Below are 130985 nucleotides of genomic sequence, written 5' to 3' on the forward strand. Positions count from 1 at the left end.
GGTGGAAGCGGGACTCCACACGTTCCCGGTACCGGCGTTTGGCATCTCTCACCGCGCGCCGCACGCCGTATGAGGCCACTTTGTAGGCGCTCATATCGCCAGTGGCGAGACCCGCGTTGTAGGAGGCGGTCCTGGCGTTTACTGCAGTGCGGATCGATCTGTCCATCCACGGTTTCTGGTTTGGGAATGTGGTGACTCTCGCAGTGGGGATAAACTCCTCCGCTAGCATATTGACGAAGCATACTGCTACTTCCGTAAACTCGTTGATGTCGACTGCGCATGCTCTGAACATGTCCCAGTCTACGTCGTTGAGTGCGTCCTGTAGCGTAGCTTCTGATTGGGCAGTCCACCGTTTTACCTCCCTCTTGGTCACGTCTTCCCTCCGTATGCTTTGTTTATACTGGGGGATGAGGAAGATGGCGTTGTGGTCAGACTTCCCAAAAGCCGGGTGTGAGACAGCTTTGTAGCCCTGCTTGTATGGCGTGTAGCAGTGATCCAAAATCCGATCCCCTCTCGTTGGACACGAGACATGCTGGTAAAAGTTTGGCATGACTTGTCTGAGGTTCGCTTTGTTAAAGTCTCCTGATACAATGAGGGCTGCGCCCGGGTCCTTGTTTTGAAGCGAGCTCAGCACATCATGTAATTCGGACAAAGCCATACCTGTGTCCGCTTGGGGTGGGATGTAGACCGCCGTGGCGATGACTGAGGTGAACTCACGGGGCAGATAGAAAGGGCGGCACTTAATGCTCAGGAACTCCAGATGTGGCGAGCAGCCGCTGGAGAGAGTAGAAATGCTCCTGGCATCACACCACTTTCTGTTTATCATGAAACACACTCCCCCACCTTTGGTTTTGTTCGACTCTGCCGTTCTGTCCGCGTGGAGCACAAAGAATGTTGTTACATGGCTTGATTAAGGTACACATTAGGCTGGCATCTGAGGCCAGACCTGAAACTGTTCTGGGCCAGCAGTGTGTCTGCAACTGGCCTTGTGCTGGCCCATGTGTGGGCCACCTCTGGCAAACCAGATCTGGGCCACCAAAGGGCCGTCATTCTTTGCGGTATGTGGACCATGTGTAAGCACATTGTGTGGGCCAGATCTGGGCCATATCTGGATGATATCCCACTTACCATGCCAGAAGTCAGTTGCTATATGGGCTGTTCCTTCTTTGGACCACTTTTGAAAGATCTCGACCACTGCAGATCAGGAACACTCCACAAGAGCTGCAGTTTTGGAGGTGCACTGACTCAGTCATCTAGCCATCACAGTTTGGCCCTTGTCAAACTTGCTCAAATCCTCATGCGTGCCCATTTTTTCTGCTTCTAACACATCAACTTCAAGTACAAAATGTTCACTTGCTCCTCAGCATAGAAGCTATCAGACGTTTACGACACCAGTGGTTTTGCCAAATCCCCTCTTGTTCACTCACTGCTCCCATTTTAATAGGTATTTAAAAACTGCCTTTGCCATGTGCACTATATTTCCCGTTCCACTGTGGAATTTCATTGTGTAGCAGACGCTTTCTCTCAATCTCAATCTCAGCACTAAGATAAAATGACAGACACTGCTGGTCAGACTTGAGGAAGAGCTGACTGTTGTGGAATGCAGTGTGTGGTTTAAAGTGCACAAAGGAGTGCTGAAGACAAACCAGACTTTTCCCTGAAGTGGTTAGAGGTGGGATGAAGGAGTATGAGGGAACAACCAAAGATAAGAAAAAGAGGCCTGGATTACATGTCAAGCCTCATTACTCAACCTCCCACTCAGTTTAATCAAGTGAGAGACGGAGACAGAACATACGAGCCACACAGTATATTTTTTCATGTGAGTGTGTGTGTGTTTTTGCTGTCCCTGTTTCCCTTGTGACTTTGTGCTTCAGCTGAAGGTTGCAATAAAGCAGCAAATTATGAATTAGATAAGTGTCAGTGAGCTATTGGTCTGGGAGCACAGCAACCATCACAACCACACTACATTTAAGAATGTGACTTTCTGCCTTCAGCTTCATCTATCATCTTGTAAAACCATGACAGTCTGTGTGTGTGCCTGTATGTGTGTGTCTACATTCTGTCTGTTTCCAAGAAATCCCACTGACTTACTCACGATAGTCAGATCAGCTTTAAAGTACCCCAAACCCAGTAAACGTGTTAAATGATGGGACCCAGGATGTGATCTATCAATGGATTCAGACCCGAGATGGTAATTTACTTGTAATCTGTCAAAACAAGACAATAAAATCATGGTGCCAGATGGTAATTTATTGTCATTGTGTGGCAAAGTGGTGTTTTGCAATGATCCTGGTAATAGCTAGTTGCTGGTGGAGTTTGCGTTTGTGGGGTTTTTTGTTTTTATTTTTTACATGATTTGAATTCCACACCTGCAGCTCCACATCTGAAAATTTTGTTTCTCATGTGAAGGATGATGGACATCACGTACAGCAAGAAAATCCCTTAAGACGTTTGGCCTTGATCAGAATGAGAAATACCATGACATCATTGTCACATCATCTTCTCTCATTGTCTGGCGTTGTCTTTCTTCCTGTGTAGCCAGGGCAAGTAGAGGACACATCTATTTAAGTTGTTCTCTTATTGTAATGTTGATCGCAGACTATAATATTAAAGACTACTTTAGTATCTACCACAGCAGAGCAAAGAAAACCAATCAAATGTTTAAAGAGAGACATTTTACCATTTCATGAAAGTTTTTGCCTGTTTTGAAATTAATTGCACCAACGCATCTTAGCAAAGTTGGGGCAGGGTGAAAAACAAAAGGTAGGATAAGCAAAAAGAAGCAAAAAGAAACAGTTGCAGAAACATTTTTCAGCTACTTTGGTTAAATGGTAACAGGTCAGTACATTGACGATTAAGTATCTAAAGAGCATTGTAGAATAGAAGAGTTTCTTAAGGACATAATATGATCAAAATATTTGGAGAACCTGGAGAAATGTCTGTGAGCATGGGCCAAAAATCAATATTGCATACCCGTGATCTTTGGGCCCTCAGGGGGTACTCCATTAAAAACAGATAAGAGTCTGTCACAGAAATTACTGTATGAGCTCCGATGGCATGGTAAACACAATTTGCCATGCCATGCACAAATGCAAGTTTTATCATTGCAAAGAGAAAGCCACATTTGAATCCAGAGGCCTTTCTGTCTTCTCTGGGCCAAAGCTCATTTAAAATGTGCTGACGCAAAGTAGAAAACTGTTCTGTGGTCAGAAGTTGCAGTTCAAAAGCTTGGATCTGTCACGATCCTGGGTCTTATGACCCAGTTGTAACGTGCGGTGGAGATGAAGCCAGCCGCGGAGGTGTGCAGGTGGATAGCGAATGAGCAACAGCTTCTGACTTTCCAAAAAGTACTCATTTATTTACAATATCAAAAATAAAAGTGCTACCTCTACCACACATTACTAAAGAGCACACTAGTCCGCGTACACACGGGAGCATCCATTACAGGAGGAGTGCGAAGAAGAACAAAAAGGGGGTGACACCAGTCGTGAGACAGGAGGCGCCGCCATGTGGTGATACACTGCATTACAATAGCTACTGTTACACAGTGTTTTGAGTTTTAGTTCATTTTGATGTTTATAGTATGTTTAAGCTCATTAGGCCTCCTATGTTCATTTGCTTATTAGTTCCCCCTTGTGTTTCCAACCCATGTTAAGTCTCCCCTGCTCTTCATGTGTTTCATGTCTGTGTCTTACGTTGTCAAGTTCTGGTTGTCATGTCTGCGTCTCATTATGTTTCCTATTTTATTTTGAAGAGATCTCGTTTTTATATTATGGATTATGTTTTGAGTCCTTTGTTGTACTGTTTCTTGTTTCCCTAGGTCTCAGTTATGCTTATCATAGGTTTAGTTCTTTGGCTTTGTCATATGGCTTCCCTGTGTTCCATGTTATGTCCACTGTGACGTTTTTGTACCATGTTTCAGGTTCCTATGTTCTGTCTCCCCAGTTGCTGTTAAGTTTGCATGTTTAGAATTCAGTCAGTGTGTTTCCTGTTTTACTTTGAAGGTCCGTGTCTCATGTCAGTGTTTCTAGTTTTGCTTCCCTTGTCTCGTCCAGCCTGATTACTCCCAGCTGTGCTCTCCTTCTGTGTCTCGTTCCTTCGTTATCCCTCTGTGTATTTAAGCCCTGTGTTGCGCTTTGTCAGTGTTGTAGTCTCCCTCATGCTGTGTGTTTTGTTAGTCTTCCCAGTTTAGAGTTTGTAGCGTTTTTGTGTTCAGCAATAAAAGCTGCCCTTTTGAGTTCAATCCTGTCTCCGGTGAGTTTGCGTTTGGGTCCAGTCCCTGCCTGCCACACAGCCGAAACATGACAGGATCCTGATAGCATAGGGGCGCATTAGTGCCTATGGAACTGGCAACTTACATATCTGAAAAGGCAAGTGAACGGTATAAACAGGTTTTAGAGCAACATGTGCTCCCATCCAGTTGATATACTTTTCAGGCCAGGCTTTATTTCAGCAAGATAATGCTTAACCATGCATTTATTACAAGAGTCTGGGTACTTAACCGGCCTTTCTGTAGTCCAGATCTTTCACCTGCTGAGAGCATCGAGCTCACGTCTAAGAGGCCTCATGGATGAGAGGTGAAACATCTTCACAAACTTAAAGAAGTCAAGTTAACTTTTCATTACATAAAAAATGCAACAAGGAAGACCAGGACAGCTGAACATCTAGAATCCTTTATCAGACAAGAATCACACGGCATTCGTCTCCCAAAAGTCCAGCAGCTGGTCTCCTCACTTCACAGACATTTATAGACTGTTGTTAAAAGAGGGGATGCTGCACAATGGTAAACATGAACCCTGTCTAAACCTCTTTGAGACATGTTGCTACCACCCAATCCAAAATGACCTCATTTTGTGTAAACACTTGATATGGTTTCTATGCTCCATTGCGAATAAAACAAAATAGGTTAATGAGATTTCCAAATCCTTGCACTTACATTTTACAGAGCATCCTAACTTTTGTGGCATTGGGGTTGTAGATACAAAGTGTTTATCCATACAGCTATCACCAAATGTGATATATAACAGACGTGTGTGCTCTTCATCGTAAGGACCTGCTGATTTATTACAGGAAAATCCTGCTGAGATTCACTGGTACTGTGTGCAACAGTTTTAACAAATTACAAGCACAAGTTAAGCGTCACTAAAAAATGTTTAAAAGTCATAAACTCGTCATATCGCCTTCTGATCACTGATGTGATCTAAAGCTGTAGTCGCTGCTGCCCAGCATGGCATGTCATTATAATAACACATCACACTACACAGCTGTTACGACCATATTTTAATGGAAACCAGCAATCTTTGCACAATGAAGGGTACAATATCCTGTCTTTCTGTCGTCGTTATGGATTAAACAAAGCCAAGCTGTCCCTTTGCTTTTGCCCAACTCATTGTCATGGTAGTTATTCTAAGAGAAGCCATCCCTTGTGTACCGAAGCTGTAAGATACACAGAGCAGATTACTTCTGCCGGACTTGTGCATAAACAGCAACCACATGCTGCGGCATATAATACAAAACATTCCAATGACCACAGGCCTGATGAGAATCGAGATTTGAATCAGTCCTATTGCTACACATCCATGCTGTCATTCCTCTCCCTGTTCAATTAGCCATCACACTTACCATTTCATTCACCCTGTCTTTATATGGCACTTTCCAAACAGATTAACATCTTGTAACAATAAATCCTGTTAAGTTTCAGACTTTAGAAGGAGACATGTCATCAACATTCCGGCTGAGTAGTCAAAGTAGTATTTTGAGACCGAGAAATCATCTTTAACCCTCGACTATGACTTTATTTGCAGTAAGTCTTTAACTCTGAGGTTTACTAAGGACTGAGGCATGCTTGGAAGTGTTTTAATCATGTTGTCAAACAGTAAATGGTGCGCAGCCGCTCAGTTACTTATAAATCCCAAAGGATTTCAATCTCAGACTGCTGTTCTTGGAACATTTAAGATAAACTGAGACATGTCCCAGGTCATTTTAAGCAAATCACTGTTCTGTCTTTTTTCACAGCATCAACAATCTAAATTAAAAAGAGACAAATATTCCAGCTAAATGATGGCTGTCGGGGTTACAAATCCTCAGAATGAAACACAGAATAGACCAGAGAAAAAGTCTTGATAGCTTGATAGATGCATTCAAGACCTCGTAAAGTTCTTCTCTGTTCCCCTCTGTTTATTGCACATCGTGTTGTTTCCTGTTACTAGTAGCCCAATCAATCCCATTTGTGGTAACCCAAAGGGACGTGCCTCTCGCACAAAATCAAGCCCTAAATTGAGGTGACGAGAGAAAAGACAGTGTGTGAGAAAACGCTGCTCCAAATATTTGATGACATTTTTCTTCATCACTGGGAGAAAGTCTCCCTAAACAAAACCTCCTTTTCAGTACGCAGAACTGCCTAAACCGCATCCTGGTGTTTCTCAGCAAAATGTTAACCCGGTGACCACGCTCGCACATGTTTCATAACGCTATGCCGGCTGTGTCATCTATCAGTGAGCGCAGCATTTCAAAGTAGGAGGTGAGGTGAGGTGAAAACAGAGAGGAGGAGGTGGTGGAAGAGGAGGAGGAGGAAAGAGCTGAACCTTGCTGTCGGGTAATATCGCTGCAGCACGGAGATGCTTTATGTAAGCTGCACGGTGAAATCTGGAAAAAAGCAAAGAAAAAGGAGGTCAGTGATGTATCTCCTTGCAAAAGAGGGACCGCGAGGCTCCTTGGAGGAGAAACAGGCTACACAAGGCAGTTGCAGGCACTCGATTATGAAGCTCTAAAGAAAAAAAGTATATGGCCTCACAATGCAGTGATTCATCACAATTAAACAAATGTAAACCTACGCTGTGCTCAAGCCTAGCACCCAGTCTGTCAGAGGTGCCTGTTGTCTGCAATCTCCCACAGTTTAAATCTCTCAGCTGAATAGTGGAATAATAACCCCAGCACCACACACCTACAGTAAATCGTGAAATGCATACACTGTCTGCTGTATAATTCATTCCTATTCAGTTCCCACTCAGTGATTTAGAGCGATCGCTTTAGCAGCGCAACCCTTTCAGGGCAAATTTCTCGCCCACGCCTATTCACAGCAAGTAAATCCATCAAACGCATTGATCATGTGAAGCTTGATATTGCGAGTGGGATGTCCGACACAACGGCCGGATTGGACGTATAAGACATGAAGCTTATTTATTTGAATTTAATTGATGTCTGTTTCTGTTTTCAGTATCATATGTTGTAAACAGGCCGAGACTCAACTTGAGCACAGTTGTGTTTCTTGGTTGTATTTTTATGACTGTTGTGTAGAGAAAAGGAGCTTTGATGGAAGCGTTCCGGCAGCAGGCAGTCACACTTCAGCTGAGAGAGGCTAAGGCAGAGACCTCATCAAAAGATCACGCTGCTTCCCGTGGACCCACCAGGGATGTGCTCCACTGTCACCACAGGGTCAGAGAGGAGTTGACCCTGGACTCTATTAACCAGCAGCAGATGAGCGAGTGCAGGAAGACGCTGCAGGAGCACAGGAAGTGTCTCAGTGCATAGGAACATGCTTGCAGAGAGAGGGTTCTTCTTGGCAAGAAGGGGGTCTCTGCTTTGTTTTTGGAGCCTCTGCAATAACTCTGCTGCCTTCCTGTTTTCTCTCCTGCAGCAGATCTCATTGGTTTAATGGTGAAGACTTGTTTCTTTCATTTTGTATCACATCCGTCCATCCATCTTTTTGCACTTATCTCAGGTCAGGCTTTGGGGCAGCAGCCTAATCAGAGAATCTCAGACCTCTCTCTTCCCAGCTACCTCCTCTGGGTAATCCAGGGGAACGCTGAGGTGTTGCCAGGCCAGGCTGAGCGATATAATCTGTTTAGAGTGGCCTTCTCCCGGTAGGACATCCCTGGAACACCTCACCCAGAAGACACCCAAGAGGGATCCCTGAGTCCCCTGGGCTGAACCACCTCAGCTGGTTTCTTTTTGATGTCTAGGAGTAGTGCAGATGATCCAAACTGAAGCTGATTTTACTGAATACAAAACAATTAACTTGTTAATGAAAAAAAATGAAAATAAAACAAATAGGAAATGAATTTCACTGATCTCAGAAGCCAGTAGAGGTCAGCTCTTCTCAGCAGTCCCCACCACTCACAGATGCCAGTCTGAATCAAGCAGATGCACATTAAAGGCTCTGTATAATGTCAGAAGCCATTTAACACTGTCAATTCAGACTGCTAACGACGTATTAAATTTAAGACAAATACACGACCCAATCTTAAAAACATATTTGATTTGATGGTAAACTACTTTGGTTCGATTTATGCCTTCAAAACTGATTGCACCACAGGACATTTCTGAATCTGGTTTGCCTGGATGCACGTCTGCCTACCATCACAATATTATTAAGCAGCGATCAGGCTTTAAATTACTGTTCCCACTGACCATGACATGCAAAGCCTAACTGAGAGTCCACCAGGCTTTTCTGGCATCCACAGGACATTACATTCATATTACTGATCTTATCGGAGTTCCCACCATTGTTGCTTTCCTTTGGTCTGTGCCTTTCATTTCCCTCCCAGTCACAAGAGTGATCCAGAGTTATTATTACCGAACTCAGGAGGAAATTAATAAATCTCTGGGAAGGAGAGAATTCTAGACAGTGCAGGTTTAATATAATACATGCATTAAACAAATACATGCAAATACATAGAGCAGACTGTACGACAGCGACCACGGAAACTGAAATTGCATTTCTTTCCACTTGCAGTAAGTTGCCTGAAAATGAAAGAAAATGTGTAGCACAATTGGTTGTGGCTGAAATGTAATTTAATAAATGTGTAGCTTATTAAATAAATTCCCATCCAAAGAATGATGAGATTTTAAAGTCAACTTTCGCACTGGAAGAATAAAAAATGACTTAGTTAAATGAAACTATAAATTAACATTTCCTTCTCGTACATGCACATTGCCCCGCGTTTCTCATATCAACAAACCAGCGATCCCAGTTGAACAAGACCCTGTGCAGAGCGGGCTGTTGACAGATGCTGAGAGGGGTTCTGTGATTGGCTCGTCGCGGTGGGTGTTTCCGCATTCCGCTAAGCGCAGTCAGCTGGAGCTCGAGTTGAAGAGGGCACCTCTTTCAGTCACTCCTGGGGGAATACCGGAGCAAAGCTAGCGAGCGGGATGCCGTACATGTTCGTCAGCACACAGATTCGACTGGTGTGTATCTTGCATACGTAAACGACTCCCATCATCCTGTCGGGGGAGGCGCGTTTGACTCGCAGATGTGTTTATTTGACTGCAAACAGCGCGCACACTAGCCTACTGATCAGCCAAGGTTGGTTATGCAATGGCCGGTAATATTCGGCACGCTGGGGGGAAAAAAGTTATGGTTACAAAAGACGCGAGAAGCGTGCGTGGGACCTTTTTGTATGTGTGTGTGCCACGTCAATTAAAAACACATGTTGCTCAGTTGTCGGCCTCTTTTTTGCGCATGTTCATTTTGATGTCTCCACGACTCCAGCAGCTTAATTCCTCCAGTACCCTTTAAGTATATTGGATCATCTATTTTTAGCATGTTCAGATATTGGAGATTATCATGTGCACCTGCCAGAGGGCTGCAGGTGCAATCAGTGAGAGCTGTACAGACAATTTTTTTAGGGATGCTGTCTCCCCCCAATATTTCTAGAGTAAGTTCTAAGCTGTGTGGGTAATACACTTAATGCTGCCTTGCAGGAGAACGGTCCGACAAATGTGGGGGATGAATTTTCGGATCCAGTGGTCATGAATTACCTGGGAGCGAGGAAAACGACTATGCTGGGGAACAATTTGTGAGTACCTAAGTCAGTAATCATGGGAGCTATATAGGTCAAATGTGGGAAGCGTGTTATGATGGCCCTGAGAGGTGAAATCTTTTGCAGCTAAAACACAACGGAAGTTGAATAAATCAGAACGGAAGTGTTTTTGGGGTGACGGTAACACCATGGAATAGCAGGAGGAAGACGCAAGGCACTGTGTGATTTAATCACATGATTTATATAAACCATAGATGTTTGCTATTAGCCATTTACTGTAGCTGATCCTTCACCTTATTGTCTCCCAAAAAACACTTTAGTTGAGGGTCTTTGCAGCGTTTTTCTGTTTTCATTTTTCTTAAATTGCACTGTTTGACCTCAGAGCTACCATGTGAAACACCCAAGGATAAATGGTTAAGTTTTGTAAGCCTATCTCAGCTCAAGCTTTTAAGCACCATGAGGCTGATGTCTCTTACAAAGATTGACAGGATTTTGCTCCTGATTCAATAATTTTTGTGAAACAATTTTTATCAGTGATTGTAAATGGGTAAGATTTAACCATTGCCTCCATTCTGATCTTTAGCTGCACACAGACGTGCAGACTTTATTTCCAAGTCTACTGTAAATTTGCTCACAGTGGGCAGCATATCCATATTTAGGCACTTAAAACTGATGCTTTGTACATTTTGGCAGTTAACATGTACATGTTGACAGCAGAGCTGAAATCGGGTCGTATAGAAGAAAAGGCTTCAGTGTGGTTGGGGAGGGGGGAGGAAAGCTGCTGCCTTGCAGATTTGGAGTAAACCGTTCAAGGTGATGGAATACAGATCAGGGAGGTGTTGCCATTGGCAATCTGATTCAAATGAAACAAGGTGTGGAAGGAAGTGAACAAGCACTAGAACAATTAACAGCACTCTATTTTCCAAGAGAGATGCAGAAATCCCCACATCTGTGGAAAGCAGAATTGCTTTGTTTATGCTTGTTTCAGTTCCGAGTATCGCGTGGATGACCCGCCTCGCCTGGTGCTGGACAAGCTGGAGAAGATTGGCTTCCGTGTGGTGTCCATGACAGGTGTGGGACAGACACTGGTGTGGTGTCTTCACAAGGAGTTGGAGTGATGGATCACAAAGATACCGTACTGGGAGGGCGGGTACTTGTATAAGCCTTTAAAGGGGTAAATGAATTCTGCAGAATATCCCTGTTTTTACTCTATACATTCTACATTTAAGATATTGGCAACTATAAAGTAACGCCATAGTCAAACAAAAGTAAAGTTGAGATTATCCCTTACATAAAGTCTCAGATTAGATGATAGGTCACCAGATTCAGGGGATTACTGAAACTACAGGGGTTTGCCTTTGTCAATACTGTTTAGCACCGGTGATACAGTGTAGTGACCAGAGTAGATTTATCCTGAACCAAGCCTCACTTTTTTCTAATTAAAACACTAGAAACATTTGTACATGCATCGCTGTGTAAAGACAATTCTTCTTTAAAACATGTGTTTCTAACTTAATGATGTCATTATGTGGATTGTGTACTTATTATTAAAAGTAATCAGTTTAAACAGAATTAAACATAATGTGTAATCGTCTGAAAATCTGTAAAACAGCATACAGGACATCAAAAATAAAACACGGTAAACATTATTGTTACTTGTCGTGGGCTGTTACAGCTCTGTGGAGCATTACAGGGTCTCTACACGTTTGAAGATGAGACTCTAGTGTCGCAGGAACACTGAGAGCAGAAGTCTGGCTGCGAGAGCCAAAACACTCTGGGTGGTTTCATTACAGCCTCGGGTCTGCCAACAAATGTCTGGGGCCAGCCTGGATCGCTAGCCCGCAAACCAGAAACGTTGCCAACTAGCTCACAGCCAAACTCTTACCAGACCTGCTGCCTCACACATGACTTAGCATCTACCTCCCTGCTAAAGATTAAAAGGAGACGGTGCTTCCCAGTTCTGTTACCGCAGACATTCCAGATACTGTTTGGGTACACCGCAGTGACTGCTTCGACACAGACAATGTGAGGAAAATGGGAAGCAATGAGATACCGTGAGGATTCCGTGCCGCTGCCATAATTGGTGATATGACAGAGCAACAGGCTCATCCATCCTGGTTTGCATGCAGCACAAGCCACTGTGGGCTTGGGGCAGAGTTGGTGGCGAATGCATTTCCTGTGACTGTATTTCCTTGTGTCATTTGGACAGAGTTTGTGTGTTCCCCTTGTTTTTTGTTTTTTTTTCTTTTGTTCACATCGCTGGGATATTGAAAGCAGCTATGCGTAAACAAAACCATGTGATGAGGGGATTTTGCAGGAGGAGAGGCGCAGATGTCTCCCAACACACTGCTGTGCTCCACAGCTGGACATTGTGTAACAGCCACGGTGAGGCGGTGCAGGAGTGGCGGGGAGATGGATGGCTAGATTGGATGTTTCGAAGCTGCACTGTGGCTCCTAAATAACACAATGACAGGAGAAAGCACCGCCACACAGGCCTGCAAATGCAGACACGCGATTATGCAATAGTTTTCCCCCATAGGGAACAGGGGAAAAACAGACTGTTCGAACCTTGTTACGAAACCCAGGGGTGACCACAGTAGTCTGGCACGGTAAGGCTTGCCTTTATGTGGGTCACGGAGAGGTAGCACGTCACTTCAGAGAACTTAAATGAGCAATACAGAATCTTCTGGATACGTATTACATAAGCCTATTGCGCAACAGTTTGCTTGTAGAACAACAAAATCAGAAGTGTGAGAATTTGTTTTTGAGGCCACTGTCAGAAAAAGAACACCAAATTTCTAGCTTTAATTTACGCTGGTTAATGAGTTATGACGCGATCCATGAAAGCCAAGGGTGGAGTGGGGCGAGTGAGTTTGGTTGCACTGAAACAAGCTCAGCTCTACATCAAGAGGGTGGGCTTTAAATTCATGATTAAAACAATGGTGCATTGGTTTTGAAAAGAAAAAAAAAAAACTTCATCAACAGTTGGATGATAGGAAGACTGATAAAGCTTGTGTCTGTGGGTTCAGGCCTAAGCCAGAGCCAAATTAGGTTATGCGCCAGACTGTTTCTTGGCTCAGACCAGTAACTTCCCAGAGTCTCCACTGGTTACCTCACAATGACGGCATGACTCCAGAAAGTCATCTGCCAAGAAATAGTTCAGCACCTAACAGCCTGTCAGAGTGTTGCTTTTATTTTTTTCACAATTAGACTTACCCACAATAAAATGTGTTAATTAGTGGGCTTTAAAGCAGCTAGGAACGTAAGCAGGTGTTAAAGTGGGATTTGGCAGGTGGGGGAACCCTAGACTGGGTGTAGCTGTGTAACGTGGTGAAAAGAACTACTTACAAATAAGTCACATAAGCTGTTTTGTGGCCTCCAGTGATATTTCCTGTACAGACTGGGATGATCCGGCATTTTGCCGCTACTAGGATATTCACTGCTCTTTGTGGATTTAGCCAAATGAATTCATGAAAATACACTCAGATGTTTCATGATCTATATGGCTGATTTCCAACCCATAGACACAATAAAGCTAGTATGAAAGACAGACTTCAGAAAGTAAATATAAATTCATCGATCAAAATAAATTGATGTCTGCAATCGCTGATGCAACCAAGTAACAGTAACCGAGATGTAACCAGTACAACTTCGTGCATCACTGCAAACTAACAGTTCAGTTTGCACTAAACTGCCCGGTGTTTTCATGCAGCCTTTGAATAACACAACATTTAGTGCGCTACAGTTAGTTTTGCAAGATGTTTCATGAAAACATAATTTAGCGAAAAACGTGATGTAGAAAGCCGATAAATGATTTTAAAAAGTGTAAAGCGTATCAGGACATCACATGTAAACTTTAAATTTCAAGTTTATCAAATGTCACTTGCTGAGCAGTGCTCACCTTTGGGGGAAAAAAAGTTCAAATATTTCTCCCATTTCTGCTCTTTCTCCATCTATTAGTGTTGCACATGAACATTTTTTTTCAGCAGCTGTACTTGCTTGCAGACGCATAAAAAATTAACTTCTTCAACAATAATAGCCATTAACTTGCCAATCAGATTTAATTAATTACGTTAAAGCTCAGCCAAAGTCACTAATATATTAAGGCATTTTCTTTTATGTTGTATATGTACTGCGGAGCAGAGCTGTCAAACTCATTTTACATTGTGGACCACACACAACCCACTTTGATATGAAGGGCCAGACCAGTTCACTTTTATTTATATAGCACTGTGATGGGAAGCCACACAGGGTAAGCTCCACACCTCAACACTAGTTGCTTCACTTTAGTTAAGTTTGCAGTCGCTACTTTAAATATATTCTACTTATTGTCCAATATATTGTTTCTTTTCTTTTCTGTCACACCTTCAAATGTTTATATGGCGTGCACACATATTAACACTGCAATGTCAAAGTTCTGTTTTATGTTATATTAATATATCTTTCTTTCTTTGAGTTACCTGGGGTTTGGTTTCTCCTTCCTGGTTGGCAAAAGATGTGGCAAAGGGCTGGAAGAGCTGAAGTACTGCTGACAGCCTAATTGGACAAAACCACATGCTTCATTGCCTGGGGGTTGTTTCAAGTTTGTTTAATTGTTTTGTATTAGTTGGTTATACTCGCCCTATGACAGCTGGGATAGGCTCCAGCGCCCCCCGCGACCCTGAAAAGGATAAGCGGAAGCGAATAGATGGATGGATGGATAGTTGGTTATATGGCAGCCTTTTTTCCCCCCTTGTGTGCCATTTGGTTTAGCCAAGCCAGTATTTAAGTTACCCGTGTGTCATTTCAGAAGGTCAGCTTGTCTTATGTTTGTTTGTGGTTTCGTTAGTTGTTATTTTGAGTTTAGCTTATTGAGTTGACCTCTTTTATTGGTCTGCCTGTTTAAGTTTTTTGGCTTTGTTAATTATCTTTCATATTTTTGGGTCAATAAAACCCCCTTTTTTAAAATTAAACACCTGTGTCCTTTATGCCTTACTGCTTGGTCCCTGACAAGAACCAAATCACAACTGAGATATTTGAATGTATTAAAAAAGATGTTTATTTTAAACTGTAAGTTTCGGTTTTTCTGCATGATAAATAAATGCTGCTGTAATGAAAGAAATCTGTTTCTGAAAAGAAACTGTGGTAGAAACTGAAAAAAGTACTTTCCTGTCACTTAATTGTTTATTACATAGTTACTTTGTTTTGGTATGAATATAGTAAAAGCTGTAAAAACTAAGGAAATACAGTTAAAGTTCCAACATTTATGCCCTCCTTTACATTTTCAAAGGCCATGCAAATATAAATGGACCAGATTTGAGTCGTTGTCGATCAGATTCTAGCCCCCAGCCCATATGTTTGACACCCCTGCTGCACAGTGTACTGTATATACATTTTGTGGTGAATGTTCATGTTTACAATAAGAAGGTCAGTTGATGTACACACCGTCTCTATAACCCAAAAGCTCAAGCTTCAGATTGCTCTGAACACTGGTTCTCTTACTCTTGGGTTTGCATGATGATAAAGGGAGAGGACATCCCCAACATGGTCATCGGAGGGCCACAACCACCTTCTGTTCAAAGCAAGTGTTTGCAAGGAACTGCTATGGCGTGTAAATTACACAAAGCTACTCACTCTCGTCAGTCGCAAAATAAAAACTGGATTTGAAGATCCATGAAGAAGTTATTTTTTTATTTTTTTTTACCATTTGTTTGAGTTTTATAAAATAAAGGATTTGCATAGAAAATGCACATGTTCAATGTCCACCAAAGATCAGACCCAGGAGTAGACAATTTCTCTAGTGAATACAAAGAAATGGGAAAAATCATCTAAACCACCAACTCTATAATGGAGGGCCTCTAGTATGTTCACTTTTCATCACACAAGCCCACAAGAATTCCATAAAAGCCTACCTTGTGTTCCAATCGCAGCCTGATTACTGGTTTAGCATGGACGAAAAAACGATTTCCACGTAGTTACACCAGAGAGTCTGTGGTTTGGATCAGGGCTTCTGAATGAGAGTGCAGACAAGAATGATTTTTTTTTACATCACACTTGTTTGGCTTGAATAATGAGGCAGTGAGTAGTCACACTGAACCAGACAATGGTTGACAGATGCAAATTACAGCATTATGCAACTTTGATTATGTGTGGTGTAGCAAGGCCAATCTCTTTGGGCTCTCTGTCCACGCTGATTTAATTCATTTATTTATTCCATATGACTGGTTTATTTCCCTGTGCTCTCACCTCCCAAAGAGACTGAGCAATAAGAGAAATCAGTCTGTGATACTTCTAAAAAAAGGCTTCGTTGTTCTTTTGCTGCTTTTATCTGGAAATATATACGGCCTAATCCTGGTCCAGATTACAAATGTTTAAATGTTCCTTGTGATTTAAAGCTAGATTGGGACTTGGTATTATTCATTTAAATGTCACTAATCTTCTTCCTAAACTGGACTTAGTGAAAAATTTGGGTGAACGCATTGGATACTGATATTCTTACATTATCTGAAACTTGGCTAACAATAGCAATTACTGGCAAAGACGTTGCAATAACGGGCTACAATTTTTTTTTTCATTGTGTTAGTGTTGCAATTTATGTAAAAGACTAATTCCATGTTATTCTTCAGTATCTTTTAATCTTTTACTAAACCGTTTCTTTCTTTCTTTCCTGCATTTAAGCTCCAACTTTTTAAGGACCATTTTATTCCTATTGTAGGTTGTTAGAGACCCCCCTCAGCTATTATTGAGGCTTTAAATTCACTTAGTGACAAACTGTCCACTTTAGATTTTAATGAAATTGGCCCTAAATGAATGCCAGAGATTTTAAATCTGAGGCAGATTGGCTGATTTTTAGACAGCTAAGAAATCGTTCAGCCTTCTTCATTAAAAGCCAAATCAGAATTTTATCTTTCAAAAACTACTGAACATCTTAACGATCCTAAAAAAAAAATTATAACATGTTCTTATAGGGACAAAACTACCAATGAGATGCCAGCTTTTTTTTTAAAAGACGGAAAAATGTGAAATTCTAAACTGCTTTAATGAGTCTTTTGTTTCTTCCAGGTCTTTATTTGAATCTTTACATCCATATTTAAAACTGCCTAATAAACAGGAGGCTCTCTCTTTTACCACTCAAACTGAATCTTTGGACCAATCCTTCAGCTTTTCTCTTCCAAATTTCTTTGAAGACCAGAGGACCTTAAATCTGTTGAATCCAAATAAACCTGCAGGGCCAGATCAGCTTGATCCTTATTTTCTTAAGTTGGTTGCAGATTTTATAGCAGAACCACTAACTTATATTTTTAATCTCAGCCTTTTGAACAATGAGATCCCTGCAATATGGAAATCTGCCTATGGTTTCCCATTGTTAAAAGGTGATCCTTCAGATGTTAATAACTACAGGTCCATATCTAAATTGTGTGTTCTAGCAAAAGTTCTAGAAAACTTTATTAGTGAACAAGTAAAAGAATTTTTGGACAAAATTCGGTTCTTTACCAACAGCAGTCAGGATTCAGAAAACAACACAGCACCATTACCGCTGCTATTAAACTGTTGAACGACATTAATGATGCAATGGACTGCAAAGAATACTGCGCTGCTCTTTTTCTTGACTTGTCGAAGGCCTTCGACACAGTTGACCGAGTCATTTTAGTAAACAGACTAAAGATTTTTGGTCTGTCTGTAAATGTTGTAAGTTGGTCTTCAAATTACTTGTCAGCTAGAACACAATGTGTCCACGTTGCTGGGTGTTCTCCCTCTTTTTGCCCAGTATCCAAAGGAGTTCCTCAGGGCTCCATATTAGGGCCATTACTTTTTTCTCTTTATATAAATAACCTTTCTGAAAATTTATCAAACATTCAATTTCATCTTTTTGCAGATGATACAGTTATCTATTCTTCATCTCCATCAGCAGCACAACTCCTTAAATTTCTGCAGTATGGCTTTGATTTTGTTCAGTTCCGTTTAACTCAACCTAAGTTCGTTTTAAATGCAGAGAAATCCAACTTCATGTTAGTTGTTATTAACGTTTCCTGAGATTAAAACCATTTAATGGACCTAAATAGAAATGGTCACATCTTATAAGTATCTAAGTATCATTATAGATCAGAATTTGTCATTTTAAACTCACATTGAAAGGCTTGTGTCCAAGTTGAAATTATGTTACCTTTTAAAAAAAATCAGTTGTTTCTCTCTCCAAGTAAATGAAACACTTGTTTTATGCAACTTTTTTTTTTTTTTTTACCTTTATTGGATTGTGGTGACCTGCTTTTTATGAATGCACCTGCCCACTATCTAAAAAGCTTAGATACTGTCTACCATTGTGTTTTACGTTTTATTACTGGCTCTTGAAATCCTGACCATCTCTGTAGATCTCCACTTTCTCATTGGTTGGTTTTTATCTATAAATCTCTCCTTGGGCTGGTTCCCTCTTATCTGTGTGTTTATATGTGTAAAAGCCACATCCAATATAGCCTCGCTCTCACAATGTCATACAAATGACTGTAACAAAAATCAGAAGACAACTGGGAAAAAAGCTTTTAAATATGCCGCCCCTGTTTCCAGGAAGGAGGGAGAGGACAGAGAGAATAACTCTTTTAGTCAGTGTGACTGTTTTTATGATCTGCTGTTGCATATTTTGTGCTCACTTGTTTCTATGAAATGTTGTATTTGGTTTGAACTTGTGTTGTATTTGTTGTAACTTTTGTTGCCATGATGGCCTGCTCTCTCTAGGAAATGAGATTTAAATCTTAATTAGACTTTCACCTGGATAAAGAAAAGGATAATAAAATATTACAACACTATAAATAAAGACTTTCTGTCAAAAAAAAATACCTAGAAATGTATTAGTACTTAGTGATGCTTAGACCAATAGACCAGTAATCAATCCCCAGAGGCCTGTAATGCACACACCATAGTGCAATTACATAGTCATAAGATGCATTCCAGTCTAAATCATTTTAAATCTCCAAATTTGTATCTACTATCTGGCACTACCCAGCTGTGCATCAAACCCTGCTGGTTCTCACATCTCTTCTCAGGAAAGGCCATGACACAAAAACTGTTTTTTGTTTGTTTATGAAAATTGTTTATTTTGCCACACATCACATTACATACAAAAAAATAATAAAAACAAATAAGAGGCTTTATGAAACTAAAGCCTGATGCAGGATTACATCTAATATTTCTCACAGTGCTGGTAACGAGCTGAGTCCTGTGGTGCTACGACGTGGCAGCTTCCTCCTCGTCTTCCCTCTGCATTTGTTCTATGAGTTTCTGACGTTCGGCGGCCTGCCTCATCCTCATCATCACAATGCTTTCGTAGTCACGCTCATTGGACAGGGAAGCCTAAAGGGGTGATAACAAAAAAGTGGATATTATCATAATGTGAAACAGAGCTACACAGACTAGTAGGACTTACAAAAACAAGATTCATAAGAAGATTTATTTATAGACCAGACAATCAGTTGATTTAGAAAATCAATTCAACAGAGTAGTTTCTATCAGATTTCATGACAGATCAACTTTTAGTTCTACTTAAGGTTCAAGCCACAAAAACCCTTTAATTTTATTTATAAGCAGCAGCGTTTTCATCAGTGAGCAGCATTCCCGTTATAAATGTATGGTGTCCAAGCTTAAACAGTGATAATCCTGATTGTATCACTGAGAGTTCTATTTCTCAGAATTGTCAAAAAAACGTATAAAGCTACAAAAAAATGTCTGTGCAGTCCTCCTCACAAGTAAGCTGAACTTGAAGTGTAAAATCTGTGGAGCGATCCTGTGATCCTGCGACAGAGTCGTAAGAAAAGCCAAACATCTTGGATTTTTAGATCATGACAACAGTCCTTCAAGGCAGCCATCCAACGTTTGGCTAATTCAGGGCTGCGGGACGGCTGGACCCTATCCTAGCTGTTACATGGGCGAGAAGAGAGGTACAGTTTGTTAGTCTAACACAAGGAAAAAAGACAGAGAGAGAGAACAAGTCACAATCAGATTCACTCAGATTCACACCAATTAGGGTCAATTTAGAATCACCACTTAACCTAACATGCATGTCCTAGGAAGCTGGAGTACGTGGCGACAACATGTAAACTCTACACAGAAAGCCTCCAGTGGAGGAAAGATGACTGTGTTAGACACGCAACATCATGTTGCTCATTCAAAGCTGACCACAGACACACACACACACGCAAAAAAACCAAAATGCAGTCAATGTCCAGTTTCTGTTTGCTTTCACAACCAGGCCTTTGAGTGCGGCGCAGAGAGGCAGATTTGGACACATGCTCTCATCTCAGTTAACATTTGCATGACAACATGGTGAACATGCATGAGACAGCAGCCCACAGAGAAACTGTGATGGGGTAATTCCACTGCCTTAGGTCATTAAACCTAAAATGTGGGCTGGAATTGGGCCTGGCAGTTGCTGGCAGGGCTTTGGCTTGGATGATGATGGCGACGGATTATCATACTGTGGGGGGAAATCAGAGAGGGCAGCCACTGGCTAATGGCTAATCAAGCAGGGTGGAACACAGCCCAAAAGGGCTTGCACACCCACACACACACACACACAAACATCTGTGCAATGACCAATGCCACACACCGGTCAACCAAGATCGAAACACAAGAAACAGACTGTGATGAAACGAGAAAACACTTTAAGAAAAATTTTTAATCTGACAACTTCAATTTAAAATTCACCAGGATTGTGCTTATACTGTATGTGCAACACAAACATAGGCACTCATGGAGACCATCATCCCATCACTGATTAGGAAGGAAGACCACGTGTACACAAAGAAAGCCATTCTTTGAACAGATTATATCAAGGAAGTCTGCTGGGCCAAGGAAGTGTCTCTTTAACAAGACAGTGAGCTGCAGGAGAGAGTGAGCGTGTGCATTAAGGACGGGGAGTGATCTGATGAGTGGTAAGTTTTGTCGATGCACTCGCTAAGGCATCTGGAAAATATCATAGGGACTCCAGCATCTGTGTGCTGGGGAGAAAGAGGGTCTAGTGTGGAGGAAGAAGAAAAAAAGAGAGGGTCGGTGAGGGGGGACGTTACCCTCACTCCCCCCTACGCCACCCCTGGATTGAGGAAAGCTGCTATTATCATTCCAATAACGTGAGCTCAAGCCCCCGTCTGACACGTAACTATGAAATATCACGCGAACACTATTAGGTAAATAAACAACTCTTGTAACTTAAAATTAAACAAAACACAAGCAAATATACAAGAAGCTGTGGAAATCCTCCTGCCTATACAGCAAATCTAACCATACTCTGCTACGCCCCCTACTGGGCACAATGCTGAAGTGCACCAGGAAAACTTTTAGAACTGGTCTGCCTTTTTCTCAGCCCAGCATGACATGGCATCATGGGCAGACTGCACGACACTAATGATGTAGGGGAATTCTGTGCATTAACAGGTGCTTTATGGGCATTTCTTCTCAGAATGAGGGAAGTTTCCTTGCCTCGGGTGTTAACTTACAATATACATATTTAGCCAGTGCATCACTCTGTAACTAAACACTTGGTGGGTACATATGTGTATGTCTATGTCTGTGTGTGTCTGCAAGTGTGTGTGTAGGGGCGGGTGGGTGTTTGGTGCCTTAACGCCAAGATCCGGGGTGAGCGGGAAACCACAAAACACAAACAATGGGCCACTGTACAAAGCCAAGACAGGAGGGTTCAAGGCCACCGCTGAGGTGGAATAGTAGTAAAACACACAACCACACACGCACATGCATACATATAAACAAGCTGAGGATTAGCTACGTGACAGGCCTCGAAAAAGCACACCCCAGCCTGACCCCAGGCCAGTAATGACATCATGATCACCACAAGTGCTGTGAGTCAAGCAGCACACACACGCTCTTAAAAGTCCTTCCCACACACGGCAGGAGGCATGGCAGGAGCGCAGGTGGCCGCAGCACAAGTTGTCAGATCGCCGAGCGTGTGAGGACAAGTGATTGAAAAGGTGTTTGTACATTTAATAGAGACAGACAAGCGCGGACACGAGTAAAGTGAAACTACATCTATTCAAAACAGCTTCCGTTAAAATCTTGCCATTTCACGCTTAACAGCTTTTAACCTTGCAACTTGACGGCTCACCAATTCAAATTTGATAAATGGATCACTCATTAACACCATAAAGCATCACATGTCTTCAACTAGACGGTTGCAGTGCCGAGGTGACTTTAAAGTCCTCCAAAGCTTAAGAATGGGTTTTTTAACAAGCCTGCTCTGTGGTCCCAGCTAAAATGTGTGCTCTGATCCACTGCGGTGAAGTTAATCAAGGAACTATTTAACTGGCGGGCGTGTGGTGGCGTAGTGTGTGTTTCTGTATTTGTGTGTGTGTCACCGAGCTGTGATTTATGAAAGGCAAATACCAGTATAGAGATCGTTTGGGCGTGTGTGTGTATGTGAAGGTACCCAAGCGCTCATGCTAACACAAACAAAGAGGCAGCCTTACTGCAGATGCATCACTGGAGCCGAGGTGAAATTCTCGTGCAGACAAAACCTAAGCTTTCTAAATGGTAGCGGATTAATCAACATTCATTACAGAAGTCAGCAGACATAAAACCCCAAAGGTTTGTTCTACTACACCGCTTTTGCAAGTAAAGAACAAACAAACCACAGAGGTCGAGACCCAAATGTACTTCCTGTTTTTAGCCCCTCTCATGCAATGCACAAACTTCCTTTATTTGACAGAAAATGTACGTCTGATCAAAGCAGCCAAATTAAACTGCAAAAAAAAAAAAACATAGCTGCTGGAATGACTGGTACCAACACCAAGTCAGCTTCAATAGAGTTCAACGTAATAGCTTTAAAAAACATGTTTGCGGCCTGGAACAGGAAAATAAATAATACGTTTGTTGCTCGATAATGATGGAAAGACAAATGTTGAACCTTTCATAACTGTATTGTGGGTGTTTTTGGTTTTGGTTTTTTTATATAACTTGTCCATTTGGATACTGTTGAGGCTTAAAATTAAGGGTACGGCTTTGATTTCCACATTGCCAGGTATACTGACAGCTACAGGAGCTGTCTACCAGGTCTCATCTGCAGGGGCGTATCCAGAACAGGGCATGGGGTGGCACCAGGATGCTGGTGCCCCCCAATACCAATGTCATTGGCATAGTGTACTGCCAGTCTTACAATGTCCAACATCTTTGCATGAGAGTATTGAGAGAGCCATAAGAAATGTAACTAAGTAGATTTACTCAAGTACTTTACTAAAGTACAAATTTAATATACTTGTATTTGAAGTATTTCTAACTTGGGATACTCTCTTTTTTCTACTATATTTTGGACACTGTGCAGCACCACGTTTTAAGTAATAAACCTTTTTGTTCTTGATTCGCCTGTGCCACCCCATTTACAAAACAAATCCTGGACACGACCCTGCTCACCTAAGCTAACTGAAGTCACTGAACTGGATTTCTCAACTATGTTTGTGGTGTTTATGCCATTTTTTTTTAATGAAATTATCAAATAATTATTACTGCCTGCTATGGCAGAGACCATACAAGACCTGTGTGGCTCAGTTTTGGTGACTATATTTTTAATCTGCTAATCAGCACTAATTAGCGAGCATGTGTATTTGTGCATTGCATCCTTCCAGTATATGGATGCAGGTAGCTAACGAAGTTTCATAATGTTTGATAATAATTCCAGTCTGTCATCTAAATCATTTCTGGGACTTAAAAAAATACAACGAAAGCTAAAATGCTAAAGTTGTAATTATATTAGCTCATCAGCTCAATCATATTAGCTTTGCTGTACTCAAACACCCCATATAAGCTATATAACTACGCTCATGGGTATACACAGTATTCAACAGAATAGAAGCGTGCAGGGTGGAGTCAGAAAAGTGCCTTTGGAATCTGTAAAAGTAAAGGATATAAACAGTGAAAAGACAAATGGCAGCAAAGACCTGAACTCCTGGTGCCCTGGCATTTCTCTTTATGATGGATGAGCTCAGGGATCCTTGAATAGGGAAATGTGGGGGTTTGGTTTCTGTAATATCCAAGAATACATTGTTGTAAAAGCAAAATTATGTCTTTCACATTCCAGCCTTCCTGGAAAAGCCCTCAGATTTGCTATTAAAACAAAGGAGGCCAGGGCACTGCAAGAACACCATCTGAACCTTGGAGATGTCAAAAAATGAGCCGAGGTATTACACAAGGAAAAAAAAAAGAAAGAAAATGGCACAACAATTGCAGATTTCTGTTTACTTTGTTTGTGCATGTGTTCCTTATCTACACTAATTAATGTGTAAAGTAAGCAAAACCAGTAAAACTGATCTCAGTATGTATTGTTTACATTAACTCTACAAATCTACAGTTTAATCTAAAACGCACAGCCATCATTCAATAATTACTAATCAGTCAGTGTCAGGAGAAATAACATTCCTCAGATTTTACTGATACCTCCAAATTTATGGGTTTTGAAATTCTTTGGAATAAATCCTGCAATAACTACACAAAAAATCCATAACAATTTTGTCTTCAATATTCTGTGTAACAAAGAATGCAAAGTACTATTTAAAGCACAAAACTGCAACCATAAACTACATAATATGATAATAGTAATGCTAATATAGCTTTCCCTTATTAAAAGATCTGGTAATGAGTTAAAGGAAACTGAATGAAAGACAATGCAGCACCATACTATATGTTAAACATCCTCGGGTCATTTTTGAATGTAGAATAGTGCCACGAGTCAAACCTACATTATCACATTGTGAGTGTAAGCTTCCACTAACCAATCAAACTGCAGAATGCATCCCAGTGTGCCCATATTCATAAAGTAATACAGTATGTAGTGTAGGTCCAACAATTTTTTTTATGGTAAATGGTAAATGGCCTGTATTTATATAGCGCTTTACTAGTCCCTAAGGACCCCAAAGCGCTTTACACATCCAGTCATCCACACATTCACACACACATTCACACACTGGTGATGGCAGCTACATTGCAGCCACAGCCACCCTGGGGCGCACTGACAGAGGCGAGGCTGCTTTTTAGGGCAATAAAGGTTAATAGGCAATTTTGTGTCTGACCAAATGTGAAATTTTCTGCTCCCGAGTTGGTATATGCAAAAAAGTGTCATAAAGCATTATGTTATAGTGAAGCTGACCTTTGACTTGAGACATAAAATGCCACCAATCAGATATTTCTGCAAACTATGTAATAATGAATGTAAAAATTATTCCTTTATGGCCAAAAAAAACCCCAAACAAATAACTTTTTATGAGGTTGCACTGCCTTAAATTTTAAAATTGTGCTATTAATAATGACTCGAGCACACATACACGTACATATTATGTTGTTTATCATGTATCAGTTAACAGAAACACTTTTAAAATGGTTTATATTTTTTGGGAATAGTTAGATTGCTTTCCTTGCACTGAATAGCAGAGCATATGATTTTTCTGTGTTTTTGGCATAACGACAGTAAAAGATTCTGATTATGATGAAATTCCCTCGTGGTGCTCCTGAAATATTGTGTTTGCAAGAATGGGAAGAATATCAGGCCTCAGTGACCTTGGATGACCAAATTCTACTCACTTTATTTTTCAATTTTTCTGAGCACGTTTGACTTTGACAATCATGATACCGGGACAGACACACGCACAAATGAAAAACTCAAAAACATTAAATGTCTCTGTCGCTGACTGACAAACTTTGGTGTAAAACCTCAAAACGTAAATAATCCAGCTGTTTTATTGTGTTGTGACATTTGGCACCGCAGTGCATTACCTCATCAGAGAATATTTGTTTTTACCCAGCCAAGCCATCCGCTTACTGTGTTGGACCTGACGTGACTTTGTTGTGTTGATTAGAAGCTACTGTTAGCTACGTCATATGTGTTGGTGAGTGTGCGCTTGGTATTCAGTAAAGTAACACCTGGGCTTCGGTGTCAGATCTCTGTCATGTTGGAATCATGCAAGCGAGTGTCTGCACTTCCTCTTAGCAATCCCACAGCCAAGTTTCTGTTGGAAAACCTTCAGACGGCTAATCACTGAGTCATAACTTTGCAGACGAACAGCGACAACAATGCTGAAGATGATGACAAATGCATATTTAAACATTCCCACCAGAAATGATAAAAGGAAAACTACTAGAAACTGTTTATACAAAATACAGACAGGTGGGAATGACTACTTTAACAAGTCTTACAAGCTAAATAATCTGGTTAATTCATTGATGTATTGCACGCTGAATTTGATCACAGCCCAATGTCCAGTATTTGCCAATAAAACAAAAAAGCTTTTTCATATAAAAGAATAAGCCAAATCTTGCAGTAAATCTATTCTAAATGCTGGCTGTCTGAGGGCCTTGATCAGCGGAAGCTGAAGTACATACAACAAAGAGCCAAAAGAATATCCACCAAAGCCTCAGTTTGGAATCGTTGCGCCAGTCAAAGCAATATCTGGAAACACTTTTTATCCTGCAACAACAAAAACATGCAGCATCCCAGATTTCAGGCCCGGCATAGCTGCATCAAACCACATTGCCCACTATGGTCAGGCCTTAGAAAAGAGGCTTATGCAGAAATCCAGTTCGGGCTAAACGCATAAGCCCAGAGGCTACATAGCATGAGAGCACCGCTAACAAACTGAGCCCAACCTTGGTCAGACAGCAGGTCTTGTGAGGTCATACCCAAATACCACAGATAACACTAGCTCTTCACCCTGATTGTCTTCTAGCATGAAAGCAGTTTTGTGGTTGTAGGTGGAAGAAGGAGGGGGTTTCTCAGAAGAGGGATGTTCAAAAATGTTCTGTTTCGGCCTTGGGTAAATGTTATGATAATTTCATTTGCGTGAGTAATTGTGTCTGCTCTTGCAGACTGTTCTGGTCCTGAGTTGCAGAGCAGCAGAGAGGATTTCAATTTCGATTTCAAAGGAGCGCTTAAAAAATACGATTTGTCCTTCACGCCCGGCATGTTTAGGGTTGGGGAGGAAGGCAAAAACAAACAAATACTGCACACAGATCTACAGCTTTCTCCAACACATGGCAATATTTCAGCATTATGAAATATGTTATCTTTAAAACATCACCACGCAGGTAGATGCAACTGTTCAGAAGATAATAGTCCCAAAAAAAGGCTCACAATCAAAGTGCGTAGCAGTGAGTGTTACTGAAACTTTGAGGCTTTAAACCTTTTTACGCAAACACGTTCCAGCGAGCGCACAAACGTTTTCTGCTCTGACACAGTTTTGTGTTATTCATTACTATAGCATTCCATAGCAAAGACAACACGCTGGAGGCGTGAGAATTAGAAATGCAGCAAGTGATCCCTCTTGTGAAATCCAGCGTGCCTGCTCATACATGTCTGTGTGGGATACTGAGCTTTGATTACACAGAATAGCTACAGGCCTCCACTCAGGCAGAAGAGTCTTTGGAGTGGGCTCAACTCAACAACAGACAGGAAATCAGGAAATCAGCAGAATAGAGGGACAATAAGACAGAGATTAGGGCTGACCGGTTTCTCACTTACTAGGACTTCCTCTTTTTTCCCCAGATAAGCACACAATCTATAACAGTCTCACACACTCTTATTAAAACACAATCAGTTGTACATGACCAACCTCTTCAAACTTCAAACTATACGTCGCCCCTTTCCTTTCTCTCAGTCACACCATTCGGCTTTAAGAATAAGTCGTGCACGGCAGTTTCTGCCTTTCTCAATGTCATGGGAATTAAACCGGGAGCTCGTGCTTTGTGCCGACTCACCCGCAGGTGATGGGTGCAGCCAATCAACCAGCAGGACTTACTGTAACACCTACGACTAAAAGGCCAACTCACTCCGCAAACAGGATGATATAATCTCCTGACTGGAGGTGGGATGACTTCAGATGTCAACTAAGAAATACCTGGATCTCTTAACAATCTTATACTTTGACCTCACCTGGCTTATCACTTAGGGGAAGATAACTTTCATCAGCCAGACACAAAAAGATCTTTCTGCGAGGATTATCTAAAACACTCGTTGAAGCAGAGAAGGGTAAGAAATGGTACATAAATACTTTCTTTAGCTTTTCTTCTACGATGAGGAAAAGACTGTTGTAGCTCACATTGTTTCTGTGTCTCGAGGTGGTTCAATGAGATCTTGTCTGTAACAGCTGACAAGCCCCGTCATGTCAAAGGAAGGTTTGTGAGAGTGTGCAGGTACACACAGCCTAGCTTCCTGGCAGAGACGGGTGTGCGTGTGTGTGGGATTCAATTATCCTTGATTTTCCCAGCAAGACAGGTAAAAACTAACATCTTTTCTTTTTTTGTCTAATTATTGTTATAGTTCTCACTAAAGTAACTGCACGGCAGGAAAAAGATCTTAACATCAGTTATTTTAATTGTGGTTAAAGTTTTCAGCAGACTGAGTCCTTATCAGTCTTTGAGATGTGTAATTAATGGAGCGTTCGGAACCATCATTTAAAACGTGTTTCTTGGCCAATGTGTTTTAATGAGCTTCTTTAGTTTTTAACTTGGCCACGAAGTGTTTCCTGAACACGATACTCATGGCTAAAATCCCAACGACTCCTCCTTGGCCAAACTGACATGTCTGGAAAGGAATGCAGTCAAGTCCGCGCGCTCCAATCTCCCGCTGCTACTAAAGTGCCGATAAAACCTTTACAGGCCAACAAAACCTGTGGTTTACAAATTTACAGAGTGAGTGTTTCAAGTCACGAACACAGATCTAACTGTGGGCAAAGCTGTTGGGAGGCTTAAAAATCACAGACACAGAGGAGATTATCTAATCGGCGTGCCTGCGTTGATGAACTGAGTTCTGTCTCGCTCACTAAAATCATTACTGGTCACGGAAAGTGAAAACGCTTTCTTGTTTTGTTTTTTCGAGTCATTGTGACCAAGAGGTTTTAGGTTTTGTTGGTGGAAATGAAATTTCAAGATTATATTATCCTCCAAAAGACATTAAAAACAGATTGATCCTCTAAGATAATGCCTAGAGTGCGATGCTGTTTATGGAATAGCTGTATTTGATTTTATCTTAAATAACTTTCAAATCCAGACTCGGGGCATACCTCTCACACCACAGCAAAATAAACTAATTGTATCCCAGTTATTTAGACTTCTGAGGAAATTATAAACATGTGCTCTAAAGTGAAGTTATTATCATAATTTCTGACAGAGGTTGTGAGAAAGTGAAGACAATGCACCGCATACAGGATAACAATTACCACTCTGGCATTTTTTCTTATTTATTTTGTTGACTCTCTTACTGGAAGTCTTAAATGGACTAGAAGACTTCCTCTGGAAGACGTGCAGCAGACCACACCTGCATTTATCGGAAAAGAGGGGATTTGAAAAGTAAATATTTGTAAATGAAAGGTTCAAAGCATTGTTTGAACATCCCTGCGCTGCCAAATAATTGCTGCATTTCATTAAATGAAAATCAAGGCTAGCAGGTGCAATCGCTGCACAATGGATGTGAATTTAAAAAAAGCTAACAGACACAGTCAAATCCTTACATCTGGTTTTGAAAAACACGACAAACACAAGCACAGATCTCCTTCATGTTCTAGCATGAATAAGAGAGAACCTGGATGACATGCTGCTGCGGGAAATGTGGTATCAAACTGTTATTTGTTAAAATGTTAATACTCTCTTTTTGTGTTTCGTTGCAGATGGAGTTATGCTTTTAATTATCAAAACTTCCTAACAAATTGAACAAAGAAGAAAGAGACTACAAAGACTTTTGAGGATACATTAAAAACAAAAAAGATTAAACTGAAACATTTAAGCAAATCTCAACCAGATCTGCTAGGATGCCACTCCGAGCATCGCTGCACAGAAATCCAGGCTCTGGACGCTGGTCCAGCAGGAATTCCAAGAGGAAGGAGGTTCTGTCTGTCAACATGATCAGCCTACCGCTCGCCGATTTCCGCCACATCACTCATATTGGAAACAATGCCGACAGCTTTGGAGATCTGTCTTTTCTAAAGCTGAGTCACAACCTGCTTTTACAAAGTTCCCGAAGTGAGCAGAACGTCTTTCTGGCCTGCTCACCGCCTCCAAAGCCGCCTCGTCTGAATCTGGACGAGACTGAGAGCAAAAAGACCCCTGACTTGTCTGTGGACCACCAGCACAATAACTCCCAGAAAAGGAAGAAATGCAGTTCTCTGCCCCTGCTGGACAGCGAGAAAGGAAATGTAGATGCTGAAAAAGAGGATGGGTACCAAAGAGGGAATAATACTTCTTCCAATCAGACTCATAGCTCCAGATGGGGCAGCACAGGTTCAGATGGGGATGAAGACTTTAATGAGACCTGTGACAAAACTACGGGACAACAAAAGGATGAGGACAGTGGCTTTTCATTCAGCCTCGACCTGGGTCCTTCGATCCTTGACGATGTCCTTCAGGTGATGGACAAACTGCACAAATAAACCAGAGATTAGCCAAATGTCTCGGAGAGGCTTTACTAAAGGTTTGGAATATAGAGAGCAATAAGGGCCTCATCTTGTCCAGAATCCTGATCGGAGACGAAATCATCACATTTGGATATTGTTTTGTTCATTATGTTCGGATAAATCTAAAGATATCTGCTTTTTTGGAATGCAGAATCTCAAACAATGAATAATAAACCACAGATGAACACTGTACACTTTGTAAAGGCACAGGATATGCTCCTAGAGCACTGTGATCCACAGCGTTTACTAAAAAGTATGCGTGATTCTGTTTGAAAAGGGGGCACATAAACAAAGTTAATGTTCTCCAAGCAATCACCCTTTGCAGAGGCAGATCCAGTGTTTAAGTTAATAATTAAACTTTGTCTCATGTTAAACTAAGAGCTTGACATTTTCAACCTTTTCACATTTCCCCTTAGCTATTTTAATTCTTCAAACCACACATCACGGCACTGACGACGGCTGTTAAGACTTAAGATTGTTGTGTTTAAGAAAAGAAACGCAACGACTGGAATCCAAGGTCCTTGGAGCTGCGATGCCTTGGCGTGCTTGCCAATCTGTTGTGTGCAGAGGGCAAATTTTACTCCGCACGCATCTGAGAGGCCCCACTCAATGGTAGACCAAGGTACCCCCCATCTCTCATTCCCAACAAGGCAGTGAAAACAAACACTTAGTCCTGCTTCCAATAAAAGCCAGCCAGTGGTGGCAGTTTGGGCTACCGACCAAGCCAGGCCACAGGTCCAAGACCTCAGAAGAAAAATGAAAAAAAAAAGAAGCCAAAGCAGGCTGTTTTCTTAGCTGCAAATCAGCGTTCAATGCTCTGGTGAGCAGTGCACGAGAAGAAAAGTGGTAAAGGGTAACTTGATACTTCCACATATGCAGGGGGTGTTGAGGGAGAAGGAGGACCAGAAACATCATTACTGTAGCAAAAGTTCTGATGAGGCTTTAAACACTACCTTCTACCCAAATACACCCAACACGCAAAAATGCATGCTGTATCTCACACACTGGCACACGAGCAAAGGGAAGCACACGTGAAACACGCGTGAAACACTCGTCCATACGTTTTCCTCAAACCTACAGAGGAGACGTCGAGACGAGCCTCACTCCGGCTTTGTTGGGGAGTTATCAGGATGGGATGTGGCACAAAACCCAGAAGAAGTCAAATTCCTAAGAGCGCCACGGGTCATGGTACAAAATCTAGAAACCAAAATAAGTTCTTCAAGCAATAAATTTTGAATTCTATGCAAACAGTCCAAAACAGAAACAGCACTGTTTGTGGGAACATTTATATATCCGTTTCTTGTAGACTTCTGCCAATAACACATTGTGAATGTTTTTTTCCTTCTGAAGAAAAAATAGTTTTTATGTATTTTTTGTGCAAAGCAAATAAAAACATCAAATACTCGTATGATGAGATTGCTTTTTTCTTTATTTTACACATTGTTTTATGTGTTTGTATCATTTTTTCTAGAGAAACTACAGCTTATATAGGACTCCGCAACACAATAATATTATGTAGAGGTGGCCAAAATTAGACACGCACGGCAGAATTTCATGCACAGTAGAGGCATGAATGCTGCACTGGAGTAAAGTGGACTTTGAAGCACAGCTAAAGCACAAAGAGGTGGCTATCAATAGCTAACCAGAGTCCGTTAGTAAACTTCAGGATAAGCAGGAGAATGAGCTATTCACTGACAGAGATTTACACTGTGTTGACTGTGTTGCCCTGCTCGATGCAATAACTCCCTAAGCAATCAAAACCTTATCTATTCACAAGAGAAAGAAGAATTGTGCAATATCAGAGAAATCAGAAATAATACTTGGCATCTTATTTTTCCTGCATGCATGTGTCCTTGGTTTTCTATCAGTCTGTCATCTGTGTGAAAGTCCTGTGAATGCGAGATGAAAGAGTCTGTGATGGAAGACAAATTATCTTGTCTGCTCTGCAAAAAACTGGCCAAACTGTGAAGTATCCCAATCACATCTGGCATCACTTCCCTCCGTTTTAAAATCTAAGCTTGCTGTCATGCAGAATACAAAAAAAAAAATCTTGTCATTCCTCTAAAGCAGCTCGTACGAGCTGTGTTTTTTGTCGGCTACCAACTTAAACATTAAAAATACTGTATTGGCAAATAGGACAAGAGTGCTGCGCCTGTAATTGTGCTTCCCAGTGAAATCTAATGCTACATGTCTTTGTTTTGGTCTGGTTTGTTTTTTTGTATTTACACATGAAAGGGGATTTCATAAAACCAACAGTTTTTTTTGTTTATGCTGTCGGTATCGTGTATCAAGACAGAAAATATTATCAAGCTGCAAAGAGGATCAAGCAAATTGAAAACAGCTCTTCCCTCTCATGATATGCATGATGAGCTAAATGCATTTAGGCATAGATTTCTATGTATTCTAAACCAGCACATCTTTTTTTAAAACATCTCCCATCCTCCGTTTCGTGAGTGGCCAATCATCCTTCAGTCTCATGTATTTTCACTGCTCGTTTCCTTTTTACTTTTGCTACTAACAAAAATGTGAAATAGAACAAAACCAAAGAAAAAAAAAAAGAAATATTCAGCTTTTAAGTCTGGTCATTGCAATAAACAGAAAGCTGTTCCTAAACAGCTATCATCTCCATTAAGAGCAGGTTTCAGGCCAGCACTGAATATGCCAACAGCAAGGCCACATCCAATGCATCTCTTCCAGACACAAGGACTATTTTAGGTGATAACGCACTTTTAAAGCACTAGCAAACCAGCAGGCTGGAAAAACAATCCCAGAATAGCTGATCTACTGCATCTGGTTTATGCCGTGACAACCCTGCAATGATTCCCTGGCTCTTGATGGAAGAAGCAGGCATAGAAGGCTCAAATTTAAAACCCTTACAATAGAATCGTTTTAAATAATACGGTATGCTAAACTGAGCAATAAACCATGAATCAAGACACAATGATTAATGATGGCATCATATCTCTGGAGGCATGAACATCAGGTCTGGCAAAAACAAAGCAGACAGATAGATGGGGATTCCACATCCGAGAGTTTGTTAAGATAAACTATCCATGTGAAATCCTTTTTTCAGATGCAACTATTTGCCGCTCTCGGATAGGACTGCACTGAAATGTTTAGCAATGGATAATAGGTTCTTTTAGCATTCACTGAGATTTTGAACCATGTACTAAAAGAAACATTTGGACTTCTGGGAAAATTTAAAGGTTCGTTTTCTCGACCTCTCCATTTTTCAGCCTGTCACTACGACGTATTTGTCATATCAGTAATGTTAACGGGTACACACGCAAAAGTGGACGATCAGGAAAAGAAACTGGATTCTTTTCCCAAATGAAGGGTCTGAATTTAGCCAAGAGCGTGGGGAGCAATTCCACATGGTGCGAAAGACACGGCCCTCCCCTATTTTGAAATTAATATCCATGGTGAGAAAAACTGGGTGAATGCAGTAGGTCCAGTTATAAATCATGTCATATCTACAACAAAAACAGAGCCAAAAGATCAACACTCCTCTCTGTGAGAGAAGTTAAAAATTTAACACACCATGAGATAGATCAAAGTCTCTGTACCCTGAGGGGGTCTTCTTGGGGAATTTGCCCCTCCCTTTACTCCATTAGGCTCCTCATACTGGCCTCAAATTCATTTATTAAGCCCAGCAGAGATGGAACTAAAGTTAAGGGTGAAGTCATCCGTGTATCTGAGCTCCCTGTGGCGAGACGCTGACTCTGTGAGCTGTGTTTAGATTGATGAGGTTAAAGAACCAAGTCCTCACTTTGCTCATATGTGATTGCAGCTGGATAATGTTGGGACACTATGAAGGGGTCGGCTACAGGAGAGGGATCAGATTTGTAGATCCCAGATAAGAATCTGAAAAGAACATTCACATCCACTGACCCGTGGATAGGTGTGGATCAACACCGCTAATATCTGCCATGGTTTATCTATTATGTCATGTTGGACCTCTTTAGCAAGAAGTATTCTCAGTGAAGGCTAATTTGAAAATAATTCTAGCATAGTAATGTTTCCAGTCAGAGTTACAGAAGAAAAAAGGCTAAAGCAATCATCTTTGAATATCTGCAATGCAAACCGGTTTACCATAATAACATTTAAAGAGATTAGTGTGACAAGTCCCAGTGTGCAGACTCAGTCACAGATACTAACGCTGTGTAGGGGGTCATAGACCCCACACTAGCATGAGAGGTGAAACCCAGTTCAGCAGTTTTATGTAGCAAACTGTGGTCCATAGGTGGTTAATTCTTCAAATTAAAAAAAAATGTTATATTAAGATGATCAGAAGGTTTTTGACTTAATGAAAAAGGCCAAAATCTAAAAGTAATTAATAAGAAGAAGAAAAAATGTAATCACTTGGCACCAAAATATCCATTTTTACTTTCTCACGTGCCAGACTACCATTATTGCATACTGCTACACGAAATGCAGCAATCCTGGGGTCTGCCAGGTCATTTCCATTAATGATCAGCCAACGAGGGGCTCTGGGCCAGTGCCGGGCCAGCACCTCACCACAAATAAACCGAGGACCATTTAACCAAACACATTGTTCTAGGTCAGACGAATGGGAGTGCAAGCACCGGGGAAATATCTGCACCACTGATACGAAAATAAAAGCTCTGAACGTTTACATACCTCTCTTTGTGGGGCAGTGTTTAGGCAAGAGTATTTGTGCTGGAAGCAATGTAGCCGGAGGATTTTATAACATGGGGCTGACACGCTTTATGAGAGAGGAGGGGAATTACAACAGCGCATTTTAATGTTATACCGGTACCTGTGAAGGCATGAACTGCCCAGAATGAGAAGCTGCGGCAAAAACCTCAGGCTGTCCTTCAAGCCAGGAAATCTTCAGGGGATTTGCAGCTACGCCACTTTCATTCTTTACAGCCAGCTCCTAAAAAAAACAAAAAACAAAATGTGAGAGTGGGTATTCAAATGAGTCATCTACCAGTATTATTAAGGCGAAAACACTTTCTCCTTGTACAGAGTGGGACCTAGGTATTTGTTCAGTTCACATAACACCTAAATAAAGGTGGGCCAACACCGGAGCTGGGGCATGAAGATGGGCAGGGTGAGACAACAGAACCTGTACCTAGATCCCAGTAGACTGGCAGGCATATTTTCTGCAGGCGAAACACATGTTGCGGTAAGGAAACCACAACAACAAAAAAAGTACATCATGATGACAAAGAGCCTGAGGAACCAGACAGTGGGGAACAATAAGACGGCTCAGTTCCGTCCGTCCAATGGTTTCCATCAGCATCGGGACTTCTGCGGTACAGAATGACTAAAATATCAGTTTCACTCACACAGACCGTCCCCAGGCACGGAAGTCTATGACAGCTATCACTCTGAGTAATAATCAAACTCATCGGGTGACCTGGAATTTTGAGGCAAATGAATGTTGAAGAAAACGGTTTCTGAGGTTTTTATTCAGGAGTTAAGGTACTTACAGCAGCTCTCACAGTTGCAAATTCTGCAACAGCACTTCCTTTCTTCTTACTCGACATGATCACATTCAAAACATCGCCATACTAGAAGTAAAAAAAAAAAAAAGTGGGGGGGGGGGACAAAGTCATATTGAGGTAGAGGAATGATTGTGAACATTCAAATTAATATTGCTTTTCACAGCACAATCCATAACCATAAAAAACCACACACAGGCACAAAACTTCAAAACACTGGTGAATATAAAAGACTTCCTGAGAAGTTAGCGTTCAATATGTGTTTGTTATTAGACCTCGTGATATTGTTCGTATGTTTGAGCCTGAGCCAGTTATTCTTTGAACAGTAACAACATCTACATCTCCTGTCAGCTTTAAAGCTGACAGGAGATGTGTTTCATATCCAACTGCACTGATTTCTGTTGTTGAGCTCATTTGATCCCAAAAGAGTGCAAAAGTTGGCCTAAAAGTGCAGCAAAGCAAAGACCAACCTCTTTAAGAAAGACACGGTGAGAAAAGAAGGGGGAGACTATAAACACAATGGAGGAGCACAAAGGGCTTTTTAAATTCCTCGTAGCTCAGGTGGATCAAGTAAAAATAACTCAATGCCATTTACTTCTTCCTAACTAAAGTGAGGCTTGGGAACAGAGAGTACAAGGAAAGAGACCTTTAAGAATCTCATTCTGAAAAAATGTAGCTTTCTGGGAACGGGAAAGTACAAGAATGCTAATGCTTACTAAGGACACTCTGAAGCAAGCCAACAGTGACAAAGGAGACTCTCCAAAGGCCTGTTTCATGAAATATAAATATCGTAACATATTTTTGAAACAAAGATGTATTACTTCAACCAGCCAAAGTACACAAGTCCATACACGCCCACATGCACGTATACACACAATCAAACTCGTTCCCACACAGCAGTGGCTATTTCTACTTGCCCAAACCATTAACTGTCACTCATTGGAGCTTGCCATCTTAAACAGGATTTTCTTAGAATATATTCCCTTTGCTCAAGCATTTAAAAGAAGCAACACTTTTTTCCAGAGGTTTTTTTTTTTTTACTCCCTCCTGCTTGGGAGCATATTGACTGCATGCGTGCAGAAGAGAAATTGAAATGCCTTTTTCCAGCCAGCTTGACGTCACTGACACTTGCCCTATCCTCATTTCAGGCCAACCTATGCCACGCCAAAAGCCCCTGTGACGGATCACAGCATAAGGTGGTACTAGGTTGCATGAGAAGAGCACATTTCCTAATGCCTCCCTCGGCACTGCTTAATCACTTGGTGAGAGGGGCACAAACAATGGTGTGCATGGCTTTAAAAGGGCACTACAACATTGCCCTCAGCACTTTCACTGCAACAAAACTTAATGGGCCTTATTTAAGGGGAGGAACAAAACAATCTACAACAGTGATGTCATGCAAACCTCAAATAAGGCTGGACTCTGCAGGTAGGTTTTTTACCATGCAATCAAATGCATATATACATATACACATTATATATATATATATATATATGCAATCAAATGCATATATATATATATATATATATGCAATCAAATGCATATATATATATATATATATATATATATATATATATATATATATATGCAATCAAATGCATATATATATATATATATATATATATATATGCAATCAAATGCATATATATATATATATATGCAATCAAATGCATATATATATATATATATATATATATATATATATATATATATATATATATATATATATATATATATATATATATATATATATATATATATATATATATATATATATATATATATATACACACACACACATACATTATATATACATATATATACATATATACATACATACTGCACAGGTGGAGCTTGTTAATGATCTGGAGGCAGTTGGGACCACAAATCACCAAGAACATTTTTGTTATAACACTACATCACAATGAACTGTAATCTCGAAGTGTCAACAAGGTCCTTGTGCTAATGAAGGCACACGTATAGGTCTGTTGCAAGTTTGCCAGTGAAGATCTAAAAGATTCAGAGAAGGTTTGGGAGAAAGCTCTTTGGCATCAGCTCACCCTGCCGTGTTTGGAGGCAAAGTGATGCTGAGTATGACCCAAAGAACGCCATCCCCACAGTCAAGCACAGAGGTAGAAAAATGCTGTGGGGCTGGTTTTTTTTGTGTTTTCATCACATTGAGAGGACAATGGACATGTACCACAAAATCCCAGATGAGAACCTCCTTCTCTCAGCCAGAACAGTTAACATGAGTCAAGGATGGGTCTTCCAGCACGACAGTGACCCAAAACACATCACCAAGGTAACAAAGGAGTAACTAAAGAAGAAGACCATTATGATTATGGAGTAGCCTAGCCAGTCTCCAGACCTCAATCCTATAGAAAATCTGTTCCAATCTCTTCATGTGTTTGGTCTTCTTCACACACAAAGCTAGGACATCTTACTATTGATCACTGATTGAAGAAAATAAGAACGATTTGGTTCGTCTTCAGCATGTAGCCAGGCTCTGTTGAACCAAACATTCCTTTAACCTTAACTACTAATGACTTCATAAGTTTCATTACAAGTAATTCTGTAATCATTTGAGAAAAAAATATTGATAAGAAAAACATCACATATAGATATTTATAATACTATTTATATTACTGTACGGTCTTTACCTAATATAAAATGACTTGAGGTGACTGCTATTGTGATTTGGTGCCGTATAAATAAAACTGAATTGAATTATTGACTTCAAGAAACATCTTACCATTGTGCTTTCCTACAAGGCTTTCTCCATCAAGTACCAACTTAAGTTTTTCTTGGGGATCAATTTATAACTTGTGACTTATGTGATGTATTTTTTTTCTGGATTTAGAGGCATTTCTTTGGAAGTGAGCAAACCTAAAAATTCAGCAGTGTATTTTTTCCCCAGGAAATTTAATTTGCAGACCCTTTAGAGAGGAAAATGATTGCATTTGGCTAACCTAGTCAAATAAATACCTCATAAATTCATGGGAATTTTTGCATTCAATTAACACTCATTTGTAATACAAAAAGAGTCGTTATTTAAGGCAATACTGTATAATGCCAAACCTAAATTATTTTATTGTGTTGTAATCTTTTTTAAATAGTTCTAAAAGCAACTGTTTTGCAGTATAAATCAATAACTTTGCAGCACTGTGGCATTACTTATTCTCTTTTCAGGACGCATACCTTTTGTAGAAGTTTAAACAGAATGTCATGAGAGTAGCCTCCATTTGTCTCATCATCTTTTTTACACTTCCACTTCAACTGGAGGAGAGAAAGAGAGAGGAAAGGCTAATATTAGTCAAGAAAGTTTTCATGAGCTAAAGAAGTGCATGATAATGTCTAATCATTAGAACACATTGATTAAAGTCAGCTGACAAAGAGGCCAAGCCTGCCAGGCGGGCTCGCCTCTGATGAGACACAGATTACAAAAACCATCAGCACACGCTGGAGCTACGAGAAAAAGACATTATTAAGCTCTTGGAACATCACCATGGCACCACCTGCAAGACCTGCAGTCAATTTCCATTCATACCGAAAGCACCAGATAAATGAGTGAAATTCAAAACATGGACACCTGGACCACAGAAAATGTGGTGACTCACTTGCTTTAACTATCATAAATTAATCAAGAAATAATCCAAAGCAGTTCAATGTCTAAGAACGTGTTTGGTCACAGGCAAAAGAGAGGAAGTCCTCCTCTACTATGTGAACTGTGGTCAACTTCTTTGCTTACATAACAATGTTAGTGTGTCTTTAGTTTAAAAAGAAATTGAAAAACATATGAACCCCGTTTGGAGTTCTGTCACTAAAAGCTCATGCGAGTTCCTGCACTCCTAAAAAACAAGACAGATATTGTGTAACTTCTCATATGCATGTACAAAGAACAGGGAAATGAGGCAAATATCACAGCAACTGCTCAGAGTAGTATTATAAATGGCAAGCGCTAACTGTTGATTCAGCTCCAGCATTCTGCTCACTGTCAGAGCAGCAGGATTTCTGGGAACTTCCAAGTGCAAATGGAGTCTTTTTACCAGCAATCACGGCTGAAAATGTCCATCTAAGAGCATTCTCTTCTCCCCACCGATAACCTCCTTACCCGGTAATCGTCAAATAAAATGCTAAGGTATTTCTATGATGTGATGTCTGTGATTTCAGCCTGCAACACAGGAACACTGCTGCGTTTGCTCAAAATTTAGATCTATTCTTCAAAAAGCGAGTCATCAACACAGCTGATAATTATGCTAAGGTCATAGAGAACTTTCTAAAATCAAATTAAACTTTATAGTGAAAAGCAATGGGCAGTTTGAATATAGAAAAAATGGCTGTGGTTAACTGTCTAGAGATTATATTCCATGTTATGCTTTTAAGACATTCAGATGCAGGTATCTGATGTGGGAAGCCAATAAATTATTAATAAGAAAATATTTTTGATTGCACGCAGGGCTGCAATCTGAGATAGAAGCAGAGCCTCTGAGATAAATCTTGCAGTAAACGTGTCCCTGTCCATGCAACATGATTTGTGATGCTGTCAGTCTGGCCGCTGTTTGTTTTTTCTAGCTGAACACACAAACGTCAGGGAATACGCTGCGGCACTAGATGGCTATCAAATTTTAAAACCAGATTTACTGTCTAAACACATTAGCTAACATCCCATGTTAATACATGCAGACTCTGCTGTTTCCAGGAGGAAATATAATAAGCCTTCTCTTAGTTTAGATACTGGTCTCCTGACGACACTGTGCCCTCTCAAGAGGACTGGACTTCAGAATAGCATGTGTGCTCAGTAGTGAGGCAACTTATGTGGTCTCCAATAATGAAACACAAATGGCAAAAGGTTTTTATCAAACTCCCCGCTGAGATCCTGCCTGAAATTTCACTCAGATATAGCAGTCGCTCCTCCACGTTACTGAGGGACCTACATTATTCTCTTACTACATATTTCACCCCAACCCTGACCTCTCTTCACATATTCTGAGCCTTACCTTCAATTTTGGGGTTACGTTGCTCTTGGAACATCTCTCCACTCCTGAGTCTGACAAAACGCAACAGAGGGGGGGGGATGAGACAGAGAAGTGAAAAAAACAAAGAAACTATTGTTTTCCTGAAATATTATACGCAAGAGAGCAGTCGAGGGACTAGTGCAGATAGACAGCAATTTTAAAATGGATGTCATGTGTTAAATGTATAGCTCTTGCTGATCCAGGGGAGGGCTGTGTGCGTGCAAATGGAAAAGATGCAGAAGACATGCTGACAATGCATTAGTAATTGTCCGGCCACAAAAGGGGTCTAGTTTAGGGCAGCAGTCAGTTGTTTTCCTAAGTATATACACGCTGCCTTCCTTTTGCTGCAAAAAATATTACCATGAGGTTAAAAGTTTGATGGACCGCTCTGTGTACGCAGTGATTGGCATCCCTTTGCTATCTTGCCAAGAAACTAAAACAGACCTCTTCCAATATAATTTCAGTTATTGTTATAGTCTATCGTGTGAATAATACATGGTGAGCCACAGGGAGCCTGGTGGCTGCTGTGGTTGTGCTGACACGACGAGGGATGGGAAACACAGGGGGTTCACCCCAGCAAGGCTTTGGGATGATATAAAAATGTCAGGACTACAATAAACTGGTTTAGCTAACTCAGGCCAGCAAGGATTGGTCAAATGCATGTACTTCTCTGAGTGTGGTCTCCTCCGTGTTGATGTGCTTCTCTTTCTCTCTGGATCTGCTCTCTGATGAGCCTCTGCTCCTCTTCAAGCTGTCTGGATCCCTCCTCCCTCAAGCGGGCAATCTTGGAGAAGGTGCACATAAAATGCAGAAATGTGAATGAACAGGTGGCCAAGTGTTACGTGACAGCACATGTTAAGATAACAGCTGTTGGAATATGATCAGCTTTATTGCTCTGCAATTCTGTGTTTATGTCCTCTACTCAAGGAGGCTATACAAACCAGCTTGTTTCATCACTTAAGGCACTAATGCCTCGATGAAGTCAGAAAATGGAATAGTGCCACCTGCTGGTTATGGCCTCCTTCCTTATGTATATGCATGAAGCACCTTGAGCATATGGAAATTACTCACAGTGGAAGCATGCACACCATTTTTATTTATGGGTGTTCTGCACAAACTGCACCGAGTCATGCAATATCACCTTAATGACCTTACTGATAATTATGTCTGTGAAAAAACAAAATAAAGAGAGGAGCTCTTAGACAGAGCCTTTGTTCGTGACCCAAGTATTTGGAAGAGTTCAACTCAATCAGGAAAAACTATTTGATGAAAAACAGAATGAAAGCACCAGGGTGTGCTTTAGTTTTCCTAGATGCATTTTCCAATACAGCACTTATACCTGCAGTATAGTGAAATTTAAAATTTTCTGCAGCCTCTTAAGGCAAATTGCAGCGCAGTATCTTTGCTAATGTGATTTCTATAAAATGCGATACCTCTTCCTCGAGTGTTCTAGTGATCTGCACTTCCTCCTGGCTTTGAGCTTCTGCTTGTCGCTCTCTGGCCTCCAAGTCTGTCAAAACAACGCACACAAACTAATCCACATCTCCATCATATACTCATAGTATTGATTGACTGACTTATTATTATTATTCTTTAAAGAGGAAACAGTACTTCAGCATTAAAACTTGATAATTAGAAAGAAACACAAGATAATATCACTAAATAATCTCTGGGATGCGGCAGAAAAATGACTCACCAAGTTTAATTTTCTTTCTCTTGCTATCTAGTTTCTTGTTTCTTTCTTCTGCTTGTTTCTTGGCAGCACAAATCTTGTCATAAGCAGCCTGAAAAAAAAAGCGTTAGACTTCAAGATCACTCCTTGCTGGGCTTGCTGTGTCTCGGTTTACTTGAGGGCTAGGATCCATATTAGAGGTTACAAGACACCAGCGGTCTTACCTTGGCAGCGGCATCAGTTAGCACCTCAAGAGCCTGGGATAACTGGTGGAAGAGCTCAACTAAAAGAAAAAAAAAAGACAGAATAAGAGCATTTTCTTGCATTACTGCCTTCAACTTTTATCTTGTGGGATATTACCTATAAAAAAGAAAAACGTGGCTAAAGGTTTACAAAAATTGGGTTGATAATTGTGCCAGTTTGAAACAAAAAAGACAGATCATAAAATTATACTGAAACGGGGAGACTGAGAAGGACAGGACACCTAATCCAAAAGCAGAGTTATGTCTACGAATGCCTCAAGATGATGGGACATGGAGCCGATACAAACTGCGACATTTGTGTCTCAAAATTTTCCGCAGGTCTCACGAAACTTGTTTCCTCCAGTGACACGGCCGTGCATTCCCCTGGCCCAGCCTGCTGCAAATACCACTACACCAGTTGTCATTTAACACACACGCACAGACAAATGTACACTGGGAGACCACAGTCCCCCCAGCTTGTCCTCCAAGCAGCACATTACTGCACGATACTAGCCAGGCTTAATCATTCACTTATGGGAGGCCTAACAGACTGATACTGTTACTCCCTGTGGGGACTGGCATTGCACACTAACAGAAGGCTCTCGAGATCGCGCTGCCAGCAGAGGCGGTCAGGTTACCTACATGCATATAATGGGCTGGAATGAAATCCAACTGGGGGAAACCTGCCATGCCCACCAGGCACCTCCGAGTGTCACAATATGGGGTATTTAGAGGGGAGAGGGGATAGTGGGGAGGGGTATCGTCAATCAGTGAAGAATTGTGACCCCTATGTCACCTCTTACATGCAAACAACCCTCCCCTGAGGGGCAGCAAGTCCCAAGACTTGCTCCGCTCTCGTGCGATAGAGTCCAATTCTCTTCATGCGCGGGTTCGAGTGTTGAGGGCCTCCAAACCACTACTTTTCCATTTCTGGGAAACCGACCCCCTGCTTTTGTGTTATCCCTCTCAACCCTACCAATTTCCTTTTTTTCCTGACATAATCAGAAATTGTCTGAACCATCCAGAAACCACATAAACCTAACTTGAAAACATACCTCGTGACCAGCTTCTTGTCCAAGGTGCATTTTTCCCCTATTGACAAAAAGCTATGCTGAGATTTTCTGGTCTAATTGTTGACATGCTGGTTGGCACCAAGCTGCAGAAGGACACATGAACCCAGGGAGGACAGAGTGTGGATGAGGGTGGTGAGGATGGTGATGCTGGCCATGTTTTTCTAGCTAAAAAGCTGGCGGGAGAAACATGCGCTGGTTGCCTTGCGACAGAGTGCTGTGGCCAGGACATCTGGCAGAGTTTAACGCTGTGAGAATGTGACTCTGGAGCATTCATTTTTGGCCCTGGACCTTAATGGCAACTCAGTGAGTGGTCATAACTAACTCCTCAGTGGCAACGGTCAATGCCTCAGAATGGAGACAGAAGACACATGAACCTGGGACACTCAGGGAGGGAAATTTTCTAAGGTTGTACTTCCTCCCACATAGCCCTCAAAAGGAGATGTATTCTCACCACTACACTCACCTGCTCTGAATCTGACAATTACCTGCACTATTACCAAGTGCGCAGCTAGTAAGCCAAGAGATGTGGATCTACACCAGAACTTCTATGCATCCAATCATCTGCATCTTTATATGCATCTCTGTCAGATAAGGTTTGGAGATCATGTGAGAAAACAGTAAATGCAAAACAAAAACTGTCTCACTCACCTGCTTTTGGGTTGTCTGGGTTCTTGTCTGGATGGCATGTTAACGCTTTCTGTCGATACGCTTTCTTGATCTGAAAAAGGAGGAGGGAAAAACCCCAAACATTACAAAGAGTGGAAAATGCTTGTTAGAACGCAGAAAAATGAACAATTCCCTTAACCTTCAGTTCTATTTATATATCCTCAAATCACAACAAGAGTCTCCTCAAGGTGCTTTAGACTTTAAGGTAAAGACCCTAAAAAATAGAGGAAAAACCCTAACAAACAACAAATGAGCAAGCACTGGCAACACTGGGGAGGAAAAACTCCCTTTTAGCAGGAAGAAACCTATTACAAAAAGAATAAAACAAAATGTAATGTCCCCCATATGAGGGCTCGGGGTCTTGGGAGGTTAAGCACAAATTTTGGGCACCGTGTAAAGATATAATTCTTACTGTGTATCAATAATTTTATAACGTTGAGTTTGGCCCAGAAGTCTAAGAAGTTATGGCCTCATTGAAATAATGCCAAAGACAGTAACAGCCTGACATAAAAACATCTGAGGTGAAATGTGGTCTTTAATGGAATTGTTTTGTTTGGATCAAACTGAAACTTTAAGCCGATCCTGTGCTTCGTGTCCTTTTGACATGCCGTTAATGGCTTCTAACCACTGTGGTACATACGGCACTGTACAAGAATTCAAAACTATTCTCAGGCTATTCCAGTTGTCAGATTGCAAGATAAATACGAAGTTGCAACCTAGTATTATTCTATCTTTATTTAAACAATATTAGATAGAATATGTCATAAAAAATGAAATCAAGTCTGACATAGTCTGAAAGCAGCATCCTTTGGCAGCTGATTTTTTAACTCTGGGTCACTGCTTGGAACATTAACCATTCATTGGTCCTTCTAGGAATCACTTAATGGAGAGGTGGTTTTTATTAGACATCTGCTTCTTTTGAGAATGAAGGGAAACAGGAAAATTACCGCAGAGACCAGAGGGGGCTGTGGAGTCCAGCGCTTGAGAATTCTGCACAACCTCAAACGCACATGCTCATATACAGTACATGCATTGCATGCTAAAGTTTTGGCACATCCAACCCTCCCCCCCATACATACACATTAAAGAACAGACCAAACACAAACACTGACATGCACTTTCTCACCAGACATAATCAGTCATGCCAACATTCTGGATGTTTTCAAATTCTCCCTGTTAGCGCAAATCAATCTGCTGCCAGTACGCTTCGGGCCACAAAAACTGGGAGCCCCTTTGCTCATGTCTGGGAAGCGTTTGCATTGGATGCATTGTCTTCTGGCATATGCAGTGTTTCCCTGTAATTTGTTTTGCACAGTTTTATCTCTAGAACGCACGCCAAAACATACTGAGCTGACTTTACGTGGATGGATGGAATTGGGGGGAAGCACAATGGTGTAATTAATCAGCGTCCAGGCTTTTTTAACTGCAGCTCCAATGACAGTTAAGCACAGTCACACATTAGACTGGATGCCCTCCATCCAGGGTGCAAGAGCTTAACCTCTGACTGATTATATGAACCAAGCAAGCCTCCAGTGAAGCCTCTGGAGATAACTGCAGCTCACACAGCTCCTAAATGTCAAAAGTCCTTTCTTCTATCTAAACTGGATTGGGTTTTTTTTTTTTTTTTTGGGGGGGGGGGTCATTATTGTTCCAACAGTAAATGAGAACTTGGTTCAGTGAGAGGGCTTTTTGAGAGACTAGACATCATTAGAGGATATTTAGTCTTGCTGCTTGGCACACACAGCGTTCCTACAGATTGCGACTGACACGCAGGGCTGTGGACTAGAACCAAACACATATGCTTACTGTTGGCCTTAGCCTACTTCCCCTGTATTATCCTCGCCTGTCTATTTCTCACATTCTGTTCAATGCACTCCCTATTATACCTTTGTCCAACTCATTTTAAAGTAAGATACAAAAAAGTGAAGACTCGAGTTTCACCTCAAAATTATACTCCTCTTCAACAACAGTTGCCTCAAGCACCATTCTTGTGATTATGCACTATATAAATAAAATTGAACTGAATTGCAAAGGAGTGAACTGCAGCTCCTCTCTGGGATCAAAACACAGCCTAAAAATGGGTCCTACTCTGTCCTTTTTCCCTCTACCACCGTGAGGAGTTGCTTACTGTGGATTTCCACAAAGCGTCAACCAAGTTGCTCAAGATGTGCAGACCATGATTGAAAACAAGTCTACATCTTTCTTTCTTTTTTAAATCAGTGTTACATAATCTTCTGATGGTAATGCAGTTTAAGTGGAGACAAAAACAAGCCTGCACTGCATTAATGTCATTTTGACAAAAATTATTGTGCCTTGATGTTCGCTATATCGTACCTTGCAATACTGAAATGTAAAGGTGTGTGAGCTTTTGTTATACCACAGAGAACCAATGCCTAAACTGGAATAGAAACATATGTAATACACACTTTTTTGGAAGTATCAATCATGTCTGGAGTTGTTAGTAAACTGTAAAATAGGAACTTGAGGTAATCAGAGCTGTGCAATGTGCTTTCAAAATAGCATCAGTCTGTATTTGGAATAGAAAACACAATATAAATCATTTTTGAACATTTGAAATGTTAGCAGCCAAGATATGGAAGAGCTATGCCTTCCTTTAGCTTATGCCACTGTTGTAGCTCCATATATAGTTAAGAGCTCTTTTTCATTTAATATAAATGAAATGATATCTTTTTAAAAACAGATTTAGGAAGATGAAATGAGAGTGTGATCATTTTCTTGTAAAATCCCCCATAATTTAAGTTCAGTTAGCTAACATCTGGACCATGTGCCTTACCACTTTGCATTATCATTAATACATAATGATTTCTTTCTGTTGTAACAGGAGTTCAATCTTAAATTTTGTAGTGCATAAAGGACAGAGCACTGAGCACCGGCTGCAATTTTTTAATGAGCTAATGTTTTTGAACTTTTGGCATTTCTTATATTTAGATTAATCGGATTACAGCTTTCAGGACTTCCCTGAAGCAGTGAGGCAAAAATATTATTTTTCTAATGGGTTTTATAAAGTTGTTAATTGCTAAAAATTAACTAAATAAAATGAAAAGAACATGATCCAATTCAAGTGCAGTTAAATATTCAACTATTGTCAATTCCCTTTTTTATTAATAAAGAAGAAAACTACCTTACAATCCCAGCTTTAAAAAAGTTAGGATTCTACAATGTAAATAAAAAATGGAATGCAATGATTTGCAAATCTCATAACCCCATATTTTATTCACAGAAGAACGTAGAAAACAAAGTCAGATGTTTAAACTGAAACATTTTAAATATTCTCTGAATAATATTAGTTCATTTTGTATTTGATGACAGCAACACATCTCAAAAAAAAATGGGGACGGAGCAACAAAAAGCCGGAAAAAGCAAGTTTCTCAAGAGTAAAGATGGGCAGGGCTTCACCAATGTGCAAAAAATAATCTATATTTTGTGGAACAGTTTCACAGTAATACTTGTTATTATAAAATTACTACAACTTTGAATGTCTCGTCATCTACAGTACCTAATATCATCAAAATATTTCGAGAGTCTGGAGAAATCGCTGTGGAAAATCATTATTGGATGCCTGTGATCTTCGGGCCCTCGGGCACCAGTGCATTAAAAATAGACATGATTCCGTCATGGATCTTACACCATGGGCTCAGGAACACTTCCAGAAATCACTGTCTATGAACACAATTTGCTGTTGCATCCAAAAATGCAGATTAAAAATCCTGCAAAGAAGAAGCCATATTTGAACATGATCCAGAAACACTTCTTTCTTCTCTGGGCCAAAGGTCATTTAAAATGGTCAGAGGCAAAGTGGAAAACTGTTCTGTGGTTTAACAAGTTGGAATATAAAATTATGTGTGGAAAACATTGCTCCCATGACTTCCACACTAAGAAGGAGAAGGTCAGGCGTGTTATCAGCATTCAGTTTAAAAGCCTGCAGATCTGATGGTATGGGGGTGCCTAATGAATTGGCAGTCTAAACACCTGGAAAGGCACCATTAATGCTGAGATTCAAAGCAACATATGCTCCCATCCAGAGGACATCGGGACAGACGTTACATATTTCAGCAAGATGATGCTAAACCGCATACTGCATCAATTCCAACAGCATGACTACATAATGGCAGAGTCTGGGTGCTGACCAGGCCTGCCTTTCACTGATTGAAAACATTCAGCGAATCATGAAGCAAAAAACACAACAAAGAAGACCTAGAATAATCAGGCAGCTACAATCTTATATCAGACAGGACATCGTTCCTTTTCCAAAAGTCCAGCAGCTGCTCTCCTCACTTCCCAGATGTTTACAGACTGTTGTTAAAAGAAGAGAGGATGCTACACAGCAGTAAACATGAACACGTCCCAGCTTTTTTGAGACGTTTATTTGTTTATGTGATTTGCAAATCATTGCATTCCGTTATTATTTACATTTCACACAGTGTCCCACTGTTTTGGAACTGAGGTTGAGGAATAGATTACTTCCTTATTGAGAAAACCCTTAATTTCTTTATCACAACAGGTGAATGTTTAACTGCACTCGAATTGGATCATCATTCATATGATGCACTGAGGAAAAGAGAAAATAAAAAGCAATACAGGCAAACACTTGTCAGATAATCCATTAATGGATTTACTGCATTTACTTCAAGTTCTGGTATTAGTATGATTAATTTACCTTTCCTTTAAATGTATCATCACATTTATGCATAAAACAAAACATTTCAAACCCTTTAATAAATAATTGTGACTGCAGTCTTTCTTTACTCAGAAATACAGAAATGGATGCCAAAAACAGGGAAACAGAAAATTCTAAAACAGGGTAACCAGAGTTCATCATGAAGATAAGTACGTGTGATTTGATATAAAAGCAGCCTTTATAAAAATAAATACATCACCCGTGAGTTTATACTGTGTCCTTAATTCACATTCAGTCAGCTTCTCACATTCATCACCTGCACCTATCTGACAAGATAAACATGTCTCTGCCACGTCTTCACTAACAGCAGATGTTTGCCGTTGTCGGGAAGTACGTTTGGCCAGCCGAGCTGCTTGACAAGTACAACCTGTCATCACCAAAGTTGCTCTGGTGGAGAACAGCCATCTTGCATGTCATCATAACTCCCCTTCTCTCCAGTTCCTCCTCCAATCGTTTCCTTTTCACTCTCTCTAGGATCCTTCACGATATCTTGTCTCTACTGTGCCTCTGGAGCTGTTTTGTTAAATAATGCATGATTACTCCCATCAGTGCCATAACACGCAATCTTTAATTGATGCTGGAAGACCCTGAGCCCGCTGGTTCTCCACACTAGGAGCCAAAGCAGTGCAATCTTTAAGAAGTTGTGCGCATAAGTCTTCAATTGCAGGGCATCTTCCTATAGCCCTAATCCGGCCAATTACTCTAGCAATTATCTTTGTGCAGTTCACCGTGACCTTATAGGACTGGCTCTGAATCCATCAGTTGTTGGAAAAAATGAAAAACAGAAGAACTCCTGGACTAAAACCAGCTGCTGTCCCTTGTGCTTACAGATGATGAAAACTGTATTTAATCCTACTGTATCTTCTGTCTGTTGTAATTCAAAATATTCCACATTTTCATATGCCAATTTACTTGTTTCATGCATGAGACAGACTAAATGGAAGAAATCTCAACTATTTCCCACACTTCTGTTCGTCAAAGAATGAACCACAAGATCAGGGAAAGACTACAATCCTGGAGTAGGAGGCCAACGGTAGCCTAATAGTTAGTGCCTGGCAAAAAAAAAAAAACATTCTCAGTGCCGACCGGATACCCATTTGCTTCAGTTTAGCTGCATGCTCACATCTTGTCCTCATTAAACCAGTTTTTGGTGCCAATTATGGCTGACAAACTACTGGTCCCGGTGTAGAAACCCTTACTGTGTAGATGATTAGCTGCCTGATCAGCCATGGATCCATCCTCATTAATAACAATGTGTGATTCTTTATGAGATATTATCAGCTAGAAGAAAATAATAACAAAATACTCCAGAGAAAGAAAGGTAAAAAGAAAAGTGAATGTAGCCCTCCACTAGCAGCTGAGCATGGACCTGGATAAACAGCTGTATTTTCTGCAAGACACTGTCACGCAATCACTCAGGCCACCGACTAAACACTCAATCATTCAAGAACTTAGAGGGCCCTGGGAAGAGCATGTGGGAAGAGTAAACGAGAAGAAGCACGCAAAGTACTAGGAGCTGTTGGAGAAGTGCCAGGACAGAGGCTGGAAGATGCTCTGTGAGCCCAAAGAGGTTAGCTGTGGAGGTTTTGCAGGATGTTCACTCTTCAAAGTGCAAGCAACTGGGCGCTACAGGAGACGGAAGACAGAGAGCCAACCCCATTTGTGGCATCTGGGTGAGGAGGTCTGATGCTAAAAGATCCAAAACACCTCATGACCCCAAGAACCTCACTGAAGATGTATCAGGGAGAAACTGTAAGCACACTGTGGATGCATGTGCTTCTTAATGCAAACCTCACAGATCACGCTGGCATAAATAAATTAATATGCAGTAATCAAATTGTTTGAGGAAGAGCACTCATTTTGATTAATTCACTTAATAACAACTAAATCAATAACACCAACCTAACGGTAACTGATCTGGCAAAAACATCATTATGGTTTAATCTATTTCTTCAGTTATAACTGCTTTGTCTGCTTTAAGAGTGTATATGGCTGTATAACTGTGGAATACATACTTAGTGCACTAGAAATAAACTGCATAAAAATTGCTGTCCTGATTGCACGCTGATGATGCTCCCCAGTGCACTGCAGAATGCAATTATAATCTTAATGCACCTATTCTGACAAAGACTTGAAGAGGAAAAAGAAACTCATCAGTGGGGGCATTGAGTTTACAATGAACTATTACAATGCAATGAAATCACCTGTCCTTGGATGCTCTGAGTGGAAGTAAACCATTCAAGCGTGTAGTTACTGAAACACATTAGGTAATAGGTACATTAAAATTTAAGTAGCTGAACAAACCACAAGAAATTCTGTGTGGTCTTGGCTGTTGGCGAGCAATCTGTGGTAGGTACAAGTGTTTAACTGGTGACTGGTCTTTAGAAAAAGCCTTCCCTAGCACTATAAGCATAACGTAAACCCCATGAAGTCATTAAATCATAAACTCTGAAGTGCCAGTTTACATGGCATTTATCAGCCAGCTAAGCGCAACGAAAGGTCAGCAGCAGAGACGCTAAAGAGAAACAAGGGAACATGAAGTATGCAAATCCCCTACGTCAAGGCAGTGTTTAACAAGCTATGGCTAAAACCACATAAACAGGCTCTGGGATGAGCTTCTTCCTCTTTCTTTGATATACAGTGTGCCTAATAGCTGGGATAAGTAGCTCATCTGATGACATCTCTCTTCACACACTTGATTGATTTTTGAGACCCTCCCTTCTGACTAAACGCACTACACACACATGCACACAAACAAACCCACTATCTCTCTCGACCATCAACAGACCTCACAGAATCAGCCCCCCTCCCTTTGGAGCCTCAATTCTACCCAAGCCACAACCACCAACTTCCTTAAGGATAATCCTCTGGGGAGGACAGAACTTTGAATTCCAATAAAGAAATTAACTGCCTCCCTCATTTTGGCAGCAATTTTAATTTCCCTTCAGGCCTGTGGATTCGGGATTGTGGAAACGGTGAAGAGAGGTGGTTGCAGGGAAAATGCTTGATTCAGGGAATCATGGTGAACCACTCAGAGATGAAAATTTGAAGCGATGTTGGGGAAATGCTTCCAGGGTTGATTGCAAAAACAAAGAGAATTTTGCAAAATTCTGTTTCCAATATGCAGAAAAGCAAAAAACTAGTTTACCCACGGCAGTAACGCACATGTAATCAGATGTTTTCAGAACCACACCAGCTTTCAGGAGCTAAGTATGTTGATTTAACTGAAATTACAAAAGATATATATATATATATATATATATATATATATATATATATATATATATGGTCATAGTTTCACTGTAAAGGGATTTTATGTCAAGGCATAGTACTAAAGGTTTGCCTGATGCAACACCCCCACTCAGCGGCCTTTCAGAGTATCACAACGGTGTAAATGAACCATTAGCCGGTTTGTCTGTTATATGACACGCTGGACCTGCATCTTTTATAGTTTTATCTTACGTTTATCTCACACTGTAAAAACAAACAAACAAAAAACCTCTTCACCATTTACACACACATACGATTAAAAGAAATACTAATCTTCATAGCAGAAAGTTATCATAGCCTCTTGCTTCGTGACAAAAATGTCCTAAGACAACAAATTTGCATTATTTATTACTTGATAATAAATAGTCTGGCAAATAAAAATAACAGGTTGCAGCTTACAATGCGTTACTTACAAGCATGGTTATCTTAACACGGCTATTTTTAACACAATGACTAAAGCTAGCTTTAAGTGCTAGTTTACACACCTCTTTCGTTGTAGCAGTGCTTTCAACTCCAAGTAAACCGTACAGATCCATCTGTAGGATATCTTTAGCCTTTCCGGACATTTCTGCCAAAACGCGCTACAGTACCAATACACAAAAATAATAAATATACCACTATTTAAAACAGCTGTTTTGCTAGCTATTTAGCTTCGTGTTGTGGTTCCAGGCAGCATGAGTATGACGTCCTCAACCTTTCAACCAGGATGTGCATTGCAAACTGGGTATTGTAGTTTTTGGGTCTCCTTGCTCTTCTCTAGGTTCCTGAAAAGCTCCCTCACGGAATTTTTATTATTTTTACTGTAGCGTTTATTATTTTTATATCCGATAAATTTTTTCCACAAGTATTAATCTTCTAAAATCTTTTGACCCATCTGTGGGCTCTTTAAGGGCTGTTCACGCGTGACAAATCCCACATCCAAAGCTTCACTGCATAGATGGCTATTTTTATCTTGCTGTCAGGTGTGAAATTAGTTATTTAGAACAATATCCTGCCTGGCATTAAAGGCCCACTGTGTATTTAACCACAAGACATAAACGGTATTTAACATTTTAAATTATTTATTTTGTTTAAGTAAAAGAGACTTCCTGTGCCATACTTATGTGCCTGTTTTCTATCAGCATATTGTTCACATTAGCCTCATTTTACTGTATTTTTTGATATTGCTAATGATGATGTTCGGGGATTAAAAGCCACATGTAGGCTCCTTGTTTAAATAAAATACTGGATTTCATTAATTTTGCGCGCACACGTCCTTCCCAAGGCACCCTAATAACATTGTTTCGACATTTAAATTTGGATATAAAACTTATCCAAGCCCATCAAGATCAACGAGACCACAGCGTCTTCTGGTGGACGAATTATGTAACAGCAGGCAGCACAGTACAGTACATATTAACACGTTTACCTATGTTTGATTAAGTTTAGTCCACCAAGAAAAAGCCGTGTTTATATCGATTTGAGGACCCAGGCTCCACCTTTATTTCCATTTAGATTCATTGTGTGGCCCACTAAACTGTCATTTTAGCCCATTAAACTTGCTCCATCTTGTCTCCGATGCAAAATGTAAACAGACACCTCAGTGCTACATGTGGTTTTTTTCCTGTGGATATAAATCCATCTGTGGCCTAATGGCATAGGTTTTACATATCTGTTAACCAAGATGTGGTCTGAGGCTGCACCACTTCCTGTAGGGAACTTCCCCTGACATGTACAAAAACAGCTTTCTTTTTCTTAAATTTTTGTGGGGGAATTTTTCGATGATGAAAAAGCCACCTGTTACTTACAGACGGTTTAGAAATATTGTGACGACTCTGTCCCTTCAGATTGTGTAAAAAGGCAGGCTTCTTTCAGTTTAAAATGTCTTTGCAAAGCACAACTTTTTTTGTCCTTCAGGCACACTGAGAATAAACAGGACTGAAAAAGAAGTCATAAGATGTGGCCCAAGTATAAAAGGTTATCCAACAGGACTAGTGCAACAATGTTTCTCAAAGAGTTAACCCCAAGGCAGTGATTTCTAAACCATAAACTAATACAGTCATGGCAAAAAATAAAGTACACTCTATTTCAATTCTAAGGTTTTACGTATCAGGACATAATTTATAAAAATCTGTTTATTACTGGGTCTTAAAATTGTTTAAGTACAACCTTAGAAGAACAACAACACATGACTTTATTACATTATTTATCTGACAAAAAATAAACCAAAATGCAGAAGCAATATATGAAAAAAATGAGGAATGTATTTGCACACCTTGACTATTTTCTTTTATATATATTCTGTTGTAGATTTACTGTGTCCTTATGATAAATGACCCAATTTGAGCCAAGGTTTAGCTGTCAAACAGATCCTCACATATTCGACTCCAGAATACTTTGGTATACAGAGTTCATGGTCGTCTCAGTGACTGCAAGGTGTCCAAGTCCTGTGGCTGTAGAACAAGCCCAAATCATCGTCCCTCCACCACCGTGCTTCACAGTTTGCAAGAGGGGTTTGTGCCGATCGATGTGTTTGCTTTTCACTGTGCATCTCCACTTTGTTCTCACCTGTCAAAGCACCATTCCAGAAGTCTTGTGGTTTGTCCAGATGCAACTTTGCAAACCTGAGCCACGTGCCTTATTTTTAGAGAGAAGAAACTTTTCCAAACAAGCCATACATGTCTAGCCTTTTTCTAATTGTACGGTCATGAACTTTAACCTTTAACATGCTAACTGAGGACTGTAGAGTCTGAGATGTAAGTTTGGGGGTTTTTGCAGTTTCTCTGAGCATTGCACAGTCTGACCTTGGGGTGAATTTACTGTGACGTCCACGCTTTGGACGTTTGGCATCTGTCTCGAACGTTTTCCACTTAAGTGAGATGCTCACACTTACTGATGATTAGCACCTGACTACAACTTACCCTCTTAATCCCCCACTGTAGCACATTATAGCAGTAAGGGTGGATTTTCCACACACTTCTCTAATAGTTCCTTATTTTTTGTTAAGTACATTGATCTGATAATTAAATATAAATAAGTTTAAGACCCTGTAAGGACCTCAACACATCAAATGCTGAATGTGAGACGTTTATAGTCATCTGTAAAATATATGCTTGTGTTTAATGTGATGATGATGATGATTTTCTTGTAACGATGGGACAGGAGAAAGTGTTGCAATATGTAACCACATGATATACTCAAAGCCAAGGAGGAAAAGTCTCGATGTTTAATAAGCAAAAAGATTTCCCATTTTTGCTTAAATTTGAGGTGCTCAGCAGTTCATGGCCTCTGTTGGATTTTCCAAATCATGATGCATCAAATGTCTTCAGTTCATGGCAGGTCAGGCAGGCCAGTTTTACACAAGACACCCTTTAGAGCCACAGTGTATCTCCAGTACGTGGTTTGTAATTGTCTTGCTGAAACAAGTAATTTTACACATTCAGCATCATGTATCCAGTATATCCACTACCACTCCTCTGCATTTGTCCATACCATTTTAACCTTCCCTTTCACTCTTCCTCCTATCCTTCCATCACAAATCACCCCTGACACTCAACACCACCCTACCTGCACTCTCTTCTCCACCTGTCTTGTGCACCATCCATTGCTTTGGGTGGTTGATCCCAGATATTTAAACTACTTCCACCTTCACTACCTCTACTCTTTGCAGCCTCACTGTTACAGTTGTCTCCCTCTCATTTACACACATAGTTATTCTTGCTTCTACCGACTTTCATTCCTCTTTTCTCCTGTGTATACCTCCAACTCTCCAGGTCCCCTCCTCAAAGCAAACATCACATCTGTAGTGCTCATTCTTGCTATGAAGACACACTTTTGCTTCACTGATTGTCACCTCTCCTCTTAGTGTCCTCCTTCGCTCCAAAATTGTGTTAAACAGCCTGGTTAAAAAGTACAGTGCTCTCGCTCTCTCTCTCTCTCTCTCTCTCTCTCTCGCTCTCTCGCTCTCTCTCTCTCTCTCTCTCTCTCTCTCTCTCTCGCTCTCTCTCTCTCTCTCTCTCGCTCTCTCTCGCTCTCTCTCAGACATTAGTTCAAAGGACCAAATACCTTATCCACCCTTCATCCTTTCTATAGCTGCCCCGCCCTCCTCCACACATAATGAATAGTAATCCATCCTCCTCTTGCTCCTTTCTTCATTCATCAGCTTCAGCTGTATCCAGTGTGCATTACAGTACACTGGATACAGTGTAGCCTGTGTTGTTGTACTGTACAACAACACAGGAAAGAGAGACAATGAAGCTGAATTTGACTTTGAAGGTCAGATATTTGATTCCTGCTGATGTTTCTTGATCCTGTTCAACAAGCTCAGCTAGTGAGCTGCTCATTATGAGTTCATAATATTTGCTCAGTGGCTTATGTTTAGACCAAACCATCCCTGTGTATTACAGCTATCCTGCATAGTCTCCATTAGGAGAGATACAGACACATGATACTCATGCTGCTCATTTCTCATTTTTTTCATTCTCCTTCACAATAACAAAAACTCTTGTGCTGGTGAAACGTTGCTGTCTAAAGCATCACAAGTTTTCATATATCTACCCTTTTCTTAAGGCAGTGGAATTCTAGCAAGCTAAGTAGCCCCAAGACATGAAGGATAACTGCTTTTATTAGTGAAGCAGTGGATTTGTTGAAAGACTTCCCTAAAATCACTGAAGCTAAAAATCTTAGAGAAAAGATTATGTCTAAGTGTCTTCGGGTTATTTCTGTGTCGTGGATTCAGATGATTCCAGATTGTGTTAAAATTAAAAATGCCCCCTTCCATAGAATAAAGAAGGATGACTAATTTCCTCTAAATCAGACTTGGAAATACTGCTACGTGTTGTACACAAGGTTCCTGGGAGCAGTTAGACCTGCAGAAGTCTGGTTATTATTTCATCAGTTGTGAGATAACCACATTAACTCAAGACTATAATAGGATTGTGCTCTGCCACTGCGCTGTGTGCTGCAAGGAGTCGCTGATTGATTCGGAGAAGTTATTTTCCCTCCCGCAACTGGCTGCCTGAAGCAGAGGTCCAGCTGATGGGATGGGTGAGTGTGGGAGCAGGCAACCACTGGCTGCCTTCAGCAGCTAAACAGGACTCAAGTTGCACGCAGTAGGGACCGGAAATCGAGTAGCTTTGGCTTAAAAATAAAACATCGAGAGCCTTTTACCCATCCACGTTAGTATTTTTAACAGCATTTAAAACCGTATATAATAATAATAATAATAATAATAATAATAATAATAATAATAATAATAATAATAATAATAATAATAATGGATTTGCGGTTTCTTCGCTGTTGAGTTTATTCTGAAAGTCCAAAGCGGATGTGTGGGCACACTAATGACGCTGCTTTGACACCGTCGCTGTTTCACAACTGTGTGGAAGCAGAGGGGCTGTAGCGACTTGAAAGGGACCATCGCATACCATGAAGGACTGACCTGCCGCACAGTGCCGATATTTTAGAGGTCCTCGTCTCGTCTTTTTTCCTCAGTAATGAGAGTCTGGATGACTGCAAAGCGCCCCCCTAAACGAGACACTGCCGAGGACGCGATTTTTGAGGTGTAGTTATATTAATGGAATAAAGGCAGGTAAGGCATCACACTCAGCCGATAGGTGATCTGTAATAGTGCGACGCCGTTTTGAGCGCCTATATGTGATGTGACGGTAGATGCTGTTATCAATGTGTTTTCTTGCGTGTTTTTCTCGCCACTCTGAGGTGACTAAGTCCCGTTATGTTTCCTGATATGTGGGAAAATCGCAGCGCAAACGGTCGGTAATAATGGAGCAGTGTGCAATGCAGGCTCTCAAAGTGACAGTGTGGAGGTAGTAACAGGCTGTCCCTTTAAAAGCCGCGCTGCCAGAGAGGCTGAAAGGCTGGAAAACAAAACAGTTTGGCCAAAAATGTCCAGCTGCAGTTTCAAGGCTGTAACTTGGACATCGCGGGTTGTCACGCGTGGCTTTAGTCAAAAATGCCGATGTTACGTGCGCGGTCAGTCTGGGGCCACACTAACACTGAATTGCGTTTTAACTCCAGAATGCGCTTGAAGACTTTACAGGCATGCCTGTCACTCCCTCGAAAAGCGGAAAGACATCAGAGGAGGTGTGGATGTGGATGCTCCTTAAACGAGCACCAGATGTGCTCTGCTGCAATAATCATTATGTAAATACAGAGTGGAGTGGGGGGGGGGGCAACAAGATTATTAAAGTGTGGATTAACGCTTAATTATTTGTAAATACTCAAACTCTAATTAACATCATCCATAAAGGGATTTACGTGATTTCAGCCGTAGTTTCAGTGTTTAAATGAAATAGTCTCAAATTTCATACAATTTCTGCTCAATCTGGTGTCTCAGTAGACTGTATATTGTTTATTTACTGTTTGTGATTACTGTCATACATGGCCCTGCACACAGAATCTGTGCATATGCTTCTGAGGAAATAAGTCAGTGGAGATGTCCCTGCATGTTCACAAGTGTTGAGGTTGTACTGTAGCAGTGGGCTGCTTGTGTAGGCGGCTAAACCAGAGGACCGGTGAGTAGGTTTGTCCTGATGCAGTGAATCAGCCTGCTATTAGTGGTACATGTTCTGGCAGACAAGGTCGGAAAATGAAAGTGGCTTATGTTTGAGGAGTGCAGAAAAGAATATGCTGCAAACATTAGTGCTGAGGAGCAGTTAACCAGAGGATCACTCGACGTAACTAAACTGCTAGATCTACATAGGAATTTAAGCAGCTATCTTACTTCTTTTCTTTTCTTTTTATTATGCACCACTAAAAGGTGTGTCGCCTTTTTTCCTTTTATTTGTTGTTCCTTTATAGTTGCTTATCTACTGCGCGTGAATGGCTTTTGATCAGTCAGGTAATGGGAAACGGGAGTTCAGGGAGATTCTGGGTTGGCATCTAAAAGCTTTGTGTCTGAAGTAGAAAAAAAACTGTAATTTTCTATAAATAGAAATCTGAATTTGAACGAATGAATAAGTCTTGATAAGCACTGATTTCTTTTATTGAGAAATGCTGGATTTGGAGGGCCTGTGTCTGACATCAACACTGTAGATTTAATCAGGTGGGTGGGTGTATGACTTGCAAACAAGTATAGACTTTTTGTTGGCTTTAATTGATAGAGGAGTAGAGAGCACACAGGAAAGTGCAGAGAAAGCAAAGTGGAATGACACAGTGGAAATTCTCCAGGCAGGATGTTTGGGCACACTAATGACGCTGTTTTGACACCGTCTTTTGGCATCTTAGTCACCTGATCAACCAAGTGAGCACTTTTTACGTGAAACTTCAGCAGCCTTTTTACTGATTTCAGACTTTTTGTACTATACGATCATTTTTGAATTGCATGTGTTGTTTCCCTACACATCATCTCTGATGTTGCTCAGCATGTAGCCCAGATATTTGTGCTTGGATAGAATGTGTCTTAAGTCGGAAAGCACTCCTTAGAAATGAAACTAAAGCATCAAAGGAGGAACTGGAGCTGTCATACCACCAGTGTATTTATCACAAGCCAAGCTTCCTCTCCCAGGAAAGTCCTTTCCTTCCCTTCTGAAAAGTTCCCAAACTGTGCTGCCAAGTCATGCCAAGTCGCGGCACGCTTTTTCTACACACCAGCCTCTCTTTGGAAGTGTGTGAGTCAGCTGTGGAATCCACTTAACAAAATTCTCAGCGCATTTTAATGACTCCCAGTAACTTCACAGTATTCATGACTGTGAAAATTCTCCCGTTTACAGGCGTCAATTTGCAACTTTTGTTCTCCAGTTACTTTGGAAATGAGAGCAAGCTGTACCTCTGAATCAGAAAGTGTGTAAAGGATTAGTGGCCATAAGTCTTATTAGCCTGAGAAAGAGGAGGAGGAAGGGGGTTAGGGAGCATGCATCCATTTTGTGACTGATGAACACGGCCCTTTGAAGAGCATTGAGAAGGCCTATTGTAAAAGACCATTGTCTGGCTGCTTGCTGCCACGGTAACACTCTCACACTGGCAGCAGGACTGAAATGCTGCAGTCAGAAGTGACAAATGCTTTGCCAGGAGAGAAAAAAAGTGAGAAAAGAAAGGCTTCATTTTTACCTTGACTCCGCAGAGCGGATTGAAATTCAATTTGGAGGATGTTTCACAAGACAGCAGCTTTGTTCTCAGAGAAAATACCCACTTATAGGAGTCAGCGAAGACATTTGCAAGCAGTTTCGTTTACAGAGCATCTAACATGCAGAAAGCAGAGCCTTATGTTGTTGCTTAGGTTGATAAAGAGGACTGGTGAAGGCTGGAATTCCTTCCTGGCCGTTTTCCTTTCCTGACCTTTTTTGCCCTGCATTGTTTCTCCGTGCTCGCTCCGTTGTCTCGTTTGTATATCCTTTCCGTGCCAAGTGTAAAATCAACAACTGGGGACACAGGAGCCTTCTTGTGGTGGAGCAGCTAATATTGCAACTTCAAGTTTGGAAACAAAGTATTTTTAGACTTTCGGGGCAAAGTTTTCCCCTTTTTTGGATTAAACTCTTACCCTGTTGACTTTCTCCGTGTGTAGGAATGTGCCTGTGTTATTTATTTCGAGGCTCTGGTTGAGACGGATTGGTGAAAGTGGGGATTGCACTGATGGGAAAATACACCAGAAAAAGGCGACTTTTAGGGATCGTGTGTGCCCATCAGTGCGTGAGCTTCCTTCTTTGTATCAGCTCTTCACAAGCACGCCTCCCAAACGTTGCAGTTTAATTCCAGCTAACTTGGCATTTAATTTATTGTTGTTGAAAATACTGAACAGGTTATCCAAATAGCATCAAGCCTGGCTTTGTGCAGAGTTCTGATGAGCTGGCAGTCAGACTCGCTCAAGCAGGATTAAGATGGAATGTTTGGCAGAGCTGGTGATGGCCGCTGACGTATCTTTTACTCGTTTCTAAAGTGCAAAGCTGTCGTTTTCCATTCTGCTTTTGATAAAGAATAGTTTTGGCCTGTTTTCTGTGGTTTGGATAACAATGATAGCCCTCTGCCACACAAGATTACAGCATGTCGGCGCAAGCAGGCAGGCGGTATCTGCACGCTACCAACTTGCAGAATTTCCTGAGAGCTGTTTCGCTTCATCTGTACAGCACTTGCAGAACTGTAAATGTTTCTCTTTTTTTCTCCCCACCTGCAGTTTATACAGCAGCAATGTCTGGAAAATCAGATGGGAAAAAGAAGTGGGCGGCGGTCAGGGATCGCCTGGGTTCCTCGCAGGACTCTGACACTCAGCAGGAAGCCAACCTGGAGAATTCTGATCCAGAGCTGTGCATCAGACTGCTCCAAGTCCCCACTGTCGTCAACTACTCTGGGCTGAAGCGTCGCCTGGAAGGCAGCGATCAGACATGGATGGTGCAGTTCCTGGAGTTAAGCGGGCTGGATCTCCTCCTGGAGGCCCTGGACCGTCTCTCCGGGCGCGGATGCTCTCGCATTGCAGATGCTCTCCTGCAGCTCACCTGCGTCAGCTGCGTCCGAGCAGTGATGAACTCGACGGCGGGGATTCACTTCATCATAGAAAACGAGGGATACATTCGGAAGCTCTCCCAAGGTTGACCACAAATGCGCTTTCCCAGTGTCGTGTTGATGCCTCTGCTCAGTCTCACATGGAAATAAACGTTCCAGATATTTCATTGTTAAAAGTTCTTTCAAATAAAGCCGTCTCCTCTTTAATGGCAGGAGATTTGACCTTTTTTTTCGTGTTTTATGTAACATTTGTAATATTGTGTTAAAGTGGTCATAGCTCACATGATTAAAGGGTTCTCTGTGACTCATTCTGTCAAGCTGAATTTTCCAGGCATGGCCTCAGCTTTAACATGCAGACATGAGTCATTAAGGGTCGCTTCGGGACATCCCTGAATTTGTAATGTGACAGTGTGCTGTGAATATTGGATTTCCCCACCTACAGACACATATTTATCTACAGTACAGCAACAGATCTTTAGAGGGCAAAGTTCAAGTAGTGTTGCCTCAAAGACGGCAAAACAATCCTTTTACTTTAGGTCTGGACACAAAGCGGAAAGAGTAGACACGGGGGAATTATTTTAAGGAAAACTGATATGGAAAATAGGAGAATTCATCCTTTGCTGATGTGTGCAATCATTATGCTACACAGCGTTGGACACCTCCAACACCATGGTGAAGAAGCAGGTGTTTGAGCTTCTTGCAGCCCTCAGCATGTTCTCTCTGGACGGTCATCGGCTGGCACTTGACGCCCTGGAACATTACAAGGCAAGCAGATTAAACCTGTAGAAAAGTTAGCAGAGCTCCATTCTGACTTTCCTCTCACATCTCAAATGTGGTTTCTCCTTCAGGGCGTAAAGACACAGCAGTATCGCTTCAGCGTGATTATGAACGAGCTCCAGGCCACAGATAACGTCCCTTACATGGTCACGCTCCTCAGTGTCATCAACGCTCTCATCTTTGGGACAGAGGACCTCAGGCAGCGGGATAGGATGAGAAAGGAGTTCATCGGTAGGTTTGGCTGCTCCTCAACAGTTAATTCCTTTACTGTCCTGTTATAGGAAAAGGTGACGCTGTGGGTAAACTGTTAGCTCAAAGTGAATACAAAGGGGGAAAGCAGGCCATGGGCAGGAGCGCTCATACGAATATATCTGTCACTGGGTCTGACTAAGAATAGGTCTCCTGGCCTCATTCTCACTTTTACAAAATGCCTGAGAATTAAAAAATAAATAAATTCAAGCCTTTATTAGATGGTGTAATTCATTCATTTTGCACCACAAATCAGCAGAAATGAAAATATCACCACTCTCAGAATAATTGGGCAGCATTAAACCTTGAATGCAGAGTAGGCCGTTTCCTCTGAGGGCCACTAGTGTATATTCTGTGCAAACACTGGTTTAACCTTTGACTAAGTTAACAGTTATTTTAAATGAGGAACAAGTGTTAACCGCCAAGCTTCCTGAAGAGCACCACATTCATGATGGTTTGAGAAATATCCCATAGCTTCTCTCCCCCAGCATATTAGTTTTGGACCAATCAGCCACCTGATTGGCCCAATTGGTTTGGACCAATCAGCCACCTGATTGGCCACGCCTCCTTTCTGATTGTTCACCCGTGACTTCCTGGAATTTCCCCCCAAACTAACATATAGTCCTGTGTGGCGGCAGGCGACACTGTTTGTAAGACATTTCATGATTTCTTGTTGTTTTACTCGGAGCTGTGTCATTTTGCTTGCAGGGCTTCAGTTACTTGATGTTCTGCCAAAGCTGAGGTGAGCCATCCTTCTGGTGTTCACATTTGATTATTTTTTTCAGCCTCTTAATTTCCGCAATAAAGTCGCTGAGGTACATTTTTAAAGGTTCCTTTTTAAAAGCTATAATCACCGCAAGTGAAATGGTGCTTTTAGAAAAATAGTTTTGTGATGTATTTCCATTAATGGCATAAATTGGATCAAAGGTCCTTGTCAGAACTTTTTAAGGAAAAAACACTGAAAATGGGACTGAACTAAACTATGAACCGAGCTATGACTGTAATACGCGTGTGTGCGTTTGCAGGGAGCAGGAGGATGAAGACTTGATTATTCAGTGCGAAGCTTTTGAAGAGGCGATGGCTGAAGATGAGGAAGAGCTCCTGCGAGTGTATGGGGGCATTGATATGAGTAATCACCTGGAGGTTTTTACTACACTTTTTAACAAGGTGAGAAAAGCCTATTGAAATGGCTCTGTCAACTCCTCCTAATAAAAAATATAGTCCATCAAGCAGAACACTGCATGAATGCGGCTTTTCTCTCAGAAGTGTCACAGTAAAGAGAGGGATCTGTTAATAAGCTACAGATTAAAATACCTTATTATCCTTGTGCAAATTATCAAGCTTAATGTTCTTGTGGGTGTTTGTGTGCAGGTGAGCAGCTCCCCAGCCTCTCTCCAGCTGTTGTCCATCCTGCAGACGTTGCTGGTGCTGGGACCAGGGCGCCCTGACATCTGGCTGGCTCTGGAGGCCATCACTAACAGAGCCATACTGCTCGCCCAGGACTGTGAGTCAGCACAGCAGCAACAATGCTTTCACTCCAGATCAACACTTTAAAAGAGGCTAATGGCTGCTTAGTGGCCACATGGTGAAGACGAGTGATTATTCAGGCATATAGATCGCCTTGAGATGAAAGGCAGGGAGCCGGTGTTAGGATGGCTGAAAGCTTCTGTTGTAGAGTGGGAAGCTAATTCACATCGTGTGTGTGTTTTCTGGTTTTGTGCTGCAGCTCAGATGGAGTCCTGTGAGAAGATCATGCAGCGGCTGATGGTTTTTAAAAGAAAAAGCTGCGACGATCGGCACGAGGTGGACGGACTGCGGGTCAAAGTGGATAAGGCTGTGCAGACGGAGCTGGATCACCCGTACACGGAGAAGCCAAACAAAAGCACACCGTCCCCTAAAAGGCCACTGTGTACCTCTGTTCCACCGCCACCCCCACCACCCCCTCTACCGCCCTCTAAGCAGTGCCCGCCACCACCACCGCCGCCACCTCCTCCACCGCTACCTGGAGGGTGTGCTGGTCCCCCGCCACCTCCTCCATTGCCTGGAATGGCTCCCCCACCACCACCACCACCTCCTCTGCCCTTTGGACCAGGGGTCCCCCCTCCTCCCCCGCCCTTACCAGGGATGGGTGGTGGGCCACCACCGCCTCCACCTTTACCCGGCATGCCTCCTCCGCCTCCACCTCCAACAGGCATGATTGTGGCCCAGAGTAGCCTGGCCCTGGGCTGCAGCGCGCCCTCAAAGACAAGCCGCTGTCCCACTCTGAGGATGAAGAAGCTCAACTGGCAGAAACTTCGCACTGTTACTGGTAAGCGGATAAAACCTCCATTTTTTAAAATTTTTTATTTTAATTTTAATAACTGTCAAATCTCATACTAATTCTTCTGTTGCATAAATCTGTATTATCAGCTCATACAGTATAGGTCCCACATTTTTAAATAGCAATAATTATGAGGAATTTAAGCAAAGGCATTGGCTGCTGCCATCTGTGTAGTGGACAGTTGATGGGAGTGGAGCGCTGACATGAATAGCGCTCTGAGTTGTTAAACCATCCAAAATTGGGTGTTAATTAATGTGGGTGTCGAAGGCTTCCCTCAAGTTTCTGGAAGGAGAGAGATGATCACTTGGCACAATGTCCGTACAAAAGTGGAGCCGCACAAGCTCATGACGGGTTACTCTTTTCCTTCGTGCACACAGATGGTCACTCCATGTGGGCCTCGGTTCAGAAAGAGCCGCCTCCTCACGAGCCCGACTACAGCAGCATCGAGCAGCTGTTCTGCCTCCCGGTGGCCGAACACAAAGACAAGGGGGCAGCTGCTCCTGTCAAGAAGGAGCCTAAAGAGGTGTGCTTGGTCAGCTCTCGACGGTGCTCCTCGGAGCAGAAACACTCAGAAAAACACTGCTAATAAGCAGAGGCGAACAATCAGTAATCCTGTTTTTGTTCTCTTACACCCCCCTTCTCCACCCACCTTTTTATAGATCACGTTCATCGACCCAAAGAAAAGCTTGAACGTGAATATATTCCTCAAGCAGTTCAAATGGTGAGATATCAAACACATTTTTGTGATTTGATGCGTTTTGCTCGTGTTTCTACCTTTTATGTTCTCTCCGTCCAGCACAAACGAGGAGTTTGTGGGCATGATCCAGAGTGGGGATCGGACTCGGTTTGACGTGGAGGTGCTAAAACAGCTGCTTAAGCTCCTGCCAGAGAAGCATGAGGTTTGTGCTGCCAACATCCTTACCTCGAGTGTTTTTATCTGCCAATTAAGGCCCTGCTTGAGAATGATGGTGCTTTGTCTGAGTCAGTGCTTTGTGTTTTCACGTAGATGGAGAATCTGAAGTCCTACCAGGGAGAGAAAGACAAGCTGGCAAACGTCGATCGCTTCTACACCGCTCTCCTTACTGTGCCGTGGTAACCCCCCCCCCCCCTTCTTTTAAGTTTATTTCTGCTTTAAGTGTTGCTTGCGTGGCTGCCGTGTGCGTGACTTCTTCTCTTCTCGCTCTTCTCTTCAGTTATCAGTTGAGGATTGAGTGCATGCTTTTGTGCGAGGAAACTGCATCAGTGTTGGAGATGCTCAAACCTAAAGTCAAGTTTATGGAGGAGGCCTGCCACTGTAAGTAAACCTTAGTCCCTCACCTGTGTTCGCATGCATTCAGCTATAATTCTTAAGGGAGGGGTTCACCTTAAAATCAGTTTTCTGGCTTTTCATCAGTGTATCTGTTGAACTCTTGACTCCAATGAAAGCACATGGCACTTGCCTTGAGGATATTCAAAGCAGAAAATGTTGGATTTGTGCAACTGCAACGTCTCTTTCCAGAAATCATGATGCAGCTACTAAAAAAAAAACCAAATCCATAATTCTTATTTTGAGCAGTTTTGTGTGGGAACTATTTTCTCTCTTTACCGAGCCATCTACACCTGGAAGGGTGTCTGGCTCTGCATTCTCCGAATCATGCTGGCTTTTTGCACAATGTGTGTTTTATTGAGCACTTCTAGCCACCACATCCATCTCCGAGGTGGCTTGAAGCCAAGTGAGACAGAGCGAAGCCCACGATCCTCCGCCAGGAAAAGGGTGGAGCTGAGCTATCGTCTCATGTGGAGGAGTTCACGTATTTACAGGTTTAGTTCGTGAGTGGAGGAGTGCAGGATTGGCAAATGGATTTGCTGCACGATATGCGGTGATGCGGGCAGTGTGTTAGTCTGTTATGGTGAAGAAAGAGCTGAGTGTGAAGGCGAAGCTGTCAGCTTGATTAGTCCATCCGCATCATGTTGTCATGACTGAGCACTGTTTGTACAGGTGAGGAACGTAGTCATCCGCGTTCACTCCTCCACAGCCAGCTGAGGTGAGTGGGTGTCTGACTACAATGCTATCCGGTCGCCTCCTAGGTGAAGACGTTTTGGGCATATCCAACAGGGAGAAAGCCTGGGACACACTGGAGACATTATGTGTGTCAGCTGGCTTGGGAGTGCCTCAGGAAGAGGATAAGGCAGTGGTTTGGGGAGGAAGGAAATTGAGTAGATGAATATATCCACCAGCTTAATGCGAGTAGATGGCATTACAGCCCAGGTGAGAGGAGTATCATTAATGTTTACGTCCTGTTATCTGTCACAGGCGCATGCTTCACGTGGGGATGGATGTGGGCTTCCTTCTGTTCAGTGATGACGATGCATTCACTTAAGCAAGAAAAAAGTTCCTGCACAACGAAGCTTGTCTATTTGCTAAATAACTGGGACATCATTTATGAAAATAGCACAACAGGCCTGATTGTGGAAAAATAAGGAAATTTGATTAAGGGTGAACTTTGTTTTAATTGGCTAGCTTAAAATATGTCTTATATGTTAACACAATGTCACTGGTTTCCCAGCTCTTAGAACGAGCACGCTCATGCCCAGTTTTTGCAGGCTCATCCTCGACGTGGGAAATTTTCTCAACTATGTAAGAACCTCATCCCTCATTTCTCCGTCAGTTGAGCTGACATTTAGACAGTTTGCATTTTTAATCACTGGTCCACTTTCAGGGAAGTCACACTGGGAACGCCGAGGGGTTCAAGATTAGCTCCCTGCTCAAGCTCACAGAAACCAAGGCCAACAAGAGCCGCATTACGCTGCTTCATCACATCCTGGAGGTACGCAAACCGGCCAGCAGCTACTGCAGTGTCTTTTGGGGGGTTTTTTCTCCTCAGTCATGAAATTGTTTAATCACCCATTGCATGGCTTGTTTTGCAAAGGAAGCAGAGGCAAACCACCCAGAGCTGTTGGCTCTACCGGATGAAATAGCCATATGTGAAAAGGCAGCAGGGTATGGAAATCTTTCATGCAAACTTAGTCTTAATTTTTTTTTCTTCAACTATTTTGTCAAAGATTTCTAACACTTGGCGCTTGTCACCCTTGCTCCTCAGAATTAACCTGGACTCTGTTCAGTCAGAAGCCAGTGCGTTACTCAAACGGCTGAATGAGACAGCCAAGAAAGTCTCCAACTCTGCGGAGGAGGTGAAGGAGCAGTATGCAAAAGTTCTCGAGGTAAAATGTCAATCTTTGCTTTTTCTCCAAATGGCTGCAAAACTGCATAACTCGGCACTGTTTTCTTGGCAGCTGGATCCACATCCCAAATGCTTCTCTCTCTCTGCTGCAGGCAAATCTGGAGTTGTTCGGAGAATTAAACGAGAGATTCGCCGCGATTGAGACGAAAAAGGGTGAACTGGCTGTCTATTTATGTGAAGATGCCAATCAGCTGTCACTGGAGGAACTCTTTGGTACCATCAGGACTTTCCGAGGACTCTTCATCAAGGCGCTGAAGGTCAGAGGCCGCTTTGGTTGATGTCAAGCATTATGAGACAATCTTAAGATTGTGTGTGTGTGTGTGTGTGTACTTGGCACTGTTAAATCTTCCTCTTGTGTGTGGGAGGTAGTGTTTTGTTTGTAACATTTGTATCAATAACCTGTGGAAAACTAAGACATGTTAATATGCTACGGCCCAAATGACACAAAGACAAACTGCTATGTACATTTTGTACTTGCGAGATAGTGAAATCCTTCCTTAATGATAACAGGAAAACAAAACTCGGACAGAACAGGTGGCCAAGGCTGCGAAGAGAAAGAAGCAGCTGGCAGAGGAAGAGTCCAAGAGACAGAAAGGAGAGAATGGGAAAATAAGTAAGTTGTGAAGAGCGCTGTGTTCTTCTACTGTACTAGAAAATTTTGAACAAGATGTGATGTGACTATCGTGTTTCCCATGTCCTCTTTGTGCCCTTCTTTTTAGTCAAGAAAGGTTTTGTGCCGCAGAACGACGGCTGCATCATAGAAAACCTCCTGGCGGACATCAGAAAAGGTTTCAGCCTCAGAAAGACCCGGCCAAGGTGCGATTCGGAAAGCCTCCCTTCTAGTGAAATGCGTAGGGATACCTGCCCACATGGTAAGGATACGAGGCCGTGGTCTCCATCCGCAGTTCCTAGCTCCGCTCCTGATCCGCTTAACCGCGAGCCACAAAACTGCCTTGTTGGATTATTTGTGCTTCTGCACCGCCTCCCGTCTCGCTAAGTTAGCGCCATTGCTTTTTGTTTGTTTTTGTTTTTTGCTTTGTGGAGCCCACGTGAGCATTTCTTTTTATGGAGAGCCTCTAGTCGTCCTGTCTCATTGCTCGCTGCAGAACATCCCCTAACTTCAGATGTTAATTCTGTTAACTGATCGGCTGTTCTGTCCCCCAGGATCAAGTGTGAAGTCTGTAGGCGAAGAAGCCGTCGACATGGCCACCATTTCCGCTCCTACCGCGTCTCGGACAGAGGGTCGCCACAACAGCACGGGCGAGGTGAACGGCTTTATAAGCCCGTCAGAAGAGACTCTGCCGGCTCCTCAGCTGAATGCAGTGCACGACGGCACAGCCGCACCTCCAAGCACACTCCCAGGAAAGACAGCTCCAGCGGCACTCCTGGGAAGACCTACATCTCTGCAGCCAGAGAAAGATGCAGCATCACCCATAGATGTGACTCAAGCTCAGTCTCAGGTTAAAGGGGACCACCAACCATGCCTCCCCACAAATGGCTTTTCACTAGATTCAGCAGAGACCAGCGTCATCAGTCCTTCATCCCTCTCAGACTCTGACCTGCTGGAGGCTACGTTTGACGACACACCCAGCCCGGCCCCCGAGCAGCCAACGGATCTTAGCGTAAACGTTCATGTCAAAGAAATTCCAAGTACGGACACAAAGCGGAGCATGGAAAGCGATATTGTGGGAGAGGGGAAAGGAAAAACTACTAATAAACCAAGCCATTTACCAGAGACTGTAGGGCAAGAGAAGTGGCACGAGGAGACCGCGTACACGGGGGCGAAAATGTCTGGCCAAGACGAGGTCGATAGTTGCAAACTTGCAGACCCCAAAAAGAGCCTGATTACGCTCGATGAAGGCATCGTGCAATGCGACGTCCAAGATGCACTGGAACCAGAAGATCTGGCATCTGTGTCCGAAGCCCTTAAGCCAGACCCAAAGAAACAGATGAAGCTCTTTAAACGAAACAAAAAGAAGAGTAATCAAGGTAACCTATCCATTCACTTCAATAAAGGCCATCTCTGGAATGCTAGCCTCTTGACGTTTCTTAAAGCGAATCCTCTGTTAGTGTTGTTTTTATTCCATTTAACATTTTATATCTTATGTATGGGCTATTTTACTATATGTGCATAAATATTTTACATGAATACATATCATTTAAATTAAATAGTATGAATGCAGCGTGCAGCATTTGTCTTGAAGATTGAATACTGAATGGATTTTTTAAAACCTGTGGTCCCTTTTTGTTTGAATGTTCTGTTTTCCGTTCTGAAACACAAGGTAACAGTGGGAAAGGACACACTAAACATAAAACAGGCTGTGTGTTGCAGTGAGGTAGGTCAAGTCGATGGGATGGCAAACCGTAAGCCGGAAATTAACTCAATCATCGTCAGAGCTTTTGTTCCAAATAACACGTCATCTGTTGGTCTAACCGGAATCTGGATCTCATTTGTCTGTGTTGTCCGACTTTTAACACACGGCCGTCTCTCTTAACGCTCTCCCAGTTTAGCTGGTTGTCGGGCTAAACTCTTGGGGTTTGTGATATCTGTTAAACTTGAGCCGGGGGGCAAAATAAAAGTATTGTCTTGTGCAATAATAACTCATCTTTAATTAGTGGTTAATCTATTGAAATTAAGTTTTCTGATCTCAAACAGCCTCGCCGTTTGTGGAGTCTCTGTGAAGCCATTGTGGACAGTTATTTCATGAAAGCTGTCACTTTTGTGTCCTCTTCTTCTTCCTCCATATATTCTTGTCCATTCTCTGAATCTGCAACGATTTAACCTGCTAACAGTCTCGTGTGCTTCTTGTAAGCTGTTTTGTTAATTAAACTTTAATTAAACATACTGTACATGATATAAAATGTATTAAAAAAAATTAACTCAAACTCTGGGCATCTCTAAGCCAATAATAGTGTTTGCAAGCAAAGCGCCTCTCTGCCAAGGGCCTTTGAGCCGGCAGTGTCGCTTACAGAAATAACTGTGAAAGGTATTAAAGTACACGCTTTCATTCGCACTATTGATTTGAGCATTTGTTCTCTCTAGGTGACTCCAGAAAAAGAAAATCGAGAGGGAAAAGAAAATGCTGACTTCCGAGCAGGAGTTCAGAACAGTTTATTTTATTGGGATTCCATAATGTTGATTGGAGGATGTGGAAGTCTTCTGTGAAGCCTCATCCTGACCAAGAAGAGCGACCACATCTGAGGCTGGGATTTTTTTTTTTTTTCTTCAATAAATGTTTATTTCTATAGCACCTTTCAAGACAGAATCACAAAGTGCTGCACATAAGATTACAAGTCATAAAAAGATTTAAAAAGAGAAAATAAAACAGGCAAAAAATTAACCAAAAGCAGTTTTAAAAAGATGAGTTTTGAGTTGTTGTTTTTTTTTAAAACCGCGACTGAGTCTGCAGTTAATGTTTGGGGAAGAGAGTGCCACAGTGGCAAAAGCTCTATCAGCCTTAGTTCTCCTCTTAGTTTTCACGTTACCGAGTCACTTTATGTAAACTGGAGGGTTTTTGTGTTTATGAGGACTATTTTGAGGGGGAGAAAAAAAGCTAAATGTTCTTTATGTTTGTATAATTGTTGTAATATGCAGTGAATGTGTTTTTGCTATAAGCTTTGTTTATGTTTGCAGCACCCATAAAAAGATGCAGTGTTTGGTTTGAGATATTGAATCATAAAATAATACAAATCTTATGTCTTAATTTCTTTGTTAATCAAATGATCTGCGACAGGATATATGCGTATAAAGGAGAGCGAGAATGGACTGTAACTTTTAATGTTGGGTATATTTTAATAAAATTGAAGATACTGTTCGTCTGTTCTGTTTTTGATCGTCTGATTCGCATAGATGGCGGTATTGAGGCAATCTGAATCGGTTAGAGAAGCCTCAAAAAGTAATGTTTAAGCAATTCCACCTTCGTGACGGTTGTGTAAAAACTGTTATCTCGGTGCTTCAGCAGCTTTGACTTGTTTGAGCACAGCTACGTACTTCTGTGCGTCTGGCTCTGACATCATCGGATATGCGGTTACACATATGGCAATGCTGCTCTTGGAGACAGTTGGGTCTTCTTGAGGCGGACAGGCTCAAGGCAACACCATCATGTCGCTCAGCTGGTCGGGGAAAGACCAAAAAAACGCAAATCAACCCGCTGCCACCGGGCAGAAGCGACCGCGTAATGACGCGGGGAACAAAGTGACCGTGGTGCTCGGTGCGCAATGGGGAGATGAGGGGAAAGGGAAGGTCGTGGATTTACTGGCTACCGAAGCTGACATTGTCTGCAGATGTCAGGTAAACGTGTGGATTTGATTTGCCTGTGAGTGGTGCTGCTGAGTATTTTTGCATGAATTCGTGATCTCACGATAAATTCTGTGACTTGCTGGCGCCTGGTAATGTGCAACAGGTGCGAAAGCGAAAACACTCGCAGCTCCGGTATATTTAACGCGAGTGTAGCTGTGGATATTTTTCCCCACTACAATAAAGCGACGTGTTTATATTTGTGACGAATTTAAAATATGCAATAGGCAGCTGTGACAGCTCAAAACGAATGTCTTAAATACTGTCAGGCATCATGAATAAGTGCACTTTTTCGAAACCCTGACTACTCTTTTAATGCTTGTAATCGACCTAACACCTCGGGTAAATTTCCTCTGACTGACTCTTTCTGATTGCATTAAATCATCAATAAAAACAGGTCCAGACAGGTCAGTCTGTGACCCGGCCTTGCATAAGACACATAACGGTCAAGAGGTCTCTTCAGCTCCAGCAGGCACGGAGAAGGCTGTCAACAGCCTGCAGTGTTGTACTACTGACAGGACTAGAACCCTGTGTTCTGAAGGCTTGAGAGCCCAACCCACCGGGCTCCAGGGGTCACATTCTCAGGCTGACATGATACATGAGAAGGCCAGGTCTTATCCAGGGGGGAACAGAGTGGAGGATCCACCAGCAACAGCCAAGTCTGTTAGTTAAAATAGATGCTCGAAAAGCTCAGGAAAGAGGGCACTTATCACTCATCATAAAAATCAGACGGGGCATGTTAGTGTGGCTAAAAGTGATGAGGTGGCCTTGGGTGTTTGATTGTATGTCTTGCTCATTGCCAGTTACTATAATTATCAATAATAAACATTCTTTGATCCATAGGGCGGGAATAATGCAGGACACACAGTGGTGGTGGATGGGAAGGAGTACGACTTCCACCTTCTCCCCAGTGGGATCATTAACCCCAAAAGCATATCTCTTATTGGTAAAGGCTTCAATTTCTATTATTTACAGAGATGCACTATTATTCAAATATTTACCCTCACTTGCTTTTTCCCTTCATCTTCTAGGTAATGGAGTAGTTATACATCTACCTGGTTTGTTTGAAGAAGGGGATAAAAATGACAAGAAAGGTATTTTTAGCAGAAATGAGTGAAACTAGTGTGGACTCAAATTAGCATGTAATCATGTGATTTCTATTCTCTGACCAGGTCTGAAAGGCTGGGAGAAGAGACTCATTGTCTCAGACAGAGCTCACCTCGGTACATCTATGAAGATGTTCTTTGTTTCCATGTTTAAAAAAAAAAAAAAAAAAAAAAATATATATATATATATAGCCCGTTTAATTCATCTCTTCAAGGTTGCATCTTATCGATCGTTTTTTCTGTCTCTCCACAGTGTTCGATTTCCACCAGGTTGTTGATGGCTTACAGGAAACTGAAAGACAAGCGCAAGAAGGAAAGAAGTAAGGGTAGCGATAGTGAGGAGGGCAGGACACCATTCAGAGTCAGCCTGACCCTTTCCCAAAGGACGCAACACGATAATTTATTGAATACAACACTGATCTCACACATTGTTTTACGTAATAGCATTGGAACTACCAAGAAGGGCATTGGACCTGCATACTCCAGCAAAGCATCTCGCACTGGTCTACGCGTATGTGATCTCCTGGGTGACTTCAAGGACTTCTCTACTAGGTAGGAATGGTGTGTAAAACTCAGGCAGAGGAGTCAAATCCATTTGTATACAGTGATATGTCATGGGTAACACCTCTGGTAAATCTCTTTAGATTCAAGAATCTCGTCCAACAGTATCAGTCCATGTATCCATCCTTGACGGTTGACGTTGAGGACCAGCTGAAAAAACTAAAGGTAGAAACTGATAAGAGTGATGTTATTGAGTGACTGTCTGTTATTGTTTCCAGCACTGAGACATATCTCTGTTTTCTTGCTTCATGGAGGAATTCGCTGAGAGATTGCGGCCGATGGTTAGAGACGGTGTTTATTATATGTACGAAGCTCTTCATGGCCCCCCTAAGAAAATTCTGGTTGAAGGGGCCAATGCTGCTCTGCTTGACATCGACTTTGGTAGGAGCCATAGCAATAGTTTTGTTGTTTTGCTTTTTTTTTTCACTTTACTTTGGATATGGGTGATGAAAAGGGAAGAAATCGCTGCTGCTGTAATATACAAAATTGTCTCTCTAGGAACATATCCTTTTGTGACATCATCAAACTGCACCGTGGGAGGAGCATGCACCGGTCTCGGCATCCCTCCGATGAATATTGGTGACGTGTTTGGCGTCGCGAAGGCCTACACGACCAGAGTCGGCATTGGAGCCTTCCCCACCGAACAGCTCAATGTGAGTGCCTGGTATCGCAGCAGCACTTGGCAAATCTTGTCACGCGTTTGGCTTTTGGCCTTCACGGTCTGTGTATTGTAAAAAGAGACACATGACATGTTATGTAACACGCAGATATTCAGCTTGACATATACAGTTTGTTTGTGATCCCCCAGCTGACACACAGGCAGCACGGCTGGCAGGCCTGTGTGTGAAGGGGGGGTATTCTCACTGAGTGCAGCTGTCAAATTTTGTGAGAGACGGCTCTTTACCTCTTTTCCAGATCACATGTTCGCAGGGATAAATTTAGGGTCAGACTCTTAGTTAAGGATATATTTACTGTGTGTGCTGGGGTTAATGTTACCTGTAACGGGAACAGGCCATAGGGACTAAGGTCAAGATGTTCAAAGGGCATCCTCCAACTCGTGATGTTTTATTGTACTCGGCTGTGTGTACTTCAGGTGTACTTAATATGCATGTATTTTTATTTATTTATTTTTAGATCTTTAGGATCATAACAGGCAGAGATGTTTATTTCTTGCTTATTTCTGTAGGCAATAGGAGAGCTGCTGCAGACGAGGGGTCACGAAGTGGGTGTGACCACGGGAAGGAAGCGACGTTGCGGCTGGCTGGATCTGGTCATCGTCAGATATGCTCACATGATTAATGGTTTCACTGCGTGAGTGATTAGGACTGGTGCTCATCTGCTGCTTTGTGGTTTTTGTGTTTTATCCCACGAGCATGCCATTTTCCTGCACCGTCACACAGCCTGACACTGATTAACCGCACATGTTAAATGTGACATCTATTCAACAGCATTGCTTTGACAAAACTTGACATTCTGGATGTGCTGGATGAAATTAAAGTTGGAGTTGCCTACAAACTCAACGGGAAGAGGATTCCCCACTTTCCAGGTTGTGGAAAAGAGTAAACGATTTCCCTAATTTGATGGTCTTTGTTTAGGACTGACTGATTAAAGAGTTGGTAATAACTGGTTTCTTTTCAACACAAAGCCAACATGGACGTTTTGCAGAAAGTGGAGGTTGAATATGAGACCTTCCCAGGTTGGAAGACAGACACTTCAGCAGCTAGGAAGTGGAATGACCTCCCAGTCAAGGCACAAAACTACATCCGCTTCATTGAGAACCACATTGGAGTTCCTAGTACGTGTGAGAGAAAATAACACTCGTGTATCTCAATATAAATTTTCTCACACATAACCAAAACTCTTTGTGCTCTTTTCTCTCTTCTTAGTCAAGTGGGTTGGCGTTGGAAAGTCCAGAGAGTGCATGATCCAGATGTTTTAAGTCTTTATCCCACCCCCTTCCCTTGATGGAAGCGCTGGCAGTGTGTCATGTTGAAGCATGTTTCTCCAAGTTACCTTCACTTCATTATATAATAAACAAACATATAAGCTTTGATCCACGCTAACTGTGTTTGTTGTGTTGTAGTTAAATATCCCACTGTTTTTGTGAGTCAAAATATTGGATTTATAAATACATTTATAGCCATATCGCAAATCAAAAACGTGGATGTGTTTCCATGAGCCAATAAAGAAAACGTTTTATGATAATCTGATTTCTGGAGCCCAGTCTTGCTGTTTTCAAAAAATGATATAATTGTCTATATATTACTAATTTACTGTTAGCTGAGTCCATTGGGACTGTATTGACTCCATCACAAAGATAAATTAATTTGTACATTGATTTTTTTACTCTGATTTCTAAAATTAAAATCCGTAACACACAACATTGACGACAGTCCATGAAGGCAGCATGAAAAGCATTAGTCACGTGGGAAAGTGGCGCACTTTCCGGAACGGGGATGAGCACCCACGTGACGGTAAAACGTCCTTGTGATTGGCTCCTGTCTGCCTCCGTTTCATTTTTCCCGCAACAAACAAGTGTGGTCCTCCGTGGGAGTAAGGTACAGCACTTTTAGCAACCAAAATGACGAAACGAGCTTGTCCTTTTCCGGAAACATTTTCTTCCCAATACAAAATACACATTGGGCAACAGGAGCTGAATAATTACGGCGTGTTTGGGAACAAATACAGGCAAGAAATATACGGTAAGTCCACCTTTCTGGGTACTGTGTGGCTTCGCTGCACCGTTAGCCAATGCTAGCATCATCGTTGCGCACATACCTGTTAGGTAAGCTTGCGCTGTTAGCTTCAAGTATATCGTCCTTTTATATTAGTTTTCAAATCGCGTAGGTCACTTTGATTGTATTTGAGTGTATAGTTAAACTACACTATCGATCCTACATTGTTCATTAACGTTGCCTGCTGTTGTTGCTATGAACATTAGCTTCTTGGGTTCAACTGTAAGTGCCCCCGCTTCCATTTTCTCATAGAAAAGACGAAAAACCTACTCTTCAACGGTGCCAAGGCAGTGGTGGGCAAAATATGGACCGGAGAGGAGAAGTCCGTAGAGCATGAGCCCCCTGCATGCAGCCATACGCTTCTGAGGGGCCAGACGCTGATTGGACATGATGGCAGACTCACAAAAACAAGTGGTGCACAAGGTGAGCCTGAACTGAAACAGATGATGAAGAGTTTGAAGTCTGTAGTTGATGCACCCAGTAAAGGATAAGCAAAAATGAAAAGCAGAATTAGTTTAAATGTGTGAAAAGTAAACTATTCAGTACTGAACCAACAAGGATAGCTGACGAACCAGTCAGTTTTCAGTGCAGTGTGGTGTGTGACCATCGCCAGAGTGCTTTAGTCCAGAGTTTATGATAAGATGGGAAGCAGATATGATTATTGAGCAAAAGGTAAACAAAATACATGTGAAAACAGTGACATCTAGTGACACACTGAACCTCTTGTAAATGGAACAAAAGTAAAAGTCCATGTATGTGGTCTTTTTGAACCTATAACCTAATGAAAACTGCATGATATCTGTAAAGAAAAGTGTCTACATAGATGATCCAGAATAAAGTTTAGTTAAACTCAGCTGTAATATGTTTTAAAAGTGTGTTTTGTGAAATAAGGAAAGGGGCAGGTGCATAAATGCTTCTACTTAACTTCCATTTATTATGTTGGTGTTATTGATGACTTGTCCAACAAAATTCCTGTAAAATAAATAGAAGGTGGATGACTTTAAATTCCTGGGGTCAACCATCCAAAGCAATGGACAGTGCACAAGAAAGGTGAAGAAGAGTGTGAAGGCAGGGTGGACTGTTGGGTTATTTATGACAGAAGGATAACAGCAAGAGTGAAAGGGAAGGTTTACAAGACAGCATTGAGACCTACTGTGCTGTAAGACAATGGCACTGGCACAAAAACAGAAGGCCAAGCTGGAGGTGGCAGAGTTAAAGACATTAAGATTTTAATTGGAAGCATCCAGGATGTAGCAGATTAGAAATGTGTAGGTCATTCTGGAGACACAGTTGAGAGGTAAGACTGAGATGGTTTGGACGTGTTCAGAGGAGGAATAGTGGATATATTGGACAAAAGGATGTTGAACAGGGAGTTATCAGGCAGAAAGAAAATGGGGAAAACCATAGAGAAAATTAATGTATGTAGTAAAGGAGGACATGCAGAGGGTTGGTGTGACAGCCGGAGATGGGGTGAGATGGAGGCTGTGGTCACTCCTAAAGGGAGCAGCCAAAAGATCTACCAGGTCGAAGAAGTTATCCTATCAGGCTTGAGTCTCTTTAAAAAGTGACATTGAAGTTTCTGAGTTCAAAGAAATGACAGATAGTCGGTTCAGTTCATGCTTTCTACCAGCAGATGTCAGCATTATTGCATGTTTGGATGCTTACTTTGGTTGCTTTTAACCTGCATGTTTTCCTAAATGCTTTGTTTCACTGTACTGTACGGATGTCTCTGCTATTTAGGTGCACCGGTGCCTGCTACACGTTGCTGTGTCTGTCAGAAGAGCCAGGGGTCCAGAACACGGTGCTCCCAGTGTGAGCGCCAGGTGTGTTCCTCCTGTAGCCGCCAGTGCTCCGGGTGCTCCAGCCTCTGTTGCTCCGTTTGCACCATCATAGAGTAAGTCACATGTCGATTTTCCTTCTCGCTCAGTGTCAGATGTGTCAGCCATTGTTTAAGTTGAAAACCTTAAAATTAAGTCACTGTTTTTATCTTATGATTCACAGCGTGCTTGTTTGCTTTCCAGACATAAAATGTACAAGTCATAATATAACTGCAACTAGTAAAGTTACCAAAACCAAGCGCATCCGTGACTGATATCCTCAGCTCAGATGTAATTCGTATAAATGCTCAAGGTAGTTACTAGGTGTGTTTTGGAAAAGCACTTGCCATGGCAGTGAAGATGTGCCTTTACATGTGTGGGCTTCAAGCTGTTATCAATCTGTTGAAGGCTTTCCTTTGTGTTCACACTGAACTGAAGACACGTCATGGTAAATGATTTCAGTTCAGTGTTTTTTGTATAATGCCAAATCACAACAACAGTTTCCTCGAGGCATTGCATTTTCATTGCGCATCTCTAGTCTTGTTGACCACACTAGGAGCTTTGCACTGCATGCTGCATTTACCCTTGTAGACACATGTTTGTACAGTACTTTTATTCTAGACATACAGCACGTTCTTGCTCTCGCACACCAATAAAAGTTCAGTGTCATCGTGATGCAACATTTCTGCAGCTGGGAATCGGTTCACCGACCTTGTGATTATTGAATGACCCGCTCTGCTTTATGAGCCTCAGCCACTGCTCATCAGTCCACACATATGTTACAATGAAATTTGTGAAATTATTTATTTTTTTGAAAGAGTTGGATTTAGTATAAATGAAAACGTACACATCCTACTTACAGTCTTCGGGACCTAAGCTCTCTTTGTTTTAGTTGTTTCCGACTCGGTGAACATTTTAGAGGGAGTGGCGGTTGAGGTGGCGAGACCGGATCAACCATGTAATTAAGGAGTCTAAATATTAATACAAGTGGCATGTTTCAGTCTTTTAATGTTCAATACGTTTACAGAACTTTGTAAAATTGTTGTCATTGTCAAGGCTTTTGCAGTGTCTCTGCTTTCTTCACACCTTCCTTCTGCCTCGTTCTCACTACAGAACTAGAAAGGCTGCATTGGTGAGGAACATGAAAGTTTCTATAAGTTTTGGGGAAACATTTGAGGAAGCTGATTCAGAGAGAGAGAGAGCTACAAATCAATGAGGGCAGTAAAATATTTGATGGATGAAATCCAATATTAATTTCAAGTTGTTTTAAAACATGCAAATGTGTTTTATGAAACTCATGTTGGGGATAATTGTAAGATCTGTGGTTCCCCGGTCATTCTGATCCCATGCAAATTGGGCTTAACAGGATAGTCTTTTGTTTTTTTTTTTGTGGGACTGTTGTGTAGGTCACAATGCTTTCAGTACAGTCATTGAAGTTGGGATTTTTTTTCCTCATTACTATGTTCCATCAGGTTGGATTTCAAGTCATTTACAAGGTGTGCAATGGTGCAGCTGTAGGGGTAGGTCTGTATGAACACGCTCGACTTGTGTGTAAATTGTACATTTTCTCTGTTCCACAGTTACAGCGGACGATATGATGAAGTACTGTGCTGCAGCTGCTCAACGTAAAGGGAAGACCAGAGGACGAACCAGATGTTTGTATATGTAGTTGTCTCTTATGAAATATTACTGAGATTGAATTTTTATACCTTGTGTTTTTATGTGAACCAGGTGTCTTGTAAATATGTATTTCATTCTGAAATAAACTTTAACACTTTTGTATACAGCTCTTTGTGTCTGGATTGTGTTATAGTATGTGACATGACAAACGAAAACTAGAGTCGCACAGGTTGCACAGGTGTCTGTGTTTTGTGGGTACAACCATCAGCAGGTGGCAGCAAACTTCAAGTACTTGGATCAGTTCCTCTCAGACTGGGCACATCCTCTGTGGACAAACACATTTCTCTCGCTGTGCTAAACAGGCAGAGTTTCAACCTTTTAGTCAAAGTATGTAAGTTTTTGTCTGCAATGATAATGAGATTCTGATCCAGCCTTCCTTTTTTTTTTTTTTTTTTTTTTCTTCACAGCTGACCTTGAGGATCTCCTATCAAATGTATTTATTAAAACACAAGACCCAGAGGTTGAACAGAACCAGACCTCTGCAGCAGACGATTTGGCTGCAGTCGTCCCTGCTGGACACGACCTTGAGGCGCAGTCATCACTTTCTCTTTGGCTGCTGCGTGTCACTGACGATGACTGGTTTCAGGGTCAGGTATTGTGCGCCGTGAGTAATTGTTCTTGGCGGTCGCTGCGTCTTTACAGAAATCAATCATGTGGCGTGTTTTTACAGATATTAGCTTGGATGAGCGCGCTTCCTGGAGCTCGTGGCGAATGTGCTCTGTGAGCTGTTGAGTCACATCCCGTGCTCAGCGGGCCAGTTGTGGCTCCGGTCTTAGGGGAGCTCTTGCAGTTGGTGTCCGAGGGCACCGCTTGATTTCTGGCTGAGTGAGCAGACAGCTGCTGGCAAGCAAGGCGTCAAGTTGTCTGCACATTTCTTGATAAGGCTTTAAGAATCTCGGAGATGGACATAAAAGACTTGAAAGAGAGTTGCTTTTGAAGCTGCACTGAGTTATAGATGAGATTCAGTGCAAAACATCCTTAAATTTAAAGCAGATGGATAGATGGTGGTATGAATTACTTTAATAGGCTGGATAAATGTATATAATCCCAAAATACAGTACTCGTAAAGTTGGAAGATCTCTCCATGATGTATCTATACCCGTTAGTTGTTGAGGATGCTGGTGCTTCCCTACCCTGCATGTTTAATGCCATAATGGTGTGATGACTTCATGTAACTTGAAAACATAAGAGTGCAGCTGTTCAGGTTTTCAGCACAACCCTATCCATGACACCAAAAATGACAACAAGGTCACGACATGCTCTCCTCACACCAAGAATGGTCCACGACTGCGAGGAGGAGAAGAAGCGAGGGGGGGTTACGCACAGTCACCCACAGCGCTCCAGACAGGACCGACTGCGGTCGGCCAGCGGGAGCACGTGGCTTTGTCTTTCACCCATTCTTTTTGGGGGACCAGCTGTGGTCTGAGTGTGCTGAGCGTTGAGCCCAGTGATGCTGCTGCTATAAATATGCGTCAACGAGTGTGAGTAAGTGACAGCTGTACAGTGGACCAAGGACACACTGTCTTGGCACTGTCAGGGTGAGCGAGTCCAAAAAAGGCAAAGCCACTGTGAGGGCACTAGTTGATATGTATTTATGCACTTTGCAGCAACTGATGTGTGATGTTTAGGTTGCTGATTATTATTAATGCCTTCGATCCTGCTTTTAACCCTAACCCCCCCCCCCCCAATCATGTCAGTTGGGGAGTAAATGAAGATTTCTTTACTGGAAAGTGTTTCGATTTTTCTGAAAGTCGAAATAACGTGCTCCTTCAAAATTAAGTGGATGATAACAAGATGCGCGTGTGTGTTAATATGGAAAGGGAGAGGGTGGGTGGAAGAAATGTGTTTGTGTGCGTGCGTGCTGTCTGTACACAAGTGCATGTGTGACTGTGTTTGTGTGCCCTTTTCAAGTGTGACCACCTGTCTTTTGTTAAGAAATAAATAAACAAACACAGGCCACACCAGCTGTCCCTGGCAGTCTGTCCCTTCAGAGGTCAAGGGCTCCCACCGCTGGCCTTGTTGAGGTGGTGGACACTTACAACTTTCCTCTCAACTTCTCTCAAGTATCTCTAAACACCACGCGCACACACAGAAGCACACAAGCAAAGGCTCTTGGAGGCAAATGAGCTAAGCTTTGAGCCTCAGAGAGGAATGTTTTATTACACCATTGAGTTACACTGCACATATCCCAGCTCGTCACCCTGCAGCTAAGCCCTATCACATGGCCCCTGCTTTCCATGTGAAGGTTTTGGTCCATAACACACACACACACATTCAGTCACCAGGCAGTTTTAAGCCCTGGCTCTCGTTTGGCAGATGCGAGATGTTGGTGCCAGTGGGAGCTCCGAGGCCTCGCTGCTGTGGATGTTTACAGGTTGAGGTGGCCACCGTGTTGCAGAGGGTCCTTATTTGCTGTGAGCTGGCTGGAGCTTTTTGGGGGGAGAGGAGGGGTGTTTATAAACGATCTTGGGAGGACGTTGTTTTCTTTATGTCGGAGCTGCCTGGCCAGCGCCGCTGTGTCGTCTGTTTGTGCATAAAGTACGTGCTGGGGAGCTGGGCCAGACAATAGCCTGGCTGAGCTACTACCCACGCGCACAATAGAGTGGTGAGATGAGGCCGAGGTTTGGGGCCATGGTTTTGGGGACTGTGGGGGTGGAGGCAGGGGCAGATGGATGCAGCCCTTGTCTATATGGCGTTCCCAGAAAGGGTGAGATGGGATTTGGGGGAGGGTGGTGGGAACCCGAGCACATCCCTATTGGGATCACGTAGCAGAGCAGCTGGATTTCTTTCATGGTGCAGCAGGGAAATAATTAAAAGTTCTCGCCATTGAAAATGTCCAGTGAATTGGCATGAAGTTCCTTGCAGACACACACACAGACATTGGTTAATGTGTTTATATACACATACGTGTGTGTAGTTTGTTGTAGCGGGAACAATCAAGTTGAGTTTAAGTAATAATTACAAGAGAGTCAACTGGGTTTGTTTATGCCAGGTTTATCTCCTTTGGAGAGTACTGGCAACAGGTCAGAAAACAATAGGGGCCCCATCCTGAAATTGCTCCGTCCTTGAGTTCAGTTTATGGTTTCAGAGGGATCGGGCCTGTAAGACCAGCAGTATTATCACATTGTGTTGTCTCTGTACACATTGCAGCGATGCCCACACACACCGTCTGCCTGATTGTTGCTCCTGTGTGTCAGGCGAGGGCTCCTCGATAACGTTCTTGGGTTGTCAGAGTCTACTTTTATGTCCTTGATAATTTGTCAGTAGTAGCTGGAAAGTAGCTAGAAATAACCAAACTCCACACCAAAAAAGAAAGTTGTTCCATTTAATTCTAATCTTAATAAAGACCTAAATCAAGATTGTCACATTTCCACAGCACACACACACACAAGCACACTCGGAAAAAAAAAGAAAATGCACGTACAGTTATAGATCAACGTAAATTGCCCCAATATCTAAGCCATGTCAATTCTCCTTAAAGATTGTCCTCTAATCTCTACACCACTAACACTGAAGCAATTTTTTACTATAAAATATACCTTTCTTATTAAAAAATTATATTAAATTCTAATGGCACTTCTACAAATTCTATTAAAAAGATTTGTTTGACATTTAGGTTTTTTCCTCCTTTTTTTCTTTTAAACCAAATTAAACTGAAGACAGTCAAAATGTTGCACAAGAAGCATATGCAATAAATATTTCTCATGATTATACACAATTTCACAGTTGTAACCTGCAGAGGACAAAATTCCAGTTGTTTTTAGACTCCAAGGATGATACAGCAACGAGTTAGGCAAACGCCGCCCTCGATTGAGAGTAGCACTGTTTCAAGTCAACAATCCATTTAAAAAAAAACAAAAAAACAAACAAAAAAACAAACAAACAGTGTTTCACATTCAACAGTGACAGTAAAAAAAAAAAAAAAAAAAAAAAAAGTGGAACAAGTTGTTAGCTCCCAGTAGTTTTGGCTATTGATAAAAGCCAAAAAACACAAAAAAAGTCCAGAAACAAAAATTTATTCACACACATTTCAAAAACTTCAGTGTAATCTCTTGCAAAGCAGCTATAAGAAATGCACTTCCACATTTTACTTTAGTCTTAAGTTGACATTTTGATATGATTTAACATAAAACAGCAGGGTTCTTTCTTTTCTCCTTTTTTTTGTAATGTTTCAGCGGGCCACTGTTGCTGTGATACCAACTTCACCGCTGCCTTCACATCAAGGGCGAAAACTGTACAGTATAGAAAACAGGGCTTCTCCAGATGCAACACCTATGCGTGTGTCTACAAGGCACATTTGGTGATCATCCTGGAGCTATAAATAAAGACTTCGAAACAAGAGAAAGAATCCTTTACATGATGTTAGTTTTCTACCTCTTTACACATGTACATTAGAGAACAAATTCAACTCGCACCGTGTACAAATGTTCCTTTAACAAACAAAACCAAAACAGACTCACAGAATCTACATCTGCTGTGTGTTCTGATTGAAATCTGTCATCAGCACTAAGACACATCTAACTGAAATAGATCTACTGTTCTGATAAGGTACTAAAGTGATGCAAGCATGACAAACAGGAGTGCGTACATCCACCTCGCCCTGTAGCTGACTTCAGGTCAGGGAGTAGAATTTAAAAGAAAGAAAAAAAAAAAGGGGGGGGGGGGGGGGGGCATTTTTTGCTTGCTGAAAACCCAAAGTAAATTATTTCATATGCATATTTTGTTTTTTTAAAGGTCGTACTGACTGAAAAAGCATTTTAAATTTGAACTTTTTCTCTTTTTTTTTTTTTTTTTTTTTTAAACACTGAGGGGAGGGGGTGGGCAATACTCTTGATTGATGCGCAACCAAATGACGCTGATATCTCCTCAATGCAGAGGAACAATGAAGCATTTATCTACTGCATGCCGGGATGACAAAGGGGGGTAGGGGTGTTCTTTGATGCCTCCAAACAATACACCTGTTTACAATCTCCTTGGCCTCCCTTTGCTAAATACATTTCTCACATTCCAGTGGCTCCATTCAGAAAGTGCAAAGAGAGACTTGAACCGCTTTTGGGGGACGACGACAATACCTGTATTGTCATTTCTATAGGTACCCAGTGCTGTATTGGTGTGGCTGTGCTTGTGAACAACTGTTTCTTCTGGTAGAACAGCCATCCTAGCAGTATTTACTGCTCTGATTTGTGGTGAGGCAGGGTCCAATAAAGTCAATGAAGAATATGGAAAAAGAGCCAAACCTCCAGCCCCCCGGGGAAAATGTGACGCTCAAGAGTCTCCAGCCTTAAACATGACACCTGGCTATCCAAATCTTAAATGGGTTTTAACATGGGAAAAAAAAAAAAAAAAAAAAATCATTTGATAAATATAATATATATTTACATTAAATATACAAATTGTAGGAAATAGCAGCCTAGACAATAGTGTTGAAACTATATGCATGCTAAAATCAAGTGCTTCTCTATATTCCGTTTGACAAATCTTGAATACTCCGTAGAGATTTCTACACCATATATTAAAATACAAATACAGTAACTTCAATTTGCACAGAAAAAACAAAACAAAAAGTGGACAGTCTGCCCCAAAAAACAACAGCTAATGAGTACCAAGATCGCTAGGCAAGATGCAATGTCTTTCAAGCTTATAGAAATAAGAGCTACCGCTACAGTAAACCCCTGAACCAAGTCAGACTAATAAATAAATTCCGATCAAGTCTTCTCAGGACAGATTAGACAAAAATCATGAACTTTTAGTGCTACACCCCCTGGTAATAAATCCAAACAGCATCTAAATGAACAGACAGAAGAAATCCAAGAGCAGCATCGCTAAAGGCTCCAACGTCCTCAGTAGCAACTTAAAACACATCCAGTAAATTTGTGTGAAAAGGTTATGAAAAAGAAAGAAAGAAAAAGAAAAGGTCAGTAGATTAAGCTGAATGGCACAGCTTTGATGGTAACAATAGAGAAGATACTGGACATCCACCTGTCTCCTTCCATCCCCCATCTGCCTGCTAAAGAGCCTGTCCCGAACACTGTCAGCAAACCCTTTAAACTAAGAAATGAAGGTATTTACTCACAACTGTGCGTTTTTGACAAAAAGGTTGACATAAGTTTGGTTTATTACATTCTAATTTTATTAAGGGCACTCACGGATTAACTGGCTTCCACAGTAGAGGATTACCTTTGTTACTACCTGGTATGTGGAGTGTAATCCAGATTATTATTTTTTTTTTTTTTAGATGCCTGACAGCTGAACTGAATTTAACCAAAAGGCATCACATTGTCATCTCATTCTTGTCTTTGTAAGTACACTAAGTGAAGTTTTGAGCGTTACAGTAGGCACCAGTGTTACAGGGGTTACCTTTAAAATACTCTTAACCTCTTTAAGTGGGTATTCTACGCTCGCTCACGTGAACAACTAAAGAGGTGGTGTTGGTGCGATGGTATGCTTGCCTCTTCTCACAAAAACAACATAGAAACTTCATTTCAATGAAACCAAACATTTTACCTCCACAAAAAGAAAGAAAGAAAGAATACTTCCAGTAGTCAGACTTCATTACTTTTGCTGCCTTGTGATAAGTTTACTTGTTAAGGACTAAACAAATCCCCCCAAATAAATAATTAGAATAATGTAGGTGTTAAAAATAATCATATATTGCTACTCGCGGACGGTTCTGATCTCCCATGTGCACCAATAAACTTTGACGATTGTATTAACGTATGTTAGCTTTAGCTATCATCCAGTTGCCCACAGAGTGTGAACGCAAGATGCTTTTTTCCCCTCATCTATCGGCAAATACACACCTCAAATAATCTCAGACTGACACAAAAGACAGGAAAACAAGTGCATCATCTGATTTGTTCGCCTTCATTGACACTGATCTGATGGTTTTCAACAGCATCCGTGTCAAGCTTATCAGCCTGTGCCACTGACTAACCGTCTTTTACCATCATGTACAGCTATGATGACAGTCCAGCACAGGAAACAGCTTAAACGTTGCTACATGTTTAACTTGAGAAATGCCACGTGGGGGTAGAATCCAAAAGATATGTCTCAGACAAACTGCCAGCATGTTTATATAGTAATGGGAAAATTGATCAGTAGTAGTATTCAGTGTATGAAAGAGACATTCTGTCTTGTGTCGTGGCACCGGTGAGAGGCGTTTTATCCGATGGCGAGAGTCTTGACAAGGCCACAGTGAAACTTCCTGATGTGGCGGTAGAGGTCCCCAGACTGGGTGAAGCGCCGCTCGCACCACTTGCAGGCGTGAGGCTTCTCCCGTGTGTGAACTACAGCGTGCCGACTTAAGTTGTGGGAGTACTGGAAGCTCTTGCCGCACTGACCACAGGTATATGGCTTCTCACCAGAGTGTGTGCGCTCGTGACGCTTAAGGGTGTACATGCAAGAGAAGGTCTTGTTGCACTGCATGCAGGTGGGGACCGAGCCGTCGGGGGACAGCTTGGAACGGGCACCGTCCTTTTCGCGGAAGTGTGAGCTGAGGTGCAGTTGCAGCACGTGGGGGCTGGGGAAGACTTTGCTGCAGAGGGGACACATGCACACCTGTTGCCCCGGGGGCAGCAGTACTCCACTGGAGGTGGAAATGTCTGAAGAGGCCAAGTCGTCTTCCTCCTCCTCCTCGCTGTCCCCCAGCAGTCTACCCCTCCCATCCACCTCCCTGCCTGGGGCGCTCTCCCTCCCTCTGCAGGCCTCCCCCTCCTCGTCCATCAGGTCCTCCTCCTGGGAGAGCAGGGCGGCTGTGGAACCGTTGTTGCCTGGGAAGAGGGCAGCGAACCCTGTCACCACTGAGCTCCTGGCACTATTCCCAAAGCGCTGGCTCTCAGGGCTCATCGGCTCACTGTCCTCCTGCTCTGACAGCAAGTCGTGTTCGTCTTTAACAAGTGGCTCAGTGCCCTGCTGCTGGCTGTCGAGGGCCAGCTGTCCCGAGACGTAGGAGGGGTGTAAGGGATCTCTGCTAGACAGAGGCTTGAAAGACAAATCCAGTGCACAGTCCATGTCATCTGAAGCCCGGGACCTCTGGGACAGCAATACGGTGGAACTACTGACATCAGCTTTTGTTTTTCCAGCTGTTTGGACGCAGGGCTCGGCCTCTGCTGACACATAATTGACACCTACAAGGTCCGGGGACCTGCCAGAGTGACCGTTTGCCTTCTGCCTGCTCTGCATAGACCTATCACAATCTGTGACAGCCAGCCTGACTTCAGTGTTGTCCATGTCAAACTCTTCCGCCGGGGGGGCCCTGTGAAGCCCCTGAGACGGTGTCTGGGGCTGTCGCTGAATGAGCTGCTTACTGTGCAGCTCACCATCTGAGGAATTTTCCCTGTCCAGACAGCTGAGCCCCAAACCCTCTCCCATTTTTTCATCCAGGGAGGAAAGTTCCTTGTCTTTAAGCTTGCCTTTGCACACTTTGACTATATCGTACATGTGGAGGTAACTGGCTGCTGCCAGGACATCCTCCACAGGCAGAGCGCTGAATTCCAACTTCCCCTCATACATAAATTCAAGGAGCAGACTGAAAGCCGGGGCTGTCACAATGTCACTGTTGAGATGCACAACGTCCCTTTTGTCTAGCTGGTCCCTGTAGAAGAGATGGAAGTACATGCTGCAGGAGGCCAGCACGGCTCTGTGCGCTTTGAATCGAGCCTCCCCAACAAGAACAGTGCAGTCACAGAGGAAACCTTGGTGACGCTGCTGACTCAGACACTGCAGCAACTGGCGGCTATGGTCTGGGAACTCCATTCTTCCTTCATAACCTGATGAAAAACAGGAAAAACAGGATACGGGATAAACGAAATGAGGGCACAGTTGAGCTGCCGTTTCTTTTTTCTAAGGACACATAAAGCGAGCAAAACCATACACAAGGAAATAACTTGAGCCAAATTGCGCAAAAGTGTCAGCAAACACACGATAAAGTGCTTTCAAATGCAAGTTTACAAGGTTTTTCGGGAATTAATCGGGAAAGATTAAACATCTAGCTAATGATCAGCATCAGTAACTTTATCCAACATTCTTTCCAGTGGTGCAGGACACACTGCGCTGCGCTCGCCCACCCACCCATGTATCACGGTGTAAACGGATCCACTCTCCAAATTATCCAAAGTATTCCGGTCTGTAGTAGTGTAGTCCGACAGCCTAGCCCTCGCGCTTCCGAAAAAAAAAATAGCCAAAGTGCACACACACACACACACACACACACACACACACAAACAGCGGTGTTTACAGGACAAGCAAAGCGGGACTGGGAGCGACAGCACTCGACCATCGGGGGAAGGAGGCAACGTGAGCAAAATAAGACCGGTGCAGAGTGAGTAAACTGGTGCTCTGTTTGCTAATTACACTGCAAGCTGTGGAGTCAGCTGCTCTGACATCACCGCAATGGAAACGCTACCTCCAGCTGTGCTCCCCTTTATGCCATATGTTAACTCCGGGCTACACAGTCCAAAAAGAAGATAAAAAATACACACCTCAAGGGGGGAGAGCAGATTTACTGTTGTCACGAGATTCCACGGCATTTACAACTTTTTTCTTCAAAACTAAGTAATTTATCACGCATCCGTGGGTTACAGTAAAAAGGCTTTGTTGCGTTTTTTTTGCTCCCTGATAAGACTCGCGCGCACACAACCGTGTTTAAATGGGTCGGTTTAAAGAAGAAAGAGGGATACGGCAAGTTAAAGTAAGTTAAAGTTAAGCTGCGTAGAAGTCTTATGATTTTGTACGCAATTAAGATTTTTTTTTCTAAGGTGAAGAAAAGTGTTCGCAGGAAAAAAGGGGCCAAGGGCGCAGTGGAGCGAGCTTCACGTCCGCGTTGGGAAACGCATTGCTGGGAGCCTTTTAAACAGCAGAGGAACTCACACAGTAAAAAGCCAACTGCGCTGAACGAAGCGGCGCGGGGACACTCTTTTAACTTTCGCTTTCCTCGTTTCAAAGCTCACACACACAGAAAAAATATCCCGCCGTACTCACACGTATTTCTGCCCGCTTCGTCGTCTTTTTGTCCCTATAAGCCCCGGTGTCCTTTCATGATGTGCGGCCAGATGTTCGCTTCTCCTTGTCGTTTCTTGAGCTCCAGTCCCGACCCTGGGAAGGCAGGCTGCACTCAGCGCTGCTGTGTGTCAAGCAGGTTGATAATGGCACAAATCTCGCGATATCGCGCCGCCACAATAAGTTCTGTACTACTCCGCGAATTCACACAGCGGCAGCAAGTAGCAGAATACTTGGGAGGAGGAGGGTGGGGGCATCAATTGGCTGTCTTATTAAAACACCTGTCCTATTAAGAGGGAGGGGGCACTGTGATGTGTCGCCTTTTGTATGGCAGCATGATGGAAGTGGACAAATGGAGGAATTGCACATGACACAGTAGACATTTTTTTTACACTAAAACTGGTTTGTTTGTTCGGTAAAGCTACAAGGAAGCAGTTTAATAGGAGAAAAACGATTTTCTTAAGAGTATTCGAGCCTGTTTAAAGTTAAGCTCCAGATTTAAAATGTGATTAATTAACTTGCAAACCTCAAGCACACATAAAAATGTTCTTTGTGGCTTTCAGGTCATGTTGTGAATAAAAGAAATACTTCTTTCTCCAACAGAATTGGTATCTGTAAAAGTATCTATAAAGTGATCAAAGAAATGTATTGTAGCACAGAAGGTCAGTGGTATTTTCGGGGGAGCGGGAAACTTATAAGGACTTAGTATCCTCTAAGCCTGCCTTGAGTTTTGGAATTTCCAGATACCAAACCAACACCCAGGGGATTTATTTTTCCCAAGACAACCAGGAGTGTATATACATGTGTGTGTGTGTGTTTGGTTAAACTGTCTTAAAAGTAAGGTGACTTCTAGGATTTACTCTAAAAATTTGTCATCTATTTCAGACACTTTTAATCATTAGAGATGGTGGCACGGTGGAGGAACAACTCGCTGGTGCAGCTGCTCATCATGTGCGCCCCCCCAAAAAAACAAAATCCTGTCCCTCTCTGTGCTCCCCCAACAGCTTCGGTCACCTTTGCCCTGTGTTCCAGCTGTCGTGCGTTTTGAAAGGGCCATTTGCAGCTCCTCACAGCGCTTCTGACACAGAGGGGAATGAGCAATGTGACGGGAGGTGGCAGCCACTGGTCAGAAGGGGCCACTCGCTAGATTCTTATCCACTTACCGCTTTATTCCATTTTTAGTTCATTTGTTACTGGTACAACAGGAGGATATCTGCACCGAGGTCATCTCCAGATAATTGTAAGGGAAACACTGTCACGCTCTCTAAAAAAGATGGCAAGAGAATGGATGATTTCTCATTTATAGCTGAACATCCGACAAACTAAATGTTTAGTCAGATGTGTGGCACATACAAAAAACAATTCACCATTCAAGCACTGATGCCCACACAAACACTCCATCCAAGCAGGAGCAGTGATGTGGATAAGAATAGGAGCAGTGGCCCTGTGTTTCCCTGGCCCTGGCAAACGTAGGCACCCAGTAGAGGAGGGGTGTGTGTGTGTTCACAGGGCAAGACAAAGCAGTGGTTGTGCCTGGGGACTGTGGCCTCAGCAGAGAGAGGCTCGGCACGGTGACGGTTCTCACACACAGAAAAAAAAAGATAGGGAAAGAGAGACAGAGAGAATGAGAGCGGGGGAGTCGGGAGAGGGAGAGAGAGAGAACACTTCCTGGAGGTTCATTCTTCTTCTCTGCAATCATCAATGGCATTCTCTCCCTGACCCACTCCTCTCTCAGACAAACAAAAGACCCTGCATTCCAATGTAGCCTGACCGGCCAACCAGCCAGCCATCCAGCCACAGTTGAACCACATCACTCTCCCTGCTGGACCAGAGTCTGATCATAGCTGTGGGTTTAAGCTGTGCTGGTGGTGTCTGTTTGACGGTGTTTTTAATGCATCTCCATAAGGGCACTAAAGTTTATGTTCTTTTGAAATGGTTTTAATATTGGGGAGAGTGATGTTTTTTCACTCTCACTGGCCATGCAGATTTAATCAAATTACCTTTTTTTTTTTTTAAACAGGTGCATCTTTTATGTTACTGACAGAGAATTCAAAACAAAGCTTTGCAAAACCTTTTAACCCAGATTTTAATTAATAATAGCACAACAGCAACAAAACAAAAAGCTGAGATGTTATGGTTTTCCTTTGTTTATTTGAAAAATATATGCTTATGTCTTTAAAGAAAAAGTGGGATAGGAGGATGTTTGCCACTGTGGTGTCGTGAAACCGGAGAGATCAATTACTGCAGTTTTGTAAGCCAAATGTATTTCCGTGCTTGTTTGATATAAGATTTCAGCTCTTTAGCCATTCGCAGCCTTCTGCTTTGTCATTTTAGTTCCGTAACTTTCCACATTTCCAGTTTCAGAGTTAAGTCGGATCGGTTTAACACCTGGATTCTTTTACTGTAGCCCCGCTGTTATAATATGTCCAGTAAATGGTCTAGTGCCATCCTCCTGAAAAATACATGAATGGTAGCACATGTTCTAAAACCCTGCATATATATTCATTCAGAATTAATGGTGATTTTAAAGATGTGAAAGTTACCCGTACCCTCTGCACCCTGTGCACAAATTCACTTCCTCATTATCACAGATGCTGGCTTCTGAACTGTTTGCAGATCATCTGGATGGACTCTCTCTCAGCTGGGAGGACACGTCTTCCATTGTTTTTGAAAGGAATTAAAACTTTTTAACCACAGCACAGTAGTTTTGTCTTTTACTTTAACTCAGTGCATAATAAAGGCCTTCAGACCCAGAGAAGGCAGTAGAATTTTCCATCTTGTTCATAAGTATTTTTTTTCCTTTGCCATTCAGAGTTTAACTTGGATTTTTGAATAAAACAATAAATGATTGTCTGTTTGCTTAAAATAGTTTTCAAAAGTGTTCCTTTTGAATTTTTACTTCAGACTTTCACTTCAGAATTGTGTTTGTTTCCAATGCAGTGAGTCTTAGTCTTTGGCCTAGTCCTCTGCATACAAAGAGTTCCCTGCGATGTCTACCTCTTTTAATAATATTGCATACCAAAGAAAATTCTCAAGTTCATGAGTTGCAAAATTTAATTCAATTCAGTTTTATTTATATAGCACCAAATCACAACATCAGTCGCCTCAATGCACTTTATATTGTAAGGTAAACCTCCTACAATAATAGAGAAAAAAACCATCAACAATCAGACAACCCTCTATGAGCAAGCACTTGGCGACAGTGGGAAGGAAAAACTCCCTTTTAACAGGAAGAGACATCTAGCAGAAACAGTCGAGGTGGCAATCCTTAAACTTTTCAATTAGTTTCCCATGCAGTCCTTCATGGATGTTTCACTCTCTAGGAGGCTAACTTTACAGCAATATATTATATCATTTACCTGTTGCCAGTCAACCTAACTGTAGCTGTAAGATGAGCCACCAGATGTTTTAGGGTTTTTCTTATGTTGACCCTAACTTTTTTGGAAATAGCATGCTGGAATCACATTAAAACATTTGCCAGCTTTTACAAGCAAGGCTGACTGGTAATCAGATGTGTATATCTTCTAGGGGTGATTTATCACAACAGCTGCACTGGTTAAATAAAATAAGTGCCCCTATATCACTCACATACTTTTAGTATCTCTTATACCTATCTGTCCTGATGCTGCTGTTTTACACGCAATTTATACAACAATAGTTGACTGGAGATGCCGTTTTGGTCAGCTTCCCCACCGCCCCACGTATCCATTCACACAATCACCTCCTCCCTATTATGGCCCTTCTGCCCTTCTGTGTCTAATTGTTGTTACCGCGTGTTATCTATTCTCCTTTAACGGGCCATTAAGTTCTGTTCTGTACTGTTTGTTGTACTCTAGACAGATACTGCAAGTAGACAGGGATCAGAGATCGGATGAGCCTTTGATGGGAGAGATGCTATTAACTCACTTTGACTTTTTAATCTTGTTACTGTTACGTTTGATCCCGCAAAACAACAGATTGGGCATTCCCATCAACAGGCCAGAGACAGCGGGTGGAGGAGGAGGAGGAGGAGAGCACCAATGAATAGCAACTGGAGAAAATATGGGATACCCTAAGTCAGCTTTGCCTGTATGACAGGAACAGCTTGGCGAGGCTGACGCATGGTAGCAGTGAGAAACACATTACAGCGTGAGTGACAAAGAGGGGAAATGACAGCAGAGGAGGCTGAGAGACAGAGGGCACAAGCCAATGAATTTTTCATCACAGAGGAAACATTGGCAGCGTTTCCCTGCTATCCTTTTCTTTTAATATTATTAAGTCATTATTGCGGGAACTGTCACATGCTTGCTTTTATAAGTGATACATATATTTTACTGCACTTCTAATGCTGATTCAACTTTGAGGCAGTCAATTACACCATGCTTGGGGATAGAAAAATAATGAAGGGGTAAGACTAAACGTACGTGAAGAGGGTCAGGAGTATCACGGCGTAAAGCAAGATAATGGAAATGTTAAAATGGGAGGTCTCTAAAATGTTTTAGACTTCTAGTTAGAAACATTTTGATCAAGTAAACCCAGTCATCTGAGGGCGTCATTTGATACATAGGCTCCCTGACTTCTTTTAAGCAGACTGAGCTGGCTTGTCTGTACCTGTCCAAAACTGGTTTAACTCCTACCTCTCCAGTGGAGTTCTCTGTAGCTGTAGATGACGGTTTATCTACCACAACAGGTAAAAGTGTGGCATGTAATCATGAACAATCCACAAGATTTTTACTTTCTCGTTCAGCTGTTTCATCTGGTATATGCAGTTAATTTAAGAGAGTATCTGCATGAATACAAAAAGATCAGTGGCAAGGGCTAAATCAGACTAAATACACTTCTGCAAACACATTCTTGTGTTCAGCACATCTGCTTTACCCATATTGAAGTATTTTGTTTTAAGTGTGTCAGACTGAGACATTCTCACACTTCATGTTTAGTTGGCATTTCCTGGAAATGTCAGAGGCCCCTCCACAGCAACTTGAAGAGAAAGTTGCTGTGAAAGTTGCTGCTTTTTGGTACTGGCAGATGCGACTGGAACCAGGTGATCGAACGTGTAAAAGTCCACCACCGAGCCTGATGCTTTAGCACTGACGTGCAACAGAATGGAAGCAGCAGCACATCCTGCTTATGGTTTCTTCTTTAGTAGTGATTTTAATATAATTTTACTAGATTACACAAGGCTACACATGTGTCTGAAAGAACCATATCTGAAACTAGAGCTAGAGCTTCACCTTTTAGAAGCACGGCTCTTTACACAGTTTTAAGGTGCATAACCTTTTGTTTTGTTTTTGTGGTTTTGATTGGCTTGTTGACCTTATTTTGCATAAAGCTTTATTTACTTTGACCTAATTTGACTTATTATAACTTTATTTTCGATGTTAACAAGTTTACACATCAAATACAACTTGCTTGAAACAATGACACGGTGACAAACTTGTACTTTTCTTTCAGATACAGCTGCAGCTTAACTTGTTTAAAACCCTAGAAGGAGTTTTGTGAACATAAAACATTTTATTGTAATATAATTTTAAAGGTTATTAAATAACAGGGCAGATGTGAAATGATAAAATAACAATAACATACACTAAATGAACCAGTTTAGCTCTAAAAACGTTTTTCTTAGTCTTTTCTTATAGAAAACTTTGCAAGACTGTAATTTTGAACTTTTGTAAGGCACTAATATACAACATCTGGACTAACTGGGAATATTTGTGTATATTTTGTGAACAAAAAAAATGTAATCAAAAAGACAAAAAAAAAGTAATACATAATTACAGATGATTGATGACTAGAAGCACCTTTTGGAACCCTAATATAGCTCATTGCAGAGCAGGTAGAGCCGGTACCAAAATGTAATTCTCGTCTTGTAGCCTACATTACCCTTGTGGTTGTTCCAGGAAGTCAAAAAACCCACGTAAGTACACTTAATTGAAGCGAGGATCCCTTAAAAAACATACAAGGTCCTCGGCAGGTCCCCGAAACCCATGTTGGAAACCACCGGCACAGATAAAAGAGCAGAGAGTTCAACAAGGCCATGCAGAAGAAGCACCACTGCAGGTTTTTTTTTTCTTCAATGGGACGCTGACAGCCTACTACTCCTCCTGTGAGTGTGACTCATTTAAGGGCGGCTTTAGGACCCGGGAGAGACGGCTGCCACAGAGGCATTGCAGACAGCGCGTTTGGGAGGTGTAGTGGAAGAAAGGCAAGAGAAACGGAGTAAATGAGAGCACTTTGTCCAGATTGTTGAAGGACCCGTCAACTTAAAACACCGCCGAAACAGCTCACTATAATGAGACGGACACATTGTTGAATTCCTGTCCAGGTAAATGTCCGCGTTTCCTTCGCATGGTTAACTACAAGAGTTCGACAGCTAGACAGGGTAGGTCCCCATTGTACTTACATGGGATGCGGTTATTCTCACCCAAGCTGCCCTGCTAGGCCCCATATCCTTTCTAGCGCTAGATGCAAACCTGAAATGAGGTACTTTCCTGACTTCACTTCGCCGTAAAAAGTTGTCTTATGACGAAAAAAAGTCGACGACTCATTAATTTCCTGTAGTGAAGTCTTAACGCTCGGGGTTTTTCCACAAACAGCAGTGCGTCTCTTTAAGATGTTAACCATTCATTTTTTTTTAAAATATTTTTTTTTTGACAATGACCACTTTTGAGACACAACCCTCGGGCCAAAATATCTGCAGTCAAGTCGCTTCAAACGGTTCTCCTCTTTGCGGGAAAAAAGTTTTGTTTTTTTGCGCTGTGCTTTATGGTCCTGGAGGGAAATGAAAACAAATGAGCTCAACAAGAGAGAGCAGCTCATTCATTGTTGTGAACTACCACCGCGTTTGTTTACTTGTTTGAGTGAGGCACTTATTGCCATCTTATCTTTAGCCATTAGCTTTGCTGCCTGCCTGCCGAGAAGCTGCTGTGGCCACAAACAGTGCTGCTTTCCAAAAAAGAAAAAGTTATGAGTCTGTTGTGACTTGTTGCCACGCGTTTACTTTTTGGTCCACAATTTAGACACAGACGTCATAAGAAAAAGTCCCAACAGTGTAATTTAACGCCCCCAGTAATCAGTACAACGGGATAATGCCTGTGGATAAGTGTGTTTTGATAGGTTTCACTGGCCTCACTGCTAGCATCCCACCTACAGTAATGACAGTTGTGTAGGTCTGCACTCAATAGTTTTTTGTCATAAAGGTTTTTTTTTAATTATTATTATTATAGTATTCTTATCAAGTTTGAGAGATATCAAGGGCATACAAATCTGATGGCGCTTTCAAATTTCAAAAGGATTCTTGCAGGATGCAAGGCTTGCAATCATGTTTAAAACTTATTTTGCTAATAATATGTCTGTCTCCTTCTCCCAGGGTGCATGCATGTACTAAAAAGAGAACATTGTCCCCGGGTGTGTTGTACCCACCATGCCTTCAGTGTTAAAAAATGTTTTTATCGGTCATGAGACTACGTCTGTCCAGTGTGTGTGTACGCAAGGGGATTTGGCATGTGACCTGGGGAAGACGCAACAAGCTGGCGCAATGATGCAGCCAGTGACTGCTTGGCTCTCACTGTTCTGTTTAGAAAAAAACCACCCACCTCCCACCCAATCCCCTAAAGCAGCTCAGTTGACGCAAATCTGCTACCAGTTACATGCAGAATCTGAGGAATGTTGTTTGAAATTTTGTCCAAAACGGACAGACAGGGGCCTGGACGCATCACCAGAGTCTGGATGTACTGAGACTGAGAAAGAGATGGTTCTCGTACCGGTGTCCTGGACGTCACAATTCTCAATCTGTGTCACAAAAACTGAAAACCTGGAAAACAAATTACTTTTGTTTTCCTTTTGCTTTTCTGTGTTAACTTTCCTATAATTGTGTGTGTGTGTGTGTGTGTGTGTGATTTGAATAAATTAAGCATTGTGTTGCTTTTACAGCTTGTCTGAACAGCCTGAATATGATTACATTAACGTGAGTCATAAAGTGGTTGGTGTTCGTGTCATCGCAGGATTAAAGCGGCCACTCTGCTTGCCTTTCAAGGTTGCAGTCACTGCGGTTTTGTGTTCAGTTAAAGCTGCCCGCAATATTCTTATCAATAATGTTGTGCTTTCAGGGAACTTGAAAGAGGAACTTGGTAGCGTAGTAGATCACCGTACTACTGGCTCCACTGTGGCATTTGAGCTCAAACTAAAGTGTTGCTTTGGCGACTTGTTTTTCAGCAACAGGTTAGCGTGATGTCATTTCTTGTGTTTTTAAATACTTTCAGTGTAATGTTTTACTTTTGGAAACATAAACCATGTGGTAGTTTTTTCTGTTAACCGAGCAGAAACTGAAGCAAAAAAATGGTATCTATGAATCTGTGATGAAGGAAGTAGCGTGGTGATGTCGACCTGATTTTTTTTCTTTTCTTCTCCCCCCTTGCTTCCTGCTATAAACACATGGGACTATCCTCTCTGGCTCAGTGACAAGCTCAGTGTGTGGCAACTTTTGCTGCATGACACTGATTTGCATTGAATGGGGTGGCCCCCGGCGTTGGAGCCAGAAAGATGAATGATTGAAAGCCGCCCTGACATCAGGGCAGGCAGGCAGGCGGTGGCCCAGAGGCCTGAGGACCATGTGACCCGCCGTCAGGGTACTGGGTTCATTCAGTGGCTGCTGGCTGCAGCGCTGGCAGCAGCCCAGCTTTTTACACACAGGCCGCAGTAGCAACAGGTCGCTCCCATTAAAACAGCAGCGCTCTGTTGTGGCTCCAGAGCCGGACTTGTGCATGTGTTGCTTTTTTGGCTGCGGCGTGTGTGCGCTCAAGTTTGTTTGTGAGGTGTATATAATGTGTGCGTGCCTGTGTCACAGAGTCCACACTAAGATGCCGATGGGATCCAACGGGTTTTGTGATCCTTACTTTGAATTGCACTCTGTGTGCTTTTTTTTTTTTCCTCTCTCAAATCCCTCTCCAGGATCCTTCCAACATCAGCTGTGTGACACAACCACCACAACCCCAAGTGCAATAAACAAAAACACTGAGCGAAAATAAACTTTGGCTTCATAAACTTACTTTTGCTCACTGATGGAGGGGAGCAGAGTGGCAGTAAAAGGTGTTGATTGCACACGCGCTGCCAGATGTATTCGAGCCTGAGGCTGTACTGATATGACTCGTTGTCTGTCAATAGTCACATTCACTTCCTGTTGTTGTCCCCACCAGTTAGCTGGATGAGGCCACTCAAACAGAGCTCTCTTTTGATGGCCTGGCTCTGATGGAGCAGCAGGGACATTGATTTCAGCCGATGGTCAGGGATCGCCTGGCGCAGTATGTGACATTTATGTGAACAAGCATTGCAATTGATCATCTTTTGGCTGCTTCCCTTTATTCAAAGCTATCTTTATATCACAAAGAAATACTGAATGAAGGAAAGGGTCAAGTGCTTTGGTTATGATAGCCTGCAGGTTTGAAGTCTAATGGTAGTCTTGACAGTTTTTGGATGACTGTTAGTACAGTTTTTACTGCCTTATTTGACTTCTGCTTTAACAAGTGAGCTATTGCAGCTACTACTGTAGTGTGATCTTTCTCCCAAATTTAGGTTTTTAGTTGGGTTTACTATCTGCCCTTTAGTCATACATTTTTCTTTATACCTTTACATGTGTTTACTATGTAACCAGGATAGTATTGTGGCCATTTCTGGTATTTTGAATTGTCCTAAGACCTAATAACACTTTGATAATTCTTCTGCTGGAGGCTATGCTTTTATTTGAAGGTGCTCAAGTGTGTGTGCATCTCTCAATCTTCACTACAGGGAGTGCAGAATTATTAGGCAAGTTGTATTTTTGAGGAATAATGTTATTATTGAACAACAAGCATGTTCTCAATGAACCCAAAAAACTCATTAATATCAAAGCTGAATGTTTTTGGAAGTAGTTTTTAGTTTGTTTTTAGTTTTAGCTATTTTAGGGGGATATCTGTGTGTGCAGGTGACTATTACTGTGCAGAATTATTAGGCAACTTAACAAAAAACAAATATATACCCATTTCAATTACTTATTTTTACCAGTGAAACCAATATAACATCTCCACATTCACAAATATACATTTCTGACATTCAAAAACAAAACAAAAACAAATCAGCGACCAATATAGCCACCTTTCTTTGCAAGGACACTCAAAAGCCTGCCATCCATGGATTCTGTCAGTGTTTTGATCTGTTCACCATCAACATTGCGTGCAGCAGCAACCACAGCCTCCCAGACACTGTTCAGAGAGGTGTACTGTTTTCCCTCCTTGTAAATCTCACATTTGATGATGGACCACAGGTTCTCAATGGGGTTCAGATCAGGTGAACAAGGAGGCCATGTCATTAGTTTTCCTTCTTTTATACCCTTTCTTGCAGCCACGCTGTGGAGTACTTGGACGCGTGTGATGGAGCATTGTCCTGCATGAAAATCATGTTTTTCTTGAAGGATGCAGACTTCTTCCTGTACCACTGCTTGAAGAAGGTGTCTTCCAGAAACTGGCAGTAGGACTGGGAGTTGAGCTTGACTCCATCCTCAACCCGAAAAGGCCCCACAAGCTCATCTTTGATGATACCAGCCCAAACCAGTACTCCACCTCCACCTTGCTGGCGTCTGAGTCGGACTGGAGCTCTCTGCCCTTTACCAATCCAGCCACGGGCCCATCCATCTGGCCCATCAAGACTCACTCTCATTTCATCAGTCCATAAAACCTTAGAAAAACCAGTCTTGAGATATTTCTTGGCCCAGTCTTGACGTTTCAGCTTGTGTGTCTTGTTCAGTGGTGGTCGTCTTTCAGCCTTTCTTACCTTGGCCATGTCTCTGAGTATTGCACACCTTGTGCTGTTGGGCACTCCAGTGATGTTGCAGCTCTGAAATATGGCCAAACTGGTGGCAAGTGGCATCTTGGCAGCTGCACGCTTGACTTTTCTCAGTTCATGGGCAGTTATTTTGCGCCTTGGTTTTTCCACACGCTTCTTGCGACCCTGTTGACTATTTTGAATGAAACGCTCGATTGTTCGATGATCACGCTTCAGAAGCTTTGCAATTTTGAGACTGCTGCATCCCTCTGCAAGATATCTCACTATTTTTGACTTTTCTGAGCCTGTCAAGTCCTTCTTTTGACCCATTTTGCCAAAGGAAAGGACGTTGCCTAATAATTATGCACACCTGATATAGGGTGTTGATGTCATTAGACCACACCCCTTCTCATTACAGAGATGCACAGTAGCCTATACAGCTTGGAGTAAGACAACATGCATGAAGAGGATGATGTGGACAAAATACTCATTTGCCTGATAATTCTGCACTCCCTGTATAAGAAGCACACCTTGACCTCATAGTTTATTCACTTTGTTCTGTTGTCAAAACAGTCTCACCTGGAGGTCTGTTTAGGAGCAGCACTGTAACTGTTGAAGGGTTTTGACAACATCACATGACCGCCATCATCTGCCACCTTGCAACGGTACTCTTGTATAAAAAGAAAAAAATCACATAATCAATGTTATATTATCGTTTAGCAAATCTAGTTACCTAGGATTTACAAGGAAGCTTTTTACTAGGAATTTTTTATTTTATTTTTTTTAAATCTTGTAATATATTTGAATCTGAGCTGTTATATAGCACTTGTTTGTTTGTTTTTTTTGTTTTTAAGCAAAACAGTTCCGTGTTGGTTAATACCATCCAACCACATAGAAGTGTGCTTTAGCGCAAATCTCTTGCTAGAGCACGGCAGCGGGGTCTTTTTTTTTTTTTTTTTTTTTAAAACAACTGTCAGTGTAAAGTCATTCTTACTCACAAGGAAATTACATTGATGTTAATATAAAGGATGTTAATTTAAAATCCAGTTAACCTAACACGCATGTCTTCAGACTGTGGGAGGAAGCTGGAGTGCATGCAAAATCTGCACAAAAAAGCCCCAGCCTGGATTCAACCCGATTGGGAACCTGTGCAGGTTGTACCCTGTTTTTCACCCTTTGACAGCAGTGATGGGCTCCAGCACCCCCACAACCATGAATTGGATCAGTAGGGCGAAAAAATAGGTGGAAGCATAAGGGAAGCAATAATTTTGAAATGCTGGGCCAACATTGAAACTAACAACTGGCAGATTGCATATGTGTGTTGGTAGGTCAGTCCAGTTTGATGTCTTAGTTGCAAACACAGAAGTTGTCACTATAAATGCATACTGTGAGGAGGGATTAAGTGTGTTTCAGTTCCTTGTCACACTATGTACTTGGAATATATTTATATCTTTTTAAAGAGTATAAATTCACAAACCATTTTCTGAAAATGGATCCCAGATATAAGGACTGGGATGGAGTAGAACAGGTAAACATCAGTCACTGCCTTTATTGAGTATCGTCCTATTTGCTGATTGACTCACAGCAATCAGTGAGGTGAATGTCAATGATTGGCCCTTGCCACAGGGATCACCACAGTGGGCATCCCTGAATGTTTGGTTTGGTACAGTTACACCAGATGTCTTTCTTGACACAACTTCAAAAGGGATTTGTGTATCCCGTTGGCATCAAACCAGCGACCTTTAGCTTGTGAAGCGGGCGTATAAACATCTACACTATGGAGCCATTACGTTGGTGCGCCTCTACTTCTGTAGAGTCATTTTTGTTTTGGAGCTCTTGGTCCTGCAAAAAATAAATAATTAAAATTAATATGTTCCATATTTCTTAAGAACATGACTTTCAGATGCTGTATAGATGTTTTAGATCTGCCACATCTGCTGTTGTCCTTATTTTGCCTTTGAATCCAATACACCAGGCTGTCAAAAATGCCAACTGTGTAAGTTAGTAGACTCATCAGTATTACAGCTCTATCATTAAGTCACAGAAGGATCTGGCACATAATTACAATTGTTACTCAGAGGTGAGTAAGGTAGTCTCATTTAACCTCATGTTCTTTCAGCTGCAGCCCTGCTGTGTTTAACAGTTTGACCTTGTCAGTGTAAGGCTTGGGTGCCCTTTCTTGAGATCATATGACTATATTAAGGCTCAGAGAACAATAAAATTATTTTAAATTACTTTCAGTGAACTGGGGAAAAAAACAAGAAATAAAGCTGCTTCCCAGAATTTATATTTCTTATTGACGCTCGTAAGGGAAACGCAAACACTTTAGTCGGTCTTTATCAAATTTAGACCCTGCTCACAGAGGCTCAAGGGATCCTCCAGGAAAGGTGACTCTTATTTTTCCAGAGAATTTGATTGTTCCGTAGCTGGTGATTTTCTACATGTAATGTCAAACATAACCTGCTGTGGAGCAGGTTAGGTCTGCACCATGTGTTACCATGGGGAAGTGAGCCACCTTAGTAACAGTAAAAACCCTGGGTTAAACCTGAAGTGACTACATTATGCCCGTAATCCTGCTTTGCAGCACAGGGCCTCTGGGCTAGTATGTGGCACACAAAAACATAAAACTTGACTAGACCTTTTCAAGATTTAAACTTTGATGCCATCCGTGCACGGAGTAGAAACCTAGTAATCTGTTCTTCTTGGTGAAACTGAGATTTAGAAAAATCATTAAACAGCTGTGCACAAAGTTTGAAAATCTATATGGATATCCTGTTTGAGAATTATTTGATATAATTATTTTCTCACTGCAGCTCTGTTCGTGAGTGGGGGGAACCTCCTGGTCTATCAAGAACGGCTGCCTCAATAGTGAACAGCATGGAATTTTCCAATACGGGAGACTTCATTTTGATTGCCAAAACCCACAGCTTTACAGATATTTGAACCTTGAAATATTGCAGGTTCCACTTGCACTGTACTTGTACCCTTCCCTCACCAACTGGGCCGTAAAACACGAGGCTCTTCTCGGTTCTCTTGCCTCCCCTCAGCCCCGTTGACCTGACGGTTAATAATCAGACAAGTGGAAAAAATTGTTCACCTTAACAATGGGCTAATTTTTACTTTTCTTTAACTAATAGGTAACCACCATCGAGAAGACGGCTATAAACTCCAGGACCCCGTCTCCAGGCTCCTGCGCAGGGTTGAGTGAAGGAAACTTTGGACTGAGAGTCGTCTCTCCCTGAGAGAAACCTGGATCCTCCATCCTGGCCACCAACATGACCAATGTGGTGATCGTCAAGGAGGGATGGCTGCACAAAAGAGGTAAATTTGTGCCATTAAGTGCGATATTATTTTTCTTTTGTTTATTTTTTGATAACTGGATTAACATTTAAACAACTAACATTTGATGTGTGCTGAGGTTTTTGTCCGCGAGGTGTCTGGTTGTCATGACCTTGTAACAAACCTAACTGTGCAACACACATTATGTAAAGACCCTAGAATATGTCAAAGATTTCAAACGCTCTTGTTGATACATGTCAGAAAACAAATTGGTTCATGCGTACAGTTTATGTAACACTAGGACTGTACTTGACATAAAAAAACGGATTCGTTATACAAATTGCCTCAACTTCTTGGTGGATGCAGCAAATCTTTATTTTTTCATTTTATTTTTTTCTACCCTCTAAATGTTGCAGAAATGATGAACAACAACAATATAGACTATTTGCCAAGTGGTTGATTAATTTGTAAAGGCATTTAAAATGAAGTAGTATGCCAGATGTAATATAAGGAGGCATCCAGTTGCAGAATCCCCAACGGGCCCCATGGAGCTGCTCTGACAGTGCTGTGTGGCGTGGCATGGCTCACTGTCGGGCGTGAGTCCTGTTGTTTGGACGAAAAGGCATTCCTCACATACCTGCTGGCTTTGAGCAGCTTTATGTGCGCATACTAACTCTGCCTTCTGCTGTGGCTGCCTCACAGAGCCCACTTCACCACTGCCTGCACCACCAGGGGCAAAATAGGATAAGAAACCACTGAAATCTCCTGGGCCCAGAAATAAAAGGAACTGGCCTTTTTCTGGAAGAGAGAGCGCCAAGACTTGCAATTATTGGCTAAGGTGATGGGAGTATGTCACTATAAGAGTTCCTGCATTGTGTTAGCACAAGTCTTGAAAATGGGGACTGTGGGCTAACACAATGCAGGTTTCCAGTTTAGTTTGATGGGCAGCTCAACATACCCCATATGATGCAATCATGCCCCTCTGGTCTTCTGTTTAATGTAAGGGCAGCGTGTTAGTTACATTAGGATTTCATTTGCGGAAAGTAATAAAGTTCAAGTCTTGAAAGTTTAGGATTAGCTGGTAGTAAAATAAAGTCTGCAGAAGTAAATTGTGCTGCTTTTTTGTCTTGGTCTGTTTAGGGAAAAAAACAGAACCTGCTTTCTTTAGAGAGAACCTCTTCCCTGGTATAAGGGAATAATATGTTTGCCCTGTTGAGACTGTGTGTAAATTTGTACACGCTCTGAAATACATTTGTTTGCCCATTAAAATCTGGCACACATCCATCTTTCCACACCTTCACAAGTACAGATAAGAGTGAAACATAACAGGCGGCCTGTGTGAAGTATAAGAATAGTAAAATAGTGACCGGAAAGAAAACGGTGTGTGTGTGTGTGTGTGTGTGTGTGTGCACACATGTGCACTGTTGTGGCGCTGAGCTTCCATCTATACTCCCCCCATTTGTGACATGAACACTAAACAAACAACCCTTCAGAAATAGTGAGTTGGCATGCTGTCGTAGCCCAGCAGCTGTGCCCTGTGAAATGTCACCGAGCCTCTGTTTTGATTGGAGGGCATCCGCCTGCCTCCTTGACAGGAAGGCTTTTAGTGTCGCATCACTGTCATGCAATCTTTGCCCCAGAGCCAGTGCACAGAAGGTGAACCTGCAAGTAGCCCTGTCTTTCTGTCGATCACCTCGGTCAGCCAGGCAGTCTGTGCTCGACAAACCTCTTCCCATCTTCCCGCACCTTGAGTGCAGCTTGTGTGGTGGCGCCACCCAAGTGACTCAAATCTCCGTGTGGGCGTTATAATAAATGGCTTGTACCACCTCTGAGTGTGTTCACCATGCTCATTACTCCCATGTGTGCTTTCAAAACACCAATTTGATGTTTTACAACAGATTGACCTTCATATTTCCATCAACACTTGTTTTTCTTTCGTGTTTGTGTCTGTTTCATGGACCTGGTCTTGCACTGCAGTACTCTCTTACAAAAGCAGGTACAGTTTGAGTAGCCTCCTCTTCTAGCAGTGCCCATTTATTGGCTCCACATGATTGAATTTCACGGTGGGCCAGTTGCAGGCGCAAAGCAAAGCAGCTCTTTGATTCCTTTCTGATTAGTCATCTTCAGCATGCACGTGCAGACTGAGTCAAGACGCCTGAGAGAAAGTAAAGCAAGCGATTGTGCCTCTGTACCTTGTAACCCCCCCACCCTCAGTAGAGCTAATCTGTCATTAAAGCTCCAGATTCTTAGCCTTGGATTGATCTGTACAGTTGTTCCAGACAGGCTGCACTCTGTGAAATGATCTAAATCTGAAGGACACACCTTCATAGTTTCTTCTTAAGCCTTGTGCTGCAGTAATGCGTCTGGATTGTGGATACCATTGGGAGATGTTGATGGGCTTGTTATCTGTTTTTGAATGTGAGACAAAGAGTGGGATGGAGTGTGTGTGTTTAGATATGCAAATGCGAGTGGTTTAATATACAGAGTGAAGCATATTTATTTTGACACTACCAGCAGGACATTACCCTTTGCCCTTATGCACAGACCACATAGCAAGTACAGGCCTGCACAAACACTGTAACTTTGTCGTTACTATCATAACCAGTTGCTATGTGTCCCCAAATGGTACTTCCTTTTTAGATCCTTCATGGAGTGCACCCACACACTTTGAATGTGCCTACGGCCTCTAGTGGCCACAGAGGCCAAACAGCATGTTATTTCTCTTTGCAAGTGTTTTTCCAAAGTTTCCATCAAAGCCAGAGCATCATCTGACATCAAAGAGGCAGATTGTGGGTTCCCTAGTTTCCAGGGAAGCGCTGTGGCCAAAAACCCAGTCAAGCTCAACAGAACAGCGCTTGCTTGTCCTCCCTTCTTCCCTGGCTCTTGTTTGTTTGACTCATTTGCTCCCTGACAAGTATAAAGAGCCGGCCCCCTCGTTAGGCTAACGAAGGCCACAACAACTGTTGGATTTGGGTAGCACGCTCAGCTGGCTCCAACCTGTGAGAGGAGGGGTGGAGTGGGGGAAGGAGGGGAAAGCAGAGAGCACAGCAGTAGAGATGGTGAGGAAGGAGGGGGGGGGGGGGGACAGAAGTTGAGCAGCGTCTTTGTGATGTTCCCAGAACATTGCTCAGTGACCCAGTCGGCCCGAGGAGAGCTGGTTGATGTTGTGTGCGACGTGCCACAGAGACTCTCGTGGTTTGGTTTGGACCTCGTCAGCTGATTGGCCCTTTTGCTGGTCATGTGGCTGAAGGACACCCATGAGCTGCTCGTCCATGCAAGACCTTGTTGGTGGTCTGGGGGTGGGGTGTTACAAAACACTAGACACAGTAACTGTAGATTTTTATTTTTTTTAACTTTTTTTTCCCCCCTCCATTCTTTTGAATGTTTGTACCTTCTGCATCTGGTGAACAGGCCTGCAACAATTCAGCTAGCATTTCCCACATTTCTATTAGTTTGTTCTGTAAGATCTAAGTAAGGGAATGCAGTGTTTCCTGCAAAGCTCGATGCTCTTCAAGGGAGCAGACCCACCTGATTAAGAATGTCTCATGATACTGCATTGCTGACTGTCTCAGGATTTAAGGCCTTTGAGTCACGGCCAAATCTGCTGCTGGCCTTGCCTGGTCTACCTTCATTATGGGTGTCAAGGATTGCATACTGCTACAAATACACAATCACATAAACGTACGTACATACTGCAACAGTGTGGGGAATAGTTGTGCAAATTTGCTGATATATTGTGAAGATTAAATATAAAAAAAAAAGATAAACAGAACCAAAACTTGTGATGCTGCATTAATAACTCCTTTACAAATATGCTGTGTTTTACCAGCTTGGTTCTGTTGACGATGTTATTATTAGTACATCGTGCGCTGTTCAGCCATAATCTTATATGCCAAGTAATGGCCTCGGGGGGTTCTGTGGCTCAGGCTTGTTGAACACAGTTTTTTTTTTTAGGATCTAAAGTTTCACTGGGGAATAACTCTGTAATGAGATATTGACTTCACCTGTCAACAGCTGACAAGTACATACATACACATTTTTAACATTAAATACCTAGCACAGACGTTAAGTGATGGATAAAGGGATTTTCCAGAGAGAAGATAATCAAATATGGAAGGTGCCTGTCCGTAACTGGACCGCTACTTATATAGCACTTTGCAACTCTACTTAGCACTTAACACTTTTTGCTACGAGCCTTATTCACACATTCCTGCAGCACTTTATTCTATTCCTTTAAGCGCTTTCGATGAGGCGCAGTCACACCCCAATGCAAGCAGCCGGAGCAATTTGGAGCTCAGTATTTTGCCTGAGGACACCTCAGATTGTGGACTGGAGGAGCTGGGGATCAAACCGCTGACCTTCCAATTAGCAGACAACCTGCTCTACCTCCTGAGCCACAGCTGACCCTCTCTGTGGGTAATTCAGTAGTTTGACTGAAACTAATGGTGTATACCCTTTCTTGCTAACTATTTTCCAATAAGTTTACAATAGTCAGCCTGAACTTTGTGAGGGGAAACGCCCAAATGAACAGCAGTAGTGAAAGTTGAAGTGGCAGACAGATTTGAGTGGATCCCCTGTAGGCAGGGTCCAGCAGCAGAAGGTGTCACACCAGGAAGCCATTGCTCTGGCCGGGTGTCTGGCCGTCAGCGTGGACCCCCTGCTCTGGGTAATGGGAAGCAGTCTTCCTGCTAAATGTGGTGGAGAGAAGTAAATTACTGGGGTGCAGCTGTCGGCAGGCAGGCTGGCTAGAATGGTGGGGGGGACCAGGAGGCTGAGGGAGGTGGCACCTCCACCATTCGCCCCCTCTCGCAGCAAGCCCGCTGTGTGCTTACTTTGCTGTGCAGAGTCCGCCTGCTCGCCACAACTGTGGTACTCAGCAGTGATCTCAGCCTCTGTTGCTGTGTACCCTTTCTGTCTGTCATTTCCTCAGTCCTCATCTCTCTCTTTCTGCTTGTTCTCCTTCATTCTTACTCGCACACTTTTTCTTGTCTTTTATGGTCCCCCTTTCTCCCTTGCCCTCACAAGCTCATCCCCTTTTTAGTCCTCCCCCACTTCCAGCGCACGTTTCTCACTCTGTCGCTAGGATAATGACCCAGCTGACAACTCAGACCCATGGCGGAAGCGGCTATGGACCGGCGAAAAGCTCAAAGTCTTTGACATCAATCAAATCACTGGCACCTCTCTTCAGTTTAGGGTGTGTTAGAGAGACAGTGAAACGAAAGGGATGCTTGGCCGCCTGGGGACTCAGATATGTGGCGTCCATGATATTGACATTTTCTCTTACTCTGAGCATATTTCATATTTATATTTATTTACAGAACATTTTAACAAGTAGTGCCCCTGAAAAATGTCAACAGCTGGAGTGTACCTGTCTAAATGGAGCGGGGGGGATGTAGAGCGTAATCGTTGCTTGTTTAAGGGTGCTAAATTTTACTGGTCATTGAGAGTTCATTGGCACTAATATGTTCTAAATAATGTGTGTTTATTTGTTTGCCATGCAGTAACCCAGTTAACTAATCCATGGACTGCTTGTTTACCCAGGGAGAGGGTGCAAATCTCAGCCCAGTGTGGCAGGGGGGAACTTCCCACAGTGTCTCTATGGTAATCAGCAGGTGTCACTCACCACAGAGAAGAAGTGAGGGCTTTCTTACGAGCGTGAGAAAGCGGGGCAGCCTCCATCGCACCCCCTTGCTTTTTTTTTTTTTTTTTTTTTTTTTTAGGGTAGCAGTAGCAACCCTAGTGACGGGGGGGAAGGGAGAAGGAGAAGAGACGGAGGGCTAGATTTGGGGTTGGGGTGGCCCTTCAACGGAACCTGTCGATGCTGCTGCCAAAGCCCCAGCAATGGTGCACCTCCCACCCCTCCTGCAACCCCCCCAAATCCAGCTGCATGGAGAGAATGAGGCCAACAAAAGGGAGTATGGGCTGGGGGGGTCAAGAAGGCATAAAGAGTAGGAAAGAAAAGGAGTCCGTACTCCAGGATAGTTTAAGATGCCATGTGAACCCGGTGCTGCCTTATACGGTCGCAGTCGGGCAAATATGTAGATGGGTGTTCGGTCAGCATGAGAAGCTCAGCTTAGAGCAGGGCGTCTTGGGGGTGGAGTTTGTGGTTGCTGGGCTCAGTGTTGACCCTTGCATCAGGGAGCCCCCACTCTTTTAGAGCAGGCAGTCCGTGCCTCATTGAGATGCAGGGCACAGGGCAGCAGGCCGCAGCTGCAGCCTACAGGCAGAACCCGGCAGAAAAGGGCCGAAGGGATGGCGGGGGCGGCTGAGGAAAAACCAACAAAAGGCGAAGCCCCCCTACCCCCTCCTCCGCTTTGGAGTTCTAATTCCCTAATCCTCAACCTCCGCCTACCCCCACCTCCTCCTCCTCATCCGATTCTCACCACTCAAACTCACACACACGCACAGTTCATGCAGTTACACTGGCTCCCTTCCTCTCATCCCCAAGCCATGAATGGCCAGACGGGGACAAAACCCAACAGCAGCCCTCTCAGGAAGTCCAACCACTGGGTGTGAGCACTGAGGCACATTTTGTCTGACCCTCTTTTGGTTCCTCTCACTCTGTGTGAGATCATTTACCCACTTGCATTGTTAATTAGTGTGCATGTGTGGGTCATCTAGTGGCTTGTGACAAAGGTGTTCTTTTCTTTTTAAAGTTACTGTGTTGGAAATGTTATTTAAAAACCTTACAAATAGAACGAGCTGGGATACAGCTGTTAGTTTGGGAGATTGTGGCTTCTTTTTCTTCTCCTTTCGTTTGTAATTTTAAAAAAAAAGACTGATGAATACTACATGATGTGTCTTATTAGCCAACAAACTATAGCAGCTGGGTTCTCAACATTCCTGTTGCTGTCACGTAGAGACGGAGAGTGCAGGATGCTCCTCTGAACCAGCCACTAACCTCATTCACCCGCCCTCTTCCTTTTATTTAATGAATCTTCAATAAGCTTGTCTGACTAACCCTTAGTGTTAGGGCCTCTTAAGCCAAGTTGACTTTCACATGGCTTTACTGTCCAAAGAAAGGATTAACGTGAAATAAAGAGTCATTTCTTGGAAGTCGACGTGAAGTGTCATTAAGTTGAGAAAATTTGAAATGTATAATGTTAAAACTTCCTGATCATTTCAGTATCTAGATTAAAGTGATTCCCTCCTCAGGAGTTGTTGTTGTTGTACCTTTTTTCTTGTAATTCGGTAAAAGCAAAGATGCTCCAGCTGCTGTGCCAAACCCGTTCTTTCCTCCTGTACCGTGCTTGAGGTGTAGAGGGGCGTAGCTGTGGCATGCTGAAGCTGTCCGCACACAGGGCCATGCAGCAGTTGGCAAATAAAGATGAATTCTGTTTTGTTTGGCAGCGGTTCTCCGTTCATTATTTTCCACTTTGCCCAGCGCGCATCCCAGCCCTCAGCAGCTGCTTGTCATGTAAAGACACTCTATCAGGCCCTGACAGCTCCTCCCCTGCACACACAGTGCGCATGGCTCATGCACACTTCACTTGCGTTCACACCCCCCACCCCCCACTCACACTCCTACATATGTGGGGAACATATGTAGTGATCTGTCTCACTACCACGCCGTTCAGCACAACTCCTCACACACTGCTTTCTCATCCCCTCCAGTACTCTCATCTCTCATCTTTTGTCAAATCAGTCTTCCCATTCTTCTGTCCTTCCCCTAATTTGGTTGAGACGAGCCACATGTCGGCTGTCATGCTTTTATTAGAAAAGCTTACTGGGACTGTTAATGCAGTGGATTTCCTCAGAGCAAAGTGTGTGTTTGTGCGTGCATGCATGCATGTGTGCCTGTGTGTCAACCAGACACTTGAAGCAGGTTTTATCTTATCTAGGTTGTGGTCAGTCTGTCTGTTGGCCACTTTCCTGTTTTGGAGAACATGTTGACATCAAAAGGTTTTAGTTTACTGGAACACTGTGATGATGAAGTGAGTTAAAAGCAGAAGGCTCTCCTGTGTTGTTCTGAGGCCTATTGTCCTTTGTCAGCAGTCTGCGCTTTTTCTCCGTGTACACAGGATGTATTTGGGGTCTAGTATGCAAAGCACTGGATTTAAGTAGTGCAGAAGAATTTTTTTTTTTCCCTCTCTGCATCTGCATAACAGTCCCTGTGTATAATTACCATATAAATGTATCCATGTTTACTCTAAACGGTAACTGTATATTTGACAATACAATTTTAAAAAAGGGGAAAAAACCCAGCATTAGTTTTCACTTTCTCACTCTGTCAGTTCTTAAGAAAAGCCGCTCTGTGGAAAGTACAAATGAATAAAACCAAAAGGGGAAATGTGTGTCAATAGGAAGCTGACAAGGGTCATCTTGGTTGTTTATGCTCAGAGTGCAGACTGCAAGTGCAACCCCTTCACTCCCCCCCGCCCGCTCTCAATGCGGCGGAGACGCCCGCTCGCAGACAACCGGATATAGCCATTTCCACAGTTGTCATGTGATCGAGCTTGTGGTCACAGACGAGGAAGTTGCAGTGTCCTCCTGTCTAGAAGGAGCATGCACTAGTTGAGGGATGTGCAATGCAGATGTGGGGTTGCTTAACCTTTGCAGAGGTGGCATCAAAGATGAGTGCCCCTGCAGAAAAGACTTTAACTTTCCAGTTACAGTAGACTGCGTTATTACAGTGGGTTAGACCTTATTTACCTTTTTGTGTGGAACAAGTCCCTCTTAATATCACAATTGCCATTGTCAGAATGGGGATAATGGTGACTAAGGATGCTTAGCTGGCTGTGTCTTCCACACCAGTGTGTCAGATTTTCTCCCAGTACATGCCATGTCATGCCTCGCCGTGCTGCTGCGTCACGTATGACCACCCATGCAACTACTAGTGTGTGCCATGCGTCAGTGGATCTGGCAAGAAAGCCTTTCAAACTGACTGTTTGTTGTAATCTGTTGCACACAAATACCTTTCAGTGCCTACAAGGCGCCATGCATACACAAATGTATTTACAGACAAGCACAATCATGTGTACACACAAACACCTGTTTCTGCCCATCAGGATCTGAATCTACGTAAGAACATTACACAGTCTGGAAATGATTTGCCTGCGTTCCCGCTGCCAAACGAAAACTTCTAAACTGAAACTTTAGGCCCTGCTGGCGAGACAAGGATATACGTTGAGCCTTCATCACGTGTCGCGGTGTCAGGTAGGGGACTCATTATGCTGCCTCTGCATTGTGCACATACTGTCCTCAGTGTTGGTTGGCATGGGTTTATAGTTGGGAGATATGGGTCAGCCAAAACCTGACCACAGAGTGGAGCACCAGCTGGGGCCCAGCAGATAAAAACAAGGACCGGTATGAAGGGCTCAGGAGACTTTCTGGCTGCAGATTTGTCCAAATTATGTATTGAACAGGCTCTCCAGCGAACTCGCAGCTGACACTTAATGACTATGTGTACTCTTAAATGCCACGTCTTTTGTGCTTTTATTATTTAGATTTTATGCTAAACAAGTCTCTAAGCTCCATTGTGCTGAAGTAAGGAAGTCTGGTGCTCTTAAAGGCTTGTGATAAATAACCCTACGGACGTGGAGTCCCAGGAGATCGGCGTGTATTTGGATGATTGATTGTTAAAGTTGATTGGTGTGGTTTGTATTTGGAAAAATCTTATCACTGCAGTTGTGTGTAAAGCGGTCACGAGGGAGCTGCAGCAAACTGTATTCTGCTTATTTCACTTGGGGCAGCGCATCTAGTATAAGCGGATTTGTCGAAAAGCTGTGAGGGCGGCAGTCTGACGCCTGTCAAAGTTGAGCTAATTTCTAAATGAGCTTTATTTGGTGTGAAAACACTTACTCTGCAGCAAATGAGATGAAGAATCTCCCCTTGCACAATAAAGAAAAATGTAATAACATATTAAACATCTGCTCTGGATTGAAGACTAATGTCTTCTGTTGTGCCAAGTGACAGCTGTTTCCTTTTGTATGGTGATTGGTGCCACCACACCAGCAGTGAATCAGGTGTTTTTTGTTTGTTTGGGTTGTTTTTTTTTTTGTTTTTTTTTTTAATTTTTTTTTTAATTTTTTTTTTTTTTTAAAGTTTTGATTCAGGTTTAACAAACCGAGAACTGTAACACAAACATCTGCATCATCGTACTGCAATTTCATTTTCCTGTACAGTCTATCCCAAATGGAGCTAATAAAACATGCTAGTCTATAACTTCCAACTTTCCAACGAGCACTCTTTTTCATTCTTCTGATCCAAAAAATCTTAGACGGTTATCTGAAAGCGAAGCAAATACAGAATGCATTAAGATCCCGTCGGTATCAACATTTATAGCGCTTAATGAATAAAAATGATTTGAAACGTGCAAAGAAGCAATGGGAGAAACTCCCTTCAGCTGTGAAGAGTTCCACAACTTATTGTGATAGGAAAACAAATTATTTTTAAACTGCTTTGTCTGATTATCTTAGTGCAAACTGCTAAGTACATGTTATGTTAGGGAAATCCATTTATGTTTGTTGTGTGCAGAAGAGGAAAATATCAGCCAGTCTATTAGCTTTTTAAATTCCAATTCCATAAATGCCGAATATTGGTATCGACTGAGTTCTAGCTAAAACCTACATTTTCATTTTTCTTTTCTATTGATGGGCAGGTTGCAATTCCTGCACAGTGGCAGTAACAAATCTGATTATATAGAAGTCTAAAGAAAGTTACCGTTAGCTCACGCTCTCATCCTGATGACTTTAATGTCTCGATCGCTGCTCTAAAGTCCTATTAAATAAAAAGCATACAATGTCCCTCAGCAGCCAGAACTCCCAGCTCATGGCTTCTATAATCTGCATTATATTATTATCATAGTGGCTCCGTCCAGCTTTATGTATGCAGGCTATGAAGGGCATCCCGTGTCGTCGCTTTATGTGGGGAGGGGAAAAAATGTAGACGAGAAGCAGGAAGGGCAAGTTGATGATTTTGACAGATTACAAGTGACAAATCTTGAAAAATGACACTCAACCAGTTTTAATAATTCATGTGATTTCTTTAAATATTTTAGTACAATGTGCACTAAATAGAGTAGATATTACAAGCTGATGTTTGCTCTGCACTGTCTAATCTGCTATCAGTTTCATTACTCAGAAGTGTGTATGTGTGAATAACAGAAGCTCATAGGACAGATCTTTTACTTCTTACACACACACGTGCGCACGCCGCGCTTCTGTGTTGGAGGAAATGGGGCAATTAAGGACAGCTTGGTATGGCACTGCATGGGGTTAATATGCGGCTCCGTAATTAAAAATAAATTACAGTTTTCCTGTATAAATATTCAAGTTCCACTCCGCTGTGTGCCACTGCCTTGTTATGGTATGTAAGCTATTTTTTATTTATTTATTCCCCCCCCCATCTTCACCGTCTGCACAACATCTGGCGCAACATTTCCTGAAGCATCACCGGAATAAATGGAGTTTCGTCTGCCTAAGAGAGATTAATTTGTGTGATGCCAGTGTGTCTAAGTGAATGGGATGGACATGCTTGGCTTGAGTTTAAGGCTGTTGTCTAGAAAACCGAGGAGTGTGGAAGGTTTTGTATGAAAATCAAATTGAAGCGTTGGCATCCACCGTTACAGAGTTAAGAACTGTAGGAAATGTTAAGCTGGACTGCAGATTAAAATGTTTTAAAGTGAAGTTAAAAATTCTACTTGTTAAAGATGTATGCAAATACAGTTTTAAGTTGCTTAAATGAAAGGCAGTTTTTGCTGAAAGTGTAAGAAGCCTGAGGATATTTGCTTACGTGATTTACAGAATTTTAATTGTATGATTAAAATGATACTGGTGCTTTACCCGTACGTTAGATTTTTACCGTGCCTGCTGTGCTGTTGGAAGAATGACACGATCAACTAACTGTCACAATTCAGAGAGGGCAAGTGAATCCTGCACGCTCTCAAACAAGAATATTTCCAATGGGAAGAGTGTTTTTGAAGCTTACATTCCTCCATTGTGTGCTATAAGTGAGAAAAGGCCACTTGAAACCATGTCCCATTCCTCATTCTCCTCGTATTCGTTTGATTTCTTGTGTAAAAATGGCTACAGTGGAATTTGGGTGGGTGGGAAATCTAGTCTCCTTCCTGGTGAAATTAGTCGACTTAGATCCTCAAACTCGGGACAAGTTGGGACAAGGTTTTTTGTTTTGTTTGAATATCCTGTGACTATCTACATTGGAAATGACTGTTGAAAAAGAGGATGTACCACGTGGAGGGAAGGAGTCCTGACTCCTGCCTTAAAAACAGCACTTTTGAGTCTCGCTAAAAGAAGGCCCTAGTGCTTTCAGTGCTAATTTAATAATGCGTTATACCGCTGACAACTAATATGAAAAGAAATCACTAAAATGTTATGTTGCATTCACAATGTCAGTGTTTATTCCTCAGCTTTCGAGGCTGTAAAAGCAAGTAAGGTTTGAACAGACAACACCGGAGGGGGGGAAGAAAAAGGAGTTGGTCACATGCTGTTTAATTTTACCTCCTTTTCAATCTTTTTCTCTTATCAGGAGAATACATCAAGACCTGGAGGCCAAGGTATTTTCTCCTGAAGAGTGATGGTACATTCATTGGCTACAAAGAGCGACCGCAAGATGTTGACCAGCTGGAAACCCCCTTAAATAACTTCTCTGTAGCACGTGAGTATCTGCTTCAGAGAAACCACCACATTTTTTCCCTTGTTTCTTGGCAGCTTGTTTTCACCCCTATTTTGTTTGCTGCTCTTCTTAACTTGCATGCATGATTTAAAAAAAACAAAAAAACGTTTTTTATACTTCTTCGCACTGAAAAGAAGTTAATAACAGTTTGACAGTGTATAAGGAAAAATGTGGAAGACCTTTTTGAACAAGTAACCCCTCCGTTTACTCATCTGGCAGCTTTCTAAATGACTTTGAATAGAAAGAGAAATTGCTGTGTTGTCATCTTAATAGAACGGCGGCGCGGTTTTCAGTAGGAGGACCGCTCCGAGCAAAGAGAGCTCCGCCACTGAACGTGCACGCAAGATGTTTTGACTCCTTACATTAATGCATCAGATGGCAGCTCTCTTCTCTCTGTGCAGTCCCCAAAACTTTGTTTGCATTGTGACAGATAATAACAAAAACAAAAAAATGCCCAGAGCAGCTCGACTCACTCGATCTTCACATCAGAGAAAGTTGCTGCGATAAGCTGTGCAGATGACTGAACACAGCAATTAGACGGCATACTGTTTGTTTAACAAAATGTTTCCTCTCCGACACTCTTGAGTTATCGTGGCCATTAGCCGCCTGATTTCAAGTATTTATCTGGGCTCCTCTCGGAGGTTCTGTCTCCATCAGCGCTGGCTTTGCTTTTGTCACCACTGTGACCCCACCGCAGAGGACACATGGTGTGTCGTTGCTGACGGGGCCGCTGCAGCTGGATTACATATTCACCCTGATGGAGCCATGTTGGATCTCAGTGGTGGTCCACTCAGAGTCCTCCATCCATCAGACGCAGGCCATTTTGTGTCACGTTCTGACATATTTGCTGACATGTTTCATTTGGGAACAGATGTTACTGCGAAGGAGCTGCAGATGGAAATCTCTGCTTTGTAAATTCAGTTATTAGACTGTTGTGAGTAATTGTTTTTGCAAACTGCTTACAAGACAATTATTTGCTCCAAAAGTGGGAAAATTTCAGCAGAAGCAATAAAAGAAGGGTGTGAAGATGTGCATGATATGAAATTCTTAAAGAACAAGACTGATTAAGCCGGGTGTGTGCCAGCGTGGCAAGTTAAACATTTCCTGGTTTGAAGTTCTGTTTCCTTTAGCTGATTCATTTTAGTGGAAATGTGATATCATCTCAGGTTCTGCTCTGAGAAAACAAGATGTGACCTTGGGTTTTGGGATTTCTCGATGATTCAGACCAATAATTTAACATGTGTTTTGTCAGATTCATCACAGTCTGAAAATGACTAGTAAAGAGTTGCTTTTTAGAACAACTGTTAGGGAATGAATTGGAATATGTGCTGGATTTAAAGCACTACTAATACAAAGCATTTTTATTTTTAAAGGGACTGACGATTTAAGCATCAGTTGTTTTCTCCCACCAAAGTGCACCTGTTCTTTTCCAAATTGGCCGAGATTGTCTGTTAGGACGGCGATAAAGATAAATGGCTATAACTGCGGGTCTGTCTCTCCCCTCTGCTCTCCTACACACTGGCCCTTCTCTTCGTCTCCATCTCCCCGGCTGTGGTCAGAGTGCCAGCTGATGAAGACGGAACGGCCCAAGCCCAACACATTCATCATCCGCTGCCTGCAGTGGACCACTGTCATCGAGCGTACCTTCCACGTGGAGACCCCCGAGGAGAGGCAAGTGAGACGCAGACCCCTCGCTGCTCACAGAGCACTTGAGCTCGAATCATCCGCATGCTAAGATTTGGCCCAGAATGCTACAAAGTAGTTTAAGAGCTTAGTTTTTCTAACATGCAGAAGCGTAAACCAACATACATATTTAATCATCATTATACACCTTCACCCTGTGCACTGGCTCTTGGCAGAGGTCACACTTGAAATTGCCTTCCTGTTGATAAGAAGACAATTACATGATTGGGCTGCTGGGGTTGCTTGGTGGCAAACGGACTGCTGTAATCTCTGCTGCTTGTGTCTACCTCAGGGAAGAATGGACCAAAGCCATCCAGGCAGTGGCTGAAGGCCTACAGAAACAAGAGGAGGAGATGATGGACTCCTCCCCAGACCCCATGGACATGGAGGTCTACCTGACCAAACCCAGACTCAAAGTGGTACTAGCTCATTTACACTCAATGTATCTTTGTTCGGTTATGTCCTCACAAATGTCTCTCACTCGTTCTTAACTAGTGAGATTGCTCCTCGCTGTTAGTACAGCTTTTTTTTTTTTTTTTTTTTGTCCCCTCCTCATTTGACAGTTACTCCTCCTTCACCCTCCCCAGCTTATTTGTACTTGCACAGCTTCTTTCCCAACATCAGTTGTGGGTGGCTTGGCACCAGATAGCATGCCCACTAGGTTTCACACATGCCCCCCTCCCCCCACATGTGTCATGACTTAAAGGTCCAATGTCACTGGATTAGATGTCCCCCGCACAACCATTTTCAACATTCTCTCCAGAGCTGGGGGTCAAAGGTTAACTGAGACACAACCACGTATATAGGTCAAACCATTAGAGGAGTGGAAATTGCTCTGTGGGTGAGATGGTGGCTTAAATGCTTCAGCGTTGTTGTCAGTGGGATTGCGTGTCCTGTTTAGAGTCTGAGTTCGTTAATGCTCCTGTTTGTAACCAGATGCTGTATTCTCCCCCATTGCCTTGCAGACTATGCACGACTTTGAATACCTCAAACTCCTGGGAAAAGGCACTTTTGGCAAAGTTATTCTGGTAAAGGAGAAGGCCACAGGACGCTACTATGCCATGAAGATCCTAAAGAAGGAGGTGATCGTAGCAAAAGTGAGTGGCTGCCAATGAGCAAGTGAAGGGGTGAAAATGCACTGGGAGTCTGGGGGAAACCAATGCCTGATACCTAAATAGTGATTGAGAGAGTTGCACAAATGCTGTCTTTTTTTTTTCTTCTTCTTTCTTGTCTCCAGGATGAAGTGGCGCACACACTCACAGAGAACAGAGTCCTCCAGAATTCAAAGCATCCGTTCTTGACAGTAAGGAGCTCCTCCATATACCCAAACCTTATTTTAACTCGCACAGATCCTCAGACCTCTTCAGTCTAACCCAGAAGCATCCATTCAGAAAAAAGAGGCAGTTTTTGTCAGGAATGTTTTGAAGTGCTGTGCTTACAAAGGCTAGAGTTGAGTGGGGGTTTTTTTTTTTTTAATCAGTTAACCCTTGCTTTGAGGTGGGTTGTAATGATAAGCTCGTACCAAATTTTAGATCTAAGTGGTGGGTGAAGGCAACACATCGTCTGTGCTGTGGTTTTCCTCCTCTTCTTTCGAAATGTTCGAAAATGTAGCTAAAGCCGCAACATGTATTGTGATATTTCATGTTACCATTAGCTGTTTAAATGCCAGCTTCCGCTTGACTTGGTTTGAAACATGAAGTTCTGCTTTGAGGTTTTTGTTTTTTGATCTGCAGGGACTGAAATACTCCTTCCAAACACATGACCGCCTGTGCTTTGTCATGGAGTATGCAAACGGTGGTGAGGTAAACTAGTTTAATCATCGCTAAATGTGCATCTGTAAATACTTTGGATGTTGAGTGTGTTCATTTCTCACTTCCTTCTTGACTGAAAAACACTCTTATTTGTCCTCTGCGTCCCTGTCAATCTCTCCCACATCCCCTCAGCTTTTCTTCCATCTTTCAAGAGACCGGGTGTTTTCAGAGGAGCGTGCGCGGTTCTACGGCGCAGAGATAGTGTCTGCTTTGGACTACCTGCATGCTGAAAGAAACGTGGTTTATCGGGATCTCAAGGTAGGCGGGGAAATGTGTCCTCACTTCCTATCATCCTAGTAGTCAGCCTCCCTTTCTCCACCCTCCTCCCCTTCACTTTCTTTCTCCCTCCCCGTGGCAGGATATAAATAGGATCTGTCTCCATCTAGAGCAGTGGCCAGGCCTTATTGATCTGCCTCCCCCAGATCAAACTCCAGACCTCACTGCAGCTGGATGGAAGTCCGGCCTGTACATTGCTGCAGCCAGACAGAAATAACTACCACGGCCCCTTTGAACAGATCACCACCAACCAGTCATTATAGTACACACAAAGTTCTCAGTGGGTGATATCACCGCTCTGTGTGTGAGATTGACGTCATTCTTTGTGTTAGCTGTTTTCTTTAATGGAGGGGGAAAAAGCCACACATCTTCTCAGAATGAAGAAGTTTGAGATTTCCAACTGCTTCTTGTTTTGCATTTGAGTTTAAAAGCTAAAGAGAAGTGTGCGAGGGAAGATGACATCGGAGATGGATGCTGCAAATTGATAAGGCATGTTTGAGTTTAAGAAGGCTTTGGGGAGGTTATCAGTTGCAGTGGGCTTCTGAAGCCCTAATACTTCCAGCTGATAAAACTATACCAGCCAGGTCAGCATAGCACTCCCTACCTCCCCCCCTCCCTTTCCTCCCTCTCTCCCTTGGGTTTATGAGCCAGGCTCCCAGCCTGCTAGGGTTCTCCTGAAAATGCCAGGGTAGCAGGATTGGAGGATGTGCTGACTCTGGCCGGGCGCTGCTGGCCACGTGTGAGCTACAGCTGCCAGGTGACTTTAACTGAGGGAGAGAGACAGCGAGGGGAGGGTGAGGACATGCTGATATTAAAAGGCCATGTAACCTCAAGTCATGACACTGCATAGTGCATGTTTTTCAGTCAGGTTTACCTGTGTATGTGTATCACCAGGTACCTTTCCATATTCACGCTTTTTATGAGCATTTTCACAATATTTATGTATCGAACTGAGAAAAGAACATTTAAAGTGTAGAGATCAATTTTTTTTTTTTTTTTGCTTTCCCTCACACGTGGTTGACCTGGAAAAACTTTCTTGTAAGCCATCAGTTACCATCACATGTCACCACAAAGCACAAATGACTAAGAAGTGGGGAGGAAGAAGGCCGTGAATGTTGCAATTGGTAATTTACTTCCACGTGAGATGCCTTATTTGGATGACACGCAGTTACTTCCAGCCTAAGGTGTTTAATGACTAAATAGTTTTCAGTTAATTAATTACAGACACCAGTTGATGTTTTATTTTTCCACAAATTCCTGTAAAAGACTTGTTTCTGATAGATAAATATATGTTTGATCATTTAATAATTTATATCAACATCACGTTTTTGGGATGTTTAACCAAAGAAGTAATTTTTCTCAGCTGGAAAATCTTATGCTGGACAAAGACGGACACATAAAGATCACAGATTTCGGCCTGTGTAAGGAGGGGATCAAAGATGGCGCCACTATGAAAACCTTCTGTGGGACTCCAGAGTACCTTGCACCTGAGGTAAAAACACAACAGTGGTTCAGCCTGCAGGTGACTTTAAGTGACCTTAGTGTGTGCAGAAAAGCCCACTTTCTGTAGTTCTCTATAGATCAGTGACAAATTAAAGGAAGCTGAAGCAATAATTTGGTGTCAGGCCACTTTAGAGCTGCAAACAGCTTTGAAATCTGGTGTGTGTTGGATGGTGGTGAACACATCGTCTAATGGTGTTCACTTGGGTTGACATTTGGTGACTAATTTACTCGTCCAGCTGTTCTTTCACTAACTGAAAGAACAGGAAGGAATCTGCATTTCTTGGTTTTCTTTGGTCTTTTATTCAAGTTTCTGTTTTAATTTTAAATATGTGTGTATATTGGTGATATTTTTCAGATGTGCTGAGCCAAGAGCTCTCTACCTTGCTTTAAAGTAAATAAAAACAAAATGATTGTATTTGATTGAACTGAATAAGATGAGCTGGAGCCCAGGATTGAATGCTAGTCGTGGTGCATGTGACATTTGTAGAGAAAGGAATGGTGTGTGGTGTTGAACATTAGTAGAAGAAAAGGGCTGTTATCCTGAAATGCCTTTCTAATCTCCAGTTAAGGTTGTGTTAATGAGTATGCCGTGTGCTCAGGGTAGGGCAGCCTGCTCTCATGTTATATGGCAAGGGGTGTGGCTACCCTTGTTGCGTGCAGGTATGACAAGTGTTGGAGTGGGTTGTGTAACACGAGAATTCATTGTGAATGTTTGTGGTGGTTGGGTGGGTTGGTGTCACTAAGTACATGTGTCCCTTGCATGAGCATGAGCCCCTTGCCTGCTGCCATTAAGGGGAAGAGGGGAAAAAAAGTTTTCCAGGAGAAGGCGTCCATGTTGACACAGTTGCTGTATCGTTGTTTTTAGTCTGCATTTGGAATTTTCTGGTTGGGGGAGGAGGAAGGGTAAGTGGCTGGCAGCATTTCAGGAAACGTGAGCTTCCGCACTCTGAAAAGAGAAGAAAGACAGACAGACAGACCACATTGGCTACAGCTGTTGTGTGGCACCAAGGGAGCCACAGCCCCCGATGCTGCCTGGGGTGCCTCACCTGACCTGGGCTGACTCAGAGCTGGTGTGAGGACACTATTACAGAGTGCTTCAGGGCGCCTCTCGGGAACGTGTACCTGTGCTGCTTGTCGAATCAGATGGAACTCCCATCTAATCATCAGCACCAGGTAAAAGTCTGAGCTTTAAGTGCGTTTTCCATACATTACTTCTGCCCGTTCCAAGCTCAACCTAACCCACTTCGCTCCACCACCGAGTTGCATAGCCCATGACAGCTCCAACCTCGGCAACCAAGAGCAGAGAGACATCAGGGGGCGTTGCCATGGCAACGGGGTCGCTGGCAAGCGTCTCTGCGGAGTGCGGGCCAGGCAGTGTTACAGGTTGTTCTGCAGTAAACAATGACCTTGTTGTGTGTGCTGCACAGGAATGCTGTAACGTCTGGGAATATTCCACCCAGAGCAGGGGGTGGGGGTGGAGGACAGACCCGATCTGCAAAAGCCTGATCGGTTTCTCTCTTCAGTGAGGAGTAGGAAAGTCTCATTCAGTCACTTTTTATTAAGTAATAGAAAACTATTATTGGGATTTGGCTTTTAGGGAACTGCTACAAAGAAAAATGTAAACAGATTTAATCTAGCCACTGACACTGATCTGGAGTCACCACTTTAAAAAATTAATGGCTTTGAGCAGAAAAAGTGCAGTATACAGAGCAGAGCTCCAAAGCAGCAGCAGTGTGTGCGCTTTTTATCCTCTCTCTCCTCACTATCTCTGCTCCTTTGGGGAAGTGTAACAGTATTAGTTTGGGGCTGGGGTGCAGGCAGGCAAACAGTCCTGGTTACGTATATGAGGGATGAGCTTGGCTCCTGCGCTCCTGGCAGCTTCACAGCTGTGGTGCTCTTCTACATATATGGGGCAGCTGCAGGCCCAGCTGTCGCACGGTGTGAATCACACGACAGCAGCGCTGGAAATAGAGACGGCCCAGTAATCCTAGCCCCGCACCGGCTTCACGTTACTGCCCCTGTCCTCATAGCCGTCCTCTTCGATGATCGCCGCTCACCGCAGCACCCGGCTGTTTGCCCACAGACACGTGCACTCGGCTTGCGCGTGCACATACAAAGTAGTTTTGTTCCTTTTACGGACACATGCGTCCATCTGTTTTCCAGGACCCTCTGTGTCCAACACGGTTGCGTCCATATCCAATTCTATTAATCCACTCATCTTTTTACTTAAGATTCTATTCTTGGGTGGGAATTACCTAGCATCACACTGCTGAAGGTTTAAGAGAACAGACTGTTCTCCTTGTCTCGATTTCACCTTCAACATCCGCCTGGTGAGGTAGAATCCAGTACATGTCCCCGGAGACCTTGGAACAACTCCGCTCAGCAGCACATTAGTCATGCAACAGGTTTTGCTGCTCACTAAGCACAACACTGGAGGAGTTTGTCTCATTAAGAACTGTCAAGAAAGTCACTTTATGGAAAGACTAATACTAAATATTTCTCTTTCTGAGACTCTGGCTGCGTTCATTGAAGTGGTTTGTTTGTAAGACCCTTGTCTGTTTGGTGCCACACATAAGCGACCCACACCTCTGCTGCTTGCTGATCTGTATGTGTGGAAGGCCCTGTGGTGATTAAATATGCAGGGCTCTGGGGGAAACTCTATCCTTGCTCCTAATGTGAGATGTGAGTCAGTGTTGGCTGGGGCTGCCTCAGAAGCCCAGACCAGGGGGAAAAGCAGGTGATTTTTGTTGGGTGGGAGTGAGTTGGTGTACGGGGGCAGCCCAGTTACTTACAGTAATTGTATTTGGTTTACAAAGCTGCAGTTCTCACAGCCTTTGATGCCTAACCCAGTTATGGTTGATTAGTTGTCAATCAACAGAAGTGTAAGGACTACTTCTAAGATAATAGCACATCATAAATCTGCGACAGGAAGTTAAAATGACTCGAACATCCGAAAAATGAAATAAAATCTTGCTCACCTTTCTCCCCAACACAGGTGTTGGAAGACAATGACTATGGCCGTGCTGTGGACTGGTGGGGTCTGGGTGTGGTGATGTACGAGATGATGTGTGGCAGACTGCCTTTCTACAACCAAGACCACGAGAAGCTATTTGAGCAAATCCTCATGGAAGACATCCGCTTCCCCCGGACCCTCGGCCTCGAAGCACGCTCCCTGCTCTCTGGTCTTCTGAAGAAAGACCCAAAGCAAAGGTGACAACCTTTCTATTTAGAGTTTGTGCAAGGAAATATGCGTTCCTACTATGATATAAAATGGTTGGAATTATCTACATAATTAATGTTGTCATCATGCGTCTGGGTTTGATCTGTTTGTACTTGTTTGCAGGTTAGGTGGAGGACCTGATGACGCCAAGGAAATCATGCAGCACAAGTTCTTTGCCAGCATTGAATGGCAAGATGTTTATGAGAAGAAGGTGTGTTTCTGTAAAGCTTCCTCTGACTGTCGTCTCTGTAAGAACACCAAACTTGGTCAGCTATTGCTATCTCGAAAGTCAATAAAGTGACGCCACCCATTTAGGCATGACATGGATTGTCATCAGACTGGCAAATGGTACCAAACTGATTGAAGGCTCTAATGTACTGATTCTTTTGTGTGTCTTCTCCTCCACAACAGCTGGTCCCACCATTTAAGCCCCAAGTTACATCGGAGACGGACACGAGATATTTCGATGAGGAGTTCACAGCACAAACCATCACGATTACGCCACCGGGACAAGGTAGCGTTAAACACGCACACTCTGGGCACCCATACAGAGTTTTCTACTGTGAAATATGATTAAATCAAATCTGTTCATTTACTGTGCAATTGTGTGACCTTGCATTTGAGCCTGACCACCTCGTTTGACTTTGGTACCAATTATGACTTTTAAATTGATAAAGATGAAAGCAGATATCTGGTTCCTTCACCTGTTTAAAAAGGTTATACTTGTATTTTTTTTGAAGAGTTGGAAGTCATTCACCCACAGAGGTTTTTCCCTAGAGTCTTGTACTCTATCCATGTGCTAATGCTTCATTTAGTGGAGGAGGGCTCATAAATGTGAGTGCAGAAACCTTCCTGCAGGCATAACTAGCTCCCTTGAGAGCAGCCTGCCCTCTCCTGGAGAGTCGGGGCCATTAAAACACAGCGTTGTGCCTCATGAAATTCTCAGATGCACTTCTGACAGCTAGTATATTGATGGCAATGGAGTGATTATGGGTTCCTAGCTATGATACTGGAAAAATGAAATGCATACATTTTATTTATTGAAACATAAACAAGAAATGAAGGTGAGAAATGTGCATATACCATATAGTGCCATAGGACAAAAGGTGTGGTATACTCTGGATAGGTTGACTCGCTGTCAGTTTTATTCATACCTATGGACCCTAGAATTATTCAACCCATGCGTGTTTTTGCACGAGAGGGCCCATGCAAACTCCACACAGAGAGGGCCCAGCCTGTTGGTGGATTTAAATCCAGGACCTTCTCGCTGTGAGACAACAGCTAACCACTGGTCCATTCTGCTGTCCTTACTAAAAAATGACGTTTGAATATCTGTAGAAAATGTTTTTCAGAGCTGGTATAATTTACACGCCTCCATTACCCTGACATGGACAGGCAGTACATGGATGTATTGTATTGTTAGATATTGAAAGTACTAGTTGGTAAGCTTTCATATATATATATATATATATATATATATATATATATATATATATATATATATATATATATATATATATATATATATATATATATATATATATATATATATATATATATATATATATATATATATATATATATATATATATATATATATAAAAATAATATTCTCCTGAAAAAAAGTGACCATTTATTTCTCCCTTCATTCACAGATGACAGCATGGAGTCCTTTGACAGTGAACGGAGACCCCACTTTCCCCAATTCTCCTACTCTGCCAGTGGGACGGCCTAAACGACTTTCAACCATTCCTCCGGTCCGACCATCTCGCTTCTCCCCACCTGACTGCACTCTCAGAAGACCGGGGGCCCAAACCCTCGTCCTCCCAACAATCGTCTGCAGAAGCTGTCTTTGGATGCAACAGTCGCCATCTCCAAATTACTTTTTCCAGGAAGAAGGAAATCCGAGACGACATACCTGTGTGGCCTTTGAAGACTGACCACGGAGATAACACTACTGTTCATTTCCTGGTTGTTTATTACTATACTGAGCAGGAAACCATACACCGTAATGAATGGGGAGATGTAGCTATGCACAACTTGCGCTACTGCTGTAAATCAGATTTTTTTTTTTTTTTTTTTTTTTTTAAACACAATTTGATGTCACCATAACCATGTCAGTTAGAAAATGGGCATACTGTGGACCAAATACATCATGTGGGAAGAGAGTATTGTTTGAGTGGGTGATCAATCCATGTTTTAGTCCATTCAGACTTTTTTTTTGCTTCATAAGTGAATGTACCATATTAAATAAAGTTAATATCCTTGCATACTTGTGTGTAACACATGGCTAATTCTCCTAAGACTGAAATGCCATCATGTGGAAAAGATCTTTAACACTTTCCTACTGCTGAAAAACCAACTCTTGTCAGTGTGTTGTACTGTCACGCCACATCATGGTAAGTCTGGTGAACGGATTGTGAAAAGCAGTCTGATGCGAGGAAAGGCAAATGTGCAAAGAATGCAGCGCGATTAATCATTAAGGCACAAACTGGCCTGCAGTGAATCCTCTTTTTTTCTTCTTATTTTGGTAGCTGTTTGCACACCAGAGTCATTGAGGAGACCCCCGGTTACCTGTTCAGGGTAATAAATAGCCTCTGCAGCCTCCTCCTGAAGTAAGTGCTTATAGTTCCTGATGCCTTTTTATCTCCACGCTGTGCCACAAACATCACCTGGTTTCCCTCTGGTGAGGGTCGCTTGGCTTCGACCCTCCTCAGAGTCTCTGATCCTCTCCTCTGGGTTTTTCCTTCATGTACAGTACACTACTGGGTGTTTTCCCCACCCAGTGCATTCGCTGCAGCCTCAGTGAGGTCACTTTAACATAATACACGTCTTTTAGGAATACTTTGCAAACAAACAGGGCTTCAGGGGATCCGTCATCTTTGATTCGCCCCTTTCGGGGTCTTATATCCCTTCACAAGCTTCTGAGTTATTTATGAGACCAGCATTGATTATAATAAGTTGTACTGTGCCAATGACATGCACTTTTTCTGCCCCCAAATGATTACGTTTGGACTCTTGTACTTTAAGGTCGGAAAAGAATAAATTTGCTTCTTTTTATAATATGGATTCAAATGTTTGTGAATGCAAATAAAACCAGATTTGCTTGTCTGGTTTTTGTTTTTCTTCCTTTTTAAAGAAGGCTCAGGCTTCTTTTAAAAGCATGCTCAGTTTCCGAAAGCACCTCAGTATATTTAAGATGACAGATAATCTTTTTTTTTTTTTTTTTTCCTTCAAAGTGCATAATACATTATTGAATGTAATGGTTTTTATGTTTTCTCTTCAATCGTTTGCAGACCTTTTGTTCGGTTTTTGAATCTTACTTTTTCCTATGCACGCGCCCTTTGCTGTCACCTTCTGAAAATAGGGAAATTCATTTTGTACTTTTGTTTTTAATTTCAATTTTTTTTTCTTTTTCTTTTTTTGTACCTGCCCTCCTGTATTCCTGAGACTGAGGACACCAGCTTTAGTAAACAATAATATAAACTTTGTACACTGTTTTTACTTGTCTCTTTCAAATTGATGAAATAAAAGGTCTTAACAATAGCTTTGTGGACTTTTATTTTGAAAGGGATTTCAGGCAAAGACAGTTAAAAAGCTCAGAACCCAGCGAGATGACTATACAGTATTATTAGACCAGATAAATAGTACTGTGTTGCGTTGGCAATATTTATTTTTGTTGCTTAGTGGAAAAAATAAAGTTGGACACCTTCCCAACTCTAATACTTGTTTGGGGTTCAGATTTTTCTTATTTCAAGCAGATCTTGGTTGCAGTTACTGTGGTTTTTTTCTTCTTCAAAAAATTAACTAGCAAATTCTGAAAGTCCATATAAATGATAACTTTCCTGTATCATTAACACCAAGTGTATCATGTTTTATACATGGGTTTTTGAGATGTTTGCATTATTTTTTTTCTCTTGAAAAATCTGAATAAATCCCACAATATATTTTTAAAATGATAAATTGCACAAATACCAAATGTCGCAAAAATGGTAAAAAGAATATCAAAATCAATTTCTCTTTTTTACGTGCTCAATAAACACAGTTTTGAAAGATTTGAATTTTCTGGGATTATTATTTCATGGTTCAGGCTTTACAGGGTTAAACTATAGTTTGACTCTTTAAAGTCATAATCCGACTTATCTGCAAACGTCTTGAGCCACCCTTTGTTTACATTTCTCCTTTCAAAGAGCCACACTGTCTTAATTTTTAAAGCAGTCCTGAGCAATAATTCTCTGGACTTTCTGAAAGTCTTTCAAAGTTTTTCTGGCTGCCTTTTTGCTCATTTTCAATTCAGTTTAGTTATTTAACACTCACCTATGAATCATTCAAGCTTAAAAAAAGCAAAAAATAAAAAGATGGACCAGTGCTCTGTTTAGACATGACAGGCAATTTATCAAAGACCCAAGATAGCACCGTTTGACAGGCATAAAATTGTATTTGTGTACCAAGAAGGTAATTTCCAAAGAGAACTTGGCATATTTGGGCATGGTGTGCAGTGTGTTCTTAAAATACAGCGGCTTGCAAAAGTATTGGGCCCCCTTGAACTTTTCCACATTTTGTCACATTACAGCCACAAACATGAATCAGTTTTATTGGAATTCCAGGTGAAAGCTCAGTCAGATCAGATGGGCAGCGTTTGTGAACAGCAGTTTTCACATCTTGCCACAGATACTCGATTGGATTTAGATCTGGACTTTGACTGGGCCGTTCTAACACATGGATATGTTTGGTTTTAAACCATCCCATTGTTGCCCTGGCTTTGTTTAGGGTCGTTGTCCTGCTGGAAGTTGAAGCTCCGCCCCAGTCTCAAGTCTTTTGCAGACTCCAAGAGGTTTTCTTCCAAGACTGCCCTGTATTTGGCTCCATCCATCTTCCCATCAACTCTGACCAGCTTCCCTGTCCCTGCTGAAGAGAAGCCCCCCAGAGCATGATGCTGCCACCACCATATCTGACAGTGGGGATGGTTCAGAGTGATGTGCAGTGTTAGTTTTCACACATAGTGTTTTGCATTTTGGTCTCATCTGACCAGAGCAGCTTCTTCCACATGTTTGCTGTGTCCCCCACATGTTTGCTGTGTCCCCCACATGTTTGCTGTGTCCCCCACATGTTTGCTGTGTCCCCCACATGGCTTGTGGCAAACTGCAAACAGGACTTCTTATGGTTTTCTGTTAACAATGGCTTTCTTCTTGCCACTCTTCCATAAAGGCCAACTTTGTGCAGTGCACGACTAATAGTTGTCCTGTGGACAGATTCCCCCACCTGAGCTGTAGATCTCTGCAGCTCGTCCAGAGTCACCATGGGCCTCTTGGCTGCATTTCTGATCAGCGCTCTCCTTGTTC

The 130985-nt window shown here is 42.3% G+C and overlaps 8 protein-coding genes across 9 annotated transcripts; 6 read left to right on the forward strand and 2 right to left on the reverse strand.

Moving 5' to 3' along the window:
* The first annotated feature begins 9048 nt into the window (after window positions 1-9048).
* Window positions 9049-12627, forward strand: gchfr (GTP cyclohydrolase I feedback regulator). Its single transcript, XM_085342624.1, has 3 exons — window positions 9049-9186; window positions 9703-9797; window positions 10750-12627. The coding sequence occupies exons 1-3, from the start codon at window positions 9151-9153 to the stop codon at window positions 10877-10879; spliced, it is 261 nt and encodes an 86-aa protein (XP_085198750.1). The 5' UTR covers window positions 9049-9150; the 3' UTR covers window positions 10880-12627.
* Window positions 12628-18901: 6274 nt separating this feature from the next.
* On the reverse strand, window positions 18902-52941 carry dnajc17 (DnaJ (Hsp40) homolog, subfamily C, member 17). The gene is made up of 11 exons (XM_085342873.1): window positions 52760-52941; window positions 44288-44357; window positions 42549-42607; window positions 42349-42436; window positions 42086-42162; window positions 41319-41436; window positions 40635-40684; window positions 38836-38913; window positions 35626-35706; window positions 34947-35066; window positions 18902-19085 (listed from the first exon to the last, which is right to left on the reverse strand). Exons 1-11 carry the CDS (start codon window positions 52838-52840, stop codon window positions 18960-18962), a joined length of 948 nt encoding a protein of 315 aa, XP_085198999.1. The 5' UTR covers window positions 52841-52941; the 3' UTR covers window positions 18902-18959.
* On the forward strand, window positions 29525-30195 carry LOC146612624 (cdc42 effector protein 3). The gene has a single exon (XM_085343456.1). The coding sequence runs from the start codon at window positions 29525-29527 to the stop codon at window positions 30140-30142; it is 618 nt and encodes a 205-aa protein (XP_085199582.1). The 3' UTR covers window positions 30143-30195.
* Window positions 52942-57642: 4701 nt separating the features above from the next.
* On the forward strand, window positions 57643-70408 carry LOC146612625 (inverted formin-2). The gene is made up of 21 exons (XM_085379264.1): window positions 57643-57843; window positions 61381-61791; window positions 62356-62471; window positions 62555-62714; window positions 63441-63474; window positions 63758-63899; window positions 64104-64236; window positions 64459-65040; window positions 65430-65575; window positions 65712-65773; window positions 65849-65951; window positions 66059-66144; window positions 66246-66346; window positions 67599-67669; window positions 67752-67859; window positions 67962-68032; window positions 68133-68253; window positions 68366-68530; window positions 68784-68886; window positions 68993-69145; window positions 69438-70408. The coding sequence occupies exons 2-21, from the start codon at window positions 61395-61397 to the stop codon at window positions 70406-70408; spliced, it is 3825 nt and encodes a 1274-aa protein (XP_085235390.1). The 5' UTR covers window positions 57643-57843; window positions 61381-61394.
* Window positions 70409-72319: 1911 nt separating this feature from the next.
* Window positions 72320-76449, forward strand: adss1 (adenylosuccinate synthase 1). The gene is made up of 13 exons (XM_085342336.1): window positions 72320-72564; window positions 73414-73516; window positions 73602-73664; window positions 73743-73793; window positions 73930-73996; window positions 74121-74228; window positions 74321-74402; window positions 74492-74618; window positions 74736-74890; window positions 75424-75548; window positions 75686-75783; window positions 75883-76032; window positions 76124-76449. The coding sequence occupies exons 1-13, from the start codon at window positions 72376-72378 to the stop codon at window positions 76174-76176; spliced, it is 1371 nt and encodes a 456-aa protein (XP_085198462.1). The 5' UTR covers window positions 72320-72375; the 3' UTR covers window positions 76177-76449.
* A 322-nt stretch (window positions 76450-76771) lies between these two features.
* siva1 (SIVA1, apoptosis-inducing factor) lies at window positions 76772-80506 on the forward strand. The gene is made up of 4 exons (XM_085342337.1): window positions 76772-76939; window positions 77225-77395; window positions 78713-78866; window positions 80370-80506. Exons 1-4 carry the CDS (start codon window positions 76819-76821, stop codon window positions 80416-80418), a joined length of 495 nt encoding a protein of 164 aa, XP_085198463.1. The 5' UTR covers window positions 76772-76818; the 3' UTR covers window positions 80419-80506.
* Window positions 80507-85805: 5299 nt separating this feature from the next.
* On the reverse strand, window positions 85806-90599 carry zbtb42 (zinc finger and BTB domain containing 42). 2 transcript variants are annotated; one of them, XM_085379266.1, is made up of 2 exons: window positions 90448-90599; window positions 85806-89237 (listed from the first exon to the last, which is right to left on the reverse strand). In XM_085379266.1, the coding sequence occupies exon 2, from the start codon at window positions 89221-89223 to the stop codon at window positions 87631-87633; it is 1593 nt and encodes a 530-aa protein (XP_085235392.1). In that variant the 5' UTR covers window positions 89224-89237; window positions 90448-90599; the 3' UTR covers window positions 85806-87630. The 2 variants fall into 2 exon arrangements, with proteins under 2 accessions (XP_085235392.1, XP_085235391.1); XM_085379265.1 differs by lacking the exon at window positions 90448-90599 and adding an exon at window positions 89539-89575.
* A 6025-nt stretch (window positions 90600-96624) lies between these two features.
* Window positions 96625-127714, forward strand: akt1 (AKT serine/threonine kinase 1). Its single transcript, XM_085342335.1, has 14 exons — window positions 96625-96769; window positions 104376-104559; window positions 117004-117132; window positions 118710-118821; window positions 119126-119252; window positions 119799-119930; window positions 120071-120136; window positions 120567-120635; window positions 120777-120902; window positions 122284-122412; window positions 125419-125633; window positions 125767-125854; window positions 126055-126157; window positions 127299-127714. The coding sequence occupies exons 2-14, from the start codon at window positions 104514-104516 to the stop codon at window positions 127376-127378; spliced, it is 1422 nt and encodes a 473-aa protein (XP_085198461.1). The 5' UTR covers window positions 96625-96769; window positions 104376-104513; the 3' UTR covers window positions 127379-127714.
* The last annotated feature ends 3271 nt before the right edge of the window (window positions 127715-130985 follow it).

The sequence above is a fragment of the Diplotaxodon limnothrissa genome, linkage group LG19 (assembly GCF_057381915.1).
Source record: "Diplotaxodon limnothrissa isolate DT_005_m linkage group LG19, D_limnothrissa_male_GT1.1, whole genome shotgun sequence".
Lineage (NCBI taxonomy): Eukaryota > Metazoa > Chordata > Actinopteri > Cichliformes > Cichlidae > Diplotaxodon > Diplotaxodon limnothrissa.

Excerpts from the sequence above, each read along its gene's own strand:
- akt1 (XM_085342335.1), top strand. The coding sequence starts at position 104,514 with ATGACCAATGTGGTGATCGTCAAGGAGGGATGGCTGCACAAAAGAG. Across the intron at positions 119,253-119,798 it reads CCAAACCCAGACTCAAAGTG|ACTATGCACGACTTTGAATA; the intron begins GTACTAGCTCAT and ends ATTGCCTTGCAG. Across the intron at positions 126,158-127,298 it reads GATTACGCCACCGGGACAAG|ATGACAGCATGGAGTCCTTT; the intron begins GTAGCGTTAAAC and ends CTTCATTCACAG.
- adss1 (XM_085342336.1), top strand. The coding sequence starts at position 72,376 with ATGTCGCTCAGCTGGTCGGGGAAAGACCAAAAAAACGCAAATCAACCC. Across the intron at positions 74,403-74,491 it reads ACCAGCTGAAAAAACTAAAG|GAATTCGCTGAGAGATTGCG; the intron begins GTAGAAACTGAT and ends TGCTTCATGGAG. Across the intron at positions 76,033-76,123 it reads GAACCACATTGGAGTTCCTA|TCAAGTGGGTTGGCGTTGGA; the intron begins GTACGTGTGAGA and ends CTCTCTTCTTAG.
- gchfr (XM_085342624.1), top strand. The coding sequence starts at position 9,151 with ATGCCGTACATGTTCGTCAGCACACAGATTCGACTG. Across the intron at positions 9,187-9,702 it reads TCAGCACACAGATTCGACTG|GAGAACGGTCCGACAAATGT; the intron begins GTGTGTATCTTG and ends GCTGCCTTGCAG. Across the intron at positions 9,798-10,749 it reads ACTATGCTGGGGAACAATTT|TTCCGAGTATCGCGTGGATG; the intron begins GTGAGTACCTAA and ends TGCTTGTTTCAG.
- dnajc17 (XM_085342873.1), bottom strand. The coding sequence starts at position 52,840 with ATGTCCGGAAAGGCTAAAGATATCCTACAGATGGATCTGTACGGTTTA. Across the intron at positions 44,358-52,759 it reads GCACTGCTACAACGAAAGAG|ATCAAGAAAGCGTATCGACA; the intron begins GTGTGTAAACTA and ends CTCCTTTTTCAG. Across the intron at positions 41,437-42,085 it reads CTAGAACACTCGAGGAAGAG|ATTGCCCGCTTGAGGGAGGA; the intron begins GTATCGCATTTT and ends ACCTTCTCCAAG.
- LOC146612625 (XM_085379264.1), top strand. The coding sequence starts at position 61,395 with ATGTCTGGAAAATCAGATGGGAAAAAGAAGTGGGCGGCGGTCAGGGAT. Across the intron at positions 65,576-65,711 it reads TCAAGAAGGAGCCTAAAGAG|ATCACGTTCATCGACCCAAA; the intron begins GTGTGCTTGGTC and ends ACCTTTTTATAG. Across the intron at positions 65,774-65,848 it reads TTCCTCAAGCAGTTCAAATG|CACAAACGAGGAGTTTGTGG; the intron begins GTGAGATATCAA and ends CTCTCCGTCCAG.
- siva1 (XM_085342337.1), top strand. The coding sequence starts at position 76,819 with ATGACGAAACGAGCTTGTCCTTTTCCGGAAACATTTTCTTCCCAATAC. Across the intron at positions 77,396-78,712 it reads AAAAACAAGTGGTGCACAAG|GTGCACCGGTGCCTGCTACA; the intron begins GTGAGCCTGAAC and ends TCTGCTATTTAG. Across the intron at positions 78,867-80,369 it reads TCCGTTTGCACCATCATAGA|TTACAGCGGACGATATGATG; the intron begins GTAAGTCACATG and ends TCTGTTCCACAG.
- LOC146612624 (XM_085343456.1), top strand. The coding sequence starts at position 29,525 with ATGCCACTCCGAGCATCGCTGCACAGAAATCCAGGCTCTGGACGCTGG.